This window comes from Zootoca vivipara, chromosome 3 (assembly GCF_965207765.1).
Source record: "Zootoca vivipara chromosome 3, rZooViv2.hap1.1, whole genome shotgun sequence".
Classification (NCBI taxonomy): Eukaryota; Metazoa; Chordata; class Lepidosauria; order Squamata; family Lacertidae; genus Zootoca; species Zootoca vivipara.
The window spans coordinates 81660023-81780202 of record NC_142586.1 but is presented as its reverse complement, the minus strand read 5'-3'; the positions used below and the strand labels follow the sequence as shown (position 1 = coordinate 81780202).

Here is a 120180-nt window from a genome sequence, read left to right as displayed (position 1 = left end):
ATCGTCTAGTCCAACCCTCTGCAATGCGGGAATATGCAGCTGTCCCTTACGAGGATTGAACCTGCCACCTTAGTGTTATCAGCACCACGCTCTAACCAACTGAGCTATCATCATCATTTATTTGTATGCCACCTTTCCACACAAAGAGTCATGCACAACAGCAGCTTAAAACAAAGAAAAATGGGAATACATCTCAAAATCAACCATTGCAAGAAAAATGGGATAGGCATCCACACACCTGCCAAGTTGACCTGTGGTGGTGGGAGGGGTCTGCTTCGCCACCATGTTCCCTGCAGGAAATGCACTGGCAAAGCAGCACCCAGCAGGACCATGTTATCACTTGATAGGTGGGCATGATTTGGGGGAAATGGCTTCCTGGGCCAAAGTCATTGGTCAAAATCAGCCCACAGGACAGAGTTTCCTCACTTCTTCCTTTAAAGGAATGATGACAATATTTTCCTGCTACTTGCATTTTAAATCATTACCGTATGCCCATCATAGCTGTTTCGTTTGTTCAAACAGCCTCCCCCTTCCAAGTCAGTTGAAAGGACTGGAATAATAATAATAATAATAATAATAATAATAATAATAATAATAATAATAATGTGGTTCCCCCAGCCACTCTGGGCGGCTTCCAACAAAATATTAAAATACAGGCTCCTTGAAGCTGAAATGTATATTAAGGCCAGATATGTATCACTGGTAAAGAGGGCTATGAGAGAGGCTAGATTCAACTGACTTCCTTAATAAATCTGAGTTCTGAAGCCATGTGTTTTACTGCAAAGTCTTGTGTTGCTTATGAAAGCCTCAGGAATATAGGAGGCAAACTTGTATCCAAGCTACACCCAAGTTCAGTATTGTCTGTATCAGGGATGGGCAGACTTGAGGCTTGTGGTAACTGCTTTTTACTAGAACCTGAAGGTCCACCAACTGGAGAAAAGTAGTGGAGCAAAATACACTTAAGAATTAAGGTTCCTCTGAGCACATGCACAGCCCAGGAATTTGTGATCTGTGCCAGAACCAAGGTCATACAAGCTTCCAAGCAAAATTCCAGTTCTGGATTCCCCCCGTTCTTCTTTTCAGCAAGGTAGGTTCTATGCTGACTGCCTGTATCTTTGAATGAAAATGGCAGGGGTGCAGGTGCCCATTGGGCAGCTGGAGTAGCACTGTGGAGGAAGGGCACTGTTCCTGACAGACAAATAGCTGTTTGGATGCTCATTCATACTTGTACCTTCTTGACTACAGCATTGACTCTTTATTTTTTTATTATTATTATTAATGGTTTATTTCAAGTGCTTCCATACTACCGCTTTCCCCCCAAATAAGACACTGTCTTATATTTATTTTTCCTCAAGAAGACACACTATGGCTTATTTTCAGGGGATGTCTTATTTTTTAATTACACGTCCAGCCTCACCTCTTCCTTGGCGCCCTCCAGAACTGCGCCTATCACTATGTCTTATTTTCGGGGTATGGCTTATATTGTGCAAATGCTTAGAAATCCTGCTACAGCTTATTTTATGGGTATGTCTTATTTTCAGGGAAACTGGTATAACAAGCAACATTTGTGCCCTTTCCCTCAACTTCCTTCTGTGCCTGTCTACAAGGTGGACTTTAGTTACAGAATAGTGTTGCTCACATCCATGACACATATGAAATATCAGTAGAGAACCATTATGGCATATTAATGCACCAAAAACAGGAATATAATAAGAATAGTTGAGGCAACCCCCCCCCTCCATTTTGGTCTGAAATCCATGCTCTGCTTCATTCTTACACACTTCCTTACAGTGCTTAAAATGCCCACCACATCCATAAATCCATATTGTTTTTTGGAGGTTGGAATTTGTTTTGGAATAACGTGGCTGTTTTAAACTGTAAGTTGCTCTGAATTGGGCGAGGTTTTGTATTTTTGGTTAGGGTTTTCTGTGTAAGTTATCAGTGGTCACTTAATCTACCTCAGAGCTTCTCAAGCTTCCAAAGCTCAGGACCCACTTGACACAACTGAAGGCTCCTGAGGCCCTCTAGTCTCAAAATGGTGGTTCAGGAACAAAATTAATCACAAACTGATGGCACATGGAGGCAGAGTTTGGCATGATGAGCTGGCAGTTACTAACCTCACTTTCTATGGATATCTCTGGAAATTACTAAGTTCTGTGCCATAACATTTTCCTTGTGGCAGGGGGCTCCTAGCTCAGCTTTCCTCAAGCTAAGTACGGACAATTTTCTCTGGAGTTATTTTTACTCATCTTCCCCATTTTAGCCAGAATTTGCACTTAGGGACTCTTAGTGGAGCAGTCTCTCTCTCACACACACCCAAGTACAGTGGTGCCTCGCTTAACGAATGCCCTGCTTAACGAAAGGTTTTTTCTAGCGGAGGTTGCCTCGCTAGACGAATGCGTTTTACGAAAAATTCGTCTCGCGAATCACGGTTTCCCATGGGAATGCATTGAAATTCAATTAATGCGTTCCTATGGGCAAAAAAAAAAAAATTTCAAAAAAAATCCAATGCATTCCTATGGGGTTCGCTAGACGAATTTTTCGTTATAAGAAAAGACCTGTGGAACGAATTAAATTCGTCTAGCGAGGCACCACTGTACATGGTTCAACTTTGGAATTTGCTACCACATGATGTAGCGATGGCTACCAACTTGGACAGTTTAAAAAGGAGAATTACCGGTAGATGAATTCATGGAGGATGAGACTGATTGTGGTGGCTGTGGTTTGCCTTCAGTATCAAGAGGTGTCCATGCCTCTTAATATCAGTAACTGGTGAATAACACCAGGAGAGAGCTATTCTGTTTACATCTTGCTTGTGAGCTTCCCATAAGTATCTGATTGGCCACAGTGAGAATGTAATGCTGGATCAGATAGATCTTTGGTCTGATATAGCAGGGGTTTTCTTACATTCTTAAGACTTTCTGCAGAAACCATTTTTGATTCTATAAAAATCCACTTTTGCTTACTGAAAATCTTGACTTTTTTAAAAAAACTCTTCAAATGTCCATTATCGCAAACCCAAGATCCCAGATCAGACCACCACTTGGGATTAGAAAAAAAATCTGTTCAACATGCCCATTTCATTATTAAAATTTGGATTGTGCATTTCTTCAGAGCTGAATAGCTCCTGCTGTTGAGCTATTGTGCTTAAAATCTTATATCTCTCCTATAGAGCTGGTGAGCAGGGGAATAGGGCACGACAATAGAACATGCTACTTTAATCCTAACAGAGAAAGACGTTTGATTTGTAATATTTTGAACAAATCCTTAACCTGGGAACTCAATATAAATAGGTATTACAAGACAGCTCAGCAAATATTTTCCTGTTGGGGGGGCCACCTACAGTTTTCATCAGTATTGCTTTGGAAAGAGGCATGATGCAGCTTGAAACCAAATAAATGCACCCCCTAAGAAGAACAGAGAATTGCAGAGGTAGTGCTTTCTAACTCTGGCTAAGTACAGGAAACTGAGAGCCACTGATTACATACACTGCTTAGAGATTTTTGAAATATTAAGTGGTTTGGAAATGCTTTTAAATAAATACATATTTCTGTCCGGGGTGTGGAAATGGCTCGAGGCTGTTCCCATGCAGTCCCCCCCCTCCCAACCTTGAGGATCTCAGATTATTTTGGGCAGGGGGAATATGGGGGAGACAATTGTTAGGAATTAGAACTGAGTGAAAAATGTTTTTTAAGCCAGTGAGATTTCTCCCTCTCCATCCTTATCCCGTTTAGGTTTATATGTGTCTTATCAGTACTGGATTAAGGCTACTATTCCTGTAGGAATAAAAAGACAGTTACTCCCATTGCTCCAGAGAAGAAGAAGAAGAAAAAATCTCCTTACAGTTTTAGTGTAAAATGATGCCCTTGTACCACATGAAAGCATTCATTCTGAAATTCGCGAGTGTAAAGACATCCTATGATGACCACAAGAGGGCAGCTTGGGTGTAGAAATAGCAGCTCTACCTGAGTGGCAGACAGGCTTTCTAAGAGATTGTGCTAATCCTGATTGACATTAAATAGCCCAAATCTACCTTTGTCAGCGCTTTCCCAAGCCACAGGCAACTGAGGAAGGACAAAGCCGCTGGAGCCTATGGGGAGAAATCTTAGACAGGGAGGCCTCCCGAGTCCAAGGGAAAGAAGCAACGGGTAGAGGTTGATCGTTTTAAGTGGAAGACTGCCATAAACAGGCCAAGGGGTAATCAAGTCTGCTGACAGCTTTTGACAGCAGCATCTCTTACCTATGGTGTCTTTGTGAGATTGTCAGAATAGCCTGGTACTAGCTAAGGTGGAAGAGATGTGAAACGTTATTCTTGCTCAGAGATCCCTACAGCAGTGCCTGTGGTTTATCCAGTAAGCATTAGCAATACAGTCATTATCAAAGTTTCCAGGTCCTGATAATGCTTTCTATAATCTTTTCAAATGCTGGTCTTCCTGTCGTTCAACTTAAATAAACTTCAACTGGACTCTTACTCTTTAGGGAGTAATAGCCCAGGGTGTTGAAAGTAAGATTTCTTTTTGAGAGCTGTATGTAACTAAACACCTATTCAAACAAGCATTCACCAGTCGTATGTACTGCCTTGGTACATTAGCGATGAGAGAGTGTCAAGCTAACTAGTTTCCCAAGACAGGTGCTGTGTGCCACGCCAGAATGTCAACTTGGCAGCTGCAAGTTTGGTAGTCAAAGATGTTGATGTATTTATTTGGTTTTTTTTTTAATGCTGCACATCCTCCCAAAGCAGTGCAACAGCGCAGTCAACGAAACAATCCAACTTTTTTTGAAAAACAGTTGAAAAGAAACAAAGTATCTTCACAACTAATCATTTAAAAGTAGCCCAAACCAATTTTAACCAGCCTTGGTAAGCAAGAATGATTTTCAGCTCTACCTAAATATTAACAACAAAGAGGGGGTAGTCATATGTCACCAGGGAGGGCACTCCATAAGTAGGAGGGGGCCATCGCTGAGAAGGCCCTGTCATGGGCCACCAGGTGGTGCTGTGGTCTAAAGCAGTGTTTCCCAACCTTGTGCCTCCAGATGTTTTGGGACTACAATTCCCATCATCCCTAGCTAGCAAGACCAGTGGTCAGGAATGATGGGAATTGTAGTCCGAAAACAGCTGGAGGCACAAGGTTGGGAAACACTGGTCTAAACAACTGAGCCTCTTGGGCTTGCCGATTGGAAGGTTGGCAGTTCGAATCCACATGACGGGGTGATCTCCCGTTGCTCTGTCCCAGCTCATGCTAACATAGCAGTTAGAAAGCATACCAGTGCAAGTAGATAAATAGGTACTGCTGCAGCAGGAAGGTAAACGGTGTTTCTGTGCACTCTGACACTCGTTACACTGTCCCATTGTGCCAGAAGTGGTTTAGTCATGCTGGCCACATGACCTGGAAAGCTGTCTGTGGGCGAACGCTGGCTCCCTCGGCCTGCAGCAAGATGAGTGTTGCAACCCCATAGTCGCCTTTGACTGGACTTAACCGTCCAGGGGTCCTTTACCTTTTTTACCTTACCATCCCAAAAGCACCCAGTGGTGGGACAACCAACAGGGCCTCTGCTGCTGATTGTAAGGCTCAAAGTGGTTCATTCTGGGCACCACAATTTAAGGCAGATCTTGACAAGCTAGAACGTTTGCAGTGGAGGGGCAACCAAGATGATCAAGGGTCTGGAAACCAAGCCTTATGAGGAACAATTGAGGGAGCTGAATATGCTTAGCCTGGAAAAGAGGAGACTGAGAGGCGATAGGATAGCCATATTCAAATATCTAAAGGGCTGTCACATGAAAGATGGAGCAAGCTTGTTTTCTCTTGCTCTGGAGGCTATGACCTGAACCAATGGCTTCAAGTTACAAGAAAGGAGATTCTGACTATATACTGCTGTTCAACAGTAGAATGGACTCTCTCTGAAGATGGTGGACTCTCCTTCCTTGGAGGTTTTAAGCAGAGGTTGGGTGGGACATCATTCATGTATGCTTTAGTTGAGATTCCAGCATTGCAGGGTGTAGAATCCATGTGGAAGAAGAAATATGTGCCTAGAATTTGGGGGATGTGCTTAATCCCCTGCAAAGTTAGGATGCTTCTGAACTGTTGCTATTTTGGAGTTGGATTCAATCACATAGTGGCAAATCCAGGTTGCATAATTATCGTTGACTGGGAGGCCTTGCACAAACCTACTGCCCCCAAAAGATAAGGGAAGTGCCAGGAAAATAGCCTGGAAAATGAAGAGTAACACTTGCTTTGGCGCAAGGTCTTCTAACATCCCCGCAAACAAATCAGAGTGAATGCTCATTAAATAGCCAATGTCTTCCAATCTCTCTGCAAACGCATCAGGGCAAATGCTCCATAAACAGGTCTTTTGGAAGCACCCTCACGCATGCCAGGACTCTTAAAAGCCAGGGGCTCTGCGTTGCATAGGATTTAGCAGCTCTACCTAATGTGGCAACAGCTGCATAGAAAGGTCCTTGCGATTCATCATAGAAGACTGAAGTGCTCAGAAGGGTTAACACTAGGCCCTCTTGCGTTCTCGTTCTCTCTCTCTCCTCTCTCTCTCTCTGGCATGCCTTGGGAAGCTTTGTTCATTGGAGTATTAAATTCCACAGCTGTAAATAATCTGTAGCAGGAGAGATTATCAAGGCCTTGGGAAGAAGCAGCTTTTATTAATAAGATTGGGTCTCCCTGAGAAAGCTCACGTAGCTCTTTTCCACCCTTTCCTGGCTGCTGCTCCTCTTGTTTTTTGGGTTTGCTTTTTTGTGGGGTGCTCTGCGTCAGGATCCAGGCCCCCGCCTCAAGCTCTCCTTTGCTGGCAGGTGTGCTTTGCCTTTGCCATGAGAGCACTTCCTTGCCTCAAGGCCAGCAGCTGGCAAGCGGTGAGGCTGAGACAGTTACATCCCAGTTTTGCTTGGCTGGCTGTGTCTGCAGCCCGATTGGTTTCTTGGGCTGGAAAGAAGGAACCAATGAACATCTTGGAACCAGGCTGCTGAAGTATGAATGTGTGTTATCAAATATTTACACCCCTTAATGGGCTTTGAGCGGGGCCGTCAACCGATTTTTAATAATCCTTTTAAAAATAAATTAATAAATCCCAGCTTTTGATTTTGGGTTGCCAACTTTTCAGTCAGCTTCTGGCTGCTCTTAATGCCCAGACATTAGCAGCCGATGGTGTTTCTCTTTCTACCCATTAGAAAGCTTTGCTTGCTGGTTCCTGCAGACCAGGCTGTTCCACACCAGACCCCCTCTGGTCATTTGGCAACTTCACATTTCATTTATTAAATCTAAATATGTTTGCATATGTTTTTTTAGGATATTCGGAGCTGTGCAATTTTCCCCGCATGTGAGATAACTGCTAGCTCCTGCCAAGTTTACTCTTTTCCTTTTAATCATTTTAAAACATGGATGATCCCCTACTAAATTAGCTTGCCACAGCAAGATGTCGGCGGCGGGTGGGGGGTGGGGGTAAGCTTCAGGAAAGTAACGAATCCTTTCAACATTCTGGAAGATCAACGTTTTCATACAACAGCTTCGGTGCTTCCAGCTTCATTTCCCCCCCCCCCTCATTTCCATTGCTGGGGAAAAGCTACAAGCCACACCATCCTCAGTATAAATTGGTGGGGAGAAATGTTCCTTAAAATGCTATGCGTGTCTACTCAGAAGTAAGCCCTACTGAATCTATCACATCACATGAGGCTGCAATCCAAATACACTGGCAGTGAGTCTCACTTGAACTCAGTGGGGCTTACTTCTGAGTAGACTTACTTAGGATTTCATGGCAAGTTAATCGAGCATCAAATTTAGCTCACGGAGGAGGGATTTGAGCATACAAACTGTCACTGGAGTAGCTCATTCATTCTCACAGTCTCTCCTTTGTATGTGGATCTCAGCTGGACATTTTTCTACTCTGGAAGCCCATTTCAAAGATGCCCCCGAAACAGGAAGGACTCCCTGAGATTTTTTTTTTTAAGCTCTCTACAAGCTCGTGGGCCTTTGGCTACCTCATCAATTCTTGGATACTACAAAGTAGGTTAAATGGTATATTTTTAGACCTACTTAGATGGGATACTGCAAGCTTTGAGTTTCACGGGGGTCATTGTGAGACAGAGGCTGCAGCAGAAGCATGCTGCCTCCGCTAAACTAATTCAGTCTGCAGAAAGGTACTCTAGTCCAGTGTTTCCCAACCTTGTGCCTCCAGCTGTTTTTGGACTACAACTCCCATCATCCCTAGCTAGCAAGACCAGTGGTCAGGAATGATGGGAATTGTAGTCCGAAAACAGCTGGAGGCACAAGGTTGGGAAACACTGCTCTAGTCTATATGCTTTGTTTCTTCTGTCTTTTTGGATCAACACGGCAACCGCTGGCCTGGTTCAGATGTCATGACCTCAGTCTCATAAACCCACACAGCTCCCTCATCTATCCAGAATTTAATTTCCCTTTACATCCAAGGCATATCCAGAGTCAGATCCTGGTTTGCAGTCTGAGGAGAAACAACAGTTTCTGAAGTCTGATGTAACATAAAACTGTCGTTTAACAAACCCTGGACGTTTTCAATTGTGGGGCAAGACAGAAGGACTGTGCAGGTCCAAAGCTTGTTCTTGGTCTAATAAACCATGGATAGGCTAAGGTCATTATGTCTAAAACAAGCCATTGCCTACTTCTCAATCCTGAGGCTTGACTGACTGCTTCTGATCATGGCAACCTCCAGCCTATTTTCCATTATCATAAGTTTTGGCCTTGCCCCCCCTCCCTATCCCACCGCCCTCCTGAACTTGTATCTTTTCCTGCAATTCTGAAAAGACTCTCTGGTAAAGCTGTGTTCTTGGTGTCTGGGGTCAAGCCTAGCCACACTTGCCATCGTTCATCCCGACAAAGGCTATTTGTGTTTAACAGCTGCATAACAGGTAGGAATTCCCCCAGTGCAACTGCCCCAATTTGGAGATGAAAAACCCTGACATGTTCAAAGTGCTGAGCCTTTACCAGAAAATTGCAAATCCATCTCATGGGCATTGAAAGCTGCCTTGTACCAAGATGAACCTTCTGCATGCGAAGCAGATGTTCTACCACTGAGCCATGGTGTTTCCTGGGTTTTGGTCTCGACTCTTATGCACCACCATTCCACTGGTTATGATCAGACAAAGAGGTGCCATGCATTCAGATGCAGGAGTAAAGCAGGATGCTTTCTACACTCTTCCAGTCCTTAGCCTTCCTCCTGCTTCTCTGCCACAGATAATGCTCCCCCCCTCCCTTTACAGTGACTGGCTGCGCATCTCGGCGATTGCTGGCTGCCAACATTCCACAGGCAGCGCAACAGAACGCCTGAGAAATAAATTGTGTTTTAACCTAGTCAGACTCCCTTTAATGGAGACCGGCTGGATAAGAGAGGGTTGCTCTCTGGGAATGGAATGCAAATCAAAGCCCATTCACTTCCATGACACCTGTTTCATTCTCCGCCAGCTGACTTGGGGGTGGGTGGGTTTCATATATTTGGGGTGGAAGGAGGATGCGGGTGATAGCAAATCAAGAATGAAACATCATGTTCACTGCTAAGCGGCTCCAGGCTCGGCCCAGCCTGACCCTGAGGTTTTCCCGTTATCTCTCCATGTGGATTCAGGAAGCCAATTGTTTTCCACGTGCCTCCATGCATTCAGCATGATTAGGCCCCCAAACATTCTCTACCTCCGCATACAGTTGCTTTCATCAGCTGCCACCACCCCTAACTGGATGATATTTTCAATTTTTTAAAAAATACAGTGCTAAAAGCAATTGCAGCAGAGGATAAACTACACCAGGGATTAAACACCTTGGGATATTAAAAGGTCTTTACATGGTGCAGAAGAGACTTCAGCATAGGCACCAAGTAAGACGCTCTTGAGAAACAGCCTCATAAGTGAGGAACCATTACTAAAAAGGCCTTCTTGGAGGTGGCATGGCCCTGAATACCAGTTGCTGGGAATTGCTGGTGGGGAGAAAGTTATTGCACTTGGACCCTGGTTGCAGGCTGCCTGTGGGTGCATAGCTGCCAAGTTATCCCTTTTTTTAAGGGATTTTCCCTTATGCTGAATAGGCTTCCTCGCGAGAAAAGGGAAAACTTGGCAGCTATGTGTGGGCGTCTGGGTCGAGAACAGGGCACCGATTTTATGTTCTCTTTGAAACCACCTGCCTTACTTCAGATGGCAAGGACTCTCTGAGGTAGGCCTTACTAGGTCTCTGCTTTCCTGAACCCCCGATACTGAAAGAAATGCAGGTCTCTTGCTGAAAATAGCAGCCCTGGGTGGAGTTTCTCCTCCCTCTCTGTGATGCGCAGGACAAATCCTGCCTGCCTGCTCCAGCCAACACTCCCGCTTTGGGACTGCTCGAAAGATGGCTGCTGCTGGCTGTGAGAAGGATCTTTGGATTTTTGGACGGACTTGGCAAGATACCAGCTTGTGAAGAGACAGTGCTAATTTATAGAGGAATCATAGGCATAAATTCACACAGAAACATATTGGCTTGGTTAAACTTGCTTGCTCGAAAAAACTCAGGGGCTTGAAAGAAGATAGAAGGATTTTAACAGATTATTGGATAAAATCTGGATTTTATTGATTAGAAAGCAGTGACTGTAAGAGGACTAGGCTTTATGAGTCTGAAGCATGGGAAGTCAAATTTAAATTAGTATAATTTGGCAGAAGATTTGGATTAATTGATATTTGCATAATTTGTATAATTTGAAAATGGAGTAGATGTTTAAATGGGAAAATCTAATAAAAATGTTTATTAAAAAAAACACTCCCCCTTTGGCTGCTTTGCCCGGCTCTTCTTTATGGACTTACAGCAAAAGCCTTCTTGTCAGTCTCCCGTGAAGCCACAGCATGAGGGAATGCATGTGTTATTTGTTTACATCTGGTGGCCCTTGCACACCTGCATGCACCACACCTGCTTTGCTGTGTCTGAGCCAATGTGGCCTCAGTTAGCATGAAAGGGGAATTTTATCTGTTCTAGACTTGCTGAGCCCATACCCCAAGGGCTCCCGAGGTAATGGTCTGGACACATGCATGCTGCTTTATTAAAACTGCTATTCTTTCCCTCTGGCTGATGAGCGGCAAGCCAGCCAGCCAGCCACATTCTCTGTGCCCAGGCTCCTGTGTACTTTCCCTCCAGCTAACTTTGCTTTCCTGAAATGTTTGCCAAGAAGATAACTTCCAGAAACTATGATTCCTAATGTCTTGCAGGGGGTGCTATTGTCAACAACAACCACAACCACAACCTCTTGGGCCTTGCAAGGAGGAGCACTGGGCATTCAAACTAAACTCAGTTGTGTGGTAGAGAGCTGTGTGATTACAGTGCACTGAAGGTATCATGCAGGTAGTTCTATTGCACCATGAGGTATCGAATGGTTCTCAACTCTGGCTTGACTAGAAGCATCACTGGGATTGCCCATTTCCTGCAGCCTCTTGCAGTGGGGACTGGCCCCAATGTCTTTAGGCAGAGCCAATGGCTGGGTCAAAGAAATGTTCTATGGGATGTGGTGGTTGGGGGGAGAGTGAGAGTGCTCATGCTGCAAATCCTGCACTGTGACTGTCAGTGATCCCCTCCATGGCATAGTAGACACTGTGAAAAGCTGCCCTGTGCTGATCATCCAGGCAGAAGAAATAAATTTATGGATTCCCATTCATGGCAATGAAAGGTAGGGACAGTTGGAGGATTTTTTTTTGGAGGGGGGGGGAATAGAATCATAGAATTGTTGGAAAGGACTCCTGAGGATCATATATTCCAATCCCTGCAATGCAGCTGTCCCATATGGGATCGAACCTGCAACCTTGGCGTTATAGTATCGGGACAGCCTGCGAGGGATACATCTCACTTGACTTGAATCATAGGAGCCAACTCCTAGGAGCCGAGGTACCTTTGCCCCTCCTAAAATATTTGAGGGGGCCAGTCCCCGCAAAGTTGATTGTCATTCAAATGGTTAATTATGCAGGGCGGGGCCACCTCCATCTTTTATTCAAGCTGCCCCCCCTGGCTTGAATCACAACATTAGCTCACCTTTGAGGAATGTATTGCACACCATCAGATGAGCCTTGTGTTCTCTGGGGACAAGTTGCAGCTTGTCAATGGCTATTGCCAAGACATGAGGAGAACTGCAGTAGTGGGAGCACATCAGCTCTGGTTCCTCTGTCCCAATGTCAGTAATCATTATACAGAGTCCGGGGTGAAGGACCTGTGCCCCTCCAGAGGTTGCTAGACTTACAGGACTCATCACAGGAACAATAGAAAGCTGCTGAGTCAGACCCTGAATCCACCTAGCTCAGTATTTGTCTACACTGACTGGAAGCAGATCTCCAGGATTTCAGAACAGTTTCTCTCCCAGTCTTACCGGGGAAAGCCAGGAATTGAACCTGTGATCTTCTGGTTGCAAGGCAGATGCTCTGCCCTCTGAGCCACGGTCCTTCCTTGATGATTCGTCATGCTAGCTGGGGCTGGTTGGAATGGAGGTTCAGCAACATCTGGAGGACCACCTATTCACCACCCTCCCCTGGTATGGAGGCCACTACTTAGGCATGCAACCACTCTCCACACGACACTCTAAACCACAGCTATTTGCTTGCTGGAAGAACCTCATTTCCCCAGCAACTCAGTGCAGCAGTCCAAATGCTACTAATCAATTATTCCACTGCAACAATAAAAAGCATTTGTTGGAGCAACAACCTGCTCTACAATATAGCAAGTTTACTGCTGATAGTCCCACAGCTAAAAAAAAACCCAAACAAAAACGAAGAAGAACCCCACAATCTGAAAAGGAATTAAAAAGGTAAAGGGACCCCTGACCATTAGGTCCAGTCGTGACCAACTCTGGGGTTGCGGCGCTCATCTCGCGTTATTGGCCGAGGGAGCCAGCGTACAGCTTCCAGGTCATGTGGCCAGCATGACTAAGCAGCTTCTGGCAAACCAGAGCAGCACACGGAAACACCGTTTACCTTTCCGCCATAGCAGTACCCATTTATCTACTTGCACTTTGACATGCTTTCGAACTGCTAGGCTGGCAGGAGCTGGGACCGAGCAACGGGAGCTCACCCCGTCGCGGGGATTCGAACCGCCGACCTTCTAACTGGCAAGCCCTAGGCTCTGTGGTTTAACCCACAGTGGCACCCGCGTCCCTGAAAAGGAATTAGAAGCACATTAAAATGGCAAAGGCATTTGCTAGTTATGTTTCTTGTGGGGTGGTGATAATGGTGCTAGTTTTACTGTTTACAGACCGTTTGTCCGCAGCGTGCTGTTCCTGTCCAAGTCACCAAAGAGCTATGAGGCACCTCTGGGAGAAGGGGAAGGGCACCTTGTTTTCATTCAGGGCTCCTTGTGCAGATCTCATTTCATTCTGTTGAAGGCCAGAATCCGCCCTCCAAGGAGGTTTGTCCCAGAACAATTGGAAGAAATCACGGGACAAAGGGAAGTTTGGACGAAGCCTCACAATGGTCCCTGACGGGAGAAACAACCACAAAACACGAAAAAGCCACTAGGTGTCGCCCCGGTGTTGAGTTTCTGTCTGAGTCACTGGCCAAAGAAGCAACTACGGTATATGGAGAGAGTAAGTAAAGAAATGAGGAGATGAACGATAATAAAGGTGAATGGTGAGTGGAAATCTGAGGAAAAGGAGAGAGAGGGTCAGAAAGGGATTTCATAGCCATTTCCTGCTTCATAGGATCAGCTTCAGGAAGTCTTTTTTTCTTGTTTCCTTTAATAGAAGTCAGCGCCCCCACTTAGGGGGCACATCTCACCTGCAGGGCAGCTGCAAAACACTGTGGTCTCCCCAATACAGCTGCATGCTGACAGCTGCGGTGTTTCCCTCCCTCCCTCCCTCTCTGCTTCTCTTTTTTCTGTTTAACAAGGCAGTTGCTGTTGGGCAGATGTAAGTGTTGAGCTAAAGTAGTTTTGGGATAATGCGTTCTGCAGAATTCCCAGCATGCCGTAGTTCCTTGGCACCAGGCCTCGGAGGTCAAGGGAGTATGAAACTTAAAGGGTCTTAAGTTCTTTTAGCTCCTGTAAGACTGGAGTCCAGAGGGATGGGGGGGGGAGTATGAGCAACCTGAGTCTCTCCAGAAAATGCTAGGCTAAAGCTCCCATCATCCCCCTAACCATTGGCCATGTTGGCTGGGGCTGAGGGGAGTTGGGAGTCCAACAACTTTTGGGAGGCCACAGGTTCACCTTTCCTACTGCACACACAGCATTTTGGGGAATCAGATTCCCAAGAATGAAAAACTCTACTGCAGCAGCTACAGCTCAGTCTGATGCAGAGACCTACTGATTTAATTGGGTGTAGAGGTGACTCCAACTCTGTGTAGGACTGGGCAGACAAAATGACAATATATTATTATTATTATTATTATTATTATTATTATTATTATTATTATTATTATTGATGTGGAAATAAGAAAGGGAAAATAAAAGGGAAGACTTTTTCCTCAGGATTCTTGGCAGGGAATGGGAATACCTGCCAGGGTGAGAATCTGGGAGAAGAAAGGGAAGCTCCCAGGTGAGAGCAGGGAGGGTCCACCACTTTCTGTGTGAGACAAAGGTTTAGAGCTACCTTTGAGAGAGGACTCCATTTTTCCTTTTCCTTCTTTTCCCTGTTTTTGTTTTTATTTAGTTTACTGTCTTTTATCTTATTGTGTCATGAAAAAGCTTTAATATAATCTTATTTTTTTAAAAAAGGATTACTGGCAATTTTGAGCAAGCATGACAAATTTCATACACTAGTAAAAATAAAAATAAAATAAAATAAAATGAGGTTCTCTAGGTCTGCAGTCACTGGTGGAGGTGTGCAAAGACCCCAAGAGTTGTGCCTGGCTTTAACAATTCTACAGCACAATATTACTGTTCTATAATGTTTTGCAAGTAACAGGGTGTCGACACCGCAGGCACCAAACAAAACTAGCAGGGTATTACTCTGAGGAACAGGGTCTGGAGTTGGCACACATACATTGGACAGAGTGGGACTGGAGCATCATCCAGCCAATCAGCCCCTAGGGCAAAGCTTTTCAGCCCAAGGGCTTCTGCATTCCTTTCCAGGGGCCAGTGGTGGTCAGAGCCAGAGGCCAAATGTTGGCTTAGTTTGTCCGCACACTCTGAGACCTCTCTCTGCCTACCATCTAGGTAAGCAAGAGGCATCATCAGAGTCCAGGGATGCAGTTGAGCTAGGCAAAAACACTCAAGCAGGCCTTGAAGCAAGGTCAGTATGGGTGTGGCCTAGAAAGAGGGTATGTGGCCAGAGAGAGAGGGCTTCAGCCCCTGTGTCTTCACTGACTTTGCGGAGGGAGGAAATACACCACAATTGCCTGCATATGGCCAGATGTGCCTCCCAAGTCTCTCACACATTAGCCAGAGGAGTGCAGTCAGCGACACAGTTAGATAATTCCAGCAGACGCTGGACTTTCCGGTCTTACTGGCTGGTGGCTTTAGAACAGACAGAGCTTGCTCCAGGTTGGTTGTGGGCCTAACCCCTTCCGTTTTTTAATGGCCTGGTTTGGCCCCTCCCTGCCCATTCATTCTGCCGACTGGTTCTGGACTTCTGCAGCCTCGTCCCGCCCTGACAGCAGCACCACCACCACCGAGGTCAGTCTGAAACAGATCGGACTCTGCAAAGTGTGAAATCTCTGCTGAAATCAGGATAGCTACACACAGGTGCCTTAGAGTGCTGTTGCCTCCCTGCAGCTGTCCTAAAGATGGCCACCCTCCCTGTCACCATCTCTTTGTCTCCAGACCTAGGATGTGACAGGGGAAGGGTGGCTCTCTTTGAGCCCCACTGCCTCGCCTGCCCTGGTAGGCCTGCTGGCTGCCTAAGGCGGAAGCAGCAGCCAATAGTGCTTCCCCCTGTGATGCTGAAGTGAGCTGTCTGGGTCAGGTGCAGCCCTGCGTGCTCTGCCTCACGTACAGAGATGCTCTCTCTCTTCCAGCTATACCGTTTCCTGCCAGCTCATGCACAGAGGGGTTTGCTTCTTTCTTTTTCCTTCCCCCGGCGGAGATGCTCAGGCAGACAGTCAGCTCCATTGAGATTAGCAAACTGGCTGATCCTGCACCTGCGTTCGGAGGAGGAGGAGGAAACTTCTGTACGTGCGCCAGCCGCTTTGAGGCAGGCGTGGGTTTGGCTATCGGTGGTTGCGGGAGGCTTGCTTTGCAGAAGGGTGGAAACTGAGGCATGGAGGAGCCGAGGCAGCTTGCCCCAGAGGTGACTTGTTGCATCAAGTTCAGGGTCAGTACACACACAGCCCTGCCCCCCCCCCCGCACACAGTAGATAGGATCCTTTCGCTTTGTGGGTGTGTGGTTGAATATTAAGCAAGAGGAAGAACAGGGACCTTGGAGCTTCCACCCTGGGAGGATTTGACTGATGGCACCCTAAAGCTTTGGGGATTATTCACCTGTCAGAAGAAAGAGATAGTGCCTGAATCTGTTGCTTCTGCAGAGACTGTGCAATAAGAAAAGGATTCTAGGGAGTGGGTTTTTCTTCCTTCCCCTTTGTACTTGGCGCAGGTACTTAGAAGGAAAAGGAGTGGTTAGGATAAGGAACAAAGGAAGCCACCAATTAGACAATCTATCTGTTCTCCACACTGACTCGCAGTAAGCTTTTGTGTGCACGCACACTTCTTCAAAAAGCTTGTACCAAGAACAACCTTAGTTGGTCTCTAAGGTGCTACTGGACAATTTTTAAAAAATGTATTTCGATTGCGTCAGACCAACACAGCTACCTACCTGACTGGCAGTGGTTCTTCAGGGTTTCAGGCAGAATTTTAGACAGCCCTGTTTGGAGATGCTGAGGCTTGAACTGAGGTCCTTTTTGCATGCAGTTGGATTAGCAATGTGCTTATTTTCAGATGTATAGACCACCCAGTCTTCCTGGAGCCAAGAGTAGCCTACAGAGCAGGGGTGGGCAAAATGTGCCCCCCCCATTTTGCTTACCTACAACTGCTGCAATCCCTCCTGGAACATGCAGTTCAGCACCTGATAAAACATTTCCATCAGGTTGTTCCCTCAACCGTGCTCCAAAGAGCTCCCTTGCAGCCTTGCATCCCTATACTGGCCAGGCTAGTTCTATACAGCTTTGGAAATACAGCTCAGTGCTTAGCTCCCGCATTGTCCTTGAGCCTAGCCATCACCCCACAACTCTGTTCCGTCATCTGTACTCTCGAAACAAAAATGACCTATACTTAGTGACGAACGTGGAAAGGAAACGACATGGTTGCTCACCTTGAACTTCAGGGATAGTGTGGGCTAAATAAATCAAGAAAGCAGCCTAATGCATTGTTCCATTCCCAATGATATGACAGCCTCGTGATGCAATTGTAGGGGATTTCCCCATTTTTTTTGCACTGAGTCCTGTATGTTCCAGAAACCTGAGCTTTTCCAGAAACCTGACTTTTAAGCAGTGGAAGGAAAACACTTCTGTTAGATGTCAGCCCAGGACTGGAACAATTCTGGTCACCCATACATAACCTGAGCAAGGTAATGGAGGAGTGAGTATCTAGGAGCCTGATCCTTTACACAGTACACACAACTCAGCCCGATGGGCTTTGGACTGCCTGACTCTGCAAAGGATCAGGCTCGGTTGGAGGTTTTCCCCACCTCCTGTGGCATTTTAGGAAGAAAATGGTTCCTCTTGAGTTATGGAGATTTGCAAATACCATGGAAAGGGAAAGAAGGCTAGGGGGAAATGGGACATTTGAGAAGTCTGCCGCAAAGGGAAATTGGGGAAGAGAGTGTTGGGAGAGGGTAGGAAAAGATGATTTGGCCATGTTCCAGAAAGGGGCACATTTGAAGGGGAAAGAGGTTTAAAGGGAGGAGGTAGGGCATGAAACATCAGGGAGTGGAGGATGGAGATGGTGGGGGTAGGGGAGGTAAGGAGAGCCATGTTTTCCCTGGGCTTTAGGTTTATTATCACCTCCAGCTGCGTTTGCCAGATGCCGCTTATTGCTGTGTGCACACACACGTGTGTGCCAGTGGTTAATTAAAATGTGGGCGTGCCAGGACCTGAGCCTGCCTAGCAACTGCCCATACAGGACAGTTTGCCAAGGGGTTTCGCCTGCATATGTGTTTGCCATGCACATGCACAGCAAAATCATGCCAGGGAAGGACTGCTGTTTTTTAACTTCAATGTGTGACGAAAAGGGGAGGTGCGTTTAAAAAGGCCTTCAAAAGAGTGACGTGCTTTATGGACGATCTCATTCGTGGAGGGGCTCTAGGCCAGTGCTGGAGGACCTGCTTTGCAGGGTGAATGTCCCAGGATCAGTCCCTAAAAGGGAGCAGAGAGGCTCCCTGCCTGAAACCCTGGAAAGTCGCTGACAGTCAGTGTTGACTGAGTTAGGCCAATGGTCTGACTTGGAAGCTTCCTTCTTCCCCTCTAGATACCCATCCCCTGAGCTGCAGTTAGAGTTGGAAGAGGCCACAAGCACCATCTGGTCCAACCCCCTGCAAATGCAGGAATCTTTTGCCCAATGTGGGTCCTCAGCCCACAATCCTGAGATGCTTCACCAACCGAGCTATCCCAGTGATACCATGCCAGCAATCTGCTAGCTGGGCTGTGTGACTCTCCATCATGCATACAGATAAAAACACACATTTGCCACCAAGTAAGGTGTGAAGTAAGGACCCAGGTGGCACTGTGGGTTAAACCACTGAGCCTAGGGCTTGCTGATCAGAAGGTTGGCGGTTCGAATCCCTGTGACGGGGAACAGTAGGAACAGTAGGAACTGCCAACCTAGCAGTTTGAAAGCATGTCAAAATGCAAGTAGATAAATAGGAACCGCTACAGCGGGAACGTAAACGGCGTTTCCATGTGCTGCTCTGGTTTGCCAGAAGCGGCTTTGTCATGCTGGCCACATGACCTGGAAGCTATACGCCGGCTCCCTCGGCCAATAATGCGAGATGAGCGCGCAACCCCAGAGCCGGTCACGACTGGACCTAATGGTCAGGGGTCCCTTTACCTTTACCTTTAAGGTGTGAAGTAACCCTAAAGCAGAGGCAGTAATTTAAGGGCATGGCACTCTGTACCATGCTGGTCAGGGGTCACTGTTAATCTCTGCACATTGTCAATCCAAGGGGGTTAAGGAAGTGTAAAGCAGTTTGCAGGCTCAAACGAAACCCTGGAGGGCAGGTGGGTTGGAGATCAGTAGACACCCCTCAATTCCAGGGCCCATAACCCTTATGATAGCCCAGAGAAGAAAAGCGGAGACTGTACTCAGCTGTGAAGCTCACTGGGTGGCTTTGATCCAGTCAAGGCATCTCCATTTAACCTACCTCAAAGGGTTGTTGTGAGGATAAAATGTAAGGGAATAAAACTGTGAGCACCAGCTTGAGCTCCTTGGAGGAGACAAGTGTAAGAAATGAAATGAAATGAAATGAAATGAAATGAAATGAGCATCCACACCCCACGCCCCCTTTTGCAGTTCTTCCTAGCAGCTAGGTGAGACGCAAGTGGCTGTTGGCTTCTTCCTTCCCATCCTCTCCGGAGATGAAGCCGCGTCGCAGAGCTTCGCCTTGTCCAAAACTAGGTGGCAGTGGCTGCTCAATTTTTATGAATGAAGCGGCGGCGGGCTGGGGGTGGGGAGGCGACTTGAGCGTGAGCTCCCCCCCCTTCTTGCTCCGTCGCCGGCTGGAGGGGGGAGGGGGAGGGGTGTGTGGCGAAGGAGGGAGGCGAGGCGGCCCCTCCCCCTCGTATTAGCATAAGGGCGGGGGAGGTTTACATGTCATTCTGCACGTTGCCTTTCAGCGATCCAGGCGCTTAACCAAGCTGCCTTGGCAGCGGCCCAGCGAGTCAGCTGCTTCCGAGCGGCGAAGGAGGCTGGGCTGGGGCTGGAGCTGAGCGCGGAGCCCCGGCGCCGGTTTTAAGGTGTCCCCGAGCCCGGGCCAGCCGCGTCATGGCACGGGAGGGACCCCGGCACAAAGGGGCTGCCGTGGGGCAAGGGTGCACCGGCAGCTCAGCCGGCAGCCCGGGACTGATTTTTTTATTATTTTAAAATTAAAAATAGCAAAAGTACAGTATCCCTCTCTAACGGCCCCCACCCCATTTCTGTATTTTCTCATCACAACCTAGCAGGATTCTATTTCCTTCTTGTGTGAAATCCTGCTGTTTGGGGGGTGGGGGAGAAAAGAAAAGAAGCAGTGATCTCTCTACATCAACCTGTCAGCGTGATGATTGAATATTTTCAGCAAGTGCTGCAAATCTGTCTTGCCAGGCTTTGACTGATAAGCAATTATCATGTCCTCCTCCGCCTTTTTAGCAGCCTTTTGACAACTGAAGATTCAACAGGTGAAGCTTTCCCCGAGCTGCAGAAAATTGTGGCAACCCTATTCACTCCGCCCGCCCGCCCCTCATAGCAGCTCTGCAGCCCAGCCCTGGTCTCTTTATAGCAGAAAGGGGAACATGTGACACTCCAGAGATTGGTGGACTGCAACTCCCAGCAGGACTGACAATTGGCCATGCTGGCTGGGACTGATGGGAGTTGGAGTCCCGCAACAGCTGGCAGGCCATAGGCATAGCTGCCAAGTTATCCCCTTTTTAAAGGGATTTTCCCTTATGCTGAATAGGCTTCCTCGTGAGAAAAGGGAAAACTTGGCAACTATGGCCATAGGTTATATTGAGGGGCTTTTTAAAAAATAAAAAATGAGTGCAATGATCTTCACTAGGTATCAGGATCTGTCACTCCCTTATGCCTGCTCTGGATCTGACCCTTCCTTTCACGAAGTGTTTGTGTGTAGTATCCTCTACATCAGGCACCCCCAAACTGCGGCCCTCCAGATGTTTTGGCCTACAACTCCCATGATCCCTAGCTAACAGGACCAGTGGTCGGGGATGATGGGAATTATAGTCCAAAACATCTGGAGGGCCAAAGTTTGGGGATGCCTGCTCCACACAGAGGGACACGGGTGGCGCTGTGGGTTAAACCACAGAGCCTAGGGCTTGCCGATCAGAAGGTCAGCGGTTAGAATCCCCGCGACGGGGTGAGCTCCCGTTGCTCGGTCCCAGCTCCTGCCAACCTAGCAGTTTGAAAGCACGTCAAAGAGCAAGTAGATAAATAGGTACCGCTCCAAGCAGGAATGTAAACGGCGTTTCCGTGTGCTGCTCTGGTTCACTAGAAGTGGCTTTGTCATGCTGCCCACATGACCTGGAAGCTGTATGCCGGCTCCCTTGGCCAATAAAGCGAGATGAGCATCGCAACCCCAGAGTCGGTCACGACTGGACCTAATGGTCAGGGGTCCCTTTACCTTTACCTATCCTCTACACCAGGCATGCCCAACATGTAGATCGTGATCTACCGGTAGATCACTGGATGTCTGCAGCAGATCACTGGTAGATCATTGGCTCCCCCCAAAGAAGCTGAACAACTGTGGCTCCCCTAAAAAAAGCTCAACATTTTACCTCCTCCCTGAAAAAACTCAACAATTTTGACCTGAACCCAAAAAAAGGGGGTAGATCACTGCCAGTTTTTAACTTTGTGAGTAGATCGCAGTCTCTTGGGAGTTGGCCACCCCTGCTCTACACAGACACATCTTTTGATTCACTTAACACTGATTAATTACCACTTAACATAAACTAGTCATTGTTTGGTACATGCAGTTCATGGGCAGTTAAAAGATGGTTTCCCTTGCCTCTTCTTAAATGCATCGTTATGGATTTAGTGCATATTTGTAGCTGTGTGAGTAGGGAACAACTGGAATATTTTTATTTATTTTAAAAATGCAGTTGATAACAGAGAGCTAGAAGAATCAGGAAGAACAATAAAAACAAATAAACTGCAATAGCAGGTGAATGATGAAAGCAAACCAAACAACTGGAGATGCTTGCTTGGAACTTACTTCCAAGTAAACACATAAAACCCTATCCCAGGCCTGGCAATGCCTATGCTGCTTGGTCATATCTACCAAATGGAAGATGGCAGGATCCCCAAGGACGTGTCTCTACAAGGAGCTGGCTTCAGGCACCAGACCCACTGGCAGACCAATTCTGTGTTACAAAGATGTCTGCAGATGTGACTTGAAGGCTAAAAAGATCAACCCCAGTGTGTGGGAATCACCATGTGGGAATCGCTTGCAGATGACCATAGTATTTGGAGACAGGCAGGTAGGTTGTGTATATACAGCAGTGGCAAGAGGAGGAATGACTGTTGGGAGGAGCACAGAGAAAATAAATGCTGTGGTGTATTTGCAACAGCACAAACGGACGCCTTCCTCTGCCCCAGCTGCACCAAAACATGTCTCTCTTATTTTGGTCTTTACAGCCACAGCAGGCACTGTAACTCTTCAACAGTTTGATTTCACCCCCAAAGGTGCACCCTTCCACTGTCTCCCAAGACAGGTGGATACCAACCACACATTGAAAGCCAAGAAAAAAAGAGGACCCAATCCAGGGAGAGAGTTCTATTACCTTGGCACCACTGTCAAGGAAGCTCTGCCAAACATCCCAGTCAGCCAAGTCTCTGAAGGCAGAATGCCACACAGCAAGGCCTTCAGTGGTGAATGCACTCAATAGGTAGACTTAGAGGACAGGAGACAGTCTTGCATGTAACCTGCTAACTAGGTGATTAGTTAATCAGGAACAATGGAGTGAAATAACTTACATGCATCCTGATTCCAGCATTATGAAAGAGCCTCTTCTGACAGTAGATTTGGGCTGCCACCCAACATGTTGATCATTTCAGTGATTATAATCCCACCTCTCTGCATCTGTGGGCACCATTTACTTAGGCACTCAGATGTCTAGCATATGCATGTGCACTGACTGATTAACCTTTATCTTTTTTGTGATTAAAAAAAAACCTCCAAAGGCTTCTAAAACTTTAAAGGGAATGAAGTATGTACATACAGCTTGCATTTGAAAAGAAGGGAATTTGTGGCATCATGTAACTCCTGTTGTGGTGGACAGGAGAGATCAGGATTCCTGGATAGCTTTATCAATCTTCCGACACCAAGCATGCCTCATTCTTGAGATTAAGGCTGCTTCCAGATGCCTTGATTATTGAGCATTCATCCTGATTTTTTGTGGGGAGGTCAGGGGAGATTGCGTTAAGCAAATATTATCCCACAATTTCCCCATACCGTTCCCTGTCACTTTCCTTATTGCAAGATGTCTGGGTTTGGGGGGGGGGGGAGTGGGTTAGTTGTGCAAGAGCTGCAAATCAACATTAACTGTGTGACTTGAATTTGTCTGTATGTGTAATGATGATGGTTGCTTTCTCACAAGTAAGGTTTTGCCTGGTTTTTACAGAGTTTTATTATATACATATGTACAAGACAGAGCATCAAAGTCCATGACTGTCCTAGTCCGAATCAGAATCCGGAAGCACCGCCCGTCGGGACTTTTGCCAGCAAAACACCCTTGGCGCCTTGAATCTCCTCCTCTCCTTGTGCCTCTCCCCCCCCCGCCCACTGTTGGGGTGATGGGGCTGGTGGAGCACCCTCTCCACCCGAACTGCTCAGCTGAGGAGCTGGTGCTGTCTCCTCTGGCACCTCCCCCTCATGAGCGCTCTGGTCCGACCTTTCAAACCTTCCCTCTAGGAACCTTGCACTCTCAGCATCCCCAAAGCTTTGCACCGCTTCCTGAGCCTCAGAACCACCTTCCGAAGGATGTTGCGAGATGTTACCGGTAGCATCCCGGGCTGCTTCTCCCTCGGAGAGCCCTGGTCCCAACTTCCTGGACTCTCCGCTGACCCCTGGTGGTCCCCTGACAGTATGTGATTAAATCCCACCTGAAAAGAGATACAGTCTGAACAAGAAAGGCCCTGATGTAACCATTCCACCATTAACAGAATTTGGGGAGTGACCTTATTTATTGCTGCTAATAATTTATCTGGAATTTTGAACAAGTGCAAAAGTGCTTTACAATCTTTATTGTGTCTCTGCTCAGTGTAACTGTTCCCCTTTTATGGATGGGGAATGGAGGCCAAGAGATTTGCTCACTGCCGCAAAACGAACTCATGCCACAAAGTTTTCCTAGGTCCGCTCCATCTACTCCACCATGCTGGCTCTGGAAAGCTGATTTTCAAATTCTCCACTTTCGTTTGCTATGCTCTTAGTACTAAAATGGCCAGTTATCACCTTTCCCAACAAGCTGTAAATCTCCAGTCACTGGTTTCCCACTAATTCAGTTCGCAGGGCCATGCAGGAGTAATAAAACCTGCATAGAAGACATCTGGCTGACTTGGCCGTTTTGCACTGGGCGTTTGGTTTTCCTTTGCTGGGTGGTCCACGGGCAGGAAGATTCTGCAGAGAACAAAGCTCCTGAAGCAGCAGCAGCAGCAGCAGCAGCAGCAGCAGCAGCAGCAGCAGCAGCAGCAGGGAGCTTGTTTCTTGGTAGAACAGTTTGTAGTTGAGATGCGGCATCCAGACCTGTGCTGTGATGATGGCTGAATAATGCTGCTAAATATGGTGATTCTGTTTCAAGTGTCACTAGTAGGAGTCTTCCTGGGCTTGAAGGGCCCTAGCTCACTTGTAGAGCATCTGCTATCCAAGCAGAAGGTCCAGGCTCAATCCGTGGCATCCCAGATAGGGCTGGGAAAAACACCTGCCTAAGACCCTGGAGAGTCACTTCCAGCCAGTGATGACAACACTGAGCTATATGGTCTGACTCAGTGGAAGGGACCTTCTTATGTTGTGTTATGACCTTCTCAAGTGTGTTAGAACGAGTGATTCAAATACACATTTTCTGCCCTCTGAGGCATTTGTTTACAGGGCAGTAACCTATGTTCAAACCACATGTCCATCACACCTAGACTATTTGTGTCTACATCCTGGGAACAAACCAGAGACTCTGATGCCCCCAGAGGGATTGCTCTCCTCTTTACGCTATCCCTTTTTCACTTAGAGATCAGCAGCTCCCATTTCCCAGCCTGGATTAAGAGATATCACAACAATCCTCCACAACGCTCTCTGTACACCACAAAAAAGATTCCCAGAAGGCAAATCCATGTCTGCCTCACTCCCAGGCACTCAAAAATATTCTTTCATGGCGCAGAGACAATGTTCCCAGAGAGCTGCTGCAGACACCCGCTCTCAGACTTGCTGCAATGCAAAACTAATCTTTTCCCAAGTGGTGGTGAAAGCAGTTATGGCATGTGCCACCTCATGCTCTTCAGAAGAGTAGAGCAGAAAGGAAATGTGTAAAATCAATCACTGGCATTTTAGTTGCAAGTGCTGTTGTTGCACTCGAATGGCCTTCCTCTAATCTTTTCTGCAGCCCTCTAAAGAAAGTGAGAATGGTTGTTCCCATTTTCAAGATGGGAAGACTGAGGCTGCGAGGGAGTGACTTTCCTGTGACCACTTGGTGAGTTGGTGGCAGAGCTGAGATTTAAACTGGAGATTTCTTTATTTGCAGTTCAGTCTGTGCAGGGCTACACTAGCTCACTTGCTTTTGCTGCCACTACAATGATATCCCCAAATTGCCGTGCTGTTTCTCTTAGGGGCAAATGCCATCTATTAACATCTGTAGAAAATTAATGTATGCATGTATGTATGTAGTCAGGTACATTTAAATCACACGGCTCCCCGCAAAGAATCTTGGGGACTGTAGTTTATGCCTCAGAGACCTATGTAGTTTGGCCCAAAGTTTCCTTTCTGGAGGGATTTTATTTTAACGGAGGTGCATTCAGTGATGTGAAGCCCTGACTCAAGTGAGTTTTCACCACTTCAGCCAGAACTTGTAAGTTCCTTTGGGTCACTTTTGTGAGGAAAGTGGCTAATTAGTAAGTCCTCCTCCTAAGCGCAGCTTTCACCAGGTCTCTCCTCTCTTATTCATGTGTTGTTTGCAGTGTCAATTTCTTAAAAACTTGTGCAAGTTGGAATGACCATCTGCCGAGACAGGCTAAATTCAGAGTCTCTCGTTACCTCTGAAAGGACGACTTCCACGTGCCCTCCGCCGAAAGCCTGACACAACTCTTGTGATCCGAGTGCCTTAGGACAGAGGGAACAGGAATGATGTCTCAGCAGGTAGAATTGTTGCTCAGAACAAGAGCCAGATGGATATAAGGAGCCACCTTAAGAGAGAGAGGGTGGGTTGGGTTCCAGCAGACCATCCATATGACCAAAGAGACACTCACAGCAAAATGTTTCATCTACTGTATAGCCAAGGCAACCTTAACAAAGAACATTTCCCTTCAGACTTTTCTGTGCTGCAGCTGGGTCTGAAGGTTTTCTCCTTCCCTTCTCTCTTTTTATAATAATTATGTCATTATTCCACTCCCCCTTTTCATTCAGAGAAAAGAGAGGAGAGGTGATGCCAATGCAAAAGAATGGGCATTTAAACAGAACTAGATTGAACAAGCAGTGTGTGCCCAGAACAAGAAGTCTTTTTACATTGCATATGATCTTATACATGGCTCCATTCAGCATACCCCCCCCCCTTTGAGCTTGACGCAGAGAATCAGGCATTCACAGCCCTGGGACTTACATCACTGACATTTCCACATTTTCATACTCGGCCTTCCCTGAGTTTTAGTTAAAAGAATCTAAAACACAGCTGTGAAAACATCAGCTGATTTGTTACAGGCAAATGATATTTCATTTTTAATTGTTTAAAATTTGATTATCGTTGAATGTTCTTAGGACATGGGTATATATGATATGTATGCATGCATGTGCATTTTTCATAACAATCTGGCTTTGTTGCCACCACCTCACAGCTCTCTCTCTCTCCCCCCCCCTTAATGAAAAAAAAAAGGAAAGCAATTATGGCATTCCTAGGAAGCCAACCCTTCATTGCACTGATGGATGTCGAAAGACGTGCACCAGATCTGTGCCCATATCACCTATGTGCGTGACATCTACCTGAGTGTACCCCAAATAGCTGCTGTCCTGCTCCATAAGTTCATAACCCATTTAAGAGTCTGCAAAAGCATCAGTCCCTAATGCAATTAGGTTAGAGGACAAGATCCTTCTTAAGCATGAAGCCAAGCAGGTGCAGTCAGATGAATTCACGTTGCTCCGGATAGCAGGACTAGAACGAATGGGAGGACACTGCACGGAAATGGGTTTTGGCTAAATATTAAGAGAACATTCCTAACAGTAGGACCCAGGTGGCGCTGTGGTTAAACCACTGAGCCTAGGGCTTGCTGATCAGAAGGTTGGCGGTTCAAATCCCTGTGACGGGGTGAGCTCCCGTTGCTCGGTCCCAGCTCCTGCCAACCTAGCAGTTCGAAAACACGTCAAAATGCAAGTAGATAAATAGGAACCGCTACAGCGGGAAGGTAAACGGTGTTTCCATGTGCTGCTCTGGTTTGCCAGAAGCGGCTTTGTCATGCTGGCCACATGACCTGGAAGCTATACGCCGGCTCCCTCAGCCAATAATGCAAGATGAGCGCGCAACCCCAGAGTCGGTCACGACTGGACCTAATGGTCAGGGGTCCCTTTACCTTTACCTTTATCCTAACAGTAGGAACTGAGTAGCTTGGGAAGTGAGAGCTCTCCTTCCCTGAAGTATCTGAGCAGAAACTGGGCAGTCTTCTGTCAGAGATGCTGTCGTTTCATCCTAGATCCTGCACTGAACAGGAGTTTGGACTAGATGGTCTCCGGTGTACCTCCCAGATGTGTGATTCTATCAATCCCCGTCAGACAGAAACAAAAAAAATGTATGAGGGACGGAAAGATGCAACAGTGTCACAGCATGGAGAGAAAACTTAACACCGATCACTCCTGCTTGCAAGCAAACTGCAGCCTGCCAAGGTAGCAAGCTCCTGGCACTGCTCTGCCTTACATTGCAAATCAAGAATTGCTTTGTTGCAAAGTTCTGCTTCTTTTTCAAAGTAGCCCCTTCAGGTGACAATTCTGGAAGCCCTCTATGTACCAACAGAGAGCTGGAGAAATATTAATTAGGCTTCTCGAAGAGGAAAAGGGATTCTCCCACAATTAGCATGCAAAGTGAATTAGCATTCTTTCCATTAGAAGCAAAGGGTTGTCTTAAACCAATCTTCTTGTCCCCATCCATGCCAGCAAAAACCACATTCTTTTATCCAGGAAGCCTAAGATTATACAAGATTAGGTTTTTCTTGATCTCCCTTTCCATACTGATTGAATTGTCCCCCCCCCCCGCACTTTCCACCAAATCCTGTTTCATGACATCACGGGCTGTCCCCATGGAAATAAGGAGAAGGTCATTATTTATTTATTATAGGCTAATAATAATAATAATAATAATAATAATAATAATAATATAGCAGCCCTTCAATCGTATCCCCAGTTTACAAGAAAGAATAAAACAATTCATATGTAAATGCAAACAAAACATAAAATGAAAAGGCCACACAGTCACAAAAGCAGCAAAGAACAGCCAGCAAGGTTAAAATCATATCTGAAAACCTTGGGGAAATAAAAAGGCATTTGCCTGGAACCAAAGTCTCCTCACTGATTTCAATAGGTCTTAAAAGTGCTTACTGTTGTTGCTTAGATTAACACCGTTTAGATATTACTGCTAGTGTTAAGGCATGATAAATGAGGATATGGTCTTATTTCACATCAGACAGAGACAAAGCTGAATAGATAAAGCTTGAGCTCTGTGTGAACTCCTGCACATGCCCCTGATTTTTTAAAAAGTGCACAGGGGTTCCTTAATGGACAGGTCAATATGGAATGGGTTCCCTGAAGGTAGGAAGTCAGAAAACTAGCCTCCAGTGCTCCAAATCAAATTGTCAGTGCAAAATAAGGCATGGCGGAGCAGAGGATACCAATAATCATATGGCCACACTGGTGCCCTGAATCTCTGAGCAGTGAGAGGTTTCAGGGGTTCAGCACTACTTGGGTTTGGTTTCTTTTGGAATAAGGTCCTTGGGGGTTTACTGGTGTTTTGCAACATTTTTATTTATTATCAAGCTGTGCATTGGTGGAGCTACAGTACAGCATAAAGCATTCCAACAGCAAGTCTCCTCTTGCCACATCAGGTCCTCCAGGACAACAGCCAGCATCTCCAATATTCTTTTTATAAAGCCAAAACTCAGGTCCTTTATTCCCTTCCATATCTGACTCAGTTTGCCTCAAAACTGCCAGCCTGTTCTCCAGAGGCACTGCTTACACTACAGCATCCCCAACTGGGAAGGAAAAGGCACAACCCTTTTCATATATTATCTCAGTCATTCCTAAGGCCGTTGTTGAGAGCCATTGGCCTAGTATCCAGAACAGAGGCCCGATACATTAGGCCTGGGCCTTCTCCTGTACAGCCTATGATCTGATGCCCTTGCATCTTTGAGCCAGTGTGCATCACCAGATTTTTATATTTTTGCAAGTAGAAATTGGTGATTACATTATTTCAACATATATTAGTCTTGGTTTCCCTGTGAAGATGGAAATACATTGCCTTGTTCTGAGCCATCATCAAAAACAACAAGAGAACCTCAGTTTTTATAAAATATACAGAGGCACATTGTTTTTTGTCCATCTGTAAAAATCATGATTTCTCCTAAAGGCTAACTAGTCTCCTTGGCAAGAGCATTTTCCAATACAGTGTAATGGCAAAATAGATTTTGTCAGGTCCATGAGTTGAAAATATTTAGCTGGGCATTCTCCAAGCCATTTGTATTTCCTTGGACATTCAAGTAAAAACTTCATGGCTGGTAATATCTTAGTGTTTAAAGGTAAAGGGGCCCCTGACCATCAGGTCCAGTCGTGTCCGACTCTGGGGTTGCGGCGCTCATCTCGCTCTATAGGCCGAGGGAGCCGGCGTTTGTCCGCAGACAGCTTCCGGGTCATGTGGCCAGCATGACAAAGCTGCTTCTGGCGAACCAGAGCAGCGCACATTAATAATATGAATAAAACACCTTTGCAGCACCTTCATTATTAAAAAGCTATTCTTTTGCCACAATAAGCCAAAGCATTTTGAACATCAGAAATATTCCAGGATTTATTTTTTCTACTGTAATGGACGTTTAGTTCCTCCTTGGTTTGTTGCATATTTAGAAAATGGAATGTTCCTCTCTTTGAAGTCAGTGGACCAGCACTGATTTGCACAAGATAAAGATCTGGCTCCTAAATCTGTACCCATCTAGGGTAATTGAGCTAGGTTAAACCAATCTAGGATTGTGGATATGAAGCTCCTACATTTTAGAAAGCTCATTTCTTAAACTATTGCACCAGAATTTGGATATATTCCAAGGTGTACCTAGGCTCCCTTATCGCCCTTGGCAAGGAGCTCTATTGGCGCCTCCGAAACTGGGGGACCAAAAACTCAGAAAGTTTGCTTTTTGTTGACTTTCGCACTCCACCAGTTTCTTCCTCTGCAGCCATCAGGTTAGGGTCTGCTCTGTTCCGCCTCCCCTCTTCCTCTGCTGGTCTGCCTGCCTGCCTCATTCAGCTCACTGCTTTCACTTCCGCCTACTTCCTCTCTCCCTTCCATCCCCACCCCCTGCAACCCTTGCCAACTCTCTCCCTCTTTCTTCCCTCCAAGCCCTGCTGGGCGCTCAGCTCTCACTTTTAATAGCACCACTGACTAGCTGAGGAGGGGGCCCTGCAGGGCTACTGTGATAGCCCATGCCGGCAACCAGATTCCTCCACCAAGGTGCCCAGATGAGCCTGCGCAGTTCGCCTGGCCACCCAGAGCACTGGAAGAGTGGCCTGGGGAGCATATGGGCAGGGGGGTGGGTTCCTAGCCATTCCAAGCCAGAGGTGGAGAGGTGTGATTTTTGTGCCACCGCCCCCTGCCTGTGCCTTTGGCTGGGGCCAACACCTAGGTATACCTTTGGATATGTTATGGTTTACTAACAATAGTCACCCCCCCCTCATTCTGCTAACTTTGTATGCCCAAAGCATGTTCCCATCTCTGCCCCCCCCCCAGCACTACCAGGAAGAAGATTCTTTGTGGCATTTCCTTCCTTTACTTGCCTTCTTCCTCGGATATCAAGTCAGTGGTTCTAGGGTAATTCTACACAGAATTCAGTGTCAATTCTCAGACTTTTACAGCAGTGTTTAATCATTCACCACAATACAAAGAGTTGTATTTCTTCTTGCTTTTGTCTTCACAGATGGAGTTTTGGTCCTGGTCATAATGGGGGAACTCATTGCCCCAAAGGAATGTAAAATTTCTAATACTTCCACAACGAATTTACTGGAGGAAGGAGAAACTACTTCTACACAAGAAGCAATAATTCCGGAGGGGGAACTCAGGAGATAAAGTTCAGACCTGTGTCTTTACACGATGACATATGGATGGATGGGATCCAGTTATATTCCAGCATCTTGGTGTGCAAGGGAACGGCTTGAAAAGAGAAAATGAAATCAGAGCATCAACTTGGCTTACACTGGAGTCCATTGAATTCAAGACTAATTTTTGCTCCAGATCTTTTGTGACTTGAAACAAGCTCTTAAGTTTCCATCTTCCTTGGCTCTCCATTCTGTTAATAAAGAAAATATTCATGTAGGTGAATGAGGAAAGTTATGGTGGAAGACTGAGGTCCAACATACACATCCTTTGATTTCCTAAGGAGGCTTCCATAAATACTGTACTTCCATAAAGTTTTCCATATTAAAGTGCTCTACCAAAAAAAGAAAAGAAAAAAGAAATTAAGTGTATGACATAATCTGTTGTGTATATAGCAGGTTCATTCTCATGGCATGGAGATACAGTAGTTCTATGGATGCACAAGGTGTACTCTAGGATCCATGCAAAGCCATGGCAGACTACAGTTATCTGCAGGAACATCTGTTCTGGTGAGAAGTGGCTATCAAAGCATATGCACAAAGAATTATTCAACACTCGGCAACAAAAATCCTTCACTGGGCTGAAATACAGTTCAACAAAATGTAGCTGAGTCTGAGCACTCAGGCTGCTTCACTAGGAAGACAGCAACCAGGTATATGAGAGATAATAGGCCAGATAGAAAATAATTCTCCACTTTTTCCAATAGACAGTGCATTGGTCCATAGTCTGCTTCAACGATGGGAACCTGTGGCCCTTAAGACACTGAACTACATTCCCACAATCCATGATTGACCACCCTAGATGGGGTTGATGGGAACTAAAGTCCAACAACATCTGGAGGACCACAGAATCTCCATCCCTAGTCTACAGTGTAGACAAATATAGATTTGTAACAATACATAAATTGCCTTTTTGATTGATGAAGATGAACTGGTCTTCTGGGTCATGTAGATCTTTGAGGCTCACTTACTACCAGGGCTACTACCAACTCTCAGACACCCAGATTACCATTTGCAAATTCAAACTGGGTTGTCTTCTTCCTTTGACTCATCACACACACACACACACACACACACAGAGAGAGAGAGAGAGAGAGAGAGAGAGAGAGAGAGAGAGAGAGAGAGAGAGAGAGAGAGAGGTACCTCGGTTTAAGTACACAATTGGTTCCAGAAGTCTGTACTTAACCTGAAGTGTACTTAACCTGAAACAAACTTTCCCATTGAAAGTAATGGAAAGTGGATTAATCTGTTCCAGACAGGTCCGCAGAGTACTTAAACTGAAAGTTCTTAAACCAAAGCGTACTTAAACTGAGGTATGACTGTACATATATATACATATATGATCAAAACTACTTCATGTGATTCAACCCCCCCCCCCGAAACTTCCCAGCAATGCTCAGTCATCTGGTGATGCTTCTAGGTCTTAAACTATTTTTTGAGATCTAGACGCACGAGTCATGAGCCATAATAACTGGCCTTCTTCCATCTGCTCCATTTGGTATCAATTTGTGCCTGGAAAAGAGCATTTCCAGCTCCCAGCTGTGCATGCCTGCCTGCCAGGGCAGTTCTGATTAGATTTGCAGCTGTGCTTAACTTTCCTCTGCTAGCATTAGACTCTTGTTCTAGGGTTGAAGGAAAGGGGGAGGGTGCAAAGATACAAAGGCCTGTAAGGGAGGAGCAATTCCTAATGGGAGGAGTGCGCTATATCTTAACCACTATTATTTCCCACTTGGAAATATTATTTCTATGTCATTTTTCTCATCTCGTCTTTTCTAATTGCTAGCTGGGGATAAATAGCTTTGTTGGAAACCCTTCTTTACACCAACAATGATTCTTTGCTCATCTAGACATTAGGTTGTTGTCCAGAACTTTGTAGCACTGCAGAAAAGCTTGATTTATCAGCCTTCTCATTATAATATTGGCTTCTCCTGGTCCTTGGAATATGGCAGATATTTCATCACATCCCTGGATTGTTTTTGGTTGCACACTGGGATATATGAAGTGTCAAGTAATTGTTTTCAATAGAGAAGCTGAATACAACACTAGGTCCTTATGAATCAGCTATTGTAAGAAATACAAACTTTCTTGCAGGGTCATGGGAAGTAGTAATAAGTTAATGCTATACAGAGGTTTGGAATTACCTCAGAGGGAAATCTCAGCAAGAAGATAGCAGATTGAAGAAAAGTCTTGACCAAAGTGGACAGTTCTGGTGCTAGTTTAAAGTGATTCAGGGGCTGGCAAGGCACACTTTAATAGCTTCTTAGTTAGCCACCACTGTCATAGTTAACATAATATAGTCCTTCTTGTTGGGTAGACTTCTTGTTTGAAGGAAGCATGCTGCTGATCGGTGAGACCTTATTCAGGCAACCAACAGGAATCAATATTTGACTATTCTGGCTTCACACAATCTCTCATTCATCCAGTTTCTCTGCCTTTGAGCACACCATGAACCTGTTGCTGGCACACAATGACTTGACATCAGAGCCAGCTGAAGGCAATTGGAAGAGGTAAGTTAATTTCCCATTTGGTAACTCTGAAAGGTAATGGTAGATCCCTAACAAACGGACTGAGTTGTAACCATTGCTCCGTATTACTCTGCTACTGCTGTGTCTTGTGTAAAACTATCTTGTGTATGTGTGAAGGACACCGAGAGAGATTGTACTGTATTAGTCCCATGAAATACAGAAGTTTTAATTAGGTAAAATGGAAAGGCCTCTAAATGTCTTATCTGAATACTTGATGTAGTTTAGAATACAGCTACTACGGTAGACTGCCAGCTGGGACTAGCCCTAGGAATCATATACCAGTTTTGAAACAGCACCAGCGGCTGTTGAATTTAAGTGGGTGGCAACTGCAGAGAGCTTTTTCATCTATGGCTCTGCAGCTGAGAAAAGCTCTTCCCAAGGAGGCTCAACTGGTTCCTACTCATTTCTTTTTGTGCCAGATTAAGATCTTTTGCATTATCACAGACCTTTAAAAACACTGCTTTGAGTTGTTCTGGCAAACTCTGCAATGCTATTGTTTTTGGTATGCTATGGTTCTTGCTTTGTTACTGATTTAATGGGTTTTTAAAAACTTACATCAGTTTTATTTTTGCACTTGCTGCCCTGGGAATGTGCAGCTAATATACCTATTCTTGATATTTATCATTACTTTTTACATGATTGCAGAACAGACAGACATGTGCCGAGTCCATTTGTGATGGATTTCTGTATGAATAGCCACAGTCCAAGTGACTGCCAAATTTTATCTTAAGGTACGGGAACGAAGGTCTGAATAAGCAGCTTCCTTTTCATTTTTGCATGATAAGTTTTGTACTATTCAGAGGTCTGAGTATGTAAGTCTGAGAGAAAGATTAAGGCAATACCATCCTCTCAGCTAAATGCAGCACTAGGCTGTGCACCAGCAGCACAATTTGGATTTCCCTCTTTCAGTGCTGCCAACAAACATCTACCCACCTTCTAAGAGCTGGCACATGCCTTGGTAATGCTCTGGAGGGGACCATAAAGGTAAAGGTAAAGGGACCCCTGACCGACTCTGGGGTTGCGGTGCTCATTTCGCGTTATTGGCCGAGGGAGCCGGCGTACAGCTTCCAGGTCATGTGGCCAGCATGACAAAGCCGCTTCCGGCGAACCAGAGCAGCACACGGAAATGCCCTTTACCTTCCTGCTTAGAGCGGTACCTATTTATCTACTTGCACTTTGATGTGCTTTCGAACTGCTAGGTTGGCAGGAGCTGGGTCTGTGCAATGGGAGCTCACCCCATCGCAGGGATTCGAACCACCGACCTTTGGATCAGCAAGCCCTAGGCTTGGTAATGCTCTGGAGGGGACCATAGGAAGCTGATTATTGGTACATCTAGTATAGATACAGGGGACCTATGGCCCTCCAGATGTTGCTGAACCAAGGATGATGGAAGTTGTAGTTTTGCAGGGCCAAAGCTTTCCCACCCCTGATCTAGTCTGATATTGTTGATGATGACTAGCAATAGCTCTCCTCTCCAAAGTTTCAATCAGGACACTTTCCATGCCCTCAACAACTATGTGGTAGGATATTTGCGGTATCCTTCCTTAAACTTATAGAGATATCAGTAGCAATCCAGAGAATGGGAGTGACTAGCAAGGAATTAAGTCTGCCTGGTTAAAAATAAGAGAGTATAATGCCCTCTTAAAACTTACTAACACCACTTTTACTGGACACTTTTGGGAGGCACAGTATGGGGCCAGAAAATAGACAGTTGGTCTGACCAAATATTAATCCTTATTTCTTATAAAACCATTAATATCCAGACTTTTGGCCCTAAAAAGAGTAACTCCCAAGGCAACTTTCACGTAGAATTAAAATATTGGCCAATACAGCCATCAAAAACAAACAGAACACATTTACAATGATAAATGCAGCAGAGAAAATTCAGCATAACTCAAATACGTAGTGAAATAAAATGGTTTTGACAGAATGTCTAAGTCATAATCTGGGTTTGCTTGCTCTTTCCACAGAATTTCAAATTGTTAAACTATGAGATGTTTTCTAGAAGTTACCTTGTGCTCCTTTTAAATAGCTGTTATGAATGTAAATTGTATTGACACAAGAAAGAAAGGACACACACGCACAAACATTTGATTAACCCGAAGTCAACATTATGATCCAAGAATCTGATTTTGCTTTTGCAATAAATTCAGGAAATAAACAATATTATCATATCCACTGATATCAAGAAAAAATGAACAGGCACAAGCAAAATCAGGAATTCATCGCAAAGATCAGGGTCATAGCAGGACAGCTCAGCACATTTCCAGGAAATGGCTGGTATAGAGATCCGTACCTTAGCAGCAGTGACCTGAAGATATAATGGGAAGGGGGGGGGGTTAGAGATCTGGTGCTGTATTTCAGATTAGAATTAAACATTGCAAAGGCAGGTCCAAGGCTTTTCACCACTGAGCCCTGAAATTTCTTATAGGTTTTACAAGCCAGGCAAGAGTTATTAGGCACTTTCCTAATCTCCCTTGCTGTCCACCCTCACAAGTGGAGAAGAGCATTTAACAATAAGGAATAAATTTTAGTTCCTGGACAGGCTATAACCACAGACTCTTGGAGAAATGCATACATCTCTCCCTTCAAACTCAGCCACTATTTATTCCTCAAGACCAAGAGACACTTTCCACACAGTAAAGTAGCTCTTTGTGATCTTTTCAGCTTCCTTGCAGCAGCTTGCTTTTTTTTTTTTTTGCCCACTGTATTAATGAAATTACGTCAACTTGGGATGTAGGACTTTTACATGTATTGTAACCATTATCTCTCTTTCCCTCTTCACCATTTTCCCACCTAACTGTATATTAGTTGCACTGCATCTCATTTCCACAGCTGCCGTTGCCTTGAGCTATACACAGGTGGATGTGTGCTTTAAAAAATGATTCTACCCAAATGATGTTTACACTTGATTTTAGCCAAAAGGCCAAGAAGCCAAAATAATTTTTACAAGTGAATGCATTATTCCTGATTAGAATTACATCATTCTTATATGGGAATCACGTGTTTGCCATATGAGATGATGAAAGGCTAATCAGCAAGGATGTTTCCCTTTAACCTTTTAGAGATATATCGGGAGAGCACCCAAACACACGCCACAAAGTGTTGACAGCTTTGAAACAGAGGTGTAGTGAAAACGATTTGCTGAAGGAAGGGCCACTTCACACTTACTTCATTGTCTATACTGAAAGCACATATATAAAAAGTGTACATTTATCAGTGTGTAAACGTACTGTGAATAAGCACTGGGGAGCTGAGGCCACAATAATGTCCCGCTGGTGCTTATTCCCTAGTGTTTAAGAATAGGTGCCTGCTAGTCACACTTTATTCCCCAAACACAACTGTGTCAAGTGTGAAGTGGCTGAGGCAGGACTTGACCTTCAGTAGGCTATACATATATGTTGTATGTGTTGACATATCCTGGTACTAGAGCAGCTCTTGGCTTATTTTATCTGGTGACTGGTCAGAGGGCAATAGAGTGGCATATTATACAGAGTCATTCTGTGCCATAAATTTCTTGGAAAGCAAAACTGGAACTGATGTGGGAGATCCTAAACAAGAACTCTGCAGCTTTTTAAAACGGGTAACCACGGTGGAAGAGAGGATCAGAAGCATGGCATAGGAGGGAAGAATGGTCCCTGCATGCTTTGCCAATAGCACCATGGTGGGGATTTCAAGAAGGCAAAGCATGAGGTTTAGCTATACTGCCGCAGGTGCCATGGTTACAATCCAAACAGTGTCCCCCCCCTTCCCTATGGCTGTTATTAGCATTAAACACACACACACACACACACTGGATCTCCAGCAGCCAGTGTGTTCATTGTTCCACATCCCATAATCTAGATTCTAGCCCCTGCCTACCGGTATACAGGCCAAGATGCCTCGTCCCCATACCCTGTTCTGGAAAAAGTTCACTCTACCCTTCGCTTCCAGACAGGGCGTGCGCATAGCCGCGGGTCACCTCCTGAGGCCCGACAGACGGGGAGCGACGGGAGATTCATCCCAGATCTCCCGACTTCTTGGCGCGGTCTGTTTCTTAGGAGCAGAGCGGGTGTGTTGGAAGCGCCCCCCCCCAATCTATGGTGTGTTTCTTTGACGAGCTAATAATGGCAACATTTGCAGTTGGGGAGATGAAGGGACAAAAATACGGTCTGAGAGTGCGCGCGCGCAGGTTCTTTGGAAGAGTTGCCACAGGTACCAGAGACTGGAGGGGGGGGCAAGCGGGATAACAAAGGCATGTTTCGCCTGCCCCCCACCTCCTTCTCCTCGCTCATTTTAACGTAGGAGAAACCGAGCAGAAACGTGTTTTACAACACGAGCGGCACAAAACGTGTATGCCAAACGAAACGAAATCCCGCAGGAGACCTCATCGCAAGCCGGCGTTATCTTTCCGGCATGGACCGGAGCGCCTTCGCCACCTGCCTCCTCCTGACACACACACACACTCTCTCTCTCTCAATCCACCGCCCCTCCCCGCCGCCTTTGTAAATCCGGCTCGCGCGAAGCAAGCGGCACCTTTCCCAGAGCAGCTGCTTCCCGCGCGCGCGCCCGGCCCCTCCTCTTCCCGCCCACCTGGGAGACGGACAGACTCCCTCTCTCCTCGCCTCCGCCGGCTGCTGGTGCGGACTCGCGACTCTGCACGTAGCGAATGGAGGCGGGCTCCTCCTCCTCCGGCGCGCATGGAAACTGCTGCGCCGCGTGTGGCGGATTCCCCCTCCCCTTCTATCCCCCCCCCCATTCAGTTTCCGACGCACCATCAAGGGCTGCGTGTGAGACCGCGAGCAGGCGGGGCCCTTCCTCCGTCTCCTCCTGCCACATACTCGCCGGCTGCGCCTTTGCTCTTTCTGTTCTTTAGCGATGCCTTGAAGGGTTTAATCTTCGCTGACTGCCGAGGGAGGGGAGTTTGGAGGTCATTTCACTTTCCTTTAGAGGTTCAGTGCCCGCCATGGAGGATTCGGGGTGGGTTGGTCGAGGTCAAGCACAGACCAGCACAAAGGACCGGCCGTTTATTTCCAAGGCAAGGTGTTGCCTTATATTTTACAGTGAATTGTTCGTTTAACATAGATCAATTAGCCTTTTGGCATATCCACACCTACAAATAACTGTCTCGCCTCCCCCCCCCCGAAAATCCAGGGAACTGTAGTTTGTGAAGGGTGCTGAGTATTGTTGCTCTGTAAGGGATAAACTATAGTTCCCAAGACCTCACACCACACATTTATTGATTATACAGCAGGGTGGCAGAGATTGATCCTTTGTTACAGTCAGTGCTGTTGGAATGGCTTTCTGTTCTGTGGTTGGGAAGCACCTAACCAGGGGTGCCAACTTGAATAAAATATTGGGGGGGGGAGGTAAGCCCTGCCCTACATAATCACATTACATGGCACACACACATTTGAATGGCAATGCCCAACTTTACACCTGTATCCATTTATCTGGGTGTAAGTTCTACTGAACTTAATGGGACTTACTCCTGATTAGATAGGTACAGGATTGAACTGTAATTGTACCAAGACTTGTGAAAGTTCCCTCCCTAAATCACAAACTTCTTGAAACCCCCTTAAGTGCATGGTTAAATACTCTTGAAGTACTGAATACCTGCCATAGGGATGAATGTGAAGTGGACTGGAACTTCTTATCATAGGGGTAGTGTGTCCTGGAAATGGTTTTACAATGACATTACTGTGCAGAATGATTCTGGTTATAGCATGCCTTCAGTTTGTGGGAACTAGAAAGTCTTCTTACCAGTTACCTAATTTTAAAATATGTTATTTTAACATATGACATCAGCATAGAATTTCATACACTGCATAGACTGCAGCTGCACAATAATACATATTCTTAAGATTTATGATCAGGCAACTGAAGAATGGACACGCTCTCTCTCTCACACACACAAAAAACCACCTGACACCAGAGAGTATTAGGACTATTTCAAAAGCAAAAAATAATAATGAGAAATACCATGATGACTCTTTCAGTGGCATATTCTTTGTACTAGAAATATTTATGGCAAGCTATTGAAATTCTTACAACACTACAGTATTTAGTAACCAAACATGTAGAATAAATGAGGTGAGGAAGGGGCAACTTACAGCTCAGTGATAGTTTGATATGGATGGTGCACAGCTTTCTGTTAGCATTCCTGATAGTCACAGCTTCCCATGGGTAAAGAGATGTCTGAATAAGTCATGGCAAGAATGCAGATGTGGGGGCATTATGGTGCTGTGGTAGTATGTTGGTTTTTGTTCTAGCCAAACCTGTTTTCATAGCCATGTCCCTGTTCCACACCCTCTTTCATATCTGGCTTGGCAACCCCAGAGTACCAGGTGATGCCTCTCAGAAGGTTAGATTTGGTCTAGTCTACCAGTTGGTGCACCCTTGATATGCTAGACAGCTATCAGCTGAGCATTAAGACGGCATGAAATGATACAGTCGATACAATGCCCAGCTCTGTCTTTCCTTGCCATTGGTATCAGGAAAGGCAGTGCAGGTCCTGTACTGTATGATAGTAAGGTAGCCTGGCTTCATTTCCTCCTGTTCTTAGAGGAAGAATGCTAAAATGTGATGGGGAAAGGGTAAATAACTGATACAGTACAAACATTTTTTTTCCAGGAGGAAAAAAGGAAAGGAAAGAAAATGATCTCTGAAGTTAAAAACAGTTTTTTGCTGAACTGGGGCAAATTGCTGGTGTGACCCATGCCATCTGAGATGGGGGTGAAGACCTCTCTAGGGAACTCCTGATGTTTCCCTCTTTGAAACACTTGATACCTGGTGTGATCCGATCTGTTCCAAAAAGAAAATGTTTCCGCTCTGAAAAATGTTTATGAGCTCACGGATTTGTTCTTTCTAGCAAGGCACTCTTCATAATAGCCAGGAAAAGCTAAGGCACAGGGAATTCCACTGGAGTCAAGGGGGTAAACCTCAGCCTCCCCATTCAGTAAAACAATGGAATGCATGTATCTCGTGACACCAACCATTCTGATCCTGGACTATATCAGTCATATATTTAACTGAATGTCTTACACTGTTAATCAGAAACATACAATTTTGGAGACCCAGTGGTGCATCATTATGGTCAGATGTTCTAGGGCAAGACATAATTTACACACAGCTACAAACATTTATGGACTTTGTGGTGATGCAATAGCAGGGCTGCTGTACCTGATTGTAGTGCTGCTTTTTCCTCTTTGTAAAACATGTTTGCACCTATGCATTTCCAACATATGCAGATGGGTCCAAACTATCATATCAAATTAGTAAATATATAGCTTGGCATGTCACAAATTTTGTTACTGTAGTTCTGGGCAAAGTGAACTGATGTTTCAGCCCAGGTTCACTTGGAAGTAATTTTGATAGAACTTCCAAGAAAGTAGTATGTTTGGATGGTTAGTCTCTGGCCTTTCCAGATAAACACTTAGCATTTATATACTGTAGCACTCTTCAGGCTGGGTTAATGTGTGGCACACCCACTATGCCATTACTATTTGCAGTAATCCTGTAAAGCAGGCCAGTATTTTATCCTCACATTGCAAATGAGAAACTGAGGATGAGAGAATGTCTGTAGCTGAGGTTTGATCTAGCGATTTCCTGGCTCACAGCTCACTCCATTAACCACTATGTGACACTAGCTTTCAATGTACAATCTGTGAGCAGCTGTCAATTGTTTCAGGGATCCAGACCTCTTTCTTTCCAAGGACTTCTGTTTCCCAAGTACATCTGCTTCAAAAAGAATGCATCCACCAGCATTCAAGGTAGATTTTCTACGTAAGAAAATGTAATTCTTTCTCTCTGCTAGTTACAGCATCCATTATGGCATGGAGTGTTGGGTGGAATATGATTGCGTGAGTCTTATGGGTTCTAGCCATTCTCATGTTATTGCTGGTGATAAGCAGCCAACTCCACCTACACTGTCAACTTTCCTTAGTTTATGCCCCTCATTTGTTTTACTTTTACTACTCAGGCTTGGAGGTGTGCATGTGGCTTTGAACACTGAGGTGTGGTGGGGAACCCATGATGAGCATCAACAACAATGCCTCTCCCCTTGTAGCAAGGCTTTGCCATTTTGTGAACTTTAAATGCCTACCTATGGTTTTTCAAATGGGACGCGGGTGGCGCTGTGGGTTAAACCATAGAGCCTAGGGCTTGCCGATCAGAAGGTTGGTGGTTTGAATCCCCGCGATGGGGGGGGGGGGCTCCCGTTGCTCAGTCCGAGCTCCTGCCAACCTAACAGTTCGAAAGCACGTCAAAGTGCAAGTAGATAAATAGCGGGAAGGTAAATGGTGTTTCCGTGTGCTGCTCTAGTTCGCCAGAAGTGGCTTAGTCATGCTGGCCACATGACCTGGAAGCTGTACACCGGCTTCCTCAGCCAATAACGCGAGATGAGCGCCGCAACCCCAGAGTTGGTCATGACTGGACCTAATGGTCAGGGGTCCATTTACCTTTTTATGGTTCTTCAATTCTACTGTCTGAAAACAAAATCAAGAAGTGGAGCAAAAGCTGTCCCCACAACAAGACTCTTCCTCCCACTGGAAGCAAGACTAACCACAAACCGTAATAGGAGCCCTGCTGGATCAAGCCAATGGTCCATCTACTCCAAAATCCTGTTCTCTCAGTGGCCAATCAGATGCCTGGTTAGCTCAGTTGGTTCGAGCATGGTGCTGATAATGTGAAGGTTACTTGTTTGATTCCCATAAAGGGCAGCTGCATATTCCTGCATTGTAGGGAATTGGACCAAATGATCTTTGGGCTCCCTTCCAACTCTATGATTTTATGATACAGACTGAGCAAAAAAATTTGAAGTATGGGAAACTTGTAAGCAGGGCAACACCACCCTTCCCAATCCTTTGCACTGTACACGGCAAGCAATAACCCCCCCCCCATTTCACCAGGAAAAGCCTGCCAGTATTGCACGGGGGTGTGTGTATTATTTGCACCAATAAGGTCTCTTGTTTGCTACTATTTCTGAACTCTGTAGCACATGTTAAGCTTTAGCAATATACAGTACACCTATTTTTAAAAGGATGCACAAAAGGCATTGCAGGGAGATACTTTGCTTTCATTTGCTGTTTTCATTTCTTCCGAATCCTCTGAGGACCAGCCTGTACTGTATGGCTCTGTGATCCAAGGTCTTCTGGCAAGCTTGGACAAGAGATGAAGGAAGGAAGAGGAAAACGCCACACTGCAGATTGTGAGCAGAAGCGTAGGCACTCAGACACAGCATTAGATTATTTACTCTTAACAACCTGCACGGGAACAATCTGCATGAGACTGCAATGGTATCAGCTCTCAGTGGCCAATGAGGTACCAGAGAAATGTGGAGTGATCACAGACAAAGCCAGGAGGAGGAGGAGGAGTGCCCTAAAGCCCTGACCATATTCTGGCAGCCCCAGACACACTGTTAGGCTGCCCGTGGGAGGTGCTGTGAATGCGCAGAAAATTTGGCTACATAATATCCCATAAGTGGACGATTTAACTAATCTCTCCCCATTCCTCCCCCCGCCACCCTTACTACACACATACACACTTAAATAACTTTATGGCCCTGAGAATGAGACAGAGGAAGATTGAGAACTGTTGAACTAGCCCAGTACCTAGGAAATGGAATTGGACTTATCTGTTGATGTTATTAATGCATTGTTCCCTGCTGTAGCCAGTCCCACTCAGACCCTGACTATTAGCTAGTGTTGGTGCACCCAAGTCATGGATTTTTCAGACAGGCAAGCCCCGCCCCACATAATCAATCACAAGATGCAGTGCACACACACCATTTGGCTGGCAATGCCCATCAACTGGGGGGGGGGAATCCTGGCCCCCTTAAGTAGTTTATCGGCTGAAGGGACCTCAGCCTCTAGTAGAATGGTATGCAACCATTCTGTTGGTGAGAGTTGAACACCCCTTCCACAGTGTGAACTGAATAGCTGCTCTGCTGGATCAGTTCCACCTAATCCAGTATCTCCAGCCATGGCCAGACAGACGACACCGTCCCAAGCCAGGGCACCATTGCAATAGCTGTTCCCTGTTGTTTGCTCCTAGAATGTAACATGTGGGACTTGCAAAAAACAAAAACAAAAGCAAGCTGCTGTGTAATATTTTCCTGTTCAGGGTTCCAACCAGACAACCAATCTGCCGCCAACCAAACCTGTTGCTGGAGACCACAGGAAGGAAGAGCTCTAGTGTGCTCAGATCCTGCTTGGGGGTGTCTGACAGGCATCTGGTTGGCCACTGTGAGAAAAGGCTGCTAGATTACGGAAGATGGATGTTAGCAGCACCTTCTTACATTATTATGCTATGTTCATACCATCTTCCAGGATTCTGCAAACTTGTGGATTCCCTTCAACGTGCTGATAACTCCCTCTTGTGCATTGATACCGTGTTTCTCATATTATAAGACACGTCTTATATTTATTTTTTCCTCAAAAAAACACGCCATGGCTCATTTTCAAGGGATGTCTTATTTTTTTCCTCCTCCTCCTGCCGCGGCCGGCATTGCTGCTGCGCCTATCACTATGTCTTATTTTCGGGGTATGACTTATATTCCTTGAATGCTTAAAAATCCTGCTATGGCTTATTTTATGGGTATGTCTTAAAATATGAGAAACAGGGTAGGTTGGGCTATATAAATATCCGTGGTTGGCAAACTAAGCTTGCTACTATTAGCATATAGGATAAAAGGAAATGCTGTAGCTCAGTGGTAGAACTTGACTTTCTTTGCATGAAAAAGACCCCAGGTTCATTTCCTTAACGTCCCCTTTGGAAAGATCTTAGCTAGCTGAATTGGAAAAAGACCCTTTGCCCCAGAGCCTGTGGGGCGCTGCAGCTAAGCGGAATAGGCAGTACAGGGTCAACCCATGGCCTGGTCGGCTAAAAGGTAGTGTTGACAAGTAATCACTGCTGTAGTGCCTCTGAATGTGGAAGTCCCACTCTTAGATATCTTAGCAAATCATTGTCCATAGATCTTTCCTCAAAATGTACACCTAACCCTTTAAAAAACAATGCCACCATTCCTCACAATGAAGACACACCTCTTTGCTCTGGCTTCTGACCCAGAGACATATATTTATTAGACCTGGCTTATTTATTTGATTGTAAGTGGTTTCAAACTGTTTTTAGCATTGTGTTTTAATTGTTGTAACCCACAATGGGACCTTAGGATGAAGGATAGTAACTAATTATAATTAATCATCATCAACATCATCATCCATCCATCCATTCATTGCATTTATATCCCACCTCTTTCTCCAAGGAACTCAATGTGACATACATGGCTCTCTCTCCCATTAACTCTCAACAACAGCCCTGTGAGGTAGCTTAGGCAGTGAGTGGCCCGAGGTCACCCAGTGAACTCCATGGCCAAGTGGGGATTTGAACCCTGCTCTCCCAGGTCCTAATATGATGCTATAAAACATGTGGGTAGTGCTGTGGTCTAAACCACTGAGCCTCTTGTGCTTGTCGATTGTAAGGTTGACAGTTCAAAACCACATAATGGGGTGAGCTCCCGTTGCTCTGTCCTAGCTCATGCTAACCTAGCAGTTTGAAAGCACACCAGCACGAGTAGATAAATAGGTACCACTCTGGTGGGAAGGTAAGCGGCATTTCCCTGCGCTCTGGCACTCATCATTGTGTCCTATGCACCAGAAGCAATTTAGTCATGCTGGCCACATGTCCCAGAAAGCTGTCTGCGGGCAAACGCCAGCTCCCTCAGCCTGAAAAGCGTAGGTAAGCGCTGCACCCCATAGTCAAATTCAACTGGACTTAACCATCCAGGGGTCCTTTACCTTGCCTATACAGTGGTACCTCGGGTTAAGCACTTAATTCATTCTGGAGGTCCGTTCTTAACCTGAAACTGTTCTTAACCTGAGGTACCACTTTAGCTAATGGGGCCTCCTGCTGCCACCGCCACACAATTTCTGTTCGCATCCTGAAGCAAAGTTCTTAACCCGAAGTACTATTTCTGGGTTAGCGGAGTCTGTAACCTGAAGCGTCTGTAACCCAAGGTACCACTGTACTAAATTGACTCTCATGATCACATCTTGTGATCATGAGATCCAACCATGGTCAGGGAACCCAAACCAGTGGTGTAGCTAGGTGCTCTGGCACCCGGGGCAGTGTGCATATGGGGGCGGGGCTAGTCACCATGGGGGTTGGGCTAGCTGCCATAGGGTGGGGCGAGCTGCCCCCCAGGTGGGATGGGGTGCACAGGGCCAGCCACCTCCCCCTCAGCTGGAGGGGGGCTGCAGCCAGAAGGGAGGCAGTGGTTGGGGCGCCCTGCAGGCCGCGCTCCACATATGTCCCACGCCGCATTTTCAGGCAGCTTTGGGCCTGTCCACTAGAGGGCGCCCTGCAGCCCCAGTGCCACCCGTGGTTCCCCATCCCCCCCTTCCTCCACTACTGACCCAAATGTTTGGAAGGGAGCATGAGGTTCTTGAGTCTCCCTCACTGAGAATTAAAGTACATCTTGCAACCCACAGCAGATGAAAGCTGTTCAGTGTAGGGAATCCCTTGGGGGCGGGGAACCTCACTGTGTTGAGAGAGGAGAACACAACATGCTCGTCTTAGTGTTTTAGTTCCTCTGCGTTCAGGACAATGTGCAGACTCAGGGGGCTTGATCCTCATGCTGAGTGTTGCTTTAACAGAGGCAAGATTTCCTGCATGGAAAGCCCATTTTTGAAGTTTGTCATTGGAAATTTGCACGTTGAACAGGCGTTTTGTAGAACATTATTTCTGAATGAAAACGTTTGAGGAGAGGATGTTGCCCATATTAATATTTGCTGCCTGTGCTCTTCACAATCACCTCAGGGAGGCTGGAATTACAACATATTAGCTGACAACAAACAGAGATGCTAAATCTGGCACTGTGCTTTGTTTTTCACATATACTCAGCAAGCTGAGGCACATACCCAGTTTGGAGCCAGAAGATATGGAGTGGGTAGGCAGTAGCTACGTTGCAAAATCAACGAGAAGAATCAGTAGCTCTTCTGCATCACATTCCAGTTTAGACTTTCTTCATTGAGTGTGCATGTTGTTACTACAAGAGAGTGAGAAGGATGGTGAAAACATTTAATGAATGAGTACCATTATGATTTTTTGTGTTGAATCATGTATTTGTCCATTTGTGGATGTTGCTTTGATTTGTGTATCTTTTGGTTCTTGGAGAGGCAGCAGTTTCACATTTGTTGTTGTTGCTGTTCCATTCATGAGCAGGCAGCTCTTGAAGAATGAGAAGAGAGGCCACTGTCACAAAGACCCAGTTTTCTGGGCATTTTTAATCTGGGGTTTTTAACATAGAAGTATCACTATTTTAAAGAAAAAAAATCTAGGCTCTTTTTGCAAGGTTGTATTTCATTCTCTTGATCCACTCTCTCTCCCCATTTTGAATTTTGGTGAAAATTCATTAAAAGCAATATTCTCTCCAAATGTAATGGAGCTGTATCTTCCAAGTTTTGGGAAAGAAAAGCATAATCCTCATACATATGGATTTTTGAAGGCCAATTGCCCACATGCACATTTGGCTGAAAAAAAAATCATTCAAATACCACTCCAAACTGGAGGACGTGTCCCCAACCTTGTTTCAGATTTATATTCTGTTATGTTTACATCTGAGGTGATGGTTAGCTGAAATTCTGCTGAAGAGCAATAATGTTCTCACATGTAAGGGTAAAGGGAGAACATTTGCACCCTCAGAATTAGAAATTATTAATTCTAATAGTCAATTCCAGTTAAAGACAACCTATAACCATGCAGCTTCAGCCAACAATTGAATGGTGTTCAGTGACGTTTAATCATACCACTGCTCACACCATGTAGGTGCCAGCCAGCTTTATGATCTCATGCACGATTGCACAGGTCTAAAAGCTGAAATCTCACCGTACGATATTGAGATTCAGTATGCCACTACCGCTTGCCTGTAAATGTGGGAATAGCCCCAGGCTGTTATCTCAAGAGTGATCTTGATTGTTACAGTACTTTGCATATATGTATACAAAGTGCATATATGTGCACTTTGCATATATGTATCCATTCTGAAGGAAATCAGCCCTGAGTGCTCCCTGGAAGGACAGATCGTGAAGCTGAGGCTCCAATACTTTGGCCACCTCATGAGAAGAGAAGAATCCTTGGAAAAGACCCTGATGTTGGGAAAGATTGAGGGCACTAGGAGAAGGGGACGTCAGAGGACAAGATGGTTGGACAGTGTTCTCGAAGCTACCAACATGAGTTTGACCAAACTGCGGGAGGCAGTGGAAGACAGGAGTGCCTGGCGTGCTATGGTCCATGGGGTCACGAAGAGTCGGACACGACTAAACGACTAAACAACAACAAATACAAAGTGGAAGGTGTAGCCACAGCTCCACAAGAGGAAGTGCTCAGCAATGGGTTGTAGGAGTGGGTGCTAGATCCTTGTTAGAAAAAAAGCTGTTTCCGCCTTAATTCCTATGACAGCTGCTTAGCTGTTATAAAAGGAAGAAGGAAACCACCAGCCAGTCTCCAACTTTCCTTTGATGGATGACAAGGAGATTTACCTAAGCTTGTACATGACAGTTTACCAACCACATCATTTCACAAGGTATCATAAATGCCTGTTCGACATAGATTGGGTTTGAGGCTATTGTCAGGAAGGGAACAGATCTGAAGCAATCAACAAGGTTCTTTGAAGATTTCTACAACCTGATGTTGGTGGGTATTTTGATCACTATGCCAAGTGGGATTAACCATCAGGCTCCCTGAAAACTGAGACAAATTTATTACATGTAAACTGGTGGGGCAGAAGGATTTTGTGCCCCTTATTGCAAAAGCCAAGTCCTGAAATTCCTTATGGCTTTTACCACTATCAATTTGCCTGATCATAGCCTGGTTTTTTGTAGCCTATGAATCACTTTGGCAGGGCAAAATTCAGTCATGGCTCTAAAAGAAAACAAAGTTACAATGTAAACTGCACGTATTGAATGTACATGCCGCCACCCCAGGCAACGTGACTTTAGCAACTCTTGCCTGTTTTCCTTGCACTTCATGATGCACCCAGCAATGCAGTTAGTCATCCAAAAATGTTAATGTGGGTCAGCATTTCTGGAGGTACCAGATGAACCTGCTTGGGTTTCTATACCAGACTACAAGTAAAATGTGAATGGACTTTTTTAGTGCCAGGTTTATGAAAAATAATCTCATAAGGCTTTGTGAAGAAACCACTAGCATGAAAAATTCAGCATAGAAGCATGGCATTAGGATCTCGATTCTTGGAGGAAATGCACATATGATCCAAATGCATTGTGGCAATGAGATGTATGGCTGGAATTGTAATGCAAAAATGCCTAGAAGAAACAGGCAGGCACAAAGAGTTGTCTCCAGTGCTAGCCCTACTAAGAGTGGATCCATTTACATTAATGAACATGGTTAATGTTGGTAATCTCAATGGGTTTACTCTGAGTAGAACTTAGTTGGAGAAAACACAAAGTATGTACAGGCGAAACTCGGAAAATTAGAATATCGTCAAAAAGTGCATTTATTTCAGCAATGCAACTTAAAAGGTGAAACCAATATATGAGATAGATGCATAACACGCAAAGCAAGATATGTCAAGCCTTTATTTGTTGTAATTGTAATTATTTGTTGTTAGGCGGGTCAATTATAAATGGAATGTAATTAATGAAATGTAATAGCGATGTTTATTTTTGTATTATTGTAACTACAGTATTTGTTTTATTACTGTGGAATTTCCAAAAGAAAGCATTTGTAAAAATTAAAATAAATAATAATAATAATAATAATAAGTTGCATTACTGAAATAAATGCACTTTTCGACGATATTCTAATTTTCCGAGTTTCACCTGTATATTTGTATCTGTAGGCTTCTGCACAAATGCATTGCAGCAGCATGGATGGCATTTGTTATTTCAAGCAGGCACAAATATGCCACCAAATAGTAAAGGATAACCCCCTTTAAAAATCCGCATGGGGATTAATTAGCATTTTAGTGTGAATTCCTCAAAATAAACACATTTTTGCTTGCAGTTTTGACAAAACATTTTACAAGTAATTTCCCCTAATTTTTACAAGTAATTTTTGTATGTTGTTTTCACTAATGTATACGTTCTTTAACATGCACTTTTTGTGAGTACATGCAATTTGCAAACATCCTTTGGTTGGAGAACAGTATTGCAAAATTTGGATATGTGTGAATTCTGAAGGATGACTATGCTTCAGTTTGAGAAAGTGTTAAGTGAGTAGGTACACTACCTTTAAACATGAACTGAATTTGTCTCACAACCCTATGGAAGTCAAATCTCTCTCTTTCCTAATTATTAGCAAGTCAATGGGTTGGAAACTTTGTTTAGATTCCCACTTATCAGTTTGTATAATGTGCCTCTTTCTATGGCTGACAGAAGGGATCCCCTTGGGATACTTTTCTTTCTGTCTCCCAATCTCTAGTCATTCATATTCTGGGGTCTTCAGTTTACTCCTTACTGCCAGCCAAGACTGTGGTTGTGACATGTGCATTTTGTGGAGCCATAGCCTCTCCCCCTAAAGTAAACAGAGGAGGGAGAAAGAAAGAAAAACAGCCAGGAAGCAAAGAGATCTTATGAGGGACAAAGATGGCATGACACAGAAGTTGCATGTGATATGGGGAAAGGGGCCATAAAATAAACAGGCCAAATGGTAAAGAGAGATTAAAAAAACACGGGTGCAGGTGAAAGGGACCTGATGAGATTATGAGTCAAAGAAAAACCAGGTGTTTCTGGTCTACTGTCAAGCATCCAGCTGCTTGCTTATGACTATGGAAAAGAAGCTTTCCTAACTTTCTCATTGCTCTTGGACTTTAGACACCCCAGTGTTGTGAACGGAAACTAGACTGGGGTCATTCTGGAACTTGAAAGTTTTGTGAGTGATTCATAGATTAGTATGGGCTGGGGCACACACAATGATGGCTCCCCCAGAGAAGGAGGCAAGTCTGCACCTGGGTTTGTGGTTGGGCAGGGCTCATGTGGAGGTATCCAATGTGTGTGAGGGAGTTGTGTGTTTTTTACCATCAAAAAACTGCTCTAGGAAGAGGGAAGGAGAAAAGTTTTTCCTCATGAGTCTGACAGAGGGGAGAAGATTCTACATCTGACCCAACTGCTGTGAGCATGTTTCTATAATGGACTCATGGCTGAAATGAAGCATTTATGTGCCCTTAAAAGTGACATTTGTCTCCAACCACCTTGATATTCAGATGGGCTCTCTGCTCTCTGCTACGGCATCCATATTCATCTGTTCAGATTGCAGGAATGTCCAGGCAGCAAACGACATTGCGAGCAAAGCGCTTCATTGTGCGGTTGGCAGGAGCGACTGACTGCACGACACTCTCTTTACTTTTCCACTCAGCTGAACTGAGTGCAGCCATTGTAGATTCTCCCTCACTGGACAACTGCCTGGGTTAATAAAGGTCATGGGTATGTGTGCAGACCATATGGTAATCAAGGGAAGCTGCTAGCAAATGTATCTCATTTTCACGGCCACCTGCAGATTAAAGGCCTGTGTGTCACACGATGGAACAACACCCAAGGCCAAATTAGCTGTGGAGAGAATTTCCATGGGGAAATTTAGCTGCACGAAGAGCCATTTGACGGTGGTGGTGGGAAGCTCTTAGTCAGGTAACCACAGATGAAGTGAGCAAGCCAAAAAAAGAGGCCCTACTAAGCAATACTGTGAGTATGGCGTGACTGAAAACAGAGTCCAGACTCATAACACTTCTTACAGGCCAAGTTGTTGAGTTGCTGTGGTGAGGCAGTGGCTTAGGCATATGGCTGGCATGAGGAAGGGACAATTGGTTGAGGAACCTCAAGCCTTACTCAAGTACTGGCACAACAGTGTCGGCCCAGTGCTTTTCCTGGGCAGTGCCAGGATGAAGAATTGTGACATTATCATGTTGTGGGTTTGGAGGGTGGGCAGTAAGGCTGTATGCCCAAGTCCCTTCTAATTCCAGGATCCAACCAGCATTCAATTGCCAGAATAGCCAGACAAGTTTCTTGGTAATGGCCTAAATATGGGTTGTTAAGGTCGCAAAGGAAGTGGCTCTGTGCCACAGGCCAAAAGGGTGGCTCCTCTCCCTCAGTTGTCTGTTAGTTAGAAAGACAAAAGCCAGAGTTGAGGTGTGGTAAAGCTAGAAGCAGAAGGAATGAGGCTGGGAAGCCAGAGAGACACAGCTATGCTTGATTTCTGTTTGAATCCAAGGCTGTGGCTATGGGAGAAGCAAGACCTTATTGGGGTGTTAATGCTGTGAGCCCCTCCATCTTGGCTCGGGTTGTATATATGTGTGAATAAACCATATGTCATAAAAACACCACAGTCTCCACTGCCCCTCATTTCGAGGAAACCAAACCCTTTGGTAAGTGCCTGGGACCTCTGGAATCTCACACCACTTGGAGTGTGAACACACATAGAGCAAGTGAACAAAGGACTAGCTCAGCTGGTATTAGTGAGAGTTCAGAAATGCCTTTGATTATTATCCATAGTAGTGTTTACTACTATATAATGGATGCTGCTTTACTTTAGTCAAGAAATAAAATATTTGTACAGTGGTACCTTGGTTGTCGAACAGCTTGGCTCCTGAAGAAATCGGCTCCTGAATGCCACAAACCTGGAAGTGAGTGTTCCGGTTTGCGATAATTTCTTGGAAGCTCTTGAGTGCAGGAAGCTCCTGCAGCCAATCAGAAGCTGCGCCTTGGTTTTCGAATGGTTCCGGGGGTCAAACGGATTAAGTTCGAGAGCAAAGGTACCACTGTACCTTGTTCTCACTGGTGTTCTTGGATAGTGGAGAAATAGTTTAAGATGAACAGAAAGAAGGCATTATTATGATTATATTTATTTATATCCCACATTTCCTCCAAACAGGGACTCAAGGCAACACTAAGGACTTTGTTGGCCTTTTGTTTCTTATTTCTGCCCTCAGGTCCTTAATATGATTTTTTTTTTAAAGGTGTGATTTCTGAGGGTGGTGTTGCATTCCATTCCTACTAAGAGTAGATCCATTGAAGTTCATAAACATATCTAACTTAGATTCATTAATTCCTACTCTGAGTAGCACTTTGTTGAAAGACCACCCTGAATCTCTACTTTTTCCGAACTGGTTAAATATTCGAATGGAATCTTATTAAATTACGTAAACATTAACATGTTTTTAGGTACCTTCTGTCCATTAAAAAAATAATAATATCACAATCACAAAATTATTTTTCATAGAAGCCATATTTAGAATGACTTTCTATGAAAAATATGCTGTTAAACCCACACAATTATAATTACCCCCTTGTTGTCCAGTCCAAGCCTCCCTTCCACCTCCCTTACGGTTGTTTTAGATATGGGCCCATTAACCAAAGTCCATTTTCACCTGGGGAACTCAGCAGACAGGTTTTCTCTCCTCATGCTCTGTGCCGAACTGATATTTAGGGTTGGGAGGGATTTTTTTTTTAACCCAGGTCAAAAGCCTTGTGACCCTGTTTGGTGACCTTTCCTGTTTTTTAAAAATATTTTCTTGAAATATGTGGCATGGCTCATTTGCCTCAGGCATGTAGGTTTGTTGCTGTAAATTGATTCTTTGTCCTGCGAGTGCAGGAGTTCTGTCTTGCTTGACGAAATAGGCCAACCAGTTAGGAGGGTTTGTGTATAGAGGGCCCTGCCTGACAGATGAGGCACCAGACTAAAACCACTCCAGGTGTTGTCCAGGACTTTGATTAATTTGCCACCAGCATAGGGGTTTCTCCATACATTACTCCGCAGCAAACATATGCTTACAGCCAAACCAGTCCTGGCCTTTGTAGTGCATGGACCTTTGTGATGCATGTGGGTAAAACACAGCCTTCATCTCCATGAGTTTTGCAGTGTGCAGGTTCTTCACATATCTGAACGCATTGTGTCTCATAACGATGGGTGTTTTGCTAGTTTAAAAGAAGTCAGGCTAGAAGGGTGAAAGACAGTCAGCATGCAAAAATATCTTAAGCACAGGTCACAAAACTGAGAAGGGAACATTGTACAAAAATGTGTTTATCCCAACAGTGACCTAGCCATGTATGAACACAGTCCAAGAACAAGAGAAGAGCCTTACTGGAGCAGACTAAAGTCTAATCTAGTCCAGCATTCTGTTGCCACAGTGGCCAACCAGAAGCCCACAGGCAGTACATGACCACAATAGCCCTCTTCTGTTTGTATGCCCCAGCAACTGATTGCAGAGACATGCAGCCTTTGATACTGGAGTTAAAATATTGTTAAGTGCTACCCCAGTATCCAAGTTCTGAGAGGCTCCAAGAATTCTGGCACTTACCAGGTTCGGTTTCCTTGGAATGAAGGAGAATGAAGACTGTAGTGTCTTTAGGATATATGGTTTTATTGACACACATATATGCAACCTGAGCAAAGGATGGGGGATATCACAGCATTAGCACCCCAACAGATCTTTCTTCCCCATTCATTTTCAGCGAAGCCCTGAAGTCCAGCTTAGGTTCAGCACAGACCAATAAATATATCTGTGTTTGCAGCTGCCGGCATCCAGCTTCCACCTCTCTCTTGCAACTCTGTGTATTATTCTCCTGTGTACCAGCCAAGTGAGGGAGATTGGTTAAAGGCCCATCCATTTGTTCAATGGCACACAGCGACTTATTTAGATATGTTAAATTGATGGTACTTAATTAGCAGCCAAAGCCACTAACTTGACAAAGAGGCAAGTTTCCTCTTATACATTCTACAGTACACTCACAGATACAGGATCCCAAGAACAGGAAGGGATCTAGTTATCATCCAGACTGACCCCACAACTCATAACAATTTAGTTCTTATGGCTAGTAGTCATTGATAGCTTTAACCTCAATGAATTTGTCTTTTTAACCACACAAGTTGGTGGCAATTTGGGGGGTAGCAAATTTCATGTTTCGACTATGTGCTGTGTGAAGTATTACTTCCTTTGGTCTGTCCTGAGTCTCCTACCATTCAGCTTCATTGGATTACTCTGTATTCTAGTATTATTTGGGGGGGTGGGGTGGAGCAGAGGACACCTTTATCATATTCAGCTTAACTCATATTTTTTCTAGACTAAAAAGCCCTAAGCATTGTAACTTTTCTTCAAAGGGGAGTTGCTCCAACCCATAGCTGTCACGTTTTCCCTTTTCTTGTGAGGAAGCCTATTCAGCATAAGGGAATTTCCCTTAAAAAAAGGGAGAACTTGACAGCTATGCTCCAACCCCATTTTTGGTTATCCTTTTCTATACCTTTCCCAGCTCTACAAACACAGTAATCCAAGTACAACTGCACCATAGATTTGTATTATCATAGGTACAATTTTATTTTCAGTTTCTTTCCCAATAATCCCCGACGCAGAATACGTATTTTCCCCAGCATCTTGGATCTCTGTGCCAGCTCTTAAACACAAACTACCATAATATAGTGCCTTTTCTACAGAACTCATGGTCAATAGGAGCTGGTAGACCTCAAATAATCTAGTTATAAGAAACGGTGACTAAGGATGAGGTCTACCGAGCAGGAAGACTCCAGTTGCCAAGCTAAGCAGAAATTATACATGGTATAATTTATATTGCCCAGCACCATAAGCAGAAAAGAATAGAACTGCCATCTAGATTTCTGCACTAATCCTTCCTCCATCCAAATGATGCAATCAGAAAACCCAACTTCTGTGGTGGGAATATATCCCGTCATTTGGGCAGATCTTCGTTTTCGAATTTGGAATGTTTTCTTTTGGTTTTGAAGTTTTGATTTTGCAGATGTTTTGGAATTATTTCCTGAGACTGGAAATAACAGAAGAGGAAGGAAGGAAGGAAGGAAGGAAGGAAGGAAGAAAGATCCACATATCACTGGCAGGCAGTAATGGCTCCTTCTGCATCAAGGTCTTGGATATGTTCATTCGGTGCACTTGAGATTTATAAGTCACACAGTGCTTGTATCTAGCCCTGCTCCTCCCACATGTCCACCCCAAACCCATGAAGAGCACTGGGTTCCATACTCCTGATAACACGGTCCATACATTAGAAGTGCAAAAAATTAAAATGTGGTTGTAAGAAATGCTGCTGCATGGTTTGTGCATTCTTTCCCCAGGGACTGCTTTCTGTACACTAGCAAGACTAAATGCTTTCCCTTTGCACAGGTAGATGGAGGGGATACCCAGCCAGATAGGCCGGGAAATAATAATAATAATAATAATAATAATAATAATAATAATAATAATATTTATTAGATACTTGCAAACTCCTTATCAAACTCGCCTGTGTGCCTGTAACCAGATTCACTGGACCATATTCTTTTGGACTGCCCCTTGCACAGCAGACTCTGCAAACAGATGCTGAGCAAGATATTGGACCTGCAACCCACGGCTCTGAGAGAAAGCCAAATGAGGTTCCTTCTAGTGGACAGGGACAAGCACGTTACTGCCTCAGTGGCTTCCTTTTTAATCTCCATCTTACCCGAAAGGGTTCTTAATGAATCATGCCTCTAGGGAATAGACAGGGTGAAGCAGAATAATCGAGTACCTTGTGATCCTCGACAGCCTCACTCCTGTCCCTTTTAAATTTATCCTAGTGTTTTGAAATGTTTTAACTCGTAATGCCAATAAAGGTATTTGTATTTGTATTTATTTGCTTTCTGTACATCTGGTTTGGTGGCTTAGCACATAATCAGGAGGATGAAAAAACATCTGTGGAGATGTACCTTAGATGCTTAGGATAGAGTTGCTGCCGCCATGTTTTTCATAGATGGGGACTCCATGCCTTTAACACCTACATAACAGGCAGAATTCAAGAGGTAGAACTTCCTCCAGCACACAAGTGCAGTGATGGTGGGAGTGGGAGAAACCTATGAATGTTTAAGTCAAAGAGTAGCCTTCCTGAACCAGGTGCTCGCCATATATTTAGGACCACCATTCCCATCATCATGGCTGCACTGGCTGGGGCTGATGGAAGCTGTAACCCAAAATACCTGGAGGACCCCAGGAAAGCTGCCACAGAGCTCCTGCCTAGATCTCCAACTTGGGTCTCCAGCTGTTGTTGGACTACAGCTCCCATCATTCCTGACCACTGGTCCTGCTAGCTAGGCATGATAGGAGTTGTAGTCCAACAACAGCTGGAGACCCAAGTTTGAGAAACACTGGTCTAGAAAAAGACAGCACTCTTGTCTTAGGGACAGATACCTGAGTTCATGGATAGGATCAATACATTAAGCAAAAGAAATCCCTTCCTTTGTCTACTGTTTGACATCAACCAATTCTAGACTTTGACTCTTTCTTACTGTTGGATAATATTTGTCCAAGAGAGAACACAGACTCTAGTGGAACATACCCTGTTTCTCCAAAAAATAAGACATAGCCATAAAATAAGCCATAGCAGGATTTTTAAGCATTCAAGGAATATAAGCCATACCCCGAAAATAAGACATAGTAATAGGTGCAGCAGCAATGCCAGCCACGGCAGGAGGAGGAAGGGGAAAAATAAGACATCCCCTGAAAATAAGCCATAGTGGGTTTTTTTTGAGGAAAAATAAATATAAGACGGTGTCTTATTTTCGGAGAAACACGGTAAGATGCTTGTTTGTATGCATTGAGGAACTCCAGCCTGTATTGGGTAGAAAACAAGATTGGGGGGGGGCACTTGAAGAAACACAGTCATGTGCCTTTCCTCTCTTGTACTAGGGGACTTAGAAGCAATGATTCCCACTAATCTCCAGGGATCATTGGGAACCGTCTAAGCTAAGGGTCTTTCTTTGTCTTCACCAGACCAGGAAAACCAAAGTCTCAGGGAGGTAATCAGATGTTTTTCTTGCCTCAAAGGAATAAATAAACAAGCCCCTCTTTGCCAAGATCTATTCACCAAGCTCGCTTTTCCGTGGCAGGGAAAATAGCCCTGTGAAATCTCTTCTTTCTCACAGAAGGGAGTAAACAAAACATTTCAACCTGGTCCCTTGACTTCAGGGCACAGAGTTGTGGAGCTTCTGATCAGTGTGGGAGAAAATGCACCCACCCTCCTTGTGGCTAACTAGGAGGCTGGCTGCTCCTTAATAAGCCCCAGCTGAAGACCCCACCCTCTAGGGCTTAGCTTAGCAAGTGAAGGCTTAGAACTGGGGCAGATTTCCTCCCTTCTGTATTTGGAAAAAGGATTTAATTGACTGGTTTCTTCTTCCTGTTCATCACAAGCCTGCCATGCACATTGTCTCTAGAGTGGAGCATTCAAATGTATACATACATTTAAAGAAGACTTTATATCAAGTGTCTGGACTTTTAAAGACACCTGAAGCCATCCCTAGAGCATCCCTATTCATATTGATCCTCACTGGGAGTTAATAAGGGGACAGGGTTTCTGTAGATGCATGGAAGAGAGAATTTCAGCAGGTCTTAGCGTGGCAAAACATACCACTTTACATACCCTCCTCCCCCTACGCAATAGGAAGGGACGAGGGGGAGCCAGGATCAGCCCGAAATCGGGCTGCTCCGACTCCCTCCTCCCCCTCCACGATCGGAAGGGACGAGGGGGAGCCAGGATCAGCCCGAAATCGGGCTGCTCCGACTCCCTCCTCCCCCTCCACGATCGGAAGGGACGAGGGGGAGCCAGGATCAGCCCGAAATCGGGCTGCTCCGACTCCCTCCTCCCCCTCCGCGATAGGAAGGGACGAGGGGGAGCCAGGATCAGCCCGAAATCGGGCTGCTCCGACTCCCTCCTCCCCCTCCACGATCGGAAGGGACGAGGGGGAGCCAGGATCAGCCCGAAATCGGGCTGCTCCGATCCCCTCCTCCCCCTCTGCAATCGCTGGGGCAGGTGGAGGGAAAGCCCCAGAGCCGCGCAAAGCGGTTGCCTGGCTTTCCCTCCGCCCGCCCCACAGCCAGCCGGCTAGAAGGGACGTCTCCCTTCTCCCTTGCTGGCTGTGGGGCGGAGGGAGGGAAAGCCAGCCAAACGCTTTGTGCGGCTCTGGTGCTTTCCCGCCGCCCGCCCCACAGCCAGCCAGGGAGAAGGGAGACGGCACCGGGCGGGCAGTGGGGCAGGCTGGCCAGTGGCCCTGCTTCTAGGGGGGGCAATTGCCCCCTCCTGCCCCCCTGCCTACGCCCATGCCTTCTATTTAAAAAGCTGTCCAATCCAAGTCTGTTTTAAAGACAGACAGCTGTAAGAAGGGAGGGCAGCAGGGAATGCCTTGAAGTGTCCAATCACCAGCACTTGGGCAGCAGAACAGGCACACAAGCCACTCGGTCACCGTCTTCCCCACTATGGTGGCATGTAAAAGGTAAAGGTAAAGGGACCCCTGACCATTAGGTCCAGTCGTGACTGACTCTGGGGTTGCGCGCTCATCTCGCATTATTGGCCGAGGGAGCCGGCGTACAGCTTCCAGGTCATGTGGCCAGCATGACAAAGCCACTTCTGGCAAACCAGAGCAGCACATGGAAATGCCGTTTACCTTCCCGCTGTAGCGGTTCCTATTTATCTACTTGCACTTTGAAGTGCTTTCGAACTGCTAGGTTGGCAGGAGCTGGGACCGAGCAACGGGAGCTCACCCCGTCACAGGGATTTGAACCGCCGACCTTCTGATCAGCAAGCCCTAGGCTCAGTGGTTTAACCACAGCGCCACCTGGGTCCCATGGTGGGATGTATTGTATTTAAATTACAGTCGCTGTTTCTAAATGAGCACTTGCAAATTTTATGCAAAGAAGCATCCTCTTCTTTTGGTGATGCAACTCCTCTTTTTGGGCAATGCATAAGTGGCCTCCTTAGCATCTGCTGACATGCCCTCTTCTAAGCAATTCTTAAAGTCAAGTCAAACCCCATCATTAGCCAGAAGAGGGTGACAGTCAGCAGATAGGGAAAGGGAATGGCGATGAGGTTGTGGAGAAGAAAGCTGTGTGTGCCATGGAGTTTGTCATTTCCCTCTAAGCTAGCCTGCTCCCCTCAGGAATAGAGGGGGATGCTGTCCTCTTCCCAATGTATAAGTAAGATTCAGTTGTCAGCCTGGTTGGTTTCTCCATACATGGAATGGGAGTGGCTCAGAGTAAGGTGCAGGAGATCCGACCTCTCTTCCCTAACTCCTAACTGGACATGGACATCCTGCATTTATGAGCTCCATAGCAAGAATGAGCTTGCTGAAGGCTAAAGGAGATGTGACAATTGTGCCATAGAAACTGAGGGCTCACCCAGATGTCCTTTTTTATTGTGCATTCATGGTGATTTCTGCTCCTGATGCTTTTGGGGTGCTCCCCACAATCCCACATTCAATACTATATGAGCCTGCAAAAGGTTTTTTTTTAAGGGTGGGGCAGCAGTCACACTGTTGAAATTCTGGAACTTGCACTAACATTCTTGCACCGATACTAAAGCAGAATAAATCCACCCCAATGCACTATTATCATGTCAAGAATACATTGCAGAATACACCTGCAGTAAAAACATCTGTCTGAAAGGGCCCTGAATGTGCATTTTTTTGGTTTTTGTTTTATAAATTGCAGCCAAGAGGAAGCCTGAACTGACAAGAATCCCCTCCCTGAAACTGCTATTTGCCTTGCAGGGAAATCCTCCATTGGTTCCAGTAAGTGCCCAGGCCTGGTTGCTCTTTGCATTCTAAAAAGTGCATCCCGATTGCATTTGTGCAACGAGATTGCCTTCCGCCAGACTGTTACTGTGTGGCTGCCTGCCAGTTCCCCTCATAAAACTGCACCACAGCCCAATGGAGAAGAGGGGTGTGTGAGCATTCCAGTATCCTAAGCTCAGCTCACGCATAGCTGAGCCTGGGAAAGCAACCTGGGAAACTTTTTTTGCATGTGCTTCCTGTATGAAGTGGTTGAGCTACATGGGTAGCGATGGCAGATCGTGGATAAGATTGTTAGAATCGGGAAGTTAGAGCTGCCTCAATACATCATATTCATGATGGGGGGGGGGAGAGAGAGAGCATCAATCACTTTTATGTTCTTATGTCTGGAGGGATCAGAGCAAAAGTTCCCAGGCTGCAGGATACAGCCTTCAAGCAGATTGGCATCCTGGCACACCTTTATTTTAAAATAACTACCAACAATGTGGACAATGTGAGGCTAGGCATCCATACATGTACAATGGCTAAATGCCATTTAAATGCCATACACATAACGTGTATAACTATAGCTCTCCTAGTCTGCACATTTTCTTCACAGCTGTATGCTGATGCAGCACTACACACACACACACACACACACACACACACACCCTTTGCACAGCGGGAGAAGGACGATCCAGGTGCTGGCACCTTCATCCATAACTGAGTATCCATTATTCCAGAGTTATACAAACATAGCCGTCTGTGGGCAGACGTGATTCCAGGCATGGCTCTTGCGGGAGCCCAGCGGAAATGCTCCTGGTTTCCTCAGCTGCTTGTAGCAATTTGCATTGGCAGAGGCCTCAGCAACACCCCCGCAGGGCCTTGCCAGCATCCTGAATCCCTTGTGTATGTCAACTTTTGTCTCTCTCGATGAGAAAGGGCTGAAATCCTCAAAACTGAAGGACTCAATTAATTGAGAATGAGCAAATGAGTCCGGTCTTGATTTATAATCAATGCTTTCTTTTCCTTAACTTACTGGTGCTGTTTTGTTCTAACTGGGCATCTCAGCTGTGCCCATGTAGGGTGGCCAGGTTCAAAGGGGCTCCAGGGCTCCTGTGTCATTAGACGTTGTGCAGAAGTGGGGGTTTTCAGCAGGCGTAGATTGCGTGACTAGCTAAACCTGTGGAAACTCTCTCCCCTGAACAGCTATTAAAAGTGCCGGATTACTGTCATCGTTCTCATCTGGCCTTACCCCATGCCGCACCAACCTAATAGCTCAAGATGTCTTAGGGATGCAGGGAAAAAAAATCCATTCAGTTTGCATTTGAAGGCAAATCTACTTCATTGTCCGTCCTGAAGCAAAGTGAGACCCGACCCTCTTTCAAAATTTCAACTGCTCTGACTTTTGCAAAACTGCTCTCCAATGTGTACAAAAACATATATACTAGTTTAAGTTTGCATATCTTAGTGAAAATATCCTATTAGTGAGAATGCATTATATTAGGCCAGTGATCAGCAACCTGCTGAGCATGGCTGCCATGGGGCCTGCATAGAATTTCATTGGTGTTCCAAGGTAGGTTTTCCATACTCTGAGCTTTCATTAAAAGAAAGAAGGAAAAGAATTAGGTCTCTAGCCCTCCTAGAAAGAAAGTTATGGGGCAAAATACACAGGCACCTTCTAAGTGATTTCTATGAAATGAGAGTGAGTGTGGTGTGACCATTATATTTGTGTGGGAGAGAGGGAGAGAGGGTTGGGGGAGAGAGATCACTACTGTGTGATCTCCACAATCAGGACATAGCTGACTTCCTATGGTAAGTGTATGTTGGTCATGGATACCAGCATGAAATGTCTTCCATAGGTAGCAAAAAACAAGGTCACAGTACCCCATACTGCCGAGTACCATCACAGAAAAGCACTTATATTTTAGGTGTAACTGCTTGCAAAAAATATATTTGCCTGGCAAAATTGCATACAAAAATGTGTATATGAGTGAGGAGAAATTTGCACTAAAATGCTGACAGTTTCATGAGGACTTTGAGAAAAAGAATTCATAGACAAAAGAAATTTGTAGAACTGAAGTTAAGGTTGGAAAAATGAGAAACGAAAATTGACAGATTTACCCACTCCTACTACAGATATACACAGGGCCGTCTTAAGCATATCTGGCGCCCTGGCGCCGTGGTGCGAAGATCCCTCCGGCGCCCCCCCATTTCCCAACGTGGCTGTCTGGCGGGCGCTGCAGCGCGGCGCCCCCCAGCAGCCCGGCGCCCTGCGCCACCCAGCCTTGTCATAGGGGAGGCCCTGGATTTACAACTTAAATCCCTTTCCTTCCACAAGGCATCTACTGCTACTGGACTCTCACTTCTAAACTCTCTCAATACTTCTTGCTTGTGCCTTGCCAATTTCCCATTCTACCCCCCCCTCCCAACCTCTTGCAGTGTTATTTTGGGTTGGTTGTTTGCTACACCTGTACTCTTCCTGCAAAGAGCAAATAATACTTTAAATATCGTTCTCAGGTGGCCTCCAGGCGCTGCTCAAGACCACATCCACATCCACTCTGCTGATGAACTACATTGAGGATTGATGACTTTATAGCCTGCTCTGCTTGTGCACTTTTAACAGTAGCCTGACAAGCAGGAGGATTTTCCCCACCACCATCTTCCTATTTCAGGTATGGAGAACCTTTGACCTTCCAGATGTTGCTGAACTACAACTCCCATCAGCCACAGCAGATATGGCCGATGGCCAGGGATCATGGGAGTTGTAGTTCAGCAACATCAGGACGGCTGAAGGTTCTCCACACCTGTCCTATTGGGAAAAGCTTCCAATTATATATTTGTTTGTGTGTGTGTGTGTGTTAGGCTGCTGTTAAAGTCTCAGGAGCAGAAACAGTACAAACAGTTAGCAAATCTAACTTTATGATATGCATTCATATTTTTCTGAACTCTTTCCCTGGAAAACTCCCCCCTCCCCAATTCTAAAAGGGCAATGGCAGAGAAAATGATAAACAATGATGAAAGCAAATAACTGTAGCAAAGGCAAGGAAACAAGCTGAAAACTAGGGCTTAGAAAATTAACAGTTGACTATGCTTATATGGAGAGTGCAAGCAACAAAAGCCCACAGGGCATCATTAATCCATGTAAAACTAAACTTCTTTGTAGCATTTTATTAGTACTGTCTGACCTTCCTTGTTACCCTTTGGGGGGGGGGGGAAGACCTCCAAACAATATACAGTTGCCAGTTTTTCAACTAGCCTTTGCAGGAGTGCTTTTTAATAGAAGTGTGATGCACAGACATTAGCAGGTGACAATGTCTGTCTCCATGCTGTGAAAATCATCTTCCGTGGCTGATTTCTGCAGAGCAAGCTGCTATTTATTTATTTTATCTAATTCACAACATTTGCATAGCACTTTATTGTAAGAAAACCTCTAGGCGGTTTACAGAAATTTTAATCAAACTATTTAATATATAAATAAAAGGCAGTTGAAAACAGGTATTTCCAACAGTCAAAAGATAATTAAAATCGACAGGAAGCAAAGCAGTCGGCATTCTGCATGCTTCGTGTCTGGATAGGTGCACCTAAGCAAAAATATTTTAAGCAGGTGCATAAAAGTGTGCAATGAAGGCACCTGCCTGATGTCAACAGGCAGGGAGTTCCAAAGTGTAGGTGTACTACAGTAAAAGATCAGTTTCATACAAGTGCAGAATGACTATCTGCAGCACCTGTAACAAGGCCAGTTCTGTAGACTAAAGCAGCTGATTGGGCATCTATGGGGCAGGGCAACACCACAAGTAAATTGGTCCCAGGTTTACTTATTTAAAGCACAATAATAGTCCAGGCTGTCCCTTGCATCTTGATCAGTTGGCAACCTCAAAATATAGAAAATGAGCCTTTGTTGGCATGGGACATCCACATCCATCTTTTTCTGACTCACTCTCATCCGGAAGACGATGAGACCATTTAGAAGGGAAAAGTTGCTCATTGAACTTTGACTTTGATGCAGCGATGACCAATGAGACTCCGTTCCTCCCAGGCTCCCCATAAAACTGCAAATGTCGGTGCTCTTTGGTTCATTCTCCTCCTCTCTCGACTTCATGAACTGAGGAGACATTTCATTCTCCTACAGCACCTAGTTGTGAGGAAGCTGAGCGTTGCCCTGCACGTAGTGACAATAACAAGCACACCCAGTTTCCTTGAAGTGTATTTTCCTGGCAGAAAAGCTTTGGGGCAGGTGGGTTTCACAACTTCTTGTTCGTGGCGTGCTCTCAGGGCAGAGTCCAGATGATAATACTAGCTCTGTGGCAGGACAAACAAGGGTGCCTTGGACCCAGGAGGGTGCTTCTTCCAGAGACTGCATAAGTGCAGCCAATGCCTTTGGTCCGTCTGTCTAGCTCACTGTCTAGCTGTGAGTTTGCATCCTGACCACGGTCCCTTCCAGACTGTGGCTATTTCCAGGCGGGAATCCATCACATACCAGCAAATTCAGGTTGTGAAATGAAAGTTGATCAGAAGATCTTGTACAAGCAACCCGCTTCCCCAAAAGATCGGGCTCAACCCCCCCCCCGACCAATAAGGAAAGCCATGGGAAAATGCAACAGAAAGTGTGAGAGGTAACCTTTGCTTTGCCGCAGCGTCATCTAACTTCCTCACACACAAATCGGAATGAATGGTAATGAAATAGCCAACATCATCTAATCTCCCTGCAAACATGTCAGGGTGAATGTGCAATATGCAGGTTGTTGGGAAGCTTTATGTATAAAATGCATTCCAGGTGGCTCTCAGCAGATCTTAAACTGGCTCCACTGCCTTTGTCTGCACAGCCAACCAGCACAACTGGGGGAAGCTGCGTGGGCTTCATGGTGTGAAGTATTTAAAGTATTCCTGTTAAACTGCAGATCTTTCATAGTTTGCAACAGTTTGTGCAACAATGAAAGGAATGGAAATATTTCCTACAAGCCCAAAACAACAGGGAAGCCATCCAAATATAACAGGGCAGATCAGTGGTTAATTCCCAAAGGCCGCTGGAAACAACCCAAGGGCTTATTGGTCAGCAGAAAGCAGAGAGGAGAGATTGTTAGAATTTCCCTAGAAAGGGAGTCCCTTTAATATGAGGGCAACAATAGAAATAGGTACGGATGGAGACTAATAGCATAAGTGGAGAGAGAAATGATTTTCTTCCCCTCTCTAGAATTCATGGACATCCAATGAAGCTGACTGTTGGAAGATTCAGGACAGATAAAAGGAAGTACTTCTTCACACAGCATATAGTTGAACTATGGAACTCACTCCCACAAGATGTAGTAATGGCCACCAACTTGGATACATTTAAAAGAGGATTAGACAAATTCATAGAGGATAAGGCTATCAATCACTATTTGTCACTAGCAGTGACTCCCCTGAAGACCTCCATGATTGGACAGGGATATAACTGTTATAACTGTTAATTTTATTGTTTAATTCTCTTTGTAAGCCATTTTGAGATTTTCTTTTAACAATTACGCAATGCATAAATTTTATTATATAAATCTTATTAGGGCACCAGGCAGGATCTATGTTCCCTTGTAATCTTCATGCTGTCTCCAAAGAGAACAGCTGTAACACATACTGCAAAAAAAAAAAAAGATAATAGACAAGTTCTCACTTTATCATAATGAACGTTTTCAGCATTAGAGATAATAGGTGGCTCCTGGTGGCAACAACACAGGTGCGTAGCAAGGGAGGGGCGAAGGGGGCGGGCAGCTCCTAGCTTCACTCTGGAGGGGCAGCGTGGGGGCAGCGCCCCCAGCCCCTGGCCCACCCCTCGCTGCCCGGCAACCCACTCCGTAGCGTGCTCTGCTTCAGAGCGCACCAGCCGAGCCGAGCAGCAGCACCAACCCGGATGGACTGTGCATGTGCGGACATGCGCAGTCCATCCTGGTGCGTGTCATGCATCGTGATGTCACAATGCATGCATCAGGATGCATGCACGCTGTGGAGCGATGCCCCGGCCCCAGGCAGCCAAGCGGCACCGTTCACCACTGCCCTTACATTGCAGGCTCTTTGGGGCAGAGTCTCACTCAAACACTTGGTGCAGTACCTAACTGGCCGTGATTTCAACCGGAGTTGAAGTACAAAAGAACCTTGAGGTGATAAAAGTCAGCACTACGAAAGAGAGAAAGAGAGAGAGAGAGAGAGAGAGAGAGAGAGAGAGAGTCCTTCCTGCTGCAGTTGAGAATGGAGTTGGCAGCAGATAAAAGAAGCAAGGTGGGGGAAACCCCAGCTCACAAACAAACCAGACAAATAGCACTATCCATTGCATCAACCCAATAAAAGTTGCCATTCCCGTTGACAGTTATGTCATCGCTCTCATGAGCACTTGGAGTGGAAAGGTCATGGAACACACATCGGGAAGTGCCAGCCACACAGAAGTTCCCTAAGCACAGTGAGTAACCATGGTCCATAGTTCATATTTATTTATTTATTTATTTATTTATTTATTTATTTAAACAAACAAACAAACAAACAAACAGCAAAGTGGATTGTAGAAAGAATAAAACAATGAAATTATCAGTAAATTGCTGTGGGAAAAAAAACTATTCAAACCAAAAAATAACTGAAATCAACAGTAACTTGACATATCAGCACCACCTTTGCACCATGCAGATTCTCCCCTCCCCCAACTGATCCATCATCATTGGATAAGGATATGCCACCTGGAATGTTTTCTGGAATAAAAGGCTACGTGGAAGGAGCACACCTGATAATTACTCTTGCATATCTGACAAAAACAAACAGAGATTATAAGCGTGAAGTTCAGTGCAAAGTCAATGTGCAGTAGGAGCAGGGCATTTGCAGGCAACTGGGTGTCCCCTTCTAAAATACGTGACTTTGGTGCAGAGCATCCAGGTGCAAAATGTCTGTTGTGAACAGAGATGGAACAAAACGACCCAAATGTAAAGCTGGTGTGGATTAAAAAGGGCTTCAGGTGCCGCAAATATGAAGAAAGTGCCAGGAGAGCTTCTTGTGAGGAGGTGGGGTATCTCCCTGGTAGCAACACACCTCCCTTCTCTTGGTGGGGCCTCCAAAACAAAGCTGAAGGTTGGGGTAGGCATATGTGCTAGGAGGCAATCTCTGAGGTTAACTAGCCCCAACCCGTCTGGGGTTTTATAGATTAAAACCAGCACTTCAAACTGGGCCAAGAAATGAACAGGCTCCTGTCCTTTTTTTCCTATCCATCCTCCTCCTATACAGCCAGAGGGTGGTGGTTAGTGTTTTCTTACTCAGAGTAGACCCATCCAGGACACGACTACCTTAGTTCATTAACTTCAATTTCATCAGGTCTGCTCTGAGCTGAATACACATAGCTGTCAAGTTCTCCCTTTTTTAAAGGGAAATTCCCTTATGCTGAATAGGCTTCCTCGCAAGAAAAGGGAAAACTTGACAGCTATGTGAATACAACCCAGCTCCTCCAGATCAGCATGGAACTGGAATCAGCAGTATTATGAGGATTCATATAATTCTCCTCTCCTGGGTAGGCAGGCCGCAATCCACCAGAGCAGTTTTCCCTGTCCTTTTAATTCAGGGGATCTACAAACAGACCTCTTTCTTTGCCCCAGCTCCTCTTACAAGCCATTCTCTAGGCTTCCTCCCAAGGGTAGTCCACAATGGTGACTATCCGGCAAACAGTTTGGAATCGTGACGTTGGAACAAGTTAGGACGCTTGAGATTGGGGACGGCTCTGATTTCCTACTGAAAATGATACTTGCCAATCTAGGGCATGTGGCATCATTGGCACAGAAGTGCCAGGAGGAGAGAAAGGGAGCGAGAGAGGCTCATGTGCTCGGAGGCACGCACACTCAGTATCTGAGCACAAAGGCATCAAGGCCAGGTGCAGCCCTAATGGAGGGAGCGGGCAAGGGATAAGCACATGCCATCATCTGTTTCACTCCCTGGCAGCTGATTTGGCCGGTGGACAGGGGCCTCAGCTGACTTGCCTTTGGCTTGCCAGCAAAGCCATTTTGAGACAGAGGTGCGTGTCGCTTAGCACCGGCTCACACCACTGACTGCACGTATGCGCCCCAGGCCTTGCCGGTGCTTTGCTTTGTGGCGTTTCCCGTTCTTATCTAACAGGCAGCTGTCTGTGCCTTCCATTTTCCTCCCTTCTCTTCCTCTCCCCCACTTTGCTCACCCCAGACTTCTCAATGTTGCAAAAAGGGAGACATTAAGTAAAGGCAAGGAAGGGAGGCAGCTGCCTGCCAGGAGAGAGATGTTCTGGCCGTCACGACTCCAGAACCTTTGCCAAGTTTCTATACAGTGGTACCTCTAGTTACAAACTTAATTTGTTTCGGAGGTCCATTCTTAACCTGAAACTGTTCTTAACTAGAGGCGTGCTTTTGCTAATGGGGCCTCTTGTTGCCGCTGTGCCACCGGCACATGATTTCTGTTCTCATCCTGGGGCAAAGTTCTCAACTCGAGGTAACTCTTCCAGGTTAGCGGAGTTTGTAACCTGAAGCGTTGGTAACCTGAAGAAGAAGAGTCAGTGAGAGCCAGTGTGGTGTAGTGGTTAGAGTGGTGGACTCGTGATCTGGGGAACCGGGTTCGCCTCTCCGCTCCTCCACATGCAGCTGCTGGGTGACCTTGGGCTAGTCACACTTCTCTGAAGTCTCTCAGCCTCACTCACCTCACAGAGTGTTTGTTGTGGGGGAGGAAGGGAAAGGAGAATGTTAGCCGCTTTGAGACTCCTTCGGGTAGTGATAAAGCGGGATATCAAATCCAAACTCTTAGTAACCTGAGGCGTTTGTAACTTGAGGTACCACTGTACTCTCCGGCTGCCTTTGTCTGGCCTTGCTGCAGAGAGGAGAATGAGAGTGGCTTTTCCCACCCTGGCTGAAAAGACCTTTTGCTGGGGAACTGCAGTGCTGCCAAAAACTCACAAATTGACGTGGAAATGTGAAGAACTGATCTGAAAGTTGGAAAAATGTGAAAAGGAGGGAAGCTGAAATTGGCAGATTCACCCATCCCTAAAATCCTATGCACTTGCCTGGGAAGTAAGTTCCATTTAACCTATGAGCTCAATCCTATATTATTATTGTTTTTTTTATTATTATTTATTGAATTTATATACCACCCTATATCTGGAGGTCTCAGGGCAGTTCACAGAAAAGATCAACATAAAAACCACAATATATATATAAACAAAATAAAAACAGCAATGCAATACCCCCCCCCCTCAAAAGAGCCACTTTTTCAAAGGGCAATCACATCAACCAAAGGCCTGGTTAAAAAGAAACATTTTTGCCTGGCGCCTAAAGGTGTATAATGAAGGCACCAGGTGAACTTCCCTGGGGATAGCATTCCACAGACGGGGTGCCACTGCAGAGAAGTTCTCATGTTGCCACCCCCCAGACCTCTCGAGGAGGCACATGAAGACCTGCCAAGTGCCCCTAGAAAAAATGGGACAGCCCCTTTTTGTTTGCAAGATTGCAGTGGACATTTTGGGTGCTGTGATCTCTCGTGTTGGGCTCTTGCTCTGAAAAAAGCACCTTTTCAACCTTAGAGTAAGGCACGAGTCACGTGACTAGCCCGGGAGTGCGTCCTGGAAGATGCATGTCCCGGTTATGGGTCTGAAAAAGTTAGATGGGTATGTACATTGTCTCCTCAATAGAAAGTCCCGCAATTTCAATGCAGCTTACTCTCAGAAAGGTATGTTTAGGTTTACAGCAGGCACGCCCAAACTTTGGCCCTCCAGGTGTTTTGGACTACAATTCCCATCATCCCTGACCACTGGTCCTGTCAGCTAGGGATCATGGGAGTTGTAGGCCAAAACATCTGGAGGGCCGCAGTTTGGGGATGCCTGGTTTACAGTCTTCACCTCTCTCACATCTCCAAAGTCACACTTTGAAACAGCCAATCTTCTTTCGGAGTTGCTTCCTCCCCGCCCTTGCTTCTTAACCAAATGCCAAAGGAGTTACTTAACCGGTAAAATCTGTGATGCAGACGTTATTTGCCATATAAGTTCTTAGTGGCTCCTGGGTATGAATATGCAAAAACAAATACTGCAGAAGGAGAAGGTAACAGGCCAGTCAGAAACAGAAAAAGAGGCAGGCCAATGCCAGCTCACCTCCACAGACACTTGCTGCAACACCTGCCCCCAAAGAGCCTCCAGCCTCCAATGCCAACAGGAGCAAATCCTTGATAAACAGTTTAAAAATAAACCCTAACGGGAAGACGTCACCCCCTCTCTCCTTGGCGATCCTATTTTTGTTGCCAGGCTCTGTGTTTGTATTCTAGGGCCTCTGCCAGCTTTCCAGACAGCCCTATCACTCATGTGATTCTCCCTACCATTTTGGAATAGACTGGGGAGAGGGAGAAGCAGGTCCCCGGGGGGAGGAACAGGAAGATACCAGTTTATTTTTTGCTGCTGCTGGGCAAAGCAAGATTGTGGAATGTGCGGGAGTAGGTCCGGGGAGAACGCCAAGCTGTGGCACTGCAGGTGGATGGACACAGGAGGGTTTTAGCTATTCCTACTCCCGACCAAAGTGAAGGGCCAGTGAAATGCATGGGAAGGGAAAAAGCTGACCCTTTGGGTTGCAAGGAAGGGGCCATTAGGCTGCGGTCTAGACAATACAGTGTGAAATAGGGTAAATCTTTTTACCAGTGAGTCAGCCGCACAAGTCAATTTGCTACATTTTGGGCACATGTTTATTTTATGTATGCATGCACGTGGTCTATAAACAATGGACAAGGACCTGTTTGCAAGCGGTTCACTAACCTTGAAATAATAGGGTCTAATGGCTTGAGTGGGTTGTTGTTTTTAAGAGCAAGGGGGAAACAATATTCTATCAGGGGAAAGTGATTTGGAGTCATATTGCCTCCCTGCCTACCCCCCCCCCCCCGTAGAAAGTCCTGTTCTGAGGTGAAAAAATGTGTTTAAAAAAACCACTGCTAAGCAAACATTTGGGAAGATAAACAAATTAGCTCAGCCATGGTGAAGAACCATTTTGAAGATGCTTGGGAAATACTCCAAGGAGTAGGCATGTTTGAAGCATAGAGGGAAAGTTGAAGAGGTTTGTGTTCCTTCCAGAGCCTGACAGCTCACCTTGCAACAGAAAAAAGAGCACCTGTTCTGGTTTGAAGAGACGTCACTCTCTGTTGACCTGTTGCCTAGGGCCTGATGTGGTAGTAGAGATGGACTAATCTGTCCATTTTGGTTTCTCTCATTTTTCAAGTCTTCAGTTCTACATGTTTCCATATCTGATTTTTTTAAAAACAAAAGCAAAACAAATCCTCATGAAAATTCATCAGGATCTTAGTGCAAATGTCTCCGAATATACATACTTTTGCCTAATAAACATTTTCCCCAAAGCAATTTTCCCATATACAGTATAATACATTTTACTGTTATTTTCACTAATATATGCATTCGTATGCACTATTATATGCATTTTGACTGGAGAACTGTATTGCAAAATTTAAAGGGTGGCTCTGTTTCGGATCACACATTGTTTCAGACACTGTGAATATGGAAGGCTTCCCTTTAAATGCAGCTGGGCAGAATTTCTCCCCAATCCACATATCTCAGCAAGAGTATTCTGAACTTGGTCTGGTAGCAAATTGGCAGACAGTTCAGCTCCTTGAGCACAGGTGGAACATGCTCATGGTATGTTGCCTCAGCCAGCAAACCAGCCACTGAATTCGAGCAAGGGATGTGAGGGGGTTGTGGTGGCACAGCTCCATGGGTTTTTATATTAAACTAATAATAATAATAATAATAATAATAATAATAATAATAATAATAATTTATTATTTATACCCCGCCCATCTGGCCGGGTTCCCCCAGCCACTCTGGGCAGCTTCCAAAAAAAACAGAAATTCTAAAATACAGAAATCCATCAAACATTAAAAGCTTCCCTAAACAGGGCTGCCTTGAGATGCCTTCTAAAGGTCTGGTAATTGTTATTCTCTTTGACCTCTGGTGGGAGGGCATTCCACAGGGTGGGTGCCACTACCGAGAAGGCCCTCTGCCTGGTTCCCTGTAACTTGGCTTCTCGTAGCGAGGGAACCGCCAGAAGACCCTCGGCGCTGGACCTCAGTGTCTGGGCAGAACGATGGGGGTGGAGACGCTCCTTCAGGTATACTGGACCGAGGCCGTTTAAGGCTTTAAAGGTCAACACCAACACTTTGAATTGTGCTCGGAAACGTACTGGGAGCCAATGTAGGTCTTTCAGGACCGGTGTTACCCCATTCAGGACCAGGGAGTCCTCCACACCTGCCTGCCTCCTGTCCCCTACAAACAGTACTTCTGTCTTGTCAGGATTCAATCTCAATCTGTTAGCCGCCATCCATCCTTCAACCGCCTAAGAATATAAGAAGAGCCAGCTCTTCTTATACATATTTAAAAAGTATGTAAAAAAATGGGGGTTGTCTTATACATGGGTAGCGCAGTGTGGGGACGGGCGATTGGTTGTTGCCGCGAGCGGGAGATTGTCATCAGTGATTGGGCATTTCATTGGTGGCTGCGGCAAGGGCTGTTGTCAATTGGCTGCTGCTGTGGCAATTGGGTGAGCGATTGGCGGGTGCTGGTGGTGACTGGGCATACAATTGGTGGTTTCGGCGCCACGTGAGATTGCCTGCATTTGTCAGGCGGGTGAGTGATTTCCGTCAATTCCCCCCTAAAGCTGAACAACTCTTGGCAATCCCCCCCCCAATTTTCTTAATTTGGAGTCCCCAAAAATAGGGGGCATCTTATACACAGGGGCGTGTTATACACAGAAAAATATGGTAACTTCTATCATGTCACCCCTTACTCTCTAAACTAAAAAGTCCAAGATGTTGTAACCTTTCCTCATAGGAGAGTCATTCCACCCCTTGTTCATGTTGGGTGCTCTTTTCTGAACCCTTTCCAACGCTACTATATACTTTTTGAGCTGAGGTAGCCAGAACTGCTCACAATATCCCAAATGTGGTTGCACTGTAGATTTGTATAATGGCATTATGAAATCAGCAGCTGTTTCTTCAATTCCTGTCCTAATGATCCATAGCATGGATTTTTTCCCATTTCACAGCTGCTGCACACTGGGCCAACCTCTTAATCAAGCTATCCACTACAACCCCAAGATCTTAATCCTGGTCGGTCACTGTCAGTTCAGATCCCATGAGTGTATATGTGAAATTAAGACACACACACTTTACACTTTACATTGAATTGTCTTTGCCATTTTACTGACCACTTAATAGGTTTGGAGAGGGCCTTTTGGGGCTCTTCACAATCTCTTTTCATTTTTATGACCCAGAACAATTGAATATCACCAGAAAACTTGGCCACCTCACTACTCATCCCTAACATCAGATAAGCTATGAATTAAAGTATTCTTTAACAATACTTTCTGTCAGCTTTCCTGGGATGGGCAATAGTACTTCCCAGAATCCCTCAGGAATGGAGACTGATCTGAGGGATGAGTTACATATTGTTGCTAGAAGACCAACGATTTCACATTTCAGTTCTTTCACAACTCTTAAGTGGATGCCATTCAGATCTGGTGATTTGTCACTTTTTATTTTGTCTCTTGGCTGTAGACCTTTGTCTCTTGCCAGCACTATCTGCTTCAGTTCCCCAGACTCCCTTCCTGCGAAAGTCATTTCAGGCAGTGGCAAAGACAGATGCAGAGAATTCATTCAACTTTTATTTGCAATCTCCTTATCCTCATTTGGCAGATTTAAAGTTAAGACAGTAGTGCCTAATGCAGGTGTAGTCAACATGGCACACCTCAGTTTTTCTTGGACTTTAACTCCCCTCATCTCAGATCGCTGCTATGCTGACTGAGAACTGTTGTCCAACAACATCTGGAGAACAACATTTTGGTTATCCCTTGTCTAGTGGCTTGCTATGCTAGTTACCAATTAAGCTTTTCCCGTTCTTTGAAGAGCAATGGTGGCCTGAAGCAAAATGTAAATACGACTTCTCTCTCTCTCTCTCTCTCTCTCTCTCTCTCTCTCTCTCTCTCTCTCTCTCTCTCTCTCTCACACACACACACACACACACACACACACACACACACACACATTTTGTTTAATGGTACACAAACCGGAGGTTGGAGGTGGAAAATTGAGTCTCATCTAGGAATGGTCTCCTTGAAAGATATGCATGATGTTGCTATCCTCTGCTTAAGAGAGCAGGTAAGAGAGGATGGTGGCATAAGAAAGAAAACATAGGGTTGCTGGAGGACTGACAGAAGGTTCTCGAAAGTGGGGGTGACTGTGTTTGTACGTGTGTGTGAGAGTGTGTACCAAAAAACCTCGAGGCCGGCAGCGTGTGGTTTTCTGCACCCTATCTCTCTATCAGAAAGGCTATTGTATTTCAGTGCTGGGAAAAGGAAAAACACCAAGGCGGCAATCCTTCTTTGAGTGCAAGCCGCTCTGACACGCTGATCCTTGGAGAGCACTTGATGTTCTGCTTCCAGGTGCAGCAGCCAGTTAAGGGTAATTAGAGTGGAAAGGAAACCAAAGAGGCATCCCCTTTAATGGTCACCAGACTGGCTGCTTTCTGGAGCTGGCAGGTCTCCATAGGAGAAGGTTATTAGAGTTCTTATTTCTATTGTCCTTGGAATGGATTCTTTAAAGCCATCTGTGCAGAGCCCAGGAGGAACTCTTTGATCTGTTTTGTAAAAAGCCTCCGCTGCGGAGGATAGAGTAAATGCATTGCACTTTGCTGGTGCCTCATGCTCCCATTAATTAATGCAATACCAACACGACAAGTGGCTCGGAGACCCTAATGAGACCCTAAGTGAGTCTCGCACAAGCACAAAAGAGCTGATTACCTGATTTAAGGCTGAATGCAAGATGTAAGCTGGAGACAAATGGAGGGGTGGTGGGGGTGGCGGAGAGACACCGGGGAGCTGGTGATGTTGGCTAGGGGAGCACAGAGCTCTGGATTGCACTGGGTTTGGGTTTCTCAGGCCCAGCAGCCACCAACTCATTGGGAGGTCCATGATCACTTTTCTCAATCTTGGTTCCTGATCTGTTAAATGGTCATGAAACCTACCTCACTTTAAAGAGAGGGCAAAAAAGGGGGACTACAAGTGGAATTTATACAAGTGGCATAGATAGAAATGGGAGGTTCACATTGCCCTCAGAGGGCATTGCTGGTGCCCTTGAATGTTCGTTCGTTCGTTCGTTCGTTCGTTCGTGCGTTCTCTCTCTCTCTCTCTCTCTCTCTCTCTCACACACACACACACACACACTGTGAGAGACAGAGAGACAGACAGACAGACATACGGTAGCATATCCTCACTAGAGATTTAAAACAGGCATGACAGAGATTTAATCTCTGCAGGTATGTCTGGGAAATGCATGGCTACAGAGATGTCTACCAGAGAGCCTTCAGAAACCATTGTTGTTGTTGTTTAGTCGTGTCCGACTCTTTGTGACCCCATGGACCAGAGCAAGCCAGGCATTCCTGTCTTCCACTGCCTCCCGCAGTTTGGTCAGACTCATGTTCGTAGCTTTGAGAACACTCCAACCATCTCATCCTCTGTTGTCCCCTTCTCCTTGTGCCCTCCATCTTTCCCAACATCAGGGTCTTTTCCAGGGAGTCTTCTCTTCTTATGAGGTGGCCAAAGTATTGGAGACTCAGCTTCATCAGGATCTGTCCTTCCAGTGAGAACTCAGGGCTGATTTCCTTAAGAATGGATAGGTTTGATCTTCTTGCAGTCCATTGGACTCTCAAGAGTCTCCTCCAGCACCATAATTCAAAAGCATCAATTCTTCAGCAATCAGCCTTCTTTATGGTCCAGCTCTCACTTCCATAGACCACTACTGGGAAAACCATAGCTTTAACTATACGGACCTTTGTTGGCAAGGTGATGTCTCTGCTTTTTAAGATGCTGTCTAGGTTTGTCATTGCTTTTCTCCCAAGGAGCAAGCGTCTTTTAATTTCATGACTGCTGTCACCATCTGCAGTGATCATGGAACCCAAGAAAGTAAAATCTCTCACTGCCTCCATCTCTTCCCCTTCTATTTGCCAGGAAGTGATGGGACCAGTGGCCATGATATTAGTTTCAGAAAACATAGCAAACTATAAACTCCAGAATTCTTGGTGGCAACCCAGCATCATTACTATGCTGCTAGGATAGTTTTATGATGCTCCTTTCCAGCCTCCATTTACTACCTCTGTGAATGCGGGTCGCTCTGACCAATTGCTTTGGGTCAGAGCTTTGTTAAGAATGCTTCTCTGCTACGCTGTACTTCCATATGGATATTAAACACATGAAGCTGTTGAGTCAGATACTCAGTCCATCTAGAATGGCATTGCCAACTGTGGACAACAGCTCTCTAAGGTTTTATGCCCCACTCCCGAGATTGCTTTTTAGCTAGGGGTTGTGGGAATTCAATCTGGGAGCTTATATATGCAATGCATTGCATATACTCTACCACTCAGGTTGGATGTTTATTTTTATTTTTAAAAGAAATTGCAGTAACACAGGGTGATGGAGATGGGACAAGTCCAAGGTTCTCCCAACAATATTAGCAATAGTTACAATGCTTCTGTCCATAGTCTTATGTTTTGGCCTGTCAGAATCCGGCAGACTTTAGGAATGGGAAAGGCATTATTTCAAAACACTAAACCATGCTGATGGGCAAATCTGTCAACTGTTTGAAGTTCCCAGACCCTCCAAGTTCCCTTATTTTCCAAGGCTGTCCCTGATTTAGAGAAGCCTCCTGGTTTCTGATTTGATCCAGGAATGTCCCACTTTTCCTTAGGATGTCCCTATTTTCATTGGAGAAATGTTGGAGAGTATGGAGTTATCCAACCCCTGGGCTGTCTGAATGCAATCCTGTATAGGGAAGTTTTTTTAATGTGTAATGTTTTATTGTGTTTTTATATTTGTTGGAAGCTGCCCAGAGTGGCTGGGGCAACCTAGTAAGATGTACGGGGTATAAATAGTAAAATTATCATTGTGGAACAGGACGTCCCTATTTTCATTGGAGAAGTGTTGGAGGGTATGAGTTCCTTGACCTGCAATGTGGTTTCATGGACTCTCTGAAGTCCTTGCTGAGAGGTAAGTATGTGGTTAATGCAAAAATAATGCCTTCAAATTCCTCTTGTGATACCTTTCCTTTAACTGAGTAAGTCTCCTTGAGTTGAATGCAAATACTTCCCATATAAATATGTATAGGTTGCAGCCAAAGGTCTAATGGCTTATAATTCACACTTTGTGAGTGAATCTTGGGTGTGCATGCTGCATATCATAGCCACTATCTTATTTGTGTCATTCCTTAAAAAATAAAGTTGAATTTTGCAGTTGAAATTTTCAACACCTCCTCCCAAATAAATCTTAATCTTAGGACAAAGCTAGTAAATATGGCAGGAACCCCTTTTAATATGACTGCATCTCCAGCAGTTCCCATCTGTCTCCACAACATCTGTTTCAATTACCAAGGAGTATTGTAACACTGGGAAAGCACTTAATAATTATTTTCAGCTATTCTGACACAATGAGATGCCTTAATTTTCTGCTTCCACAAGTATTTCAAAATATCTAACCTGATACGCCTACTCATAGGACTTTATCCAATTTTTCATAGTCACTTTCCCTTTCTTCACACTATGCAAGCAATAAGGGATATATTTCAGATAATCTACTGTACTTTTTTAAACCTCCATCCCCACCCAGTAATTTCTAAAATTAATTTCTTGCCATAAAGTAGTACATTGCTGAAAAGCTATAATTCTTAATCTGGAAATACTGAGAAAAGAGGCAATTATAATTTACTCTTTACCATTATGCCACCAAAAGATAGCAATGGATTCTTTTAAAGGAAAAAAATAATTTGTAATAAAGAATATAATTAATATTATTATCTTGGATGATTTTCAGTAGGGCCAGTTCTGGAGTGACTTCTAATAGCTGTTTAGTTATTTTGCTTATTTCCTGTAGGACTGTTGTCCAGAAGGGTTGGATTCTGGGGCATTCTCGCCACATGTGGATTGTAAGTCACTTTGAGTCACTTAGAATCATAGAATCATAGAATCATAGAATCATAGAGTTGGAAGAGACCACAAGGGCCATCCTGTCCAACCCCCTGCCAAGCAGGAAACACCATCAAAGCATTCCTGACAGATGGCTGTCAAGCCTCTGCTTAAAGACCTCCAAAGAAGGAGACTCCACCACACTCCTTGGCAGCAAATTCCACTGCCGAACAGCTCTTACTGTCAGGAAGTTCTTCCTAATGTTTAGGTGGAATCTTCTTTCTTGTAGTTTGAATCCGTTGCTCCGTGTCCGCTTCTCTGAAGCAGCAGAAAACAACCTTTCTCCCTCCTTTATATGACATCCTTTTATATATTTGAACATGGTTATCATATCACCCCTTAACCTTCTCTTCTCCAGGCTAAACATACCCAGCTCCCTAAGCCGTTCCTCATAAGGCATCGTTTCCAGGCCTTTGACCATTTTGGTTGCCCTCTTCTGGACACGTTCCAGCTTATCAGTATCCTTCTTGAACTGTGGTGCCCAGAACTGGACACAATACTCCAGGTGAGGTCTGACCAGAGCAGAATACAGTGGTACTATTACTTCCCTTGATCTAGATGCTATACTCCTATTGATGCAGCCCAGAATTGCATTGGCTTTTTTAGCTGCTGCATCACACTGCTGACTCATGTCAAGTTTGTGGTCAACCAAAACTCCTAGATCCTTTTCACATGTACTGCTCTCAAGCCAGGTGTCTCCCATCCTGTATTTGTGCCTTTCATTTTTTTTGCCCAAGTGTAGTACTTTACATTTCTCCTTGTTAAAATTCATCTTGTTTGCTTTGGCCCAGTTGTCTAATCTGTTAAAGTCATTCTGAAGTGTGATCCTGTCCTCTGGGGTGTTAGCCACCCCTCCCAATTTGGTGTCATCTGCAAACTTGCTCAGGATTCCCTCAAGCCCATCATCCAAGTCATTGATAAAGATGTTGAACAAGACTGGGCCCAAGACAGAACCCTGTGGCACCCCACTAGTCACTACTCTCCAGGATGAGGAGGAGCCATTGATGAGCACCCTTTGGGTTCGGTCAGTAAGCCAGCTACAAATCCACTGAATGGTAGCATTGTCTAGCCCACATTTTACCAGCTTCTTTACAAGAATATCATGGGGCACCTTGTCAAAGGCCTTGCTGAAATCAAGATAGGCTACATCCACAGCGTTCCCTTCATCTACCAGGCTTGTAATTCTGTCAAAAAATGAGATCAGATTAGTCTGACATGACTTATTTTTCAGGAACCCATGCTGACTTTTAGTGATCACAGAGTTTCTTTCTAGGTGCTCACAGACTGTTTGCTTAATGATCTGCTCTAGAATCTTTCCTGGTATTGATGTCAGGCTGACTGGGCGGTAATTGTTTGGGTCCTCTCTTTTCCCCTTTTTGAAAATAGGGACAACATTTGCCCTCCTCCAGTCTTCTGGAACTTCGCCTGTTCTCCAGGAATTTTCAAAGATTATTGCCAGTGGTTCTGAAATCACCTCTGCCAGTTCTTTTAATACTCTTGGATGTAGTTCATCTGGCCCTGGAGACTTGAATACATCTAAACTAGCCAAGTATTCTTGTACTACCTCCTTACTTATTCTGGGCTGTGTTTCCCCTGCTGAATCATCTGCTCCATATTCTTCAGGTCGGGCGTTTTTTTCTTTCTTGGAGAAGACTGAGGCAAAGAAGGCATTGAGGAGTTCTGCCCTTTCTCTGTCCCCTGTTTGCATTTCACCATCTTCTCCTCTGAGTGACCCCACTGTTTCCTTGTTTTTCCTTTTGCTACGGACATACCCATAAAAGCCCTTTTTGTTGCTTTTAACCTCTCTGGCGAGCCTGAGTTCATTCTGTGCTTGTGAGTAAAGTCACATCACTTGTGAGTAAAGTCACATCACCACCACAATGCTTATACAAATGGCTCCCTGGATGATCCCAACATGGTTTATACAATAGCATTGGTGAGTGGGATGGGAATTGTGTCACTCATATTTAGCAATGCCACACACACAAAAAAACCCCACTTGGTACCAGGGATGCTCACACAGCCACGTCTCACACAATACTCAGGCTGCAATCCTGTGCCCACTTACCTGGGAGTAAGTACTATTGAGTTAAAGCTATGGTATTCCCAGTAGTGATGTATGGAAGTGAGAGCTGGACCATAAAGAAGGCTGATCCCCGAAGAATTGATGCTTTTGAATTATAGTGCTGGAGGAGACTCTTGAGAGTCTCATGGACTGCAAGAAGATCAAACCTATCCATTCTGAAGGAAATCAGCCCTGAGTGCTCACTGGAAGGACAGATCCTGAAGCTGAGGATCCCTGGAAAAGACACTGATGTTGGGAAAGATTGAGGGCACAAGGAGAAGGGGATGACAGAGGACAAGATGGTTGGACAGTGTTCTTGAAGCCACGGACATGAGTCTGACCAAACTGCGGGAGGCAGTGGAAGACAGGAGTGCCTGGCGTGCTATGGTCCATGGGGTCACGAAGAGTCGGACACGACTAAACGACTAAACAACAACAAAGTACTATTGAACTTAATGGGACATAACATCTGAGAAAACATGTCTAGTAGGATTGCACTGTTAACCTCAAAATCATCATGCTTGTACTAGCAGAGGGAAGGATATCTTTTCAAAAGCTCCTAGTTTTTGCACTTTTAAAAGTCAACTTGGATATTAAAAAGAACAAAAAAAGAACTTAGCAATATTATTGGCTGGCTCACCAGTTTAGAGGTGTTGCACTTGTTTTCAGAAACACAACCCCCCATTAAACAATTGTTCAAATCTGAGGATATTAATGGAAATATCTAATATGTAAAGGCCTATGAAAGCCTTTTATTTTCAAAATTTGCTCACTGATCTTCAAATACCTGATGATGGGTCTTTGAGATGTAGCCAGTAATCTTTTTAAGTTTGGTGCTTTTGTGCTGCTCCAAACCGGAAAAAACTCTTGGAAGAAATCCTAGACGCTCAGAAGTGGGTCATGCTTGGGAATCTTGGAGCGTAACTCAGGAAAGGGCTCTTTCCCAATTTGATTTCTTTCATTCTCTGTGGCAGGTGATGAGATCTTGCGAGAGGAGGGGGAAGGTATAGATGCCACCATGCGTAGGGAAATGGACTGTTAACCTGATGCAGAAAGTCTGGTGCCTGATTCTGGGTCAGTATCACCAGAAACAAAGACAAGCAGCAAATTACTATGTATGCTGGCAACAGCTTGTGAAACGGGTGCTTTCTGCCAAGTTGTCATCATATTTATTCACTGAGCATGCCCACGCCAGTTTCCTTTTTCTGCAATCTGGTTACTGAAAATAGCATGAAAAACTGGCAGAGTCTGCATTCCTCATCCAACAAGCAATTGTCACCAAAAGCCGGCTTAGGCATGACCGCTGGGAATTGTCACCAAAGATGAGTCAGTTCTCACATTGTTACCCCAAATGACATTACCAGGGAAGTGTACTAGTGCATTGCGTGGAAGCTGCAAGGTCCAAAGGGCTGCTTCCTCTCTAGGTCCCGTCTACCAGAACACATGGAGCACCAGCATGCCCACATCAGTGTGGTGTAGTGGTTAAGAGCGGTAGACTCATAATCTGGGAAACCGGGTTCATGTCTCTGCTCCTCCACATGCAGCTGCTGGGTGACCTTGGGCTAGTCCCACTTCTCTGAAGTCTCTCAGCCCCACTCACCTCACAGAGTGTTTGTTGTGGGGGAGGAAGGGAAAGGAGAATGTTAGCCGCTTTGAGACTCCTTCGGGTAGTGATAAAGCGGGATATCAAATCCAAACTCTTCTTCTTCATCAGCAGCTCTTACCAGCACACACACATATTGAACTTGTATGGGTGGAGATATGGCAAGCAGCCTCTAGACATCATTGCTCTTGTATGGAGCATTGAGCTTTTCTGCAGGGGTTCACAAGCAGGTGGACATGTTTGAACCAGCCTTCATTGACCAGGATAAGTACCCTGTTCCCACTTTTCACACAAAAGGCTTCCTACAGGTATCTGGTTTGCCACTGTGAGAACAGGATGCTGGACTAGATGGGCCATTCCCCTGATCCAGCAGGGCTGCAATTATTATTATTATTATTATTATTATTATTATTATTATTATTATTATTTTACTACCCTTCATCAAAAGATCTGAGGGTGGTTCTTATATTCTGAAGGTTGTGCTTATTCAGGAAGAAACTTACCATGCATTCAACCTATTGAACACTGCACTGCTAATCCACAAAGGGGTTGGGAAAGGGGAATGGACCACTAGCCAGCAAGGTCAGGCTCATGATGGTCAAAAGGTCCCAGCTAAGGCACTAAAATCCTTGATGCGCTCCCCTTTCTGAACCCATACTGATAGGAATATAGGCAGCTGCCTTGTATCAAGCCAGACCACTGGCCCATCTAGGTCAGTATTGTTTACACTGACTGGCAGTGGCTCTCCAGGGTTCCCTGCAAGAGTCCTTCCCACATGAAGCTCCTACATGGCAATCTGGGACCATTCTGCATGCAAAGTACCACCCTCCTTCCCCATACAGACGCATTTCTCCATGGAAATCTTTAGCAAAAGGCCAATGTTTTGTATACTGTGAGAGAAAACAGAGTAAGCTTTGTTTTCTCAATCATCCATGTTGATAAGAGTAAGTGATCAAGTATGCTTTGCATATGTAACACCCCAGACTGCAGCATTTCCTGTTAAAGCATGGGTAGGGGACCTGTGGCCCTCCAGATGTTGCTGAGCTACAGCTCTCATGATTTATGGCTCTTGGCCATGCAGGCTGGGGCTGATGGGAGCCGGAGACAAAGAGCAGTCTTGTGATAAAGAACTTCAGGCAGTCTGAAAACTGCAACTAGTCAAAACATTGGGTTGGATAGACCCCCTTGGCTAACCAGGCACAAGGCACCTTCCATATTCTTGGAGAGTTGGATCAGATGAAGATGTAGATGGCATGCTGTCACTAGGAGAGGACAGGTTTACTGTTCAAGAGGGCATTCATGCAGTTCTGTTGCCTGGGGACCCACAGGGACCTGGCCTGGCCTTCAGCGTCCTTTTCTCAACCGTGGTCCCAATGAATTGTCTTGGAAATGGAGAGTGGCTGTTTACATTTCAGCTGTGGTTCCCTCATGAACCCTCAAGCTCGGCCTCAGCGGGTGCACAGAAGCCTGGAAATGCCACCCAGAGTCTAAACAGAGCCTGTGGGATGATTCACGGCTCTGAGGGCTGGTTTTGTTGTTGCTGTTTTTAATATGCGGAGAGACATTTCTGCACACTCCTAACCAGCTAATTGCTAATGTTGTCAGTGCAACCTGAACTTACTGCCCTGAGCCCTGGGCAAGGACAGGCAAAGTTTATGAATAAAAATATGTGGGGCTCAGGCCCTCCACTCTGCCTATCATCAGCTATCGGCAGGCTGTCAGGTAATTCGCTGGCACGTGTTTTTGCACCCCCTGCCTGCACGACAGCAGTGCGTGCTGGATTGAATGTGAAATTACCTCAGTGACTTACTCAAGGTCAAATGGGAGAAGATCTGAGGCTGAACTAGGAACTAAAAATCCCTCCAAGAAGCTCAGTGCTGCTGTTATGCCCTGGAGCAAGATTGCAAAATGGTGGTCTGTGGGCCCACATGTTCACTTGCAAGATGAGGAGGACATGTTCATGTGCTCAAGTTGAAGGAAGGATAGAGACCTTCACATTTTAATGTTACATCTGTCTAGATACCTACCTTCCTTCCTACTTTTGTTTACTTCTTATTTGTACTCGCCCTTCACCAAATCATCATACAGCAGGTTACCAAAATATCAGTTTGGTTTTGTATTTAATGTGGGTGTAAGACGCAACTGCAATTCATTATATGACCTTTAAAGCCCTATGCGGCCTCAGCCCAGTATACCCGAAGGAGCGTCTCCACCCCCATCATTCTGCCCGGACACTGAGGTCCAGCACCGAGGGCCTTCTGGCAGTTCCCTCACTGCGGGAAGGAGAGCTACAGGGAACCAGGCAGAGGGCCTTCTCCGTAGTGGCGGAATGCGTACCCCTGCGGTACGTAGTGGAATGCCCTCCCATCAGATGTCAAAGAGATAAACAACTACCTGACATTTAGAAAACATCTGAAGGCAGCCCCGTTTAGGGAAGTTTTTAATGTGACATTTTAATGTATTTTAATCTTTGTTGGAAGCCGCCCAGAGTGGCTGGGGAAACCAGCCGGATGGGCGGGGTACAAGTAAATTATTATTATTATTATTATTATTATTATTATTATTATTATTATTACATCTTAATATGATTTCTGGGTGCACGTGATCCTTAACTTGGAAACTCTTAGAGGGCTCTGTTCTGACAACTTACACAGGGCTCAAAGGTAAAGGTAAAGGGACCCCTGACCATTAGGTCCAGTCGTGACCGACTCTAGGGTTGCGGCGCTCATCTTGCGTTATTGGCCGAGGGCTCAAACCATGAGGCAAAATATATTCCCAGCCCATGACCACCACATGGAGCAGCCATTGTAATACAAGACTAAAGTGGATTTGGTGTGGGAGATCTGTGACTTAATTTGGAGAAGGAGCCCCCATTTTGATTGGAGAAGAAATGCTGGCAGAATTTAATGGTTTCCTCCAGGAACTGTTTCAAAATGCCTCCCCTCATAGCTGTGATCAGACCAGCAGTACTCCCTGTAGTTTACTTCCCTAACACCAGTGCTTCTGTTCTGGGGGTACGCAGGGGTACGCATATCCCTATACATTTTGTGAATCATGGTACTTTTGGTCCATTTACTGTATTTATTTCCCCTACTTAGAACTATAAAATGGTGATTTTCCTGAGTCACAATGAGAGTACCCCCTAAACATTTTTTAATGAAAAAAGCACTGCCTAACACCATGTTGCTAATAGCCGCTTGGGGTAGGTAGATGGAGAATTAGAATGGGGAAATGGTGCAGGGAGAAAAAGCTAAATACTACCTAATGCATTACTGCTAATCTGATTTTAAAAAAATGGAGTCCTGTACAGTGGCCCTCTACCCTTTCTCTTTGGCCCTTTGAACTGCACCCAGGTCATATCATTCCCCTGAGGCAACACCCCACATTAGCATTCTTTGCACCCTGAATATTTTTGCCCAGCTGGTCTGTGTCCTTGAACTCTAATAATGTCTCTTGCTGCTCTGGATGGGGAAGAGAGAGGGGTGTGTGAGTGTGTAGAAACTGGCCTAATGTTCAAAGTTAACATTCATATGTGTAGCTCCACCCACTTTTGCCTCTGGTTCCGCCCACCACTGGCATGAGGCCCTCAGAAGGTTGGCCACAAGGAAAGACATTTTTGTTCACAGGAGCATCTCTTCCCTTGAGCCCATTACTGGGCTTATTCCATGAAACCACATACAGGGCTATACTGGCTGCAGCATGTTAGCAAATTATTTGGCGTACTTCCGAAATGCAAGTCTGAATCCAACTAATAACACGAGAGTTTTAGCCTCCATAATCTATCCTGGCACTCAGCGCACAGAATCTAGATGATCAACGTGTTAATTTCCCCTTGCTAGGTTCAAGCCAGTGAGGTGATTGCCTCTTATAATCTTCCAAATTTTGTTGGGTTAGAGGCACATGCTGTCCTGAGCCATCCAGGGCTAGAAGTGATAAAGGCTGAAACACAGCCATCCTTTGAAATTTGCGCCTCTCTGAATTTTTCAATGCAGTTCTCAAGCCATGTAACGTACCAAAATGCATATATTTGAGTAAAGTGTGCATTAAAGTGTATACATTAGTGCAGGCATCACCAAACTGCGGCCCTCCAGATGTTTTGACCTACAACTCTCATGATCCATAGATAACAGGACCAGTGGTCAGGGATGATGGGAATTGTAGTCCAAAACATCTGGAGGTTTTGGGATGCCTGCATTAGTGAAAGTAGCAAAAGTAACTGCATTGCATTAGGGGAAACTGCTTTGCATACAAATGTGAGTATATTAGGAGAAATTCCCACTAAAAGGCTGATGAATTCTCAGCTTCTTTGTTAACCAATAATAACCACAGACGAATGTAGAAATATGGGAAACTTAAGATTCAAAGAAATGAAAAATTGCAATTGACAGTCACCTATTCCTAAAGTAGACTCATATTGTGATGTGCATCCCAAGGAGTGTGACAAAAAAGTTTAAGTCTACACCAAAACCTGTGCCTGCCTGACTATACTGCTCCATATTACAGGACCGGGATGTGTCTCATGCAGTTGCAGGTTTCTCTCTAATTAGATAGATAGATGATAGATAGTGTCACAATGGCAAGGGCATGTCATGGATAAAGCTAGTTTAGAAACCTTCTTCTCAGCATCTAGTTTTACTGTGTGGGAACTTTTGTTTTTGTTTTTGGTGTGAAGGAATGTTCAGTCCAGGCTTGGCAGAAGCAACATTAATACCTCAATGAAAACTGGGTCTGTAAAACGAGATATTTTATGGCATTTCTTAGCCATCCTGTTTCCCCATAAAACACACTTCAGGCTGAGAAGCAAGATGGGATGTGGAGACAACGAAGCGGACCCCAAAGCTCAAACGTGACCGAGGCCACTTGGGTGGAAGGGAGCAGAGATGCGATGGGGTGGGTGGAAGAGCTATAGCTGTCACCACCCCCAGCCCTCTCCACACTCCAGCAATCAAAGGGCAGCCTGTGTAATTAATACTATTTTGGCCAGGCTAATGACAGAGGGAAATGTCTCTTGTCAGCCCAGCTTTGCCCACTGGCCCTGATTTAGCAACATGAAAGCATTTTTTTCTGATTAAGTGCTCATTGAAGGAGATAAAAGAGATGGCCATGAAATGTTCTCTTTAATGTGATGAATGTAAAGGGACTGGTAAAGATGGACACAGAGGGTGGGGGGTGGGAGGATGGCTGAGGGGGGGGGCAAAAACCCCAACAGGGAACAGTAGGTGGTGCTGCAGTTCAGGAGTCAAGGACAACCACAGAGTAGAAGGAGAAAGAGACCAGGGAGGATGGGGCAATTGGGGCATGGCCAGTGGGCATGGAGGGAGTCGGGATGGAAAGGGAATTGGTCTTAAAGGAGCAAGGAGCTTAGATCAGGAATGGGGAGTATTGGCAAAGCAAGGGAAGTGGCAGGGCTGTGGGACTGGTTGGAATAATTATACAACAATCATACAGTACATCCTGTCATGTTGCAGAATATGAGCTCTGCATTTTGAGAAGCTCACATTCAGAGGTGAAGAGGCTAGTGCCCTGTTGATGATGTTCAACTCCAACTCCCAAAAAGTCTTAGTTGGTGATGGCTAAGGTCACTGTGATCTAAACCACTGAGCCTAGGGCTTGCTGATCAGAAGGTTGGCGGTTCGAATCCCCACGACCGGGTGAGCTCCCATTGCTCGGTCCCAGCTCCTGCCCACCTAGCAGTTCAAAAGCACGAAGTGCAAGTAGATAAATAGGTACCACTCTGGCGGGAAGGTAAACGGCATTTCTGTGCACTGCTCTGGTTTGCCAGAAGCGGCTTAGTCATGCTGGCCACATGACCCAGAAGCTGCCTGCGGACAAATGTCGGCTCCCTTGGCCAATAAAGCGAGATGAGCGCCGCAACCCCAGAGTCGACCACGGCTGGATTTAATGGTCAGGGGTACCTTTACCTAAGGTTGCAGACAGTCGTCTTTCCCAGCCATACCTGGAGTTTCCAAGAACTGATTCCTGGATCTTTGGCACACAAAGCAAGTGCTATGCCTCTCGAACTCGCCCACTCCCTGCACCTGCATGTTCCAGATGTCCCCAAATATGTGTGTATTGGAATAAGGGGGTGACATTTAAATACGTAAGTCCTACATACATAAAGTCCAAAGTGTGCTGACCAATTTTGCATGGTCAATGATGCAGAGAGTCCAATTCATGTAAGCTCAGTTGTTTCCCAGATTTTATGTGTGGAGGCCCTATTAGAAAATTATGCTTCTGCGTAGATGCCTGGGGGAATTTGGAGGCATGCACATCAGGTGTACAGGGAGGGAAGGTGTTCTTTTGCTCTCCTTCCTGGGAATGGTACGGCTCTGGCAAGAGGAATTATCCAATCCAATCAATTTATGTCAATTTAACTGCTAAACAATTTCTCCTGACAAACTTACTCAATACACACTGGGATCTTTTGTTAGCTTTTAATGATGCTACAGTAGCTCATTTACCTGTTGCATTTCCCCCCCCCCCAACCCTGTGAAATCTCTATATGATAGAGTAAGTGCAAATGGCAAGTTACTCCATTACAGCTGTATGCATAATGTGGGGCTGACAAAACACAGTGTTTGATCTGTTGCAAGCATTTGTGAATCCACTCCTGAGTGTACTGATAAGAAATTGCACCACAGTGATTGCACTGGGATTTTTGTTTGTTTGTTTGTTTGCTTTCTTCTTTACCAAAGCCAGTGGCAAAAGAAAGAATATAGGGCTTGACATCCCGATATTCTAACAGTGGTAGCAGAGTTTGGTTCAGCGAAGCCCCGACTTCTGAAAAGCGGTACCAGGCATGGAGGCCAAGCTTGACATCCCAATATTCTAACACAGTTATGGTAAAAGTGTTACAGTTTTAGCATCTTCAAAATTGGAAGATCAGCAAAGATGGATCACTAGTGAAGGGGAGAAACACCTGTTTCACTCAGTATTCTGCTCTGCCCAAGCAGCATATGTCTTTCACTACTGCTATTTAGAAGAAAAATTCCAGATAAATTAGTTTATAATATTTTGGAGGTTCATTTCTAAGCACCCCATCTTTGGATGTCTTTTAGAAGAAGTGGCTAAATATAAGAATGCACGCTATGCTGATGTCATCAAATTTTTCTCCGCTATGAAAGTGATGCTACTGTGCATATTTGACATTTGATGATGTCTTAAAGGGTGCCACTGGAATGACATTGAAATGGGAGAAATGTCCCTAAATACAGTGTAGGGCAGGCATCCCCAAACTGTGGCCCTCCAGATGTTTTGGCCTACAACTCCCATGATCCCTAGCTAACAGGACCAGTGGTCGGGGAAGATGGAAATTGTAGTCCAAAACATCTGGAGGGCCGAAGTTTGGGGGTGCCTGGTGTAGGGGGTTAGGAAAATACCTGCAAGTGATCATTAAGGGCTAACATTTTTGCTGAAAGCAGTAAATCAGTCATCATGGGGTTTATTGTTGCAGAAACTTTGTGCCTTAAAACAAATAAATAAACCAGTAAAAATGGCCTATTAGCAGGTGTTGCCTACATGCTAAGGCTGGAGAATTGCAGCCTGTAATTGTCAGTTGTCTATTTATCCTCCAGGCTATTTATAGTTGGTCACATCTGCAAGGAGGAGCTTTTGGGCCCTGTTGTCTGTAGCTTTATAATTAAATGCATTCAATGTCAGGATTTTAATGCAAAATGTGATGTTAGGAAATAGGCTGCGGTACTGTGTGTCCCAGACATCAGCCCTTCTCCAAGGGCACCAGACAAGGTTGTGTACACAGGGTGGCTGCTAACCAGCCCACAGTTATGCATGCTTAGTCCCAATTGAAAGCAATATGACATAAATGTGTGCAAACGAAGGGAACGACAAACTACTTAAGCAGAAGGCATTATATTTCAAGAACGTCACTTACGGTAGTCTCACTGCAAGGAATACTGTAGGGAAATAAGGAGGTGTCTTCCAAGTTATGTATTAATAATAATAATAATAATAATAATAATAATAATAATAATAATATACCACTCTGTACCCGGAGGCCTCAGGGCGGTTCACAGTGATTTGGAAGAATTCTGTGTCCAATCCCAATTTTCAAGCTCCAATGTGTGGGTTTTGCAGAAAATCTATTTGCCTGTTTTAATTTTGACCTGACCCATTTGTGCTGCTATTCCTGAAGGGTTTTCTGGGCCGAACCAGATGCATGCATACTCACTAGTTATTTGGCTATGAAACGGTGATGAGGGTTAACACCCGAAAGTAAAATGGAGCACCCATTGATTGGTTGAAAAAAGCCAAGCTCCACTATCAGAAGTGAACTGAGTTGGTGAGAAGGAAGGCAACTTCCTCCCACAATGACAGCAGAACATAGCCACTGTGGCTAATAGCCATTAGGGTGGGGGAGGAATTAGTCAACCAGTATTAGTCAACCTACCTGAGGAGAACGATGATTAATGTTTGACGAATAGCAGAAGATTTTTTATTTTTTAAAAAATGTCTTTTCTGCCCATGAGGTCAGGACGAAATGTATTCATTATATTTGTGGATTGAATATCTTTAGCGCTGTCTCTTCACCCCCTGCTTCAAACTATGCAATGACACAAGAGGATGTGGATGAGCCATGGGTAGCCTCAGGCTCCACACAGGGAGTTTATTTGTACCACAGTTTCTATGCGTGTCATGCCATGTGCCAAATCCTACCCTTCCAGTTCTGGACAGTGTAATCCTTGATCTAAAGATGTTAATTATAACAGTTTAGCTTTAAAAACATTTGGACATTCCTGAAGAAGCTTCTTAAAGGATGCTTTCGATTAGGGGGATAAAGATATTTTGATCGTTTTGAATAATGGCTGTTTTGTATTGCTCTCTTTCAGCTTAGAATGGCAAGACTTAATTTTATCCAGGTGTACAGAGGATTGCCGTTGTTGACAACAATATTGCCCAAGTGTAATGAACAATCTTCTTTACACATCCAGAACAAGGCTTACGCCTCTGCTGCACAATTTGGATTGTGCAAAGTTAATACAATTTTACTCCATGCCAGATGTAAATGAAAATGTTTGGAGATGTTTACAGGGGTATTTAAGTTGTTGAGAGGAGTGTAAATTCGTGTTTCTCCTTCTCATATATTAAAAGAAGTATTCTAGGGTTGTTTATATATACACAAGAAATCATGCACACGCCTGCAGGATATATATCATGTAGAAAGCTGCCCTTTATCAACTCAGGCCAATACTTTCTCCGAGGGCTTATCCAGAGGTTCCTTCTGTCCTGCTCCCCACCCCTGGGAAAACCACACTTATGCACTCAGTTGGAGCAAATAGCAATAGGGCTTTTGAGAACTGCTGTTTGTTACGATTTAGAGCTAAAGAGTAGGTTTTCCATGGGAAAGGAGCACGGCAAGGGGACAACAGCTTGGACCTGTGCCTTGAAAGTGTGGGTCAAGCAAGAAAACACATTGGAGTCTGGACGAGCCCTAAGAAATATCTCACCTGACAAACAAAGGCCTTTGGGGATCCAGAGCAGAAATCTTTCCCTGCTGTGTTACTTGAGACCCTGTAACAATTTAAAGGAGCCCGCCGTGGCACCGCAGCCCTGTGTGCCCAGTGTGCCAAGGGACAAGTGAGCTCCCTTGGCCACAGTGCCTTGCCAGGTGTGTGGAGGAATGAGCTCCATGAGTCCCGACCCCACGAGGCGCTGCGGTCAAGGCAGTTATCCAGGGTCCAGGTTTTCTTTTGGAAAATGAGGTGCAGCATTTTCTTTATGACATAAGGCTTATTTACACATATGCAACCTGAGCCTATGATAGAGGGGTCCCCACAGGCTAACACTTCCAATGACATTAACCTGAGTTAATTAGTTTTAACACATGTAAATTCCAAGGGTCAGGTAGGTAGCCGTGTTGGTCTGACGCAGTTGAAATAAAAAAACAAAATTGTCCGGTACCACCTTATAGACCAACTAAGTTTGTTCTGGTACAGTCATACCTCAGTTTAAGCACGCCTCGGTTTGAGTATTTTCAGTTTCAGTACTCCGCGGACCTGTCTGGAGTGGATTAAACCACTTTCATTACTTTCAATGGGAAAGTTTGCTTCAGGTTAAGTACGCTTCAGGTTAAGTACGGACTTCCGGAACCAATTACACTCATACCTCGGGTTAAGTGCGCTTCAGTTTAAGTACTCCACGGACCGTCTGGAACAGATTAATCCACTTTCCATTACTTTCAATGGGAAAGTTCGCTTCAGGTTAAGTACGCTTCAGGTTAAGTACAGACTTCCGGAACCAATTGTGTTTGTAAACCGAGGTACCACTGTATAAGCTTTCATGTGCATGCACACTTCTTCAGATACCAAGGGATTAGTGAAGTGTCTAACACAAAGTTTAGGAAGTTTGCCTAGCTAAATTAGTACTTTCGCACATGTTAATTCCAAAGAATGAAAAGCATCTAACACACATCTTAACACACACAGGTCTAGCAACCAGTTTTAACACAGCAGTCTTAGTTAAATTCTAATACTGGCTTGATCCAGAGTTTAGGGAGTTGTGTACGCACAGATTCGTAACACTGTATTTTAGTTACAGGTAGGTAGCCGTGTTGGTCTGAGTCGAAGCAAAAAATAAAAAAAATCCTTCAGTAGCACCTTAAAGACCAACTAAGTTTTTATTTTGGTATGAGCTTTCGTGTGCATGCACACTTCTTCAGATACACATCTAAAATACACATCTAAAATACATCACTGTATTTTAGGGCAGGGGAAATCATGTTGTTGTTGCTACTGTTCAGCAGCTGGGAGTCAGAGATCCTTGCTGGTCTGCTAGACTAGATCCTAGTCTGCCTTTGACCCGCTTATCATCATGCTGCACGGAAAACTTGTTTTAGTACTATGTTCTTTTCTAATGTTTGGGTTTCCTAATAAGAAACTGACTTTTGATCAACTTTATCAACTTGCCTTGGATTTAACCCCAAATGCCCAAAGGACTAGGAAAGAGAAATATTCATCGGTGATGGTGGAAGCAACTGGCATTTGGGTAAAAATGTCTCCTTGGCCTGAAGTTTCTCACACGTGTCTGGTAGTTTTCAGATACAGCAAACTGAAAAATCCTGGCACAATTTTACAAGGGAAGAAATTAGAAAGCATATCACTGGAAGATAAGCACACTTTGGATTTTTGTTAAGGAAAAATAGAGTAAGAAAAGTGGAACATTCAGTGTCAAGGCAGCTTGAAAACCTATAAAAGGAGTTGGATAAGATTTCAGCAGTTCACAACTGTGGAACCGATGATGGCATTGTTTTAATTATTGATACAGCACTGTCAGCATACATGCAGATTTCTACTAATAAAAAACATTTTTGTATGCAGTTTTAACCAATATACTCACATTTAATGCATTTTGTATGCTATTTTCACCAGCGTATACAACTTTATGCACACTTTCCCAGATATATGATAATTAGGTGATTTTAAAAATGAGAACAAAATTGACTTTCTCCCCCACCCTTGATGGGCATTAGAGAGCTGTGTCAAAGGCCTCATAGGAAAAAGTTGGGTTTTGAGGCAGCGTTTGAAGTAAGAGAGGTTCTGTCATGAAGGAGTTCTAGGTAAACTGCAAATGGACATAACAGGACCTGTGTACTATCAGATTGGGGGGGGGGGACTTACCTCCATCTAAGCTCACAGGTCACCTAGAATAACCCTTACACTAAAAAAAACAAACCAACTGCTGGATGCAGGGTTGCCTTGTGGATCTGGAAGACCCAGGGGCCCCACACAGCCAATGAAATGGCTGCCCTTGACCTTCCTCTAAACTGTCGTGTCATCAAGTGTCATAAGTGAGCCAGCAGTAAATCACACTGTGCAAGTTGCAGTTAACTATTTATTAGCAAAAGCACAATCAGCACAGACTTGGCAGAGTGTCAGGCCTAATGAGCACAGCAACTCATCTTCAGTAGATCTTGCTGCCCATGAAGCAGTTGCTGAGACTGAAGGTCTCCACCTCCCTACAGTTGCCTCAGACCCCTCCTCTCTAGGGTTTCCACCCCCCCCCAAGCAATCGGAGACTATGCCTGCATGTCTGTCTTTGCTCTTCCTGTTTCATGCCTCTTCTGGTTCTGCGAGACCAGGAGGGAGGGGAGCTTGTCGCAGCAGGAGGGAGAGGCACCTGTGACTCTTCACCAGCATCTTCACTTGGCTTCTCTCCTTCCACACTCCTGTTTCACTGCCTCTGATTCTGGGCTGCTCTCTGCCACAGACCCTTGCTTTATAGGAAAAGCAGCATGCAACAAAAACTGCCAGCTGCCATATAGCACAGCTTGAATTCTCCAAACCCCCCCCCCCCAGGCCCTTCTGAGATTTCAGCCTTGCAATACTGTTGTGTGCCATATGTTTCTGAGCTAGTTTACTCGAAGCTCTCCCACTCTCATGGGAAATGGGTTTGTTGGACCATAAACATCTTTGTACCAGACGGAGCGTAGCTGAGTTTGAGCGGAGGGAAAATAGTACTGTAAATCAGACACCGTACAGAGAAACCAATGACACATGCAAACACAAAAGATGATATGTGCATCTGTTTGCACTTAGCATTATGGTTTGGCTAGTGGAAGACACTATAAGTGCATTGTGACTTCAGGGAGAGTGTTTTCCCCCTACCTGTCTGTGTGCTGATGCTTTGCACTGCTGACGTCTAGCGGGGATGGAACGGCGACCAAAAGAATGCCCTGAGAAAACAGGGCCTGTTTCAAACTGCTGGCTGGCACTTGCGCCGCAATCCTCAGGCAGACAGGACAAGATGATAATCCTCAGCCAGACAGAGCCATTGTGCAAATGTGCTAGATCGGGTTACTTTAATATGCCGTAGAAAAATTAAGTTTGGCTATGATCTTCAACTTTTCTCTGCCACCCTGAAACTGGAGGCTCTTGATTTCTTCAGCTAAAAAACAAAACAAAGCAAAACCCTTCCAGGTTCTGTAAACAAGGAAACCAACTGAGGGATTATTCTTACCTGATATTATCCAGCAGTACTCTCCCCTCCTCTGAGTGTTGGTGAGGGGAAAATACACACACACACACACACACACACACACACACACACACAGACACTCACACACACTCATAGAGGTGAAAGGATCCAGGAGAGATGAATCATCTTTCTGAGATGGAAAGGCTTAAATTTTGGGAGATTTCTTCAAAGCTCAGAAAAAAAATTACTGAACTGACACCTAGCTGAGATTCATGGACATATGAGTATTGCGGACAGGGCCGTCTTAAGCATATCTGGCGCCCTGGCGCCGTGGTGTGAAGATCCCTCCAGCACCCAAATTTGAGGAGGGTTATATTTACTTTGGATGTTTGCAGACAGTCACTATTTCAATGGGATTCAACAACATACAAGAAAAGTGAGGTTGCATAATTATAGTTGGCTGGCAGCTCTTGTTCAACAAACCCACATTCTCAGAAGATCAGACTTTTTGCAGTAAGCAAAGTGGCAGAGAAATGCATAAGAAAGTGTGGGATAACACCTGGTTTGATGCAACACCATCTAATCTCCCCACAAAGAAATCCGAAGCCAATAGAAAACTGCTGCATGCAATATTTTTTTATGGCGATGTCAAGCAGGCTTACAAACCTGTGTCCTTGTAGCAATTTTCATGAGAGGACATTTCTAGACAATGGCTTCCCCAGATTTTAAATGGAAAACCCGAGGCGACATGGTTCGCACCTGTGTTTTTAATACTCACATATAAATATCCTCCATGTTAGGTCACATCTGCACTATACATTTAAAGCACTTTGATACCAGTTTAAGAGTCATGGCTTCCCCGAAAAATTCTTGGAGACCATAGTTTGTTAAGGGTGGTAGGAAATGAAGCTCTTTGAGGGGCCTCCTAACAATACTAAGCACCCTTAAATTACAGTTCCCAGTATTCTTGGGTGAGGAGAGCCTTTTTACGACTCAAGTGCTTTAAATGTATGATGTGAATTTGACCCTAGATCCAATATTCCCAAAGAGCAATTTCAGCAGGGGTTTTCCATCCCCTTCCAGACAGTGAAGCAACTGATAGATTGCCATCACTGTGGGTCAGTATTCTCTGCCCTCACAAATCCAAAGTTCAAGATTTGTGAAGGGCATGGAGACTAAAGTTTGCCAACAACTTGCATTCTTCTGATATTTCACCAGTATGCCTGAGGAGGTGGACTGAAGAGGAAATGGGTTGAGGGTGTACCGCTTGGTAACTCTGAAGGACAAATGGAGGATCTGCTGGCCTGTTTGCTCCAGAATACCTTGTCTGGGATGTGAGCCAAGGGCCCTTGTCCTTTGACTTCCTTGCAAGGTGCTGCTAGGTTGGGAGCATGTGACTTGGGGCGAGTGAAGTTTCCGTCCTTGAACTCTGATAATAAGGAGGATGGCTGTCATGTGACGTGACGTGCAAGCAGCGGTCAGAGAACTAAGGCAGATTTGAGGGAGGTCAACTCAACCTTTGGTTTGAGGGCACTCCCTGGATTTATCAGATGCCATCTGATAGCCTTTGCCAGTTTGGTGCCATGCAGATGTTTTGGACTACAACTCCCACCAGCCCCAGCCAGCACATGCTTCATACTAGATAATGCACTATGAGGTGCCTCTCCTCCACTATTATTGGTAGCCAGTGTAGCAAAGTGAATGGAGTATATGATATGGAGTGGGGGAAGATGGCAGTTGGACTAGGACTAAGGACAAGCCATCCATCAGCCAAACAGCCTAAAAATAAATGCCTGCTGGTTGTATGTGTGACATATAAAGAGTGACCCTGGATTCCCCCCCCCTTTCCTGGGTTTGTGTAAATCCATTAAACCAAAGGACTGTGTGGTTGGAAGAGTGCTATAGACAGTTATGAGAGAAAACCTATCTAATCAGGGCCAGCCTAAGATATTTTGCTGCCTGCGGCAAGATGGCACTCCTTATTCCATGTGCAATGAGGCTGACTCAACTGGCAACTGGATCTTACTTCAGCACGAGCAATGTGATTGTATCCTCTGCACCCGAGGGCAGCATGTTAGTTAAGGGTCTGTGTGTCAGGGAAAATGATAGCAGAGAGGGGTCAGCATGGCCTCCTGTGGAAGAGAGTTCCACAATCTAGGAGCAGCCACCAAGAAGGTCCTCTCTTGTGCCCTTACCATACATGTCTGTGAAGGTGACAGGTCCAAGAGAAAGGCTGTGGTTGTTCAGATAGCCTGGACCCAAGCCAGTTTCTGCTTTGTAGTTTTTAACCAGTGCTTTGAATAGTTCCTCGAAACAGCAGGTGAAGCTGTTGCCTTTCTCTGAAACTTGGCTAGCTTGCCTCCATCTTTCTTCAAGTATAGTGCAAATACCTTGATACAATACTCCAGAGAAGGAGTATTGAACGGACAGGAGTGGAAGTAAAACCTAACTCTTGTAGTTCGCCATTTTTGGAGAAACTTTCGCCTGGAACAAATGTGAAGTGTTCTGAAAACATCTGGCCATAAGGCATAGACACAAATCACAATGGAGGACGCCAATTAAGGGACAACCAGATACACTTGGTTTACTGGCTTACTCAAGAAGCTTTCATGTGATGGCATTTGTTGATGCGTCTCCCAGCAGCACGTGGTTATTATTATTTTATGCAACACTTTATAGGTTGACTCATATTTAGTTTGTAGGAACTCCAAGACACTTCCTAGCAGCACAATTGCTTAGCCAGTTATTCTCCATGAGAGCTGGTTACACATGTAAGCTGCTGGGATCTTTCCAGTTGAAATTCCATCCATGAACTTGTTGGGTGGCCAAAGGCAATCTGTCTCACAGGCTCAATCAACCATCTGCGATACATGAAGAATGACACTGATCTGTATTGTGTTGTGGGGACTGCTGAGGTGGTATATGTGAAGCACTGTGGACCTTTGAAATGCATTGTATAAATGCAATGAATGATTATTCTATTGTGCCTTTTGGACTGATCGCTTAGTGTTATGTTTCTTGTTAATAAACTCAAAAGAAATGATCTCCTATACACCACTTCACACTGACTGAACCGGACATTGCGAGAAGTAAAAAGTGGCTCCTTTTGCTTGTGTACAATGGGTCACCCTCCCTTCAGATGTCAAGGAGATAAAGAACTACACAACTTTTAAAGACATCTGAAGGCAGCCCTGTATTGGGATTTTTTTTAATGCTTGAATTTTATTATGCTTTTATATTTGCTGTAAGCTGCCCAGAGTGGCTGGGGAAACACGGCTAGATGGGTGGGGTATAAATAATAAAATCATCATTGTTGTCGTTGTCGTCGTCATCACATCTCCAGTCTTTCTACTTTTGCCATTCTTATAGATTTGAGTGGGGGACCCTCCCCCCCAAAATCCAAGAAATTAATAAATGGTAGAATTTTGATTAACTGGAGTATTAAAGGGAAGATTGCAGGCTAGTGGAAAAATACAGGGTATACTTCCTTTCCAAGCCAGGTCCTCATCTGGATAGAGGCATTAACACGACAGAAGTTGGTGATGTCCCATCTAAGAGGAATTCTTGGGCCTGGGCAGACAGAGGTTGCCATGGTGATAGTTATTTCCCCATCACTTTCCTACCACAAAATGTCACTGGGACTTTTTTCTTTCAAGTAGATTTGTTGCACTGTGATCAGAAGGTTGGCGGTTCGAATCCCCACGACGGGGTGAGCTCCCGTTGCTCGGTTCCTGCTCCTGCCAACCTAGCAGTTTGAAAACACGTCAAAGTGCAAGTAGATAAATAGGTACTGCTCCGGCGGGAAGGTAAACGGCATTTCCATGCGCTGCTCTGCTTTGCCAGAAGCGGCTTTGTCATGCTGGCCACATGACCTGGAAACTGTACGCCGGCTCCCTCGGCCAGTAAAGTGAGATGAGTGCCACAACCCCAGAGTCATTCGTGACTGGACCCAATGGTCAGGGGTCCCTTTACATTTACCTTTTAAAGACCTGGCATACTCTTGAATCCTTTTCACAAAAGAGTGACAGCCTGGAGGCATACAAAATCTTTAAACCCCTAAACTTGGTTCCGCGAGCGACCCAGGGTCAGTTCCCTGCGGCTGCTTATCTTAAACTTTTTAAGTATCTATATGCTTATTGCATGTATAAACATTAATTTTACCGTTGCTCATTGTTTTATATGTATGTTTTGTCCTCCGGGATTGTTCCCCCAAATGTGTTTTTATAAGCTGGTCTCCAACCGTAATAAATCATTCATTAAATCAATCAATCCTTAAACCAGGCTTGGGCCAGGCCTCCCTTCAGTTAGAGGACTCCTTCAAATAGAGGGCTGTCTTCTGTATAGTAGGACCCATAGTAGCTATACCAGATATCTCATCCACTTCCCCCATCTGAAATACTGAAGAAAGAGGACCTTCTTAAATTGCAGAAAAAGGCCCCAAGGACCATCTCTAAGCATTGCTCCCTAGGACAATTCTAATATATTTTAATAGGTTACAGGTAGGTAGCCGTGTTGGTCTGGATTGAAGTAAAATAAAAAAATTCCTTCAGTAGCACCTTAAAGACCAACTAAGTTTTTATTTTGGTATGAGCTTTCGTGTGCATGCACACTTCTTCTGAAGAAGTGTGCATGCACACGAAAGCTCATACCAAAATAAAAACTTAGTTGGTCTTTAAGGTGCTACTGAAGGAATTTTTTTATATTTTAATAGAACTGTCTCCAGGTAGTGCTTTGAGGGCTGTGCTCTAAGCAGAAAAGGCCTCTCGGGATATTTTGCAAAGATCTTTGAGGAAGCCATCCATAAAAACACAGGCTACACATGTACCAGCTGTGTTTTGCACAATTTGTACTCAGATGATCCTTGAAAAGATATGGTGCTGCTGACACTCCATCACAGTCACTGTCACAATCAATTTTTAGACCAAATATATATCCACCATGTGCTCAACGTATGCAATTTAGCAAGATGATCAAATCTCCTTTTGTAGAGGCTGCTCCCTGAACGATTTCTTGTGATGGCTGCATAGGAAAAAACACACACCATCTAGCCACAAACAATTTGATTAAAAAGAGAGAGTAAATTTGCCAAATAGTTTGCAGAGAATAATTCCAGCGGCTTCTTTTGTGGATTTATTGTGTGTATGTTTGTTTATATAGTCCACTCCTCGACCCCCCCCCCTATACTTTATAACAATTTGGAGATAAAGCAGCCCAATAAAGATCTGTTTTCCATCAACCTCCTCATGTTTGGGATCAAGTAATTTTCTTTCCTGCGGTTGTCAAAGAGAGTTAAAAGCCTGGAAGCTGCAGTTGAAAACAAACCAAACAAATCCTCTGGATGCAAGGTGATTGACTCAGGGTCTAAGGATAGTCTCTCAACATTTGCCAGTTGATGGAACTGGTCCCAAATTAGGCTGTTCCTGAAGCAGCAATAACAAAGGGCGTGTCTTCTCGCCTTCCTGGTACCCTCATTGCCTTCCCCAAACTGTTGGTTTATGATCGCAGCCACCAGCCTTTCAAGGAAGGGACTTGCAGAAGCTTTCAGAAAGCTTCTGGCTTGGCTTTGGGTTCATCCCTCATCAGAACACAGGAAGATGCCTCCTACTAAATCAGACCATTGGTCCATCTAGCTCTCCAAGGTTCTCCAAGGTTTAAGCCAGGGGCTATTTCTAGTCCTATCCGAATATGCTGGAGCCTGAGCCTGGGGTCTTCTGCATGCAAAGCAGATACACTGAGCTATGACCCTTACCCTAATTACAATACTGTAAGAGCAATAGTAATAATGGGAGATGGTTGTGTGTCGGAAAGGGCAGCACCGTCACCAAAGTGCTTTACAGTGGTTTGCAAAGGCAATCCGTTCCGCAGAGGCGTTCGCTCGGCGAGGTTTTCGCTCGCCGAAGGCACGCTTCTGCGTGTGTGCGAAGCGCTGATAGAGCACTTCTGCACATGTGCGAGCTGCGCAGATCACATCTGCACATCCGATGCAGCAGAACCCGGATGTAAACACTTCTGGGTCCACGGCGTTAGTAAACGGAGGTTTTCGTAAACGGAGGTAGGCGTAAACTGAGGTTCCACTGTACATTCTATCCTACTCCACTTCACATGTGGCTTGGCTAGGGAACCCACCATCTACCACCACCATGCATGCTTAGCTTTGCTCAGAATCAGGAAACATCTTGCAAAAACAATAGCTTGCTGTAACTTGCCTGCTGTTGGAAATTACCTCAGAAGTATTGGAAGAACATCTAAGGATCAGCACTAATAATTATTTCATTAAGTGGGGTGTCCACTTCTGAAACATCTGCAGAAAGAGCTGGATGGGCAAGGAGGGGCATTTGACCAGATAAGATTCACTTCTTCTTCTTCTTACGGAGTATATTGATGTCTGCCTTAAAGCATAGAACTGTAGAGTTGTAAGGAACCTCAAGTGTCATCTTCAGTAGTCCAATCCCCTGCAGTGCAGGAAATCTCAGCATGTGGTTCCCTCATCCAATTTGAAAACATTATTGGACCCTGCTGAGCTTTGCAAAATGTGCTAGCAGTTTTATTAATACACCATCAGGAGGTGAACTATTTATTCATTTTTTTTAAAAAAAAATATGCAGATATTTATATCCTCCCCTCTTTTCACCAGGCAAGTGTGACTCACCCAGTGGGATAGAGCTGGGAGCTGGGTATGTTTAGCCTGGAGAAGAGAAGGTTAAGGGGTGATATGATAGCCATGTTCAAATATATAAAAGGATGTCATATAGAGGAGGGAGAAAGGTTGTTTTCTGCTGCTCCAGAGAAGCGGACATGGAGCAATGGATTCAAACTACAAGAAAGAAGATTCCACCTAAACATTAGGAAGAACTTCCTGACAGTAAGAGCTGTTCGGCAGTGGAATTTGCTACCAAGGAGTGTGGTGGAGTCTCCTTCTTTGGAGGTCTTTAAGCAGAGGCTTGACAGGCATATGTCAGGAATGCTTTGATGGTGTTTCCTGCTCGGCAGGGGGTTGGACTGGATGGCCCTTGTGGTCTCTTCCAACTCTACGATTCTATGAGCTACTATAGTAGACTCCCAACCACATTGCCATCTCTGCTTGCCAGAAGAGGAAAAGGAGGAACATTGCATTCTCAAGCCTGGAGTTGTGTGAGCACACTGAGAGTGTCAGATTGTGCCTGGGTATCCTTGACTTCACCACCACTTTGCTTCTCTCCTCCAGTTGCACAACAGTGATGCTAGTCCTGGGAGGCTATTGCCTCTCTGCTACTGGGAAATGCACTCCTGCCACCAGGAATCCAGGAGGGCTCCTGTCGAAGCCCAGAGAAGGCAGACTTGTCCAGCCTGAGCAAGGAAGCTGCTTTCAGACCACATTCTGGGGCCATCATCATGGAAGTGGAATTTATTTTCCTTAATATTTCAGACCACACATTTCCAAAATGGCTGTGGTTAAGTCGAGCATCACGCCCAAATTAATATACAGAACGAGCGGTATCACGTCTCCACCACAATTGTTTATAAATCAGGATGAATGTAGAACGAAAAGTGCTGCTAAAGCTAACTAGGCCATGGTTGTGTGGGCCAAATATCATTGGGCAACACCTCTCCTATGTGGGATTCTTGTTTGGCTTCCCTCTGCCCACCACTTCTCAGCTGACAACCACCCCACTGCTTTATTTGGCAGGAACCTGGGCTCCCACGTCTTCTGCCAAATGTGTAGTCCTAGGCTTCAGCAGAAGCGACAAGAGGGAGATATTGGGCTTCAGCTAAGCGACTGGGGTCAGGGGTTTGCTAGAGCAGAGTCCCAGGCCCAGAGTTTCACTGAACCAGCTCCCAGCTGGAGGGTAGGCCAGGGCATGGACTAGGGGTGCTGGTACCAATTAGCAGCCTGAAAGAGAGGTTATTACAGGACAAGCTCTGTTTAACTTAACTGCTAACAGACTGGCTCTGTCAGCTGGAAGGAATCACAGGCAAACAAACTTAATGGCAGCCTGAGGGGAGCGAGGCCGAGGAGGTGGGGTGAATGGTGCTTTCCTTTCCCTATAAAACCTTTATTTCATAAAGCAGAAATGTAGCCATCCTTACAAACATATGTAGAAAGGAGAGTCAGACTCCTTAAAGCCAACAGATAGGGCGTGTTTGATCAATCCAAGCTTTTCTGAGCTGAGTCTCTCCATAGGTTTGGGGCTTTTGACACCCCGTTCTCTCGGTTTTGTTTGCAACCACAGAGGAGCAAAAGTGGAACAGCTGCTTAGCATGGCACCAGCTGTTTTGCTGTGCAAAGAAGGGGGAAAATTGACGCAGGGCTCTTTTCGCATGACAAGCAACCCTGGAAAGTAGGGTTCTGAATCAAGTGTACAGCTGTAGATAGTTAGGATGTATTGACATCTCAAACTGAATGCTTGGAAGGCAGGAGAATGGGTGGCTCATGTAAATCCACCTTTTTAGCCCTCCATAGCCTTGTTCACATGTTCTTTGCATGTAGGGCATGTGTTGTTAGCAGAGTGACTGGAATAATGCAGATAGCATCCAGAGAGAAAAAGAAACTGATAATATTTTACTGAGGTAAAGCGAGGAAAAACAGCATATGACATGGGGAGAAATAAAACAGAAGCTGGTCTTTCTTAGGGCAGGTCTACAAAAGGAAAAAGTCCTCCAGGACTACTTTCCCTTCCAATGATGACACCTCAGCCATCTTCCTCACTGACAGCTAACTCCTCACTGACTAGAATCTCCAGCCAATCAGAGTCTGCTGTCATCCAGGCCAATAACAGAATTAGACCTTAATAATCCCTGTTGATATATGTACTTCCAACATGTGTGTAGAGCAAGGAGACTTTTAGCTCCTCCATGGCATCTTATTTCCCTGCTCCAGTGGCATAGAGTGCATGTGGGGAGGGCAGTTGACCGGCCACAAAATTGTTAGGGGCACAAAATTTGAACACTAGGCTTTGCCTTAATACAATTGTGCATTTCCATTGCTGGGCTCCGTTGAAAACGGCTTTTCCATGTGAACCAGGAAGTGACCTCCCCAGACAACAGAATGGCTCTTCTTTTCTTATCTCTGCGGCTGTGATCTCCTGGCATTTGCAGATGCTGTTAGGCCGTTGAATGCGCATGTGTCCACTTTCCTCTCTTTCACCCACCCCCTCCATATTGCCCCTGATGCTGGCAACCCATGCTATGCCACTGCCCTGATCCAAAGAACCACATGATAGGTGCACAGAAAACCCAATGGCTGAGCTCCTGCTCACAAGTAGGGGATCCACAAGACACAACCGGGATGTCTGGTTATTTGGGTGTTCCAATAATGCAGAGCTACAACTTTGAATACCGGTTGTTGGGAATCACAAGCGAGGAGAGCACTGCTGCATTCAGGCGCTGCTTCCAGGCTTCCCATAGGCATCTGCTTGGCCACTGCGAGAAAAGGGTGTTGGACTAAACGAGTCCTCTTACATTCTTTCCCAATGACAGTGTGTAGTTGGCTTCCTCCGGAGGCGAAAGAATCCAGATACAGGTTTGGCACAGGCCAGAAAGCTGGCTGCTTTCTGCCAGCTTCTCTTCTTCGTCCACAACTTTCATTCAGAATACTGGGGCTACTTTTTCATCTTTTGCAGGGTTGCCAGCCTGAGAGTCAAATATAGCTGCTGCTTTTGCTGCTTCTTTCAACTCTGGCAGTCTCTTCTGCCATGAATATTCCTCCATGAATAGTTATTAGCAAAGAGTCAGAGAACAGTAAACTTCATTCCAATGTTGTAATACCACAGTAGTAGTAGTAGTAGTAGTCTTAGTGTGCTATTATATTTCCTTCTGCTTTATTGTCCCTGCAGAGGGAGAAAGATTTTAAACGAGCAACGTCACCCCTTCAAATTACAGAGATCACCACCACCTTCAGAAGCTGGTCCGATCGAACCTATTGCTTTACCTGTTTTTCATCCTGATAAGAAGGTTCTGCACTGAAACTGCACTGCTGTTTAATAAAATGGAACCTGCTCGCATGCTAAGACAACTGAAACTGATTCTAGCAACTGATACTAAAAAAAACCCCTGCAACTTGGGAGGGGAAGAGCTTAAGCTCAATAGTAGTAGAGGATAGTAGAGGATCTGCTTTGGAAATGGTAGGGCTGGAAATTTCCCCAGTCTGAAATCCAAGAGAGGCACTGCCAGTCAGCGTAGACCGTACTGAGTTAGATGGATAATGGTCTGGCTCAACCTATGTTCCTAAAAACAGTGGCTGAGAGATGCTTCTGGCTTGTATGATAATTATCCAGGGCTCATAGATAACTGAGCATTTTTATTGTGCATCTGTCATGACTTGTGCACATTATGTTATTGGGTCAGCTACACTATCACACTTTCAGTAATATTATAATATTTTGGGGTGGCCATACTCTTCATTTACAATGGATGCAGTTTGGATGCATGGATGCATAGTTTCTTTCTTAAATTCTGTAATGTTTCATATCATAAAGACTGGTGGGTTTTTTCTCCCACCAAGCATTTCACTCACACAATAATGACACACTGGTACTGGAACGTCCACACGCCATCCTACGTTATCCGTTGCTCTGCAATGCTTCCCCAATATATTGGTATGTCTTTTGCATTATAGTGCAATGAACTCTTCCAATGGGCTCAATGTCATCTTTGATGTGATGTGGCTTGACTTTCTTTTTTTTCTTTTTTCTTGTGTTAATGTCCCCTGTCCCTATTGCTGGCTCATACCTCACCATTCCCCCACAAAGGAGAGACAGGCCTGCTCTTGAAGCCACACATGAACATACCTAGGAATAATCTAGTTAATGGCTCAAGTCAGCACCCCATTCTAGTAGGTCAACCAGCAGGATAGTGATAAATGTGAGTGTATAGATTCCCTCAAAGAATTCTGTAAACCAGTTGCATCCATAAATATGTGGGAGTGGGCAGGGCTGGATTTAGGTTTGATGAGGCCCTAAGCTACTGAAGGTAATGGTGCCCTTTATATGTCCAGCTGTCCTTTGTCAACCACAAGTTGTTGCTGTTTTTTTGTGTTGAATATATGCTATATCGTAATTTATGGACCTAATAGGTATCTAATAGGTGCAATACCTATTAGGTATTAGATACTGTATGTATTTTATTTAGATATGTATTAGGTATTAGATATGTATTTTAAAATTCAAAATATGTATTTTATCAAAGTAATTGTTGAACTGAAATGCAATTAAGAAGAAGTATATTTTTGGGGCTCCCCCAAAAGAATGGGGTCCTAAGCTATACTGTAGCTTGTTTAGCTTATATGTAAATCCCGCACTGGGAGTGGGCCATGGTGATCAACGATCCACCCTATGGAGGTTCAAGAACCAAGATAGTGATCTGTTCAAGGCAAAGGGGAGACCCTCAGATCACTTGATTCTAGGTGGGTGCAAAATACCAATTCATTTTTTTAAAAATAAAAATAAACGGTACATACGATCTTTCTTTTCAGAAAACACCAAAGCATATGGCTTACAGCATGTATTGGAGATTCTTGGAGCTAACATACATTTTCCTCTGTGGCACAGACTCATCAGAACAGAAATTGAATCTGCAGTAAGCAGTGACCTCTCACACCACCATGATGTCATTGTATTGTGTCAGCAAGTGCATGAAGCCCTTGACATATACACTACAGTGCCAAAATCTCAGAAGCCATTTGAACACGCTGAAAGCCTCTGGCACTTCCCAGAGCTTCTGGGATCTGAACTGGATTCCTGAGAGAGACCAGAACTATGGCAGATAGCCAGATAGAAAACCTACATCCAGGAAAATCTTTCTAACGTAGAAAACACTCATCTCTGCCTTGGTGGTCATGAAATCTTGAGCTGTGCAACCAGCCATTTGGAGAACACCAACATTGCCCTCACTTCAGTCAGCTCAGCTAAGAAGTGTGTTCAGAAGGAGGGTATATGGCTCATAGTTGGTCACACATTCGCTCAAAGCTGGAAGTAGATTGCACCAGTCATCTGACAAAAGAGATGGCTTCTGTGTAGACTAGAGTGACCTAGTCTCTTCCCATTTCCTTTGCACAGGCTAGTGCTGCATTCAAGTACCTGTAGACCAGGGGTGTCAAACTCAAATTCATCGGGGGCCGCATCAGCAGTTTGGTCACCCTCAAAGGGCCGGTTGTATCTGTAGGACTATGTGTCCACTCTTTATTATCATAAATTATTGTCACTGCATTAAAGACCTCCAAAGAAAGAGATTTCACCACACTCCTTGGTAGTAAATTCCACTGCCGAACAGCTCTTACTGTCAGGAAGTTCTTCCTAATACTGTTGTGTTAGAAAAATCTGGAGTATAATGTCCAGATCTCACCCTCATCCTTCAAGCAACTCCAACAATGAGTCCAGCTGACAAAAATTCACAGAAATTCACAGAAACATATAAATAGAACGAAACAGTTAGTGCTGGACTTCAGCTCCCATCTACAGACTGCTGTTAACGTGCATGAATATTAAAACATGTTGTGCATGTTTATTTATGTGTTGGTTTGATATCCCACCTTTCTTCCTAGGAGCGGTATCTACCCGAGATTCATTTTCAACTGTTGCTAATATATTATTGACCGAATTTAACGTTTTCTAAACAAAGACAACAAAAATCACCCTCTTTGCTTAAAAATAATAATCGGTGCAGGACAGAACTATTGCAGAGGCTTAACTGAATACTTATTGCAGGCATCCCCAAACTCGGCCCTCCAGCTGTTTTGGGACTACAACTCCCATCACCCCTGACCACTGGTCCTATTAGCTAGGGATGATGGGAGTTGTAGTCCCAAAACAGCTGGAGGGCTGAGTTTGGGGGTGCCTGACTTATTGGGAACGCCTGAAGAGCCTTCAACAATCTGCAGTGGCGGGTTGCAGGAGAAATGTGCGCAAGTCATTCTTGGGGGCAAAGGAGAGATTATTCTGGGGAGCCCCTCCCACCTTTGGTCGGGACATGCTCTGCGCGGAGCTCCTGAAAGAGGGCGCATGGCAGACTACAACTCCCATCAGCCAGCGTGGCCCCGGGGCCGGGAATCAGGGGAACTGGAGTCGCACAAGAACATCCGGTGGGACGGCTCGTTGGGTGCCCTGCAGCGGGCGACTCTTGTGGGCTCCCAGCCTCCGACCCGCCCGCTGCTGTGAGGCGCTTTGCCTCAGCGAGAGGCGGGCGCTGGAAGTACGCCGCCACCGCCCCGCAATGCGGGAACCCCAGAAACGCCGCGGGCGAGTCACACTTGTGGGCTCCCGGCTTCCGGCCCACCCGCTGCTGTGAGGCGCTTCGCCTCAGCGAGAGGCGGGCGCTGGAACTACGCCACCGCCGCCCCGCAATGCGGGAACCCCAGAAACGCCGCGGGCGGGTCACACTTGTGGGCTCCCGGCCTCCGGCCCGCCCGCTGCTGTGAGGCGCTTGGCCTCAGCGAGAGGCGGGCGCTGGAACTGCGCCACCGCCGCCCCGCAACGCGGGAACCCCAGAAACACCCCAGAGACACTCGAGTGGAAGTGATCCCTGGAGAAGTTTCAAAACATCCTCGCCTGGTCCAAAAGGCCTCCAAGGCAGAGAGCGGCAGGCAAAGCACAAATGAAAACACTTCACACAGACCAGCACCTCCTGGCTAGGGAGGCTCCCCTGAATTTTCGAGTGGAGAAAAGAAATACCTCTGTGCCGCTGCCACCGGCCTCTTGCTCCTTTTCCACGTTTGGCCGCTGTTCCCCTCAGGCTCAGGATGCTGCTTCTCAGGCTCCGCTTCAACTCCCGCGCAACCGCCGGAGCCGCAAAAAAACTTTCAGCCAATGGGCTGCCTCGCTCCGAACTCCGTTGTCCAATGGCGAGGCGAGTGCTGAGAGGCTGAGATTAGCAGCGTCACTAGCCAATGGGGCCTCGAATTCAACTTTGTGTCCCGCCCTTTCCTCCGGAAGCGGCGCCCAGGCCGCCCATGTGACTGCGCGGGCGAGCAGGCGGCGGGCCACATCACGAGGTCTGCCAGGCCGGATTAGGCCCCCGGGCCTTGTCTTTGACACCCGTGCTGTAGACTGACCACACACATATTAAACCATGATGCAGTGCAACAGTGAGAAAAGTATACATATGTGAAAGCATTCTGTTATTTTGTAATTGTAACTATAGGAAGTAGGGTGGCACGAATGGGACTAGACAAAATCCAGGGCAGATGGATTTTGAGTGGAAATCTGTGGTGTTTTCCACAGCATGGACTTCATGGGGGGAAATTCTTCAGGGTGTTTGCATGTCCCTGTTCATTGTAAACTTGGCATTAGAACATAATTAAACAAACAGAAGGCATTTAAATCTCTGCCATGTGCTTAGAGGAGCCCGAAGGCAATGCAAAGCATTAGAAATCGGTAAATAAACACAGCAACAACCAACAGTTTGTTTCAAAGTATGACAGAATGGATAAGTAAACTGCTGGAGACGATTGGAGAGGTCCCATAAACTCTCACGAGTGCAGAAGATGAATCCTGAAAATGAGATTACACAAAGAGGTAGTGATGTTACTGCTACCATCTCCGCTATCGTATCTGAGTACAGTAGAAGGAGAACAGTGGCCTGATCTAAAAGGACAAAGAACACCACCCTCAAAACTAATGCAAATGAACTCCTGTCCCTTTCCTCTAGTTTACTATCCCCACCCAGACTGTCTCCATTGGCTGATTTGGGTTCCCCTGCACTCCTCCTATATCTCCCTTTATACTTCTGCAAACCTTGGGGTTTCCTAAGCCTTCTGGTACCACCGTTTTGAGCATGGTGATGGCATTTGGGGTGTATAAGCATCCATGCTCAGCGACTGAATTTGCTATTGCATCCATCAGTGCAAATGAACAAGGTATTTTCCCTTCAGAGAAAGGTGACCATATTCCTTTTCGAAGCCCCATGCTACAAGAGCACAAGAGTCTTTTGTTATTTAATGGTATTTGCGACTTACAGGCTCACAGAGTATTATCAGAAAGTCTGCCCAATCCTCGTTCATGGCATGGAAATGTTGTTTATTTTCATCATCACTATTAGAATTGCCAACTTTTCTTTTCTTAGCAGGGCTCCCAGGTCTTAGAGCCATTATGGCTAATTCAACAATGGGAGCTCCTATTAGACTTTAACCCTTGCTGGATCTAGATATTAGAAGGGACTCAGACATTATGCACCAACTCACAACAGTATTTTTCAAAGTGTAAAGTGCACCTCCCTAAGGAGGTACAAATAAACTGCTGGAGAAGATAAAGGGAAGGCATTATGCAGTTTCCCCACAACCCGGCCCAAAAAGATGGCATCTTGATCAAGGCTTTCTACACAGTTTGAACGCTGATCCAATGACTACATGTTGTGGGAGCATGGTCAAAGTCACTTTCTGAATGTTAAAAACAGAGTATAACAATACAGCAATTGGCGGCATAGCAGGAGGGGAGGTTGCGGGCGCCCACGAGCCCTTCATGCGCTGGGGGGCTGGCTGCTATCCCCCCCCCAGCCATTGACTGTGCCCCGGGCGCGGCGCTCCCCAGCGCGTCCAACCCGGACGTCCCAGGGGGGCGTGGGTCACGGACTTAGGTGAGCATGCGGCGGGGGCTCAGTCGCTTTGGTTCCTGCCCCCAGTCGCTATGGTTCTTGGAAGGATCATCGCTTCGGGATCAACCTCTTCACTGAGTTGAAATCACTTTTAAACGGGGTTTTTAAACACCATTTTTTTGCCGGAGCCCTCAGCCGCCACACTACAGCCTAGCCGCCTAACAGCTGGTCCGCCTTACAGCTGATTTGGGCTATTCTTCCCGCCCTTCCCGGGCTATTCTTCCCGCCTTCGAGCCGCCGCGGCAGGACTCAATTGGTGGTTAGACATTGGATTATCTCTGAAAGCGTACAGATGGGGGGGGGAGAGGTTGCTGCCATCACCTCCCCCAAAATGCTGAGGGGTACTCCCTTAAGGAGTCCAGGGGCGTTGCCATGTCCGAAGCCATGGAAGGTGAGGACCTAAGGCACGCCCCTTATTGGTGGCCCCAGGGTGAGTTCCTAGTTGATCTGCATCGCAGGGCTCACCCAACTGTGGTTAACCCTTCCCAGACTGCCAGCACATTGGGCTGGAGTCGGATATAGTCGGTTAGATCCAGTGCCTAAGCCAATATCGCTCTACATCCGTAACCAATAAAGTTGTGGCCTTTTATGCCCTTTAACCTTATTCAACGTGTCCTGTGTCTTCATTTACTGGGTCTGGGTATTGCCACGCAAGTGGGGTAATGCGGGGTAATTGTTCTCTTATAATGGCAATGGCGCCCAGCAGCCCATTGTCTGGTGCCTTACAAATTTCTTCCCATCAGTTCTGACCATCGCCATGCTGGTTGCAGCTAATATGAGTCCAAAGCATCTGACGAGCACAAGTTTGGCCTTGGTCTTATCATTGGGTGTCAGTTGAGCCTAAGTTTGATCAGTATGGAGAAACTGAAATAGGAAATTAGAGTAAGGTGTGGGTGGGGAAATCTCCTCCATCACCAAGTACTGAAAATATATCTCCTGTGCTTGGAAGAATGGACTCAAAGACCACCTAGCTCTCTGACGCATTAACTACCACTAAACATGGACAGGAGAGACTATCATCCAACTGCTGTCCCTACTGTGAACTCTTGGGCAAGATATTTGCCACCAGAAAACTTAGGGTTGGAATTAGCTTCCCCCCCCTTTTTTATCAGTATCCAGGCTGGACTGGATGAATCCCAAGCCGGAATTAAGATTTCCGGAAGAAATACCAACCACCTCAGATATGCTGATGACACAACCTTGGTGGCAGAAAGTGAGGAGGAATTAAAGAATCTTTTAATGAGGGTGAAAGAGGAGAGCGCAAAATATGGTCTGAAGCTCAACATAAAAAAAAAAAAACCAAGATCATGGCCACTGGTCCCATCACCTCCTGGCAAATAGAAGGGGAAGAAATGGAGGCAGTGAGAGATTTTACTTTCTTGGGTTCCAAGATCACTGCAGATGGTGACAACAGTCACGAAATTAAAAGACGCCTGCTTCTTGGGAGGAAAGCAATGACAAACCTAGACAGCATCTTAAAAAGCAGAGATATCACCTTGCCGACAAAGGTCCGTATAGTTAAAGCTATGGTTTTCCCAGTATTGGCATGGTGAGTGGGATGGGAATTGTGTCACTCATATTTAGCAATGCCACAAAAAAATAAAAATCCACTTGGTACCAGGGATGCTCACACAGCCACGTCTCACACAATACTCAAGCTGTAATCCTGTGCCCATTTACCTGGGAGTAAGTACTATTGAGTTAAAGCTATGGTTTCCCCAGTAGTGATGTATGGAAGTGAGAGCTGGGCCATAAAGAAGGCTGATCGCCGAAGAATTGATGCTTTTGAATTATGGTGCTGGAGGAGACTCTTGAGAGTCCCATGGACTGCAAGAAGATCAAACCTATCCATTCTGAAGGAAATCAGCCCTGAGTGCTCACTGGAAGGACAGATCCTGAAGCTGAGGATCCCTGGAAAAGACACTGATGTTGGGAAAGATTGAGGGCACAAGGAGAAGGGGACGACAGAGGACAAGATGGTTGGACTGTGTTCTTGAAGCCACAGACATGAGTCTGACCAAACTGTGGGAGGCAGTGGAAGACAGGAGTGCCTGGCATGCTCTGGTCCATGGGCATGGGGGTCACGAAGAGTCGGACACAACTAAACGACTAGACAACAACAAAGTTCTATTGAACTTAATGGGACTTAACACCTAAGAAAACATGTCTAGTAGGATTGCACTGTTAACCTCAAAATCATCATGCTTGTACTAGCAGAGGGAAGGATACCTTTTCAAAAGCTCCTTGCTTTTGCACTAAGTCAACTTGGCCACCTCATGAGAAGAGCAGACTCCCTGGAAAAGACCCTGATGTTGGGAAAGATTGAGGGCACAAGGAGAAGGGGACTACAGAGGACGAGATGGTTGGACAGTGTTCTCGAAGCTACCAACATGAGTTTGACCAAACTGTGGGAGGCAGTGTAAGACAGGAGTGCCTGGTGTGCTCTGGTCCATGGGGTCATGAAGAGTCGGACACGACTAAATGACTAAACAACAACAACAATCGTTTTTAGATGAGTAGTGTGAATACAGCCCTGGGTATATCATGTACTCTCAGCTGGAGTTTGCCATCTGTAAGGTGGGAAGGAGTGTAACCCACTTCACACTGTGGTTGTGAGCATAAACAATCAAGAGAACCATTTCAAAGCACTTTGCACATGAAAACTATCTTGTCTAGCTATTACTGTAAATGCAGGCCCATACCAACTGGGAGCTGCATAATTTGGTGGGTTTTGAATTGCAAATGGTATCACCTTGGTGCCTTCTACATTCAAAGTGGTTGTGGATCCTCCTGAGTTGTTGTTGTTGTTGTTGTTGTTATTTCAGTGTGCCACTTGGGCCTGTTTCTGAAGACACAGAGAACTATTTGCTAAGCAAGCATCTTCTTACAGCCTTCTGCTCTCTGTATGTATTTTAGGGACAAAGATTTGTGGGTGAGGCTACTGGTTTATGGCCCTATATCAAGGCAAAGGATCAGAATGGATGACTCTGGGATTCAGTCAGTCTCTGGAGGTGTGGACCCCTGTGTATTGTAAAGTACAATAAAGTACATTTCCCCCTTTTTCCCTTAGTCTACAGGCCCCATTTTGACCCTAATCAACCCTAAATAGGCCAAGAAGCAGGCATAAACACAATGGCTTCATTTCGAATTGTGTGAAGACCCAAATGCAGGACCATGATGGGCATAGTAATATTTCAAGAAAATTAGAAAGGAAAATGCACAATTGCGGGTGGAATTCTTGAAGAGAGACTAGGCATGCTAGCCAAGAAGAACTCAGATGACCCAAAGCAAGGTCTCTTGCACCCAGCCAGGTGCTGCTGTTTGTTTACATATGTTGCAAACTCCACTTCCTTCAAACCAAGATATACTGAAACAAAAGCAAATATAAATAACCTGCAATATGGACCTAGACCAAATGGACAGTGTGAATAAAAATAAACATTTATTTGGTTTCTGCATATTGTCTCTCAAAGCTACATTTCTGATAGGGAAGCTGCCTCGGTCAGCGCCAGACCATTGGGTCCATCCAGCTTAATACTGTAAACACTGACTGGGAGCAGTTGTCCTGAGTTTCAGGTGGAAGTTTTCCACACCCCTATCTGGAGATGTCAGGAATTGAACCTGGGACCTTCTGCCTGCAAGTTGGGCTCTGCCAATGAGCCATGTAGCCCGTTTCCATGTGAGGATGCTTTTTCGAAATTGCAACTGAGGTTCTCTGTCATGCCCAACCTCTACCAAGAGATTGCCAGAAAAATGGAAGACATCTGTTATTGGGTGGCCCATTTTGAATTCAGTTAGCATTCTGGAGGAAGCCAACCTTTTGTTTCTGAACTTCAAACACAGCTGCTCTGAACAAATCGTTCCATGCCAGATGACTCTCATAGCTCTGCAAAGTCCTTGCGAGCAAAAAAAGAGGTGCTGATGCAGGTATGTTATGCACACGCTAAACAATATCACTGTTCCAGAACATAGCAGTGAAAGGAATCCTTTTCACTTCTCTTTTAATAATTCTCTCTGGCCAAAACAGACTTTCACACCTTTGATTACACAACCTGGAAGTTTGGTTGATTCCTAGCAGTGCTGGGCAAAGTCTAAGAGCTCTTGCCAATGTCTCTTGTCAGGGGTTAGCATGTTGAAAGTCACTTTGGTGTGAAGAGATGCTTGCTGAATAATAAAGGGTGCCTGGAAGAAAACGTTGATAGGTCTAGAGCAGCCTTTCTCAACCTTGGGTCCCCAATTGTTGTGGGAATACAATGCCCATCTTCCCAGCTAGCAGTGCAACAACATCTGGGGACCCAGGATTGTCATGGCGTGGTGGGGGTACCAGGACTGGAAGGATGAATATGACTCCGCGGAGTTCACCAGTGGCTGCTGAGGGTCCTCAGGAGTCAGGTCGGGAGACCTTAGTACCCCCATGAAATATGGAGAGGTGTCAGAGGAGCTGGTGGATGCAAAGCCAACCAGAGAGCAGGAAAACAGCATGGAATGCCAGGAACACAGGGAAGAAGAGACCACACAGCTGTCCAGCACAGAGGGAGCTAGGACCCATGGCTTCCCACGTCTTGCCCGCTGTCTCCAAGAGTCGGGTGGAAGATTAGGAGGGCAGAACAACTGGGGCAGCCAGGAAGAAGGAGTGCCTGATTGCAAGCACATGACTCAACACCTGAAGCCAATTAAGAGCCAGGCCAGCAACTGAAACCAATGGAGCCAAGTCCCAGGTGGTGAGTCTCTGCCCAGCAGTTAAGGATGAAATAAGAGGGTAGATGCTCACTCGATGTGAGAATCGCACAGGAGGAGGAACACTGGAGACCAGCAGAGGCAATGCTGGCTGAAGGAAACAAGGAGAGTATTGCGTGAACAGTGGAAGAATGTGTGGGTCATGCCAGGGAGCTCCTGTTCCTCTGGACAGTGGGAGGACAAGGGGCAATTTGGGAGAACCATTGTGGCTGACACATAGGAACCACCAGAGGTGGAAGACTGAAGGGTAGCCAGCTGGTGCACAGGAGCTGCTGGCTCTGCCACTGGAACTGAGAATGTCTCTGAAGCCAGTATGGTACATGGCTGCTGATCTTGGTGCTGAGTGCCCACTGGCACAGAGGTTGAGAAAGGCTGGTCTAAAATATGTGCCTCTAATGATAACACTAGTTTACTGAACTGAGAGAGAGAGAACAAATACAAAGTCTAGCTGCATGGTAAATTGGTTAGTTAAAATTAGTGGTGTGTCCTTCGGTTTTCAATAGTTACCTCCTTCTCCTTTATTCTCAGGGAACTTCAGTATTTTTAAAGAATTTCCAGGAGTGTGGATTTTCTTGAACCTTTGTTACAAGAAGCCCATATATCGTATATGTATTATATTTCCATTAAATGATTTTCCAGCACTTTGCAGCCTCCCTGGCTGCCTGTGCTTTCTGATTTGAAAAAGCACCATGGGAGGAATTACCCCCATGGGGCATCTTTATTTGAAGTGTGAGCCCCCGGGCAAGCTTCAGAGTGCAGAGGTCTGGTGAGATGATTTGCAGAATGACAGAGAAATAACGCTCATGGACACCACCCCCAGTTACTTCAAAAGTAAGGTAAGTGCAACAAAAACCCTGCAAGCGCCCATGAAAATTTCACCAGGTTAGCTGAGTCAACCCTGGTGAATGATGGGGTGACACATGTTGCAGCCAGATAGACTTCACATTAAATTCCATTCCATTTTCACATTAATCTGCAATTTCTTTTTTTTTAATGCTGCAAAATTGCTTTTAAATATGCCTTTATATACGTGTGCTTAACATTTTATCCCAAAATACTCCTTTATAAATTATTTTGGTAGTGGGTTGTCCCCCCCCCCCTTTTGTTTTTTTGAGCTGGAACAGATCCATGCTATCTGCAGATCAGGTCAGTTCATACTGGAATTGGCAAGATCAAATTCCTCAAGAAACTCCACAAGCTTATAAAGGAAGATAACTGAAAAGCTACACCGCGGAGCGCCGCCGCTCCGGCGGAAAAGGAGAGCCCCCAAGCGTGCTGAAGCCTACATCCCGGAGCGCCGACGCTCCGGTGAAGAAGGAAAACCCCTGAGCGCGCTGCCGCCACCGCCGCCACTCTCTCCCCCCGGGACACAGGGAGGAGAGAGAGAAAGAACATACCGGAGGGGAAGGAGAGTCCCCACGCGCACCGCCGCGGCCGCGGCTGCAGCCGCCCTCTCCCCCACCGGGACAAAGGGAGAAGAAGGAGAAAGGACCCGCTGAGGCGAGGTGCCTCGGTCCTGCCGTTCACACCGTCGCAACCTGGACTAGCAGCCCTGCCATAGAACCACCGCCACTAACAAGGGAGAAGAGGCGAGGTAGGAGGACAAAGGCCGTGGGGGAGACACGAGGCAAAAACTAGGCCCAAGCCCAGCTCTCACCCCACCAACGAGGCCTGTCGGAAAAGACATCGCTTTTGTAACTTCTTGAATTTTTTTTTTCTCCTCATTTTTTCATTTTTTCATTTTTCCCCTTTTCTTTCTTTTTTTTTAAAAAAATATTTTTCTTCCAATTTTTTACTATTATTACTATTATTTCCCCCCTATTTTTTCTTTAAATAAAAAAAAAAATTCCTTTTTTTTTAACCTTATTTTTGTTGTTGTAGCTGTTCCACATATATACATATATTAATTGCTGCTCTTAACGGGCGAGACCCAGAGAGAGGCAGCGTGAGATAGGACTCCTAAGGAGATCTCTGCTCATTGTTTGTCCTTGTTTTTGTTTTGTATTGCCTCTCCCATTCTTACCAACTAACTTTTTTATCTTTTCAATTTTTATATTACCCTCATTTCTCAATCTCTATTGTTATCATTAGCCCCCCCCCCCCAGCACTCTCCAGTCCTTCTAATTTGGGAAACAAAATAAAAACAGAAAAGGCCTCCCCCCATTTCCCCCCTTCCTTTTCTCTTCTTTTCCTTTTTTTTTTTTTTGAATATACCCCTTTTTAAGGGAGGCGCTGCCATTGCAGCCACCTCCTCCAAATAATTTTGCTTTTTATACCTCCTTTTTGGATCTGTCTCGTGTGTGTGTGTGTGTGTGTGTGTGTATCACTTATATTTTTATCTCCATTTTACTTTTTAAACCCACCTTACTCTTCTCCCCCCCCCACACCAGCATCTTTACACCACCTATAACATCCCACTCCCACCCTCAACATACAGAACCCCCCCTTAGTTACTAATACCCAATCCCCCCTTTTTACGCATCTCCCTTTACGCATCTCCCCCTCATCACCCTACCCACCCCACTTCCTGCTCCCCCCATGCCTGTTTGACCACTTTATTTTATTTTATTTCTTAAATCCACCCCATACCTAACCCCAACACCTCTCAGTTTAGAAGGGGACCTCTGCTACTGCAGTCATCCCAACTTTGATTTATTGCTAATACCCCCATCCTTCACACTTTCAAATACACTGCTCTCCACCCCGGCCCCAGCCCCCACTTTATACCTCACTCTAAGTGTGCCTGTTCCCCGCTCCCTCCCCCCTGATCCCCAACAACTACATACTTATACCCCCCACCCACTTTCACCAACAATCTCCCAGCAAACCCTTACCCCACACCGAACCTAAAAGCACCAATACAATATACCATCACTGCTACTACTTTCCTTCCTTCCTTCCTCCCTCTCTCCCCCTCTCTCTACTGTCCTTTCACTCCTTCCTTCCCCCCACTCCCCCACTTCCCTCCAACCCCCATTTACTTTCCAATCTCCTATCCCTCCCCCTCTCCCCCCTTCTTTTCCCCTCCTCCTAAATCCCCTCTCCACCCTCTTTCCCACCCTCTGACACTATACAGTTCTGCCTAAATCTACCTGAAAACAACCCTGCCAAGCTCAAACCCTTTAATTACCTGTTGTGGCTCCACAACCCCACTTTCCACCCCCAACTGGACCCCAACACCCCCCCCCCTGAACACACGAGGGTGCACCACTGAGGAGAACGCGAGAACTCCAGAGAAGCCTGCAAAACACAACCCAGGTGACACACAAATGACCGCCTAATTCAAACGCTCTGAATAGCCACCAATCAACGCCTGATCAATCCAACAATCTAACACCACGACTCCCAATCACAACAAACCCTACTCCAAGAAGTCACCAAGCAAACCGAAAACCGAAAACCCCAGGGAAACCACGACAACACCAGCCAGGAAAATGGCAAACAGAGCTGAGAACGCAACGCCTCTCCAAGAAGACGACCACCCGATGACAAAAAAAGATCAGAGGGATATGGAAACAAGACTAATAGAGAGAATAACGAAAGAATTAACAAAACAGTTCACAAAACAACTGGAGGACACAGTGGCCCCCCTACAGGCACAAATCAATGAACTAACATCCAAACTGGTAGCTCTGGAGAACGAGAAACAAACACAAAAAAGGACAATAGAGCAACACCAGGAGGAAAACACACATATAAAAAAGAAACTGAACGAACTGGAAACAGAAAACGAAGAACTGAAAATCAAACAAGCGGACCTTGAAGATCGGAATAGACGCTGCAACATCCGCTTTCGCAACTTTCCGGAAAAAGCGGAAGAGAAAAGCCCAGCGAACCTAATAGTAAACTGGCTAAAAGACACAGTACCAAACCTGAAAATTGAGATAGATGACCTGGAGAGGGCACACAGAGCTCTAAGACCCATGCCAAAATCCGACGACCCCCCAAGGGACATCATCGTGTGCTTCGCACGCTACAAAAAGAAAGAAGAAATTTGGAACTACCTTAGAAATTCGACCAACCTTCAATACAAAAACAACCACATACTGGCCTTACAAGATCTGTCCCAAGATACCCTAAACCGGAGGAAAATCTTACGCCCATGCACCCGACGTCTCCAAGAAACAGGGATCAATTACCGATGGGGCTTCCCCTTCCGCCTCATTGCAACAAAAAACGCAAAACAATACACAGCTACCAACAAAACGGAAGCCAAGCAACTACTGAAGGACCTCGGACTCAGCATCCCACCGGAATGGCTTCAAGATGACCCACCAAGCGACAGCCAAGACCAAGACAACGAAACAACAGCAAATGGCTGGACGAAAGTCCAGAACAACAAGAAAAAAAAGGCAAAGAATCAAGAGAAACACAAAGCACGCCAATACAACCAGACAACACCATCACACACGAAACCATCCGGCCGACCATACGACACAAGAAGCCTGACCAAGACCGACGAAACCAACACAGCACAGAGGAACGACCTTACTGCAACAACAACCACAGCAAAATGAAGCAGCCGGAAAACATCGCAAGCTGAAGGACTGGTGACTCTCCCCTCCCTCCCCCCTCCCCTCTCCCCCCTAGGCTATGAACAAAACTAACACCAGCAACATCCCCCCCTGCCCCACATCCCCACAGAAACCGCCACTCCAACACCAGTCCAAACAACCACATCCCACATCCCCCATAACCCAACAACTCACAACACACACCCTCAACACCCCCCCCCCCCGAATCCACTCTAAGGAAAAATAACAAATGCAACCTACACTACCCAACCTACGATCAGGCTAAAAGATATTACCTAATTAGCACAATGGTGGCACCAGAGAGCGCACCAACACTCACACCTACACCCCAACACAAAAATGATGTTGCTATTAATACTGGCAACATTGTTCCCAAACCTTAAACCCAACATCCATATCGCAAGGACGCTTTACATTGTCTCGCTGATCACCCCCCATCGTAAACGACAAGGGGGAAGGCCTGTCTCTGAACACGGCCCTCCACATCAGCTGAGACCCAGGGCCAACCGGCCAAGGGCCGGACGGCCCAAAATACCCCAAATGAACACCTATAAGACTACACATAGGAAACTCTATACAACTTA

General features: G+C 45.4%; 2 long non-coding RNA genes across 2 annotated transcripts; one reads left to right on the top strand and one right to left on the bottom strand.

Annotated features, from left to right (window-relative positions):
* Positions 1–28776: 28776 nt before the first annotated feature.
* Positions 28777–38361, bottom strand: LOC148686328 (uncharacterized). The gene is made up of 2 exons (XR_015949346.1): positions 38220–38361; positions 28777–31457 (listed from the first exon to the last, which is right to left on the bottom strand). It is a non-coding gene; the product is annotated as an uncharacterized LOC148686328 (long non-coding RNA).
* Positions 33446–106183, top strand: LOC148686327 (uncharacterized). Its single transcript, XR_015949347.1, has 3 exons — positions 33446–33629; positions 66490–66579; positions 104576–106183. It is a non-coding gene; the product is annotated as an uncharacterized LOC148686327 (long non-coding RNA).
* The last annotated feature ends 13997 nt before the right edge of the window (positions 106184–120180 follow it).